Here is a 144,179-nt window from a genome sequence, read left to right on the forward strand (position 1 = left end):
TTTTTCTTTTGATTTTTTATTTCACTTACCTTTGAGCTCCCAAGGTGGCCGTTCACACCAAGTGAAGATGACCTCATTATGAAAGTGGGAGAATTGAAACTCAATCCCTTCAAGGCTTACAAGGCAGCCGCCACCCACACCAAGCAAACCGGCCCTTCAAATTTTATACACACGACGGCTCTTCACACGAAGCAAGACGGAGCAAATCTAATCTACAAAAGAAGGCAAAGAAATTCAAATCTTCACACGAAGCAATGCAAAGAATTCGTGGTTTCTTTTAATTCTCTCGAGGCGGAATAATTCTGTGAAGAGGTGCTTCACAAATCTTTTGTGAAGGCTGACTTCACGATCAGGGAATTGTTTTAATTTTGCACTCACGCCACCTATTGTAAAGAGGCATATGTTGGACGGATACGCCGCGACGGACGTCAGCACAGCGAGAACTCACCTAACATGTAATGTCAGCTAAGGACGAAGCTCGACCCGCAGGCGCGTGGAAGCAAGCATAAGGTGTCAACCTACACTCGACCGACTCCTACCCAATTCCTACAGAGGTCTCTACCAATTGTCTAAGTCACAGCCTTCAAGAGTGCAAGAGAGGAAACTTCCTACAACGCTTTCTAGAGCCGAACACCCATCAAACAATCTCGAAACACCATAGAACTTGAAGGAGACCCTACTAATATCAATAGGTCACTCTCCCTAAGGTCTATGAACCAAAATCCCGACCCAAAACACCCGGTGCAGAAACACGTAGGATGTCTGGCCGAAATCTGCAGGTCTTCGTTTCCAAAATCTAAAGTGCCTAATGTGTAGTTCTACTCAATGTGAACGCATGGATATGCTGCAATGCAAAATCGGACAACGTATGCTCACCCAAACAACCGATGAAGCTCGTAGAAGGAGCTCACAAAGCCGGACCGTATGCGTGCAATGTTGGTATCGGCGCGTAGCTCTTGTCGGGGGCAACACGCTGCACTTCTCCGCACTCGATTTCGACCAGCGGAGCACACGTAGCGTCAAGATGAAGCTCACACTCTCTCTCTCTCTCGTACACAGTACGCTCACTCACAGACTTCAAAACTGTTTTAAAATGACAAAAGGTCCTTCATTAAGGTCAAAAAGTGGTATATATACCTTACAATGTCTCAAACCCTAAAGTTCCAAAATCAACCATCTACTCAATCTAACTATCAAAACTGGGATACAATCCGGAAACTTCTGTAAGTCCCAATAATTACAAGGTGAAAAATCGGGTTTTCCTTAATGAATGAATAATTACAAAAATAATAGTCCTCCGAGTAGTTAGATGCCGTAGGGTGTGTCCATCTTCTAACAGTCCCCCCCCTCCTTGCTCATGTCGTCCCCGACATGGCCTTGATCTGCTGCTTCATCTGATCATTTCCCGCATCTTTAGCAGTGATTCCTACCTGGCATGTAGGTTCAGCATTGTTGGGCCAAAGATATCTGTATTCATGGTGAAGAACCCCGTATAGAATGCTTCTTCAAAAGCCTGGAGGTGATAGGATGGTAAAAACATGATTCTTTGATACAGCGCATGTATCGCTTCCTTGGAAGGCTGACCTGACATATCATAAGCACATCTGTATGTATCTTGGAAGAAGAATATGTTGTCGATCACCTGGCCTGGCTTGAAGGTCTCGAACACTGCTAAGATGGTTCTGCAAATCTTCCTCATCATAATGCTTGTAAGGTCAGGTGGCCAGTGAACAACTTTATGGTGCCCGCTAGGGTTTTCACCATGTATTGGACACTTATTCTCTCACCTGCCTTTACGTCTGGCAGCTTTGGGTAGTTCAGCCAAGTGGGTTGGCTTCTTTGCAAAATTTGATGTGCCTTCCACGTCCTAACCCTTGGTAGGGGACAGAAGCTGAGATTGTCTCTGATATCTTCAGGTGCCTCTACCAGGTGGATTAGGTATTGTGGGTACTTTGTAAGCCAAGCCTTCCTCCACTTTGGCTGAGAATCCACTATAAGCTTAACTCCTTCTGGCTTCGAGGTGTCTGCATTGTAAACAGGTACCGTTGGCTCTTCTCTGATCCGCTTGGTTATTGTAGCTGCCTCATATTTCAGCAATGGATATGGGAGAGAGGGTTGAAGCCACTCGCGCCTGAGAGTGCTGGTGTCGATCTTCTGGATTGTCATAGATTTGAAGACCCTCTGCTCCCATTCCAAGGATTCCTTCGTGCTTTCTCTTAGCTCTTCCTCTATTGCCTTACACAATTTTTCCTCCTCTTCTTGTGTTAGATCCTGTGGCTCTTGAGAGTATCCTGCTATGCTTTCCTCTTGCATGTGTGTGTCCACTGGATCTGCCACATTTTCGAGGTCGATGCCCTCATTGGCGGCTGGCCCTGAGCTTTCTGCTTCTCCTCCTTGCTGGCCTTTCAACTCCTCAATTTTCTTGAGGAGTGTTTGCTTTTCCGCTTCAGCTTCTCCCCCCATATTCACGAGGAGGTCATTAAGTTCAGCGTTTACTCTTTCCGCCTCCTCGATATTTTTCTTTATGTTTTCCACTTCTTCTTGGAGGGCTTTTTGGCCCTCCTCCATTCTTGTTTGCATTACGATAGAACCTTCAGCCATCATTAAACTTTGATTTTTCTCGAGAGTCAACTCCTTCTGAAGTTCCTGCATTTGCTCTTCATATAGTTGACTCTCGGAAATGATTTGAGTCAAGCTCGTAGCTCTGACTCTAGCAGGTGATGCTCACAGCCTCTGGATGGTTTGATCTTTGACTTTTAGTTGGTCCTTGAGCTCAAGGACCTCATCCAGGCTTGCTTCTTGTTCTATCTCTGCTTTTTCTTTGGCATTTCTCATGGCCTCTACTTCTTTCGATTCTTCGGCCAGCTGTAGTGTCAGATTATCCCTTTCTCTTTCGGCATCTCGCAATGACTTTCTGAGCTGCAGACACTCTTCTTCAGCTGCTTGTATTCTTTTTGCTACTGCCACATACGCTTCTTCCATTGCTTGGTAGTTTTGTAGAGCCGTTGCCAAGCTGGCCTGCAGGTCATCTTCTCTCTCTTTTTGCCTTTGGCTTTGTGTTTGCAGAGAATCTACTTCCTTTTTGATCTGTTCTTCAGTGGCCTTGAGAGTTGTCATTTCTTTCTCTGAAGCCATGGATTATGCTCGCAATCCAGCTAGCTTTGTCATCACCACCTCCCAGTCATTGGAGGGCGGGTGCAGGTCTACCGTGTCAGTAGCAATTTCTTTTAGCTCCACTAGCCGGATGCCTTGCATCTGTTCTTTATGCCCTGTCCTTGCCAAGTCGAATGTGACTGTGGCGGCTTCTTCCTTTGTATAGCCTGCAGCTAGCAGGTCCAAAAATGCATAATAGGCCTCATCTAATCCTTTTTGCTGAGATTCATGCTTGGCCTCTTCTTTTGGCTCAAGTTCCTGCCTTTGCTCTTGCTCCTCTGCTTGCCTTTCGTCTTGTTTGTCCTCAGCTGCATTATCTTCTTGTGGAGGGCTGATAGGAGGTGGTGAGGGCGGTGGAGATGGCTGTGGGCTGGGTTTAGGGCTATCTGGTAAAGCTGTCGGTTTGCCCTTTAAGTCCCTGTCTGCTTTTGTTTTTCTTTCTCTTTCTTGGCTTTCTTGTTCATCTAGCAGTGTCTGCCTTATCTGCTCCACTTCCTCCTCGGTGAAAGGGACACGGGGAATGTTTTCTGCTACAGCATCAAGAATCTCAAAATTCTTGATATAATCTTCAAAACGGTCCCTTTGCACTCTTCTGGATGATCCGGACATAGACTCGAGAGATGGCTTCCAGAGTTCGTTTAAATCACCCTTGAGGGCTCTTTCTGCTCGGAAACTCTCGATCAGCCTCTCGAGTCTTGCCGCTTTCTGAGACCTGGTTTCTTTGGCCGGCACTTGAGAAAACTCTTTCTTTCCTTTTTTCTGCTCGGGTTGCTCCTCTTCAACTTGCTCTAGCCGTCTTTTCAACCTCGTAGCCACCCTTGGTGCCCTTTGCGGCTCATCTTCCTTGTCTTCTTTTACTCTTAGCCAATCATTCTGAGATGGGGGGTCAGGCCACCTTCCTTTAGTGTGTAGTGCCCCATAAACCACCTTGGTGATCAGCTCTCATGGCACTATGTATGTTGGCTTTTTGTTGCCCATGTTTACTAAGCTGTCATGTATGTATGCCGCATAGTTGATTATCTTTGGGGTGCCTTTTGTCATTGCCCAAGTGAACGTCGTGGCAATTGCACCTGGCGGCATCGTGTACTTCTGTGGCCTCTTAGTGCACATGTGGAAGTACTGGTTGTACAACTGGCTCATAATTGCCACCTTTGGGTTGGCAATGTCTTCAAAGGTGTAATTTTCCTTTTTCTCTTTGTACACTTTGACTTCATCCCTTCTTTTTGTCACACTGTCTCCCTCATTGGAGAGGTCTAGTGCATGGGCTACCACCCGCTCCGTGATTATGATCTCTGTATCTGGTTTGCCTTGTAAATCTGTTACCTTGGCAACTCCATCAAGCCAGTGCAAAGTCCAAGGCTCGAGGAGAGGGAATCTTGAAGAGAATCAAGGCAAGCTGAGCCAAGATCTGCAGATCAAGGAGATTGAAATTGTCCAAACAATTGCAGTGCTAGGCCACCGGGGTACTCACCAGGCAGTTTAAATCACAAAGCATTATAAGGGAGAATTGGCCTCTTGCATCACCTTTTCAACTGTATTGTAGCTCAAAGGTGGAATAGTGACTGTGTTTGTGGTGGCACACACACACAAACACACACACACACTCAATGAGCGAAGGCAGACAGCGAGGGTGGGTTTGAAGAGGTCGTGAGATTGTTGTCAGGCTTGACACAGGTAGCAGCACCCAAGCTCTCGCAGGGCACTCACATACACCCTCACTCCCTGGTGCGCTCGCGCTCCCCTGCTGTCGACAGTTTCGACAGGAAATTTTCAACAGTGAGAAAGAAAAATACATTGAGCCTTACACACCTTTTTGTGTGCAAGGGCTTGCTCCCACAGGGGCTGTCGACTCTCACACATTGCTCTCACAAACAAATGCCCAAGAGAGCTTGATAGGGCAAGAGGGAAAGAGAGATTACACTCTCAGTTGTGTATACACGGGGATAAAGAGAGAAAGATTTTTCAGCCGTGTGTGTGTGTGTGTGTGTGTGTGTGTGTAGGAGAGAGCGACAGAATGAGAGCGAGCTTAAGAGATCCAGTGAGAGAGAGGGAGAGAGAGAGAGAGAGAGAGAGAGAGAGAGAGAGAGAGCGGTTGCGTGTATGCACATCCGGCTCCGACATCAACATCAACTTAATTTATCAGCATCAAACTTACTTACTCTCAATTTTCTGACATCGAGTCTATTTGCTCTCAGTTTTCGATTTTGACACATACACAATGTGTGTGCACTTTTGTTTATGCATTGATATCGACCTCGACCTCGACAAATTTCCTCGACACCGGCTTCGAGCATAGGCATCTGCGGCTATAGCCACTTCCGTCCTGCGCGGCGGAAGGCGACATCGACATTGACATTGTCATCACTTTCAGGTAGAGAGAGAGAGAGAGCTCCGGCTCCCTGACATCAATGATTTACTGCTCCGCATCAACACATCGATTTATGATACCATTTCTAGTGCACCAACTCGACATTCTTACACATTGCGACAGATTCCTTGATATCCGACCCAACACCGGTTTCATGCGGACGACATTTTCCCACGATCGATAGTTGTACTTGCCCGATCGTGTTGTATGGCATAGTTTTCGGCTATGATACCTTTGGCGGCTATTCGACTAGCGCATTTTTGCTCGATGGTAAAAATCAACACATAGCGACACCACTGACATGTAGGTTACAAGTTACAGGGGGATTTTTCAATCTGTTCACACACAGATTCTCCAGGTTTGAGACACAACGCTTTCACATGCGATTTGGTAGTCATTTTGACAGCAGATTTTCTGCGGACAGATGCATTGATAGATGCATATTTGTGTGAGCACACCTAGTGCTACTGAGCTCCTTTGAGAGTAGATATCCCCACAGGGATCACTTTTACTGCATACAGCAGTTTTTGGCACCTGTTTGAGTGCGGTTTACTCATGTACGTTGAGTTGCAGACATTGCCCACTATATTACGTGTGGAGCCATTTTTGGCTATTTTAGTAGTTTTTCTCGGCCGTTTCTGAGACTCGGACTGAAAGAGCTCTTTCTGAGACTGTGGCTAGTCCATTTGTGTCTGCATTAGCCTTTGGAGGGTCGATAGCGTGAGATTTTCTTTGAGTTGGGATGTGCTCGAATGTTGAGACACCTTCAATGATACAGGTAGTTGGAGTTCCCCTTTACGGTACCCTCGCCATAGGATATGTATCTGGACGGTTTCATATGCTTTTAACGCCGAGTTGGCAATCACATTGGCAGTGATAGTATTAGTTTTTGATGCCCACTTAGTGCAATTGGCACATTTATGCATATTTTGAGTTGAGTTTTGACTCCTCAGAGAAAGGAGACTCTGCCCAAATTTCTACAGCTTCTCACCATAGTTTGGCACCTCTCAAACTTTCTTGTCGATGATGGCTTCTTCTTCAAAAAAGGAGAAGTATTTCATTCGCAAGTTCGATGGCAGCAACTTCACCATGTGGAAAAAGAGCATGAAAGATGTTTTGACAAACAAAGGCCTATCAGAACCATTGAAAGAGTGTACAGAGGATGATGACTATATGCAAGCTCAGTGGGAGCTTTTGGATACGAGAGCCATGGCTATGATACGTCTACATCTAGCCGAGTCAGTGTTCTTCACTATCATAGGGAAGGCAACAACCAAGAAACTTTGGGATAGTTCATGTTCAACATGGGCGAGCAAAAGTGCATCCAACAAAATTTTTCTCATGAAAAAGCTTATGAAGCTCAACATGAAAGAAGGTAGCACAGTTTTTGGTCACTTAAATGAGTTCAGCTCTTTGTTCAGTTAGTTAACATCTCAGGGCTTTAAGGAGTTTGACGACGAACTCAAGTCTATATTCTTGTTATGCTCTCTACCCAATTCATGGGACATCTTTTCGGCTCCGAATGGCAAGTTAGTGTTCAATGTTGTCACAGATATGTTGCTCACTGAAAAAATTTGACGCAAATCTCTCGAAGGTCCTAGTCATGAAGATGCATATATGACTGGCAATTCAACAAAGGCAAGAGTCCGGTGACAGGAACAAATACGAAAGTAAAAGTAGAGAGCAAAATCCTCATAGTCCTAGTAGACACATGAACTGAAGTAGAGACCGCAATACCCAGAAATGTTGATTGTTACTATTGCCACAAGAAGGGCCATTACAAAAAGGATTGTCGCAGTTTTCTAAGAGATCAGAAAAACATGCAAAAGGATACAGAGATGACAGCAGATCCCTCAGATGTTCTCATTTTCACTTCAAATCTCACTCCAGATGCTTTGCTTGCACAGGATGAGGGTTATGCACAGAATTGGATTCTTGATTCTAGTGCAAGTTTTCATGTCACACCGCATAGAGAGTGGTTTTCCTCTTATACATCCATGCATGGCATAGTCAAGCTTGGTGATTCCTATGAGCTTGAAATTATTGGCATTGGTGATGTGAAACTTCAGATGCATAATGGCACTATTTTTGTGTTGCAAAATGTCAGACATGTGCCCAAGCTCACAAAAATCTTGGTTTCTATAGGGCAATTGGATTATCTTAGCTACGCTATAGTTTTTGGTAATTGTTCTTGGCTAATCCGCAGGAACAAATTTGTCATGATGAAAGGTCACAAAAATGGATCCTTGTACTCTATGTTTGTTTCAAGTGTCGATGAACACTCTATCTATGTTACCAAGCTGTCGTCTACTGAGTTGTGGTAGCCGACTAGGGCATATTAGCCAAAAGGGAATGAAAACACTTTAGTATTTTGGCTACTTACCTATGTTAGATTACACAGAATTTCCATTGTGTGAGCATTATGTATACAAAAAAAAAACTAAGTTGACATCTTCGCCATTGAATAAGAAACTAGGTGAGCCCCTAGACTTAGTGCACAGTGATTTGTGTGGTCCAATGCCACATAAAACTCTAGGGGGGGGGCAAACTACTTTCTCACCTTCATAGATGATTCTACCAGAAAGGTGTGGGTGTATCTCCTTAAGTGTAAGGAAGAGGTATATGTTCCAAAAATTCCTCGCCGTGGTTGAGAATCAATAAAAAAAAACTCAAATTCTTTCACACGGACAATGGTGGAGAATACGTCTCCACAGAGTTCAAGGATTTTTGCAATCAAAGAGGCATTCGTCGGCAGTTTACTACTCCATACACACCTACAAAAAATGGGATAGCTGAAAGAATGAATCTCACGATTCAAGGACAAGTTATTTGTATGATGTCTATGGCAAAGCTTACTCCAAAGTTTTGGGGGAAACCCATTCTGACTGTAGTGCACATCATCAACAGGTCACCTAGTTCTCATTTGAATTTCAAAATTCCATAGGAATTATGGACTGGGAAAATGCCAAGCTATGAGCATTTACGTGTATTTGAATGCGAGGCATATGCACATGTGCCCAAAGAACTTCGTTGCAAGTTAGATCACAGGTCACACAAATGCATTTTTATCAGCTATGGTGCAAATGGAGAGATGGGCTATCATCTCTGGCACCCAGAATCCAACAAAGTCATTCGTAGCTCACACGTGATTTTCAATGAATCAAAAATGCACAATAGGCCCATTAAAGAAGTTGAGTACATACGCGTTCGTTTTGAGGATGTAGCCTCCAAACCAACTCAATTCAGTAGTGTTGCACCTAATCCTCAAGTGCAAGATACTACTATTGCTCCAAAGAGAACAGAGTCTAGCAGTCAGGCATTGAGACGCTCTGTAAGAGTATCACGTGCACTCAAGCAGTTTAAGCCGAGTATACACCACATTTTGGTCACTGGCAGTGGAGAGACAACCTGCTACAAAGAAGCTATACAAATGGACGATAGTGTTAAGTGGGAGCAAGCTATGCAATCAGAATACAATTTGATTATGGCTAATGAAACATCGGATTTGGTTGAATTACCAAAAGGCAAAAATGATTTACCTTGCAAGTGGGTATACAAAAAGAAGTATATAGCAGAAGATCCCGAGCCTAGGTACAAGGCTCGTCTAGTTTCCAAGGGTTTCAAGTAGCAAAAAGGTGTGGATTTCAATGAGATTTTCTCTCCAGTAGTCAAGATGACTACACTTCGCACTATGCTTGGCTTGGTTGACATGGAACTTGTCCAAATGGACGTGAACACAGTGTTTCTTCACGGGGATCTAGATGAAGATGCCTACACGAGACAACCAGAGGGTTTCGTATGTGAAACCCAAAATCCAACAAGGGCAGAATTGGTTTGTAGACTTAAATATACACTCTATGGCCTCAAGCGAGGTTCAAGGCAATAATATCAAAAATTCGACAAATTCATGCAGTCTCACGGTTACATTAGAAGTCAAGAGGATCATTGCTCATACACAAAGAGGTTGAATGATGGTTCTTTATTCATCTTAATCTTGTATGTAGATGGTATGCTTATCACAAGCAAATCAATTGATGAGATCAATCAATTGAAAAAGATGCTAAGCACTTAGTTTTCCATGAAAGATTTGGAAAATGCCAATCACTTTCTTGGTATGCAAATCAAGAGAGACAGGCAACGTGGAATTCTTGAATTATCTCAAGAAAAGTACATCCACAAAGTCTTGCAACCTTTTAGTATGTAGGGGGGGAATTCACTGAGTACCCCAATGCAAGCATACTCCAAATGATTCTCCCAAGACAGTTGCTGAGAAAGAGAAAATGGCAAAAGTGCCATATACTTCAACAGTCGGTAGTTTGATGTACGCTATGGTAGCCACAAGACCGGACATTGCACATGCAGTGGGAGTGGTTAGTAGGTACATGGAAAACCCTGGCAAGAAGCATTGGGAAGCAGTGAAGAAAATCCTCAGATACTTAAAGGGTACAGCTAGCAAGTGTTTACACTTCAAAAATAGCGATGCATCTATTGTAGGCTACACGGATGCGGATTATGCAAGTTGTGTAATTCGTAGAAGATCCACATTTAGCTATGTGTTCATGTTTGCTGGAGCAGCTATCTCTTGGAGAGCGTGTCTCCAAGACTGCATGTCTTCATCTACCACTAAGACAGAATATGTTATTGCGCCTGACGCAAGCAAGGAAGCCATATGGTTAGCTCGTCTAGTGGGAGATTTGGACATTCATGAGGTTCCAGTACTACATTGTGATAGTCAAAGTGCCACTGCTTTGGCAAAGAATCCGGTGTTTCACTCAAAGTCGAAACACATAGAGGTCAGATACCATGTCATATGAGATGCATTGGTTGGAAAGCACATCAATCTTGTCAAGGTTCACACTGACGACAACCCTATAGGTAGATGCTCTCACGAAGAGCCTAGCCTCGTAGCAATTTACACATTGCATAGAATTTATGGGTGTAGGATGAAACCTAGGTGATGCTTTATCAACTTTGTATAAACTAACTATATTGATGCCACTATTGGCCACCATGACCTTCAAGTGGGAGGTTATTGGGGTGTAGGCCAGGTGGCCTTGGAAACCACCCACTATTTTCTTCCTAATCAGTATATGAAGAGAAAGTGAGAGAGTTGACAACTCTCTCACTTTCCTCTCTACTAACCCATTGTGCTGTGCAGCTTCTCCTTCTTCTCCAATCCCCCGTTCTCTTGCATGCTTCCCTCTCTTGCACACTCTACCGCAGCGCCTATCATCAAGTGTAAGTGTATTTAGCTGGGTGAAACACTCATAGCTAGATGGAGTGACCAAGTGTGTGTGTGTGTGTGTGTGTGTGTGTGTGTGAGAGAGAGAGAGAGAGAGAGAGAGAGAGGAGAAATCCCTTGTAAATTTTGCAACACAAACCATTTAAATGTGGTCTTGGTGTGGAAAACTTCATCATCTTAACAACTTACATGTTATTCATGTATCACGGGCAGCCTTTATCAAAGGTACAAGACAAAGGAGATGATCGAGAGCAATTATAGGAGTCTAAAAATAGAAAATGAATGTGATAAGCTCAAGTCATTAGAATAACTCTTTAGACTCTAAGTATGAAGTCTGGGAAGTCTTAGGGTGAAGTTTTAACTTGCCATAAATTGTCTAAACTTAGTAGGTTATGGGAGCAGCTTGGCAACACCTCCAAAGCACTATGCTAAGGTTTTGCGTAGGAGGTCAAAGTTTCAAAGCCCAAAGGGTGAGTTTTATTTTTACCAAAGTTTATCCTAATTTATCACGTCTTAATTTAGCACATAGGCTGTAGGCATGTGTCAGCTTCATAACCCTCCAAGGTTTGTGCAAAGGTCTTGCACCCGAGCTAATTAATTTAAAAAAAGTTTATGGTTTTTATTAAATGAAAGGAAAAAGCTAAAGACTAAGGTTAGATCAGCCCTTCCTCATTTAGTAAGTTGACTATAGGCTTGGATTACTAAGTCTAGATAAGCCACATGTCCAAAGTAGCCTACACTTACTTTGAGTGAAATTAACAAGTGTGTGTGACTATGTGTGATGTTTCCACTTGCCAAGATGAGTCCCATGAAGGGGGGGGGCAAGTTCTAGCATGCAAGGCAAGAGGGAACAAGCGTTGGGCATGCTTGACCAATGAGGTATTCTGTCATAAAAACTAATATCTAATTCTCCCAAATGATTTTCTCATGTTAAACTGATCATTTAATATGGGGAAATACCAAGGGAGTAAAAGCTAGAATATTGGTAAGGTTGCCAAACCAGTCTCTGCAGGGATCCAAAGGAGGAATAATATGGATCCAAAGAGAGGCAGTCTGCAAAAGAGCAATGTGCTTCAATGGGGCTTAAAAGACAACGTTCACCTCCATTAAGACTTCCAGAGGCTAAGGTTCCTAATTTTAATTCAATTGTCTAAAGGCCAAAGTAGGGGAAAATTGGATGGTCATGGGAAGACTAAAAAGTCTTCCCACATCCCTAGGAAGGAGGGGGCAAGCCTTTTTAGTAGGGGATGAGAGAGAAACACACACACACACACACACTCCGAAGCTTTCCCTTTACACAAAGGGAATACTGGACACATGTCAGGCTCCTAGGTCAGTTGGCCCCAATCTCCCCTCAAATCCTATTGGATTGCCTTAGAGGTGGACCAATGAGAATTAGGCTAGAGTAAAGTTAGTCTAATCAATTTAAAAAATGCTTGATAAAAGAACCAATATAAATTAAGCTCCCTCGAAGACTATTGGTGGACAGTCTACCAAGGGGTCCAATGAGCATCCAGCAGCCCAATGGCTTGCATGATTCCTATTGGCCAGAAGAATAAGAGGTCCAATGAGAGTTTAATTGAATTATTTAATTACATAAATCCTACCTGCCAATGGTGCTTTCAAGGGGCAAGAAGCTTGAATCACTCTCTTAATTGGGAAATTAAGGCTCCATGTTCTTTGATGATATCACCATCTACTCCAAGTCTTTGGAGGAACATAAGCAACATCTCCAAGTGATTTTTCAAGCATTGAGGGAGAACAAGCTTTTTCTCAACCAAAAGAAAAGTGATTTTTTCCTTCAAGAGATTCAATACCTAGTTCATATTATCTCTCAAGATGGTGTCCATATGGATCTATCAAAGCTAGAGGTAATAAAATCATGGCCTAATCCAAATGGGAAAATTGGACCACATCTTCTCTAGCAGCACCTGCTCTTCAAATCTCACAATTTTGGCACCGCCAAATCCATTGCTTTCACTTCAAACAAGAGCATCACTACGCTCCTCAGTGGTGGCACCAGAAGATGGAAAGGGAAACACACCCAGCACACAATCAATTGCCTCTCTATAGCCAAGGGCTTCCACAACATCCCTATCCACTAGAAAACACCGCCAGACCAACCACGCTCCTCACTTTTCCTTTTGCATGCGTAGCCCACCCTCCACACATTCCCTTTTTGCATGCAAGTTGTTGGCAACTTTCTCTCCCTCTTTCCCACCCTCTCAATCAGCTGGAATCTACATGAGCTAAGACGCTTTATTGGTATGTGTGCATACTATAGACGCTTCATAGCCAAATAGCAAGACCATTACATGACTTAACAAAGAAGAACCTTAAGTATGTATGGACTGCTAAGGACCAAAATGCTTTTGATAAGCTCAAAGAAAAGCTTATCTCCCAACCAATCCTCATGCTTCCGGATCTCTCAAAGCCATTTGAGGTCCAAGCCTTAGAGTAGTTTTGCTTCAAAACGGGAATGCCATAGCATATGAGAGCCGCTCAATACGGATGAATGAGTCTTGGGCATTTATGAGAAAGAGATTTTAGCTGTTCTACATGCCCTAGACACATGGAAGCACTACTTATTGGGGGGACTCCATTTATTCTACGAACCGACCACCAAAGTCTGAGGTATTTCATGATGCAAACCAAGCTTTCCAACAAACAAATGAGGTAGGCAAATTTTCTTTCGCGATTTAATTTCCATATTGCTCACTTTGCTAGTAAGCACAATCAAGTGGCCGATGCACTTTCATGATGACCAAAAGTTAACGTGGTGTCTATAGCTACTCACAATGATCTATCTTCTATGATAGATGAGTATGCTACTGACCTTGACTTTAGAGACATAATGTCAGCCCTTGCTTTGGGAAAGAAAGAGGAACCATTCACCTTGCAGATGGTGGAGAGGCAATAGGCTATGTGTCACCCATTCCCTTCGTGAGAAGTTATGTATGAATCCCATGCTCCTCCCTATGCGGAGCATGGAGGCATTCAACCTACTCTCCGAGGAGTAGAGACGTATTTCTATTGGCCTACCATGAGAGTGGACATACAAGAGTATGTTTCAAAATGTGTAGTATGCCAAAAGACCAAGTACGATAGAGGGAAGCAACCTGGATTACTCCAACCATTGTCTATCCCAAATTCACCATGGGAGAGTATATCCATGGATTTCATCTTTGGATTACCCAAGTCTATCCATGGGAATATGGAAATATGGACAATAGTCGACAGGTTTAGCAAGCAAGCACACTTTATTCCTGTCAAAAAGAATATTAAGGCACACCAAATGGCAACTCTCTTCATATCATAGATTTTCAAACACCATGGATTACCAACATCCATCGTGTTAGATAGAGATCCTAGAATGACTAGTAATTTTTGGAAAGGTCTCTTTGAACATATAGGAACAAGATTGAATTTCTCTTTGTCTTATCACCCAGAAGCGGATGGCCAAAGTATGGTAGCCAATCTTACAATAGTCAATCTACTAAAGAGTTATATTATAGAAGTAGATCAATGCTCACAATGGAAAAAGTACTTACCTCTTGTAGAGTATGCCTACAATAATACTGTACATACTTTTATGGTAAAAGCACCTTTTGAAATCATTAAGGGAAGGCCAAAAGTCCCTTGCTACTCAAAGTACATGGGAAGATCTTTGTTGATGATGAGTATAGTCATGACCTACAAGCATCTTTCCAAATATTAAGGAGGCTATATCCATCTCTCAACAAAGGCAAAAAGCTATTGCTGACAAGCACAGAAGGGCCTTAACGTTCAAATAAAATGATTGGGTCTTACTTAAGTTTCCCTAAGGCTCGATTAAGGCAAACGATGGGCAAAAATCCTACGGGCCATCAAAAGTTTTATGCTAGGCTAGCAAAAAGATACTATGGTCCTTTCCAAATTTTGAAGCTTATCAATGAGATGGCCTATCAACTCAAGTTGCCCAGCCATTGGCTCATACACAATGCTTTTCATGTGAGCCTACTCAATCCCTACAAAGGAGAGCCACCAAGTGAACCAATTATTGAAGACCCTCCCGAAGTTGAAGACCAAGAAGAGGTGCTACAACCCGAAGCTATTCTTCGGCATGAAGATAAGGTACTACGACATGGTAAGATTATATGACGGTATCTTATTAAGTTCAAAAGTCATCCTTTTGAAGATGTTAGATGGATGCAAGAAATACATCTTAAGGATAGTATGAACCGTGTCAATGCTTACAATGCTACATTAGCATAAGCACATGTACAAATTTCTTTTAAATGACCAATGTTTTTGTCTTACAAGACTAGTTCTCTTTTTATTATGCACAACTTTGAATAGTATACATACTTAGAATCATGTTTGTGATGATGACGTTTCTCAAACACCAAGTAGAATTTGTCACTCTACTTGGAGAGTGAAATGGATTAAAGAGCAGACATGCTTGCGGCAGCTATGTGGAACGCGTGTCTTAGCTCACTATCCTATCTTATTGCAATATTAGGAAGAACCACGATTAAATTGTCAATCCATGGGATGAAGCTAACTTGACTAGTGCATAGAGGCTACAAGAGGGTGTCAATCTCTCAAAAAATAACTAACAACTTGCATCTAACTCAAGCTACACTCAAGTGACTGAAATCACCAAAAGCCAATCGCTCATCGACAAACAAATCACATCCGTTACAGCATCAAATGTCATCCAAACGTAACGAAACTTCTAGGACAAGTTTATAAGACCTAAGCACACATGCTTATGGTCTCAAACCCCACTTTAGGTCAAGTGTGAAAATCGTGATTATTAACAGAAGTGGATTTTTAACCTAGTTGTTTTCGACCTAGAATGCACCTAAATGCTTAGCAATGATGCCCCAATACCCCACCTATGCTTATTCCTTCTGTGGGCAGTCTGAGTGCTTCTGCCACTATCTCCTTGGTGATCACCACTTCAACTTTATTCCCTTGAGGGTCAGAAATCTGAGCAGTTCCATCTTCTTTGATTGTGGACAAAAGCTCATACGCTTTTTGGAAGTCCACTCCACACGGTTCTTGTTCATAAAAATCTATGAGTCCTAGCCGTCGATTGGCTTCTTTGGTCTCGGGCTTTGTAGCGACATCATACACTTCTTTTAGTAGGAGTTGCAGCTCTACCTGATGTCTCTCCTTGCTCTTGAATCTTCCAATAAATATTGTGGTGTGATGCTCTTCAAGGTGTTCTTTTGAAAGATAGGTTGCCTTCGCGGTTTTGACTGAATCGAGGTCCAGTTGGTATGTTGGTAGCTCTTGCAACTTTTCTTTTTGGTTGAGCTTCTTCTTGGCATTCTCTACTGCTTGCATGGCTCCTGTTCAGTGAATAGAGAGTCACAATTAGCAAATTTGACAGATGTTTCTTTGAAATGTCCTTTAGTCTGAAATGCTGTCAATTTTGGTCCAATTTGCTTCAAATCAATTTTTGAACAAGCATAGATGCATAAAAACATGTAAGGAACAAAATTATAAAGTCAAAACAAAAAATTGCAACAAAAGTAAATAATCGTGATTATTTACAGCTGAGTAATTTTTTAAACTTTTTACAAATTTAGCATTATAGACTTGAAGTATATACCAAATAGATACTCTGAGTGAAATATGGGCTCATTTGGATGCATAGGATTTTGGCTTTACGTCTTTGAAAAAGTAGATATAAAGGAAATTTGAGATTTTGAGCTCCAAATTTGTTCAAACTTGGCTAGTGGGTTTAGCACTTCATGTACTTTGGATGTATGATGGCAAGATAATAAAATTCCCCCATTTTGGTATGAAAGTAAATAATCGCAATTATTAACTTTTCTACCAAAATAAATATTTTTTGGTACAAGTTGGTTCTAGGTATTGTATAGACCTTGTATATGGGATATGAGGTGATTTGGATCAAGAAATATGGTCCATAACTCAGAAATTGGCTTGCAAAGACTTCTTTGCATTTTTTGGCAATTTTCCAAGTTATAGGTGATCATTTTGGTTCATACTTGATTTTTGGCATGTAATAGGTGTGTACAAATGATAGGTGAGGTGATGATATAATTTCCAAGCAAAAATAGTGTAAAAGTAAATAATTGTGATTATTTACAGCAGTCACATTTTTCTTGCAAAATTTAAAAAAAAATTACCTAAACACATTCTATACACCTAAAACAAGTCCTAAATTGAATTTGGTAAAGTTTGGTCTTGTCGGCATCACTTTGTGCTTTGTCGACTCTGAAATCACCGATTTCTATGACTACACTGCCTGTTGAGTTGAGCAGTCAATTTTGAGGCTTTGGACTTGTCTGCAACTTAGTCGTGAAGCAACTCATCCAACTTTGGCTCATTTGGAGTCAGTTTGACCTCGTATGTCGAATTTGACGCTTTGTAGCCTTCGAGCCGTTTTCTGCTTTTTGAGGGCTTTGCTTGATTGATTTCACGAAACCTATCATATACATTGTGTATAAACCGTAGACAAGCTGTCTGTGGAGTCAGAACCCAATTCTGGCATCTACCAAAAACTTAGCTTTTCTACTGGGGACCTCCTCGACCCCTGCCGAATGGTCAACTGATGATATAGAAAGGTTCTATTATGTTAGGGCATGCTACAGTTCAAATCTCGTCCGATTTGGTCGAGCTGGCAGGCCGCTATGGTCAGTTTTTGGTCGGAGATCTTTGTGCATTGCTCAAATTCTAGGTTTTTTCTAGGGGTTTAGACTAGCTATCGGCCATACAAAATGGATCATTGATGAGTAAAGAACTTACCCCTCATATCTCGTGTGAGACGGCACTGAAAACGGTGTCGAGGGATTTGTGTTCGAAAGGTGAGCCCGGAAGGCGCGGGGCCTCTGGCTGTGAGAGGTGTGTGGAAGAGAGTTGCAGCAAACACAATTAATGTAGACAAAGCTTAAAACTGACAACTTGAACACGATTCTAAAGCTTGATTATCCAAAGCAGACAATTAACAGTACCGCTGCTTAAATTTTTTAAACTCCTTACATCATGTTAATTTGCCTTCATTGGCTTGCCGAGCTTGCCTTGATAATAGTTGTCTCCTTTGTTCTTCCTCTGCTGCTTTAAGATAGAGAGAGAGAGAGAGAGAGAGAGAGAGAGAGAGAGAGAGATCCCAGGAAAATGATTAATTATGGCTTGAGAAAGAGATTATGGCTTGGGTTATGGCTTCTTTGATTAGAGTGGCTATGGAAGCTTGGATTAGAGTGGGCTATGGAAGCTTATGGCTTCCTCCCTTGATACAGCAGAGAACAAAAACTTGAATATCTCCTAATCGGTGCAGAATTAGCCTCTATGCGTGAGACACGAAAATGCTCAAAACGCCCTATTCCTACTCCCATCGCAACCCGTTTTTATTTAAAATCTATTTTACGAAACTTTTACAGACTAAGACTTCCTCATGCAAAGGTGTGAAGTCTCTCACAAACTTTCCTTTTTACCACTGACCATATGTCTTCCTCTACCCAAGTTTCCTTGCATGTCCTAAGAGCCTTTTCACATGTAACAACCTTTTCTTCAAGCATGAACTCTCTACGCTTAGGCCCTCATAACCACATAAAGCATACACTTTCTGGATCTCCTTGCTTATTCTCGAGCCCTAGTCACTGCTCAATAAATGTGTAAGCTTCAAATAGACTTTTTCTGCTTTCTTTTGCTCTTTTTCCCATCATGGAAGCGGAGCCGCACGACATCGGGCAACTGTAGACTCCGAAAAGTACGCGCGAAAGAGGTCAAAAAGCTCTTTTTGCAAAGGCCACAAGTGGAAATGAGGTGGTCTTAGCCTACCTGGGATATCTATACCCGAACTTTCCAAACCATTTTTCGCCAAATTCCCCCGTTAGTCCTACTACACCATGAAATCTATGTTAGACTCAAAAATTTCCCCGATCGGATTCCTGTAGCTCATTCTGCAAGAATTTTGCAAAAGTAGGTCTGGTCGCCTAATTTAGGCTTCTAGCTTCCATCTTTCAATTTCATTGAAATTTTTTGTGTTTGTCCGTCTTGTCTTTCTGATCACCACCGTGTCTTCCGTTTTTTCATCTGAGATTCTTTGTTATTTCATCTACGCTTCTTTGCTATTTATTACTAATTTTTGACTTGTTTATTGGAAAAATCAAAGAAAACAACAGAATATGATAAAAAGGCAAAGTGAAAATCCAAGAATTAAAAAAATCCATTGAAAAACACAGCTTTATTGTTTTTTGTTGGATTTCTCCATTTTTAAGTCTCAATATGAAGAAAAATGATGAAAAATAACCAAAAAGGACTATTTTTTATGATTTTCGGATAGTATCTACACTATTTACACTCATCGAGAAGATATTATCAGTGAATTTTTCCTTGTTGATGAATTATAAGATCATTATTAGGTAATTTTGCAAAAACTCACACGTTAACATCAAACTTTTTTCTCCCTCTTCAAACATTGCCCTTAGTTACATAGTAGTACCCTTCCACCCCTCCTAGATGGCGTACTCCAGGACGACTATGTGCATGGGATGAACAATCGTGTCTATGCATAGCCTTGGTTGGCTCTACCATGCTTTGAAGATCAATGCAGTTCAAACCATTATGTTGTGCAAGAGCCAGGCCTTGAGTAATTAACTCAAGGGTTTCTGATGTCGAGCCTTGTTGTTACTGTCTTCCAAAGAGAAAATCTTGTAGCATGTGTGCTCTCTGCTTGATTGTAACATCAAGATACTTCAGCACACTGATTGTTTGATGTTTCGATATCAACAATGGTTGTTGTTGAGCTTTTTCTCACCATTGGTAGCTTGGTTTGCTTGGTGCAGAATGGTGTGGTGGAGTCTTCTGAGACTTAACTCTCCATTGCTTGATTGGTTTTACAGTTTGCGGAGAAGATAAGTGCCCTTTTTCTTCCAAACCCATTTCCTATTAGGTTCCTTGCTCGGAGATGCTCGTCTCTCTGTTTTGAACTTTGGAACCTCCTTTGGTTTTGTCGATGATGTTTTGGGCATCCAGATTTGAATCGGCTTGTCCTTAAGCTGTGCTTTTGGTACCCAAATTTGCATGAATCCTTGCATGCTACTTGTAGCATTTACTTGTTGAGAGGATGGAGAAGATTGATTACTTTGTGGTTTCTTGTGTTGCTGATTGCCTTTCCATTTTTCTTTGCTTGATGCAATTGGAACAATGAGTTGCCCGTCTTTCGGTGATAGCTTGAGATGATTCGTATCCCAATCTGGTACTGCCTTTTATGTCCGCATCCAGGGAATTCCAAGAATCATCGTCTCATTCTTGTGTTCATCTGGTAAGCATACAAACTAATGAGGACATGAACATCCATGTACTATCACATTCAAGTTGACTACTCCCAATGTTGGTATTGGGTTCTTGTTGCATCCTTTGATAGTCGCTATTCCCGCCGTAAATGCTTGACTTGTTGCTTTCTTGTAGGTGGAATAACTGAGACTGCATTTACTCTATCTCATGTATCGACCAATGCATCGGTACTATGATTGTTGAGATGTACTTTGATGCGAAGGTCCATACCGTCTAACCATTCATCATCTGTTGACACTGCATCTTTAGGCAATTCCCATTGTCGGTCATCTATTTCCAAAGTTTTGATGGGAATCGGTATCTTTTGATTCTTGAGAGCATCTTTCCATTTGAGTACCCAAAGCCGAGCTTCCTCTTAGGCTTCATCAATAACCTGTTGTTGTTTTATCTTTCTTTGCTTAGCTGCATGCATCCTTTCTAGCAATTCATTGGTTAGTGACAGATTGTACTTCTTTAAATGACATCCACTAATCCAATTAGCCATTGGTTCACCATCTAGGGTGGACAACTTAATTGCTCCACTTGGAGATACATCTTCAATGATAAACGGTCCGTTTTTCTTTTTCTTAAACTTGGGAATGTGTTGCTTAAGGGAATAGACTAAAACTAAGTCCCCTTTCTTGAAGATTTTCGTAATTAGATGGGAATCAAAAACTGTTTTTGTTTTCGCTTTTGTGCATAGATGTGAGCTACAGTAGTTAGCCTTTGCTCATCTAGCTTTTCCAAATCTTCAAGTCTTTTTGACAATTCATGTCCAGTCCACTCAAGATTCTTTGCTACCCTTAGTGTCGGCAATAGAAATTCTATTGGCAGTATGGCATCAAGACCATAAACAAGGTTAAAGGGTGTAGCATTTAAAGCTGTTTTGAATGAAAATTGATAAGCCCATAGAGCTGCATGGAGATTCATTTTCCAAAATGTCCTTCCTGAACTGACTACTTTAGTCAATACCGAGCTAAGAATTTTGTTTGTATACTCAGCTTGTCCGCTTGCTTGTGGGTGATAGGGAGCTGATTTGTTATGGATGACCATAAACTCGTTAAGCAAATACTCGATCACCTCATTGAGGAAATAAGTTCCCCGATCACTAACAATTTCTATTGGTAGTCCATATCTCGTGAATACATATTCATATAAGAAAGCGGCAGTGGGTCTGGCATCATTCTTTTGAGTTGCTTTAGCCTCGGTCCACTTAGTCAAGTAATCCGTAGCTACAATAATATATTGAGCTTGGGTTCTATATGCAAGTGGTTGTATTGGCCCCACAAAATCTATACTCCATTTTGTGAAAGCTCTAGCCCCCATCATTAGTCTTAAGGGCATGCTATCTACTCGTGTTGGCATTTTTCCTCGTTGACAAGCATCACATCTTCGAACATATTCTTTGGCGTCTGCAAAAAGTGTAGGCCACCATATGCCTGCCATTAAGATTGCTCTTGCAGTGGTCTCACTAGAAAAGTGACCTCCAACTAATCCAGCATGTGCTTGTTCTATAATCGGAATATACTCGTTTTCATTTGCACAAAAACGCAAATGTTGATCCTTACCTCTCCGATACAATCGATTTGCAATAAGAGCATAATCTCTTGCTTCAATTTCAATTGCTCTTTGACGGTGTTTACTCATGTCCTCAGGAAATGTTCGGCTTGATAAGTAAGTATCTAGATAGTTACTCCACTTTGGAACAGGTGACATTTGGAACAATGTTACATGAGGTATGGGTGTTTGTTTTTTACATTGAGGACAATCCTTTACGAAAGAGCAAACATCACTCCTCATAGTTGGCCACAATACTCCAAGTCTCAAAATTCTTTGCATAGTTTGGTCTTCCGCAAAGTGAAGTCCTACTATGGTAACATGTGCTTGACTTAGGTATTGGTTTTTCTCTTCAAGATTAATGCATAAGAGCGATATTCTATCTCGATTTCTTTTGTATAGTCTATCAGCTAGTAATTGATTCATAGTCGATTGCTCAATTAATCCAATTGCAATAGAAAGTGGTATTTGTGAATCCACTTGAGCTATTGTCATCAATGATACCATGTTTTCCGACCATCAAGGTATCATTTCCACGGAGAACAAATAGGCATCTGGTAGATCATCGTCTACCCCTTTCGTGACTCTCTGAAATAATCCTTGACAAATGATCTGCTCTTTAATGTGTTGTGACCTTTTTTTACAACCACAGTGAAATCAAATTTTAGAATAATGATGAACCATCTCATTATTCTTTCTATGCTACATGGCTTGTTGACCAAGGACGCTTGGTGGTCCACAAAGAACACAAACTTGTTGGCTAATAGGTAATATCTATACTTTTTAACAGCATAGATCATTCCTAGTCCTTTCCTTTCAGTGGTAGTGTAATTCTTTTCTGCCATGTTCAACTGTTGGCTAGCATAAGAAATAGGAAAGTCAATTTTTTCGTCTCCTGGTTGAGCTAGTATACAACCAATGGCAAAATTGGAAGCATCTACATGTATGTGGAATATCTTATTTCAATCTAGTGCTTTCAATATTGGAGCTAAGGTGAGAGCTTGCTTAAGCTTCATGAAGGATTCTTCACATGCCTTGGTCCATTCAAAGTGTGTAATCAAGCTATACAGGGGTTTTGCAATTATAGCGTACATGTAAATGAACCGTCTCTGTAATATTCACAATGTCCTATGAAGGGTTGAACCCCCTTAACTGTTGTTGGTTTAGGCAAATCAGCAATGACGTGAATTTTTTTCATATCAGTAGCTATGCCATTTTTAGACACTATATGTGCAATAATTTTTCCTTGTCTACCCATGAATGTGCCCTTTTCAGGATTTAAGCAAATCCTATAAAGTCTACATTCCTTGAATACCTTTTGAGGTGTTCAAAATGATCAGCTCGGATTGATGAATGTACGCATAGATCATCTATATATACTTCCAAGGATTTCCTCAAATATTCCTTAAAATAATGGCTCATCAATCTTTGAAATGTGGCTGAAGCATTAGTTAACCCAAACGGCATAACCCGATAGGCAAAAATATCCCATTTCGAAAAGCCATCTAAGAAGCTGTAAGATTCTTTTCTTGCAACTCATTCTAATGCTCAGTGATTGGAAGAGGAAAGTTGTCTCTAATGGTAGCTGCATTCACTTTTTTGAGATTGACACACACTCATAATTTTCCATTCTTCTTGGGTACTATCACAATTGGAGACATCCAATCTGTGTGTTCAATTTCGTAAATGAATTCGGCTTCCTTTAGTTTTTCAATCTCTTCTTTGATCTTCCTGGCAAATGTTTCATTATATATGTATGGCCTTTGTTTACTTGGTTTCGCATCATCTCTCATGGGTATGGTATGTTGACAGATTTCTGGATCAACACCCTTGAGATCCTTGTAAGACCAAGCAAAGATATCTCGGTATTCTTTTAGTAAGCTTAACAAAAGCTCTTCTTCTTCTTCTTCTTCTTCTTCTTCTGTTAGGTCATTTGCAATGTAAGCAGGTCTAGGCTCTTCTCCTGGTTTAGCCAGATCTATCTTTTTTGCATTTTCAAGCCCTTCGTAGGACTCACCTTGTTTCCGTAGTTCCCTAATAGGTTGTTTGACTATGATTTTTCGATCTTGGAGAGTATATTTCTTGTAATGGAATGAAACACTCATTACATGTTTACTATCCTCTTGAGTGGTTTCCATTTCAGTCGTATATATCTCCTTTAGAGCTTTTTTCAACTCTTGATACTTCTTTTTCTGTTCAACTCGTGTCATGGTTGATTCCTTTTCCTGTTTTTTTGGTTTTACTTGAGTATCCTTCCTCGTTTTTCTCGATGTTTTTGACATTTCTGGATTTTTGTTTGAAGGATATGTACCAGTGATTTTATCCTTGACACAATCATGTGCATCTATCTGCATCAAGAATTGTGTTCTACTAGAGACTGATGGTATAGGTCTAGTTTTCACGTTTTTGTTGTCTCTTTTGCGTCTATACCATTTCTGTCTTCTTGGTTTCTGGTTAGGAAAGTCAAAAAACTTTTCCTCCCCTCCTTTCATGAGTATCTTAGCTCTCACATGTTCTTTTTCCGACCCTGAATCATCTGAGGTAGCTGAATGTTCTTCTAACTTATCTGTTGCATCATAGTGGAGGTCTGAAAAGTCTTGTTGAGCTTTCATCAAGTCCTTGGATTTCTCAATTTCATCTTCAATGTAGAGGGTTGAAATCATTTGTATGAAAATCATATCATAGTTGTTCTCATTGAAAAATTGAGTAGGCATAGACGTCTTGTTGCTAAAATTTGAGTCCACTCAAATGGCTCAAACAAATGCTTTGGAAAGGGTTCAGGTACATAGGCTTCATCTATGCAATCCCTTTTTAAGATACATTCTTCTCGTTTTAAGCTCCCGTTCTCTGCAGCTCCGCACATCCAAATAGGAGTGTCTTTGTTCAACCAAGATGGAAGCTTAGTTTCAACCAAAGAGACTGAATCGAACTCTTGTATGGGCGTTTTCATGACGTCTCTATTAAGTGTGATCTTTTAAATTAACCCTTGTTATAGATCCCACTTGCTTCAAGTACAGATAGTTGTTTCCCCAATCTTGGATAAGTTGTACCTGCCGCATGAAAGGTCTTTCCAATATGATTTCGTAATTGAGTTTCTTCCCAAAGTCTACTATGGCAAAAGTGTGTTGATATTCAATCCCACAGGAATTAAATATCACCTTTTCAAGCAGTCCTAAGGGTCTTTCAATGTGTCCATCAGCCAATTGCAATTTCATTCGAGTTTGTCTAATGGCTGGTTGTCCCCACAATTCCCATACTACTTTTGTGGCTATGGCTATGCCTGGTCCACTATCCAGTATTGCCATGGTTTCTATGTCATTATATTTCACTGGAAGGGTGGTGTTTCCTTCTTCCCCTTCGTAATATTCTCCCACTTTGTTCATTGCAATAGATCAAATCTCTTTGTTGTCCATTTGCAATTTTTTTGCGATTAGCCTCGTTATCCCCACCTTCTCTAGAGCTTTCTGTAGATCATTCCATAAATATGGTCTGAGTTTTAACAGTTCTCCCAAAGTAAGAGTGCATTGGATGGGTGTAGACATGATTGAATGAATGTTGTCTACTTCTAGGATCTGTTCTGCTCTTTTTACTTGAGTGGTCTTACACACTATGGATTCATCTTCGTTATCTCCCAAGTAAGAGAGTAATGTTTTCAAGGTCAATGGTTTCGACATTCTTGAAGCTTCAGATCCGCAATCCCGATACAAGGATTGTACGTCCACATCCATATCAGGAGGTAGGTTGTCTAACCAAACTTCCTCTATAGGAGCTGACTTTAGAGTTAGGCTCCCATCATTGATCTCTCGAACCTTTTCCCATAAGTGTCATGGCCAGCCTTCCTCCACGAAATGAATTTTGTCTAAGGCATCTTCGTTGTCCGACACTATAAGTTCTAGTTCTTTTGTTTCAAGGTGGGGTTCTACCACCACTTTGGATTTTCCTTGATTGTCTCTTAACAAGCTCTTCAGGTTTTGTGATACTTTTAAGCTTGGGTTTTTGTTTTTCTAGCATTTTCTTGCGTGATTCTTACCAAATTTTGATAAGCTTCAAGCTTAGCTGCTTCCATGTCTGGAGAAGGATAGTTCTTCCATTTGTTTTTCATGTTTTGGCCTGCTTTAAGTCCTGCTTGGTAGGCTTCCAAGGCTGCATTAATAGGCTCAAAAATTTTATCAATCAAAATTGATCCTCCATATTTCACGGTTGTTTCCTTGTTTTTGCTTGCAATTTCTTTCACCTTTTCCTAGAATAGTTGTTTCGCTTTCTCCTCAATTTCAGTTCGTTGTTTCTGTTTTCTTATCTCATACCTTTTGCTTGTGCTTCTTTTAGTCTTTTGAGAGGCAACTTTTGTATTCTCCGAATCATCTAAGGAGTTATGTTTCTTTTTCTTAACATGGGCTCTAGTGATTACCTTGATTGGAACAATCGGTTCACTCTTAGATGAGCTACTAGGTATCACGTGGACTACGTTTACTACCGTTTTGCCCTTGTTTAAAGGATTTTTAGGACAATCTTTCGGAAAATGTCCTCCCTTTTTGCAACATTGTATGCAATAAGCTTCAATTGGTTTGAGGTTTTTGTCAGACTCTGGACATTCATTCTTCCAATGATCATATGCACCACAGTTGTGACAGTTTCCCGTTCTTGGCTTAATCATGGGTCTTACCATAGGAGGTCTGACACCTTGATTAGCTACATAATACATTGGTGCAAGCTCTGGTGGAGCATAAGTCACAGGTTCTTCCATTGGTGGTGGATGTCAATTATGCCAATCTCCCTCTACCATTATCGTAGATGGACTAGGCTCAGTATAAGGTGTAACAGGCACAAGTGCTTGTTCATCTATGACTCCCTCTGGATGCATGTACTTTACAGGCACTGCATTATGTCCTAGATACGGAGATTGTTGACCCAACACGGGTTGAGGTCTTTCCATACCCATCGGTGGTCTTTGAGCTTGTGCCATGTTAGGCTAGTATCTGTACATGGGTTGTCCTTGTGGCCTCATAGGCACGTACTCAACATTCCCATCATACTTTGGTCGGAAGTAGCACTCATTAGTCTCATGATTGGTCCATTTACCCTCGATTGCACACCATTTTTGTGGCCTAATAGGTTGTCACTGTGAGGTATCCCTTGTCCGAGTCCCCTCATAGGTGCTTCTTGCATGTTGTTCATCATATCATTCATCCTTTTGAGCATGTCTTCTATGGCTGAAAGCGGTGTTACAGTAGCCGTTCCTACTTGTGATGGTTTGGTGGATGCTGTTTTCTCACTTTGGTTATCCTTAGGGACATCTTCTGTACTGAAAATATCACAATTGTCTCCTAAGTCAATAGCATCAGACACACACTCTTCTAGGGTTGTATGCTTCTTGCTATAAAGCATAGCATGAAGTTCTTTGTTTAGCAGTCCCTAAAGAAACAAAGATACTAATCGTTCTTATGCAGGTATCTCTAGCTCTGGGCATCTGGCAATGTATTGATTCATTCGATTTGCACAATCCCTAATAGACTCACCTTGTTTCTGTTTAAAGCTGTAGATTTGAGCTACCGTGTTGTGTTTGATCCCCGTTTTGAAACAAGCAGCTATAAATCCTTGAGCTAATGTCTTCAAGTCCATGATTGACCTTGGTGGAATGTTTTGGAACCATGTCAATGCTTTTCCTTCTAATGTCATTCCAAACCCCTCGAATTGAGTATGAAAATCGAGTATACGTTCTACTCTTAGCACTTGCTTGAAGCTTGCTAAGTGGTCATATGGATCCCCTGATCCACTATATTTTTTGATCCATTTCTGAAAATCAACTAATCTGATACGTCCGTTTGGTTCAACTCCCGGTCTCCTGGTAGTTGGTCATGTTCCGAGTCCTTCAAACCAGTCTGTTGGAAATAGTGACTCATGTAGCCCTGGGCTGGCCTTAGTGTCACCCTGCGTGATTATGTGGTTTTTGGTTTCTTAACATTACTCTCAGAAGATCTCTCACGATGTTCCCTCTTGGAATGGTTTCTAGTCCTTGGCCCAATATCCAATCCCTTATGGAATACCCTTGGTATTTGGTTTGTTCTACCTCCTCAGGAGTCATCATAACAAAGTTGTTGTTATAACAATCCCTAAACAGGTAGGTCGGTAGGTCTGCTAATCCCTTATCCTTGATCTTGAAGATATAGATGATCTTCATGGTCGTTAGTTGTCCTGGTTTGGCATGCAAAGTCCATAGAAGATCTTTTACGTTTCTATCCTCCCAACAATAGACTCCAATCCTAGGATTATCTGTACTAAGCCGTTTCAAAGGCTTCAACTCTACTTGATCGTATCCCTCAAATTCTAAAGTTGGTGGTCCTTCTTTTGCTGACATATATGAGATTATGGTGTTTACTTCTAACCCCCATTTGTCTATCATGTCAAGGTTTTCAACTTAGAAATACTGAGTTCCGTTTCTGTCCATGTACATTTTTCCTTGTTTGTTTGCCTTAATCTCTTCTTCGAACTCAATACCAAGGTCTCATCAATGCAAATAGCATACTCTTCGTTAGGATCTAGGTAAACATGCGCTCCATGACGATTAGTCTTATAAACTAAAAGTATATGCTTCTAGCGTACTGCCGTTCCGATCTCTAAGTGAGTCGAATAGGAAGACATTTCATATGTTGAATCTGAAAAAGTATCTGAGACTTCTTCAAGGATAGTGTGTAAGGAATTGCCTTGATTCACGCTTTCTTCAGTGGATACTCTACTGGAGGTTTCTCCGAATATGCCTTGATTTCCTAGTACACGACTAGATCTAAGGTTCATAAAGACTTGTGAAGCCCTGGATAGAGTACTTACCTTTGGATTGACTTGTCGTCAATTTCCACTTGACTCGATTGCAGCTTTTGTCGAATTGCCAATTCCTTGTTTGCAACCTGATTCCTGTATCAATTTTGATCAAATTAGCTATTCTTTCACAAAGACGGTATGATTTCTGCTAACTATTGTGGTTGGTCTGTGTGTATCACTTCAAATCGAGTTATAGAAGTCAGCAATTGACTTTTAAATTCGACTTTGGCAAAAAATCAAAGGATTAATCTGCAACTTGGAAACTGAGTGAACATGTACCGATTTGGACCCGATTGAACCCAAAATTGCCCTATGGCTTTGTATTATGTTGGTCTAACTCTATACAAGATCAAAAGTCAAAACTGGTGTCCCTATATAGTAGTAGTAAATAATCGCGATTATTTACTTTTGTCAGTTTTTTATAATTTTTGGCTTAGTTTGCCGATTTACAACCTGTTAAAGTCCTTGGACAAGTTTCAACAAGTTTGGACAAAATCTGTTCAAGTTTATTAACTGTTTTGTGTCTACAGACTCTGATTTCAAGAGTCTAGCGTAAGTCTCACTTTTGTGATCCAAATTTCACCAAAATTGATTTGTGTAATCTATTTGATATACTTGACCTTGTGGTATACTCAAATATGCAAAATTGTCACTTTTTGAAGCAGATGTAAATAATCGCGATTATTTACTCTAGCTATATTTTTGCAGATTTTTGTCCCAATCTTGACACAGATCTTTTTAGCACTCAAGTTAAGGTCCCTAGCCAAGTTTCAACAAGTTTGGACAATTTTTTGATCAAATAGTCATCAATTTTCTGTCCCGCATACTAACTTTACAAATTTGGTCACAATTTTCAATCCAATGATCCAAATTTCACCAAATTTGGTTTGTGGGCTTATTACGACATGGTAAAGCTAGTGGTATGCTGATTTGGTCAAAAAAGTTGAAAAATGGGACAGATGTAAATAATCACGATTATTTACTACTGGCAACTTTTTGTAACTTTTTGGTCAAGTGATCATGTACACATGTTTATCACATCAATATAAGCCTATGAATCAAATTTCATCAAATTTGGACAAACTTTTTTTCAATTTACACTCAAGTTTCAAAAAGTCAGTACAAGCTTTAGTTTTTACCCAGTTTTTTGTCAGTTTGGTGAGCCAAATCTTTTGTGCCTTTACAAAAGTATTTTGTACACATGCAATGAGTCAATGGTATGAACCAAGCTTGGTCAGTTTGAAGCAGAAAGTAAATAATCGCGATTATTTACTTCAAGCTTGAAATAAACCAATTTTTGCACTTTTTTCAAGGACAATCCTTTTATGATTTATTTTAAGCCTATGAATTAAGTCAAAACTTAATTTGGCCTAAATTGTCAAGAAAAAGCAAATAATCTAAGTTTTGGTCAACTCTTGAAATTTTTACCTTAAAGTGTCCTTGAGCTTACCCACTAGTTCATACAACTCTTAAGCATACTCTCCAGTCGGATTGAGTGGTTTGGAGTCTTTTTGTGCTATTTCTAGCCGTAGACCTGAAATTCTACAACTTTCAATAACAACTCACACTTGATTCTTTCAGAGAGAGCAATGTTATGATATCCACTTCGGATCCTACATACCCTACTCCTAGATTCTCATGCAAATGGGGTGTGGAAAGTGTCCACAAACACTCGTTTTCTTGTTTTTTATGGTTTTTTGAGCATTGATTTTAAAACTTGCCTCGTCTATCAATCATCCTCAAAATCCTAATCTAATTCTATAATCCTACAATCCTAAAGGCACTCAGCAAGTACGATTACCTCCAAACTACCTCTACACAGCAAAAGACGACAATCTAAAGCTATGCGGTTTCTAAAAGAAGGTTTCTAACTCTACGAGATCCTAGAGGAATTTAAAGGATAACTTCACAAGACGCTCGTGTTTTTCCCTATTTTATGTCTCTTCGATCCTCGGCAATGCCGCCAAATGTGGGATGCGTGTCTAACCTCACTATCCTATCTTATTGCAGTATTAGCGAGAACCACGATTAAATTGTCAATTTATGGGATGAAGCTGATTCGACTAGTGCATAGACGCTACAAGAGGGTGTCAATCTCTCAAAAAACAACTAACAACTCGCATCTAACTCAAGCTACACTCAAGTGACTGAAATCACCAAAAGCCAATCGCTCATCGACAAACAAATCACATCCGTTACAGCATCAAATGACGTCCAAACGTAACGAAACTTCTAGGACAAGTTTATAAGACCTAAGCACACATGCTTACGGTCTCAAACCCCACTTTAGGTCAAGTGCCAAAATCGTGATTATTAACAGCAGTGGATTTTTGACCTGGTCGTTTTCTAGCCAGAATGCACCTAAATGCTTAGCAATGATGCCCCAATACCCCGCCTATGCTTAGTTTTTTATTTTGAAGTGTAAATTCCTAGTTATGATGAAATTAGGCTGCGGGTCGGTGACACCAAAAGCTACAAAATACTGTGATGTGTTTATGTCAATGCTTAGAGCTCTTACCTACGGTTGCAATGCAACAAATACGGCTGCAATGTGACAACCGAGGAGGGAGTAGGAAGCACTAAAAGGAGAGAAGTGAGCGCCATTAGCTCACGCAGTGTATTTCATTATCCAAAATTTAATAATAACTTACAAAAATTTGCTTTGATACCTTAGCCAAGGTTTTTGGTAGTCAAAACTAATAATTTGGGAGTTCTACCAAAGATGGGTAATGACAGGTTGATACAATCCGAAAACTTGTAGCCCCGGCTCATCAATTACAAGGTTTATCTAAAAAATAGGAGTTATAATATTCTCGATTTATCAAAATAATAAGTGTTTTTACAATGAGAACTTTGAAAAATGGTATCCGTGTTAGCTTGCAGCTAACAAGCTATGTCTCCCCAAGCACCAAATGGATTAGTCATCCATCTTGGAAAGATGTCGTAGGGTAAAAAGGGATCCTCTACCCGCTAAGTAAGATTGACTAATGACTAAGGCTTTATCTCTTCTACCTCATAATCAAGGACGCCTATGATTTCAAGAGAGAGGTAATGTCATAAAATCTAATATCTAACCAACCCAAATGATTTTCTCGTATTAAACTGACCATTTAATGTGGGAGGGAACAAGGGTTAGGATATAGACATGTGCTTATAGATCTATCTCAACACTTGGCCAATGGTAAAGGGGCCCAAATGAAAGAGCAAGGATAATCAATGGAGCATAAAGACCTTAGGGTTAGCTTCATTAAAGACCTCCAATAGTTAGTGTTAAAAGTCATTTGACCTTAGATAAGCTAGGGTTGTGCTTGAGGTGGGAACCCAGCCCAAGCTTGAGGTGCTTGTCATGCCTGATGACTGAGATGCTTGAAGTGCTTGATGATTGAGATGCTTGAGGTGCTTGGCATGCTTGAGATGATAGGGTTGTACTTGAGGTGAGAACCCAGCCCAAGCTTGAGGGGCTTAAGGGCCAATCTTGTTGTGAGAACTAGGCCCAAGGTTGAGGGGCTTGAGGTGGCACAAAAGTCAAATAAAATCCCTACAAGGAGGGGGCGATCCATGCAAGAAGGGGGGGTGGTTGCTTGACCACTCTCTCCCAAAGGGCACCCCTTGCCCAAGACGCAAGTAGTACACGTCAAGCCCCTAGCTAGGGTTACCCTCATGGTGTGCCTAAAGCCTATTGGTTGGCCTTCCAAGGGGTCCAATGATAATTTAGTGAATTTAATTAATTGTTTTAGCATCATCAAGCCCTCTCTCAAAGGGGAAAGGGGGACACTTGTCCCAAGGCTACCCTTGTTGCTTGGTATGACTCTTGCTTGTGATTGGCTAGGCCTGGATGGGTTCAATGAGCTTCAAGCATGAGCTACAAGTGGGGGTCGACCAAAGCAAGTAGGGGGCCTGCTTGAGGGGTATACTCTCCCACACACACTCACACACACTCTCATTGTGTAGTGTGCAAAGTGCAAGAGCTCTCTCTCCTTCTCCAAGCAAGGAGAGAGGTTGAGACTCGAGAGCCTACACAAACACTCTTGGCTATTGAATGTGGATCCAACCAAGAGCCATGTTTCTATGCTTAAGATTGTCATCTTCTCCAACTTCATTACTATGTTATTATGTATGCTAGCAAGAAGAGTGATGATAAGTGAGGAACAAGTTCTTTCTCCTATGAAATGTTTCTTTTTCCTCTTCCCTACCCTCATTCCCTGCTAGCTCTCTCCACCTTCGAAGGTGTTTGAGGTCTTTGGGACTAAGGCTTGGGATAGTTAATGCTTTCGACAAAGTTTATGTTATGCTCGTGATGCATGAAGCTTTTCATCTTCATTGTATCACCTAGGTCACAAGGAACACAAAGACTGTATTGTAACAAGTCTCTCTTGATGGGAGAAACTACAATACAAATGCCTATTGGAGGGGGGACCGGCTCCACATAAATTCGGTCCTCAACTATTGTCATGTTCTCTAAACTCTCTCTCTTGCAAAAGTATTGTTCATGCCAAGTTAACAAAATGCTATGTTTATGTTGCTACCATCAATTATGTTCACCCGCTATGCTCACAAAGTAATTTCACAAAATTACTCTCTCTAATTTCCGCTACTGTCAAGTTAATAGACCAATTCCATTACATTGGTATTAGAGTATTTGGTTTCTCTTTTCTTGCTTAAGAAGAGAGGTCCTTAAGTAGCCTATAAATGGTTGATTTTGTTAATTATATTAGGGTAAGTGGGACTATGATATATTATCGATTTTGATAAGCCCACTATGTGGAATATGGTTCACACCTCAAGAGCTTCGAACTCAATAATGGAGTCTTTTTAGACTTGCCTACGGCTTTACCATTACTGAGCCATAAGAAGTCCAAAAGGAGCTAGCCCTCAACAACTCTGCAATATTAGACCCACTCCACTACTCTCTATAATTAACCACTTCGATCCGTGGGTGTAGATACTTAAGAACCAATTTTCAAAGGCTAAGAGGAGTGGCAACTAAGGTTTTACCATTATTGAGCCATAAGAAGTCAATAATGGAGTCTTTTTAGACTTGCCTACGGCTTTACCATTATTGAGCCATAAGAAGTCCAAAAGGAGCTATCCCTCAACAACTCTGCAATATTAGACCCACTCCACTACTCTCTATAATTAACCACTTCGAGCAGTGGGTGTAGATACTTAAGAACCAATTTTCAAAGGCTAAGAGGAGTGGCAACTAAGTTTTTACCATTATTGAGCCATAAGAAGTCAATAATGGAGTCTTTTTAGACTTGCCTACGGCTTTACCATTACTGAGCCATAAGAAGTCCAAAAGGAGCTAGCCCTCAACAACTCTGCAATATTAGACCCACTCCACTACTCTCTATAATTAACCACTTCGAGCCGTGGGTGTAGATACTTAAGAACCAATTTTCAAAGGCTAAGAGGAGTGGCAACTAAGGTTTTACCATTATTGAGCCATAAGAAGTCAATAATGGAGTCTTTTTAGACTTGCCTACAGCTTTACCATTATTAAGCCATAAGAAGTCCAAAAGGAGCTATCCCTCAACAACTCTGCAATATTAGACCCATTCCACTACTCTCTATAATTACCCCGTGATTACTCAAGGATGTGTCTTGCCATAGGCCTTCCCCCTTTATTGCCTCGACATGATAGACGAAAGTGGACAGAGAGCACGCATGCAAAGTGTGGTAGAGAGAGAGAGAGAGAGTAAGATCCCTGATTTTTGGATCTCTTTTAAAAATAAGAAAAATAGATTCCAATGTCCATTTCTTACATTTTTTGTTTATAACGCTCATTTGGTAGTGTTCTAAGGTTTTAAAATGAAAAGCAAGGTCATTTTCATGTTCCAATAGGTTAGACGGACATTTGGTTCAGTTTTGAAAAAAAATTGTTTTTCTTAGCTTTTTCATGTTTTTTGTGCTCTTCGGTGCTTTTTTGTGAAAAGCAGGGTCGGATCCTCAATCTACGAGTCCTGAAGAGAAAGAGTGGGGATTCTTTGATTGCACCTCCTTCCAAACCCTAGACTTCATGGCATCTATGGTATCTCCTTCATATAGTTTTTGAAGTTCTCTCATAAATTCTCACAGCCAAAGCCCGGTGCTTTCCTGGCAAGACCGCAAACTTCTCGATATATATTTTGGAGAACCTGACGCGAATCTGCGAGGGTGAGAGTTTGTGAGTAACCATGGGTGATCAGGTGGAGAAACATGATATGCATTTTGACCCAGCAACAATGCAAATGTTTCAAGCATTTGCAATGTTCATGTAACAACAACATGCCACTGAAAGAAGGGAGATTTCAACAACCAAAGCCATACAAGTGGTCGTCAACAGAATGGATCAGTTCAATGGCAAAGATGTAGCCAAGTACTTGCACGAGTATGTGAAGGAGATGGAGCTGCATCGCGTGTCATAAGGTGAGATGATTCAAAGCTTTGAGCTAGTTTTTGCTCCAAAAATTAGGGAACATGTTAGGGCAATTAAAGATGGGCATGGGAGAAACCGGGAAGAACTCAAAGTAACTATAAAGGAGGAGTATTTCATGGAGGACTCTGAGAGAGTGACCAAAAGGAAATTCTTAGAATGGGTAGTCAAGCCGAAGCAAGGACTATCAATAATAAAGCTACTTAGGGAATTTGAGTGGCGCTATGCACAACTCACAAGGACAAAAAATGCCACACTAGATGCAAAGAAGACATATATTTTCTTACAAGCTGCAGGTAAAGAGTTTCAAGAAAATTTGGAGTTTCTTCTTGAAGGTAAAGATGATGAGTAAGGACTAAAGACCGACTGGAATGAGGTTGAAGGTGTTGTCTCACTGCTTGCCAAACAACAAAGAAGAAGGGACAAGATGGCAGTAAACACTACAAGTCCTTCCACCTCAACTTCTGACAAAATGATAAAGCCTACTTTTATTGCTCCTGAGTTTGATGAGTCTATGCTAGATGAGCTTATGAAGGGAACGTGTGACTTGAAGGTGAAGCTTGCAAAGCTTGAAGAAAAAGGCCAACCATCAGGGCCACTTCCTATGCAAAGACAACAACACAAAGAAGGTTTTGTTAATAGATGTATTTGTTGGTGTAATAGTACAGACCATGTAAGAAGGGATTGTGATAGTTTTAGTGATCCTTTGACAAAAGATGTTGTCTTTTTTAAGGATGGTAAAATCCACTTAAGAGAGACAGGTCTACCCTTGAGAACTGACTTTGGGAAGGGGGGAATGCAAACCTTAGTTGAAGATAAGGCAACTAACCATGCCACCTCTTTAGTTGAGGCAGCTACTTATGGAGTAAAAATTGAGCATCTTAGTGATGAAGAGGTGAGTGACCATCATGGTCTACTTTGGCCAAATGTCATGCAATTAGCTAAAAAGGGAAAGCTTACAAAAGAGATTCTACATGAAGCAGGTGATTGCATACGTCTAGAAATAGGGCAGAGTGATCCAGTGGATTCAATGTCTGTCCATGCCTACATATTACAAACTTCCAAAGTCATGAAGCCATTGTAGAAGAAAAGCATAGGCGTGAAAACGGTGATGAAGTACCTTCAAAAAGAGCTACAAGAACTGGAGGGAGGAATGATGCAACACCTTTGCAAGCACCACCAACACAAGAGGCACCTTCACCAGAAGTGACCATGGAGGAATCTATAATAGGGAAGAAAAAGGAGCCAACAAAAGGTAAGGCAAAAGGACCAGCTTACAAACTACAATCCGATAGACTTTAAGAAAGTTCTAGAGAAGGGGATTTTGAATAGCAAGGTTGAGTTTACTTTGGGGGAGGTGCTTGGCATAGCCAAGCGTGAATTCCATGAAGAAATTATCAACATCATCAAGAGAAAGAAGCAAATACTTGGAAAGCCTATTCGCCCACAAGCTGAAGGCGATACTGTGAAGACACAAGGAGTGCAAGTGCAAGCTAAAGAAGGTGATAGAGGTATGGTAGGATGCTACCAGTCTTCTTGGAATGTAAGGCAAGTGAAATTTGTTGATGATGGGAAAGAATCTCAAAGTATTCCTAGGAGCCACTATTCTAGAAGCCATTGGGCATGGGCTACTACAGAGACATTGATCAAGGTAGGTGATCTTGAAGAACCATTTGTTGTCTTAATTGACCATGGTTCTGAAATAAATAGAATGTCAAAAAGTCTTTACAACAAATGCAAATGGCCATTGGACACAGAACATGGTTGGATGGTCAGAGTGGCAAACAATTCATCGGATGAATTGTATGCAGCATGTCCAAGTGTAAAGGTGACAATAGGTGATGTAAAGGTTGAGCAAAACTTCTTTATACAGGACACATCTTCATATCATCTTATCCTTGGACAACCATACATTGTGGGAGTTCAAATGGAAACAAAGGTAATGGATGATGGTCAGCTTATGCGAGGATACGAAGCAAAGATGGTAAACGTGTTGTTCAATTTCTCACAGTTTGTGTAAACCATGAAAGAAATCGTGACAACCTCAGAGATCATCCTCTACCAAAGGTGAGCAAAGAGTTTCATGACCATAGGGAAATGATGGGTTTTGGCCAAGTACCATTGTAAAGCGGGATTGAAGTGGTACAAAAAGAAAAAGGGTCTTGCCTCATCCAAAAATAAGTTAAACTTTCTCAACGAGCTCCTTGGTAACAAGGAATGGATCCATATGTTTTGCAAAACTTGAAGATTTGAAGAGATGTAAGAGGAAATATGTACATAATGTACAAATAGGCATGAAAGAGAGTGGGTTGCTAGAGCCTACTGAAAATGTTTTGGGTTTGTGTGAGCAAGTTTCTTTTGTAGATACTATGGGTGAGCTTGATGCTATAATGGAGTCTAGTTTGCATCTTGAAAATGAAGTTGTGGAAGTATGCTCTATCGAAATGTATCAAGTCATTGAAGCCTTTGAAGAAAACCAATGTTTTAAGCAAACAATTGCCTAGAAGTCCATGTTGAAACTAAATACAAGAGTGTAGCAAAGAAGGTGAAACCAGTAGCTTCACCCTTACCACCCAACAACAGGGAAAAGATTGAGCATGCTTCTTTGCAACCAAGTTTGAGGAATTCTAAAAAGATTGGGCACACCTTCACAAAGGAGTCTTTTCAAGAGTTGCAGAATGGTTGCAAGGAGTTTCCAACACAGGAGGAGACAAAGTGCTTTAAAGAAATGCTTTCAAAGCATGATAAGGATTTTTCACTTGATCCACATGAGATAGGTTGTGTTGATCCTTCTATTGTAGCTCCTATGGTAATTTTTACAATACCTCATGTGCCTTCGAATCTGTGGCCTATTCCGGTTCCAAAGGCTCATTTGCCCAAGTTAGTAGAGCTATTGAATGAAAATATCAAAATGGGGATTTTGGAATCTTCTTGTGCTCCATACTCAAACAGATGGTTTACAGTTCCGAAGAATGGTGCTCTACACTTCATCCAAGATATGCAAGCAACCAGTTAACAAGGTGACAATTAGAAATATAGGTACAGGACCGATTGTGGATGAGTTTGCAGAAGCGTTTGCAGGGAGGGCAATCTACTCAATGGGGGACCTCTACTCAGGGTATGATCAATTTCAGCTTGCAATAGAAAGCAAAGACTTGACAACCATGAGGACGTCTTTAGGTTTGGTAAGAATGTGTATCTTGCCACAGGGAGGAGCAACCAACATCACTTTCCTTACCTATGATGGAATCTTTGGAGCAACTGATAAAGTGTTGGCTTTTATCCAAAAAATTTGACGTGGCATTTGGAGATGAAGATTTCTCGAAATCTTCAAAGCTTGGAAATGGTGAGCAAGCCTATGTGCTCAAGGTGAAGCTCCAAAGACCTGGAAAGCTATGAGGAAATCCATACACCGAGCAATAAAAACGGAGGGTGTCATTTTTCCAAAACAAAAGGAAAGAGAATTGTAACACAAATTTCTTTTTTGATAATTAATCCATCCCATAATGTCAAGTGCAGGCAATCAAGCAAAATGGTCAATCCATAGAGGAGTGAAAACTCCAGTGCATGAAGGTGATCACTCCTAAAATATAAATTCGTACTTGATCAAGTAACATAATATATACTTGATTAATACTTGAATCTAGCTCGGAAAGAACTAGGCTATGTTTCACATTGCCCACTAGGTTGATTGTTTGGATGTGTTGTCACATTATCGCCTTGTAGCACAAATTGCAACATCTCAACCTCCCATGAAAGAAGACAGGTTCCCTCTTCCACAACCCACATCCCTAGGGCTGGCCCAAGAGGTCCAATAATCATCTCTCAAATCATCAATATTCCACGCATGAGTATTACTATCATTGCAAAATCATACGAGCTCTTCCACAATTCCTCCTGGTTTTGCACCCACATCATGATATTTTCTTATTCCCCAAAAGCAAGGTGTAGGAACACCATTTTGTACATTATCTAAATCGTTGTTTATAAACCTACCACAATGTACTTTCTCTCTAGGAAGAACACCAAACACGTCATTTTTCTACCATGCTCTATGTGTCTCATTGTCCGGACTGTTCGAGGAACCTTCTTCTATGGCCAAAGACTTGGAGAGGCGGAAGCATTTTGCTTGTTATGCGGTACACTGTAAACTGGGGTAGTGACAATAACAAACTTTGATTTGTGGTAGTCATCTTCAGGATACAATTCCTCCTGGTTTTGCACCCACAACATGATATTTTCTTCTTCCCTAAAAGCAAGGTGCAGGAGCGCCATTTTGCACATTATTTGAATCGTTGTTTATGAACCTACCACAATGTACTTTCTCTCTAGGAAGAACACCAAAACACATCATTTTTCTGCCATGCTCTATGCATTTCATTGTCCAGACTGTTCGAGGCATCTTCTTCTCTGGCCAAAGACTTGGAGAGGCGGAAGTATCATACTTGCATGTTTGGACTTGGAAAGATTTTTTCTTGGGACAAAAGCACCTGATTCATCTTGAGCAAAAAATCTATCTCCATAGTATGGCACTCTAACATCCCACCATAACAACCAAGTTTCCAATGCTAGAATCTCATCCAAAATTGCATGTCCCTTTCTCCAAAACTGTTTGAGTTCGTCCTTGCACACTTGATCTGCATGTTCAGATGGTGCATCCATTATTGACATAGTATTTTATTCTCTTCTTTGACTGAGGAACGAATACACTTAGTGGTGTGTTTAATCGTGCTTTGTTCCCATTGGAAAACACATGATCTCTCTTTCTCAGGCATCTTTTTTTTTGCTCCACTTAAGTAGACAGTACAAACTGCAATCCAGTTTGCATTTGCCTCATCTGCGATAAATCCTTGAAATTTGGGTTTATTAAAACCATGATCAACAATGGATCTTACCATACACCGAGCGACATTTTCCAAGCGATCCAAAATTCAAGCGAATATTTATATGACATGAGCCCATGTTGTCCAATATGTAGCAGTTGGCAACTTCTCTACTCAACATTACTAGGGTCCCATCCTCAACATGAAGGATGAAGTAGAGGGGGGCATGCCACCTAGGGACCATGTCTATAGTTTTCTTCTATATTCTCTCTCTCTCTCTCTCTCTCTCTCTCTCTCTCTCTCTCTCTCTCTCCATAGAATATGTCAAACCGCCTTCAAAGCCTAATAGAGTAATGATTTATGTGTGTCAATTCTTGTATTCATGTCCTTATTCAAGACACGTGACTCGTGAGTCTTTGACTCCAAGAGTTGTAAGGCACACGCATGCCACATGCTATCTCTTCTCTTGCATGCCCTTGCTCTTTCTTTTTTGCAAAACCCATAATAAAATGAAAAAAACTTGCATCAACATCCATGCTCAACACGAGCCACATATACCATCAAGATCCATAGATCAGACAACTGTGACCCATCCACAGAACAACGAACATACCCCAACCATCATATACATAATAGGGAAGCCACCCCAAGAAAATCCCAGAGGGCACCAAACATTGGTTGAGCCACCCTCGAGGAACCAACATGACTTAGACTGGGTGAGATTTCTCCCCTAAAGGAATAAGAAGTAGGCCTATCTTTCCAAAAATGGAGGAGGTTTGATAGGGAGGGAGTCGGCAATATCATTGCCAACCAAATCCTCCAAACCTGGAGCAAATCCTTGATGCGAGGATGCACGCCACACGTCTCTTGTTAACACCACGAAAGACGAAGCGTGAGGCACCTCCATGCTCCAGTGCAACAATGTCTATTAGGGCCCCCACTCACGAGAAAAGACTATTCACTTTTGCATTTGGTACAAAAAGAGAGAGGGAAAGTAAGAAGAAAACTATAATCACTTTTGAATCTACTACAAAAAGAGCAAGTGTGCCAAACTTTTATGGATGTGCATTATTTATAGGAATCTATAGAAATGCCTAGACGGTCATTGAGGAAGGAAAAGGGTGCAAATGACATGTCCAAGGGAAAAGGAAAAATAAGGAGACATTGTTCATGAGCTAGCCATGAGAGAGGAAGGAAAACAACGTGTGCAATTTGGGGTCTGACAGGCAGCATGGGAGGGCAGCACGAGATGTGGTAGATGCTACATAGAGTCTCTCTCTCTCTCTCTCTCTCTCTCTCTCTCTCTCTCTCTCTCTCTCTCTCTCTCTCTCTCTATGTGTGTGTGTGTGTGTGTGTGTGTGTGTATATTTTTAGCACGATAAAACTCTGTGTGTGTGTGTGTGTATTTTTAGCACGATAAAACTCTGTGTGTGTGTGTGTGTGTATTTTTAGCACGATAAAACTTTTATCGATATGGTGGTGGAAACAATAGCGATTTTTTAGAGAAAGCATTGAGTGGAAATAGCTCGAGTTTTCCATGGCTACTCCTGTGCCAATCCTACCTGCTGCCCATCAGCCTGTGCCCTCCTCTAAGTTGAGACCAGTCATTCTTGGGTGGCGAGTCACTGCTCTCCAGATCAGAAGATGGTGACGACAAAGAGGAAGAAGATGGCAATGTTGGTGATCACTTTCTTTGATGCCTCCTACTTGAATTCATTTTTCCCTTCTTCGGATTTGCATGGGAGGGAGTGCTTGATGGCTTACTCTTCTTTTTGGGACAGCTAAGTGACTGGCGTGCTTGCCGTCTTCTTGGGGCAACATCACTTTCAGAGATAAAAGGGGTGTCACTTTCATACTCTTCCTTGTAAGTACATGACACACTTATTCTTCTCAAACAATTTGCCTTGGAGCTCCTTTTGGTATCTCCTCTTCGTTATCCAAAGAGATTTGTCTTTTGGAGGTCTCATTAGGAGGCCTCTCAGAAACTCTCTCTTCTTGGGTACTCGGGGAAACTTGAAGGGCTTGAATTTGACTTTGAACCTGCACTTGCAAAGTAGGGTTTCCCATTGCTTCATGTAGCTTGCCAACAAGATAGTTGACAACTCTGCGACCATCATCAAATGTTACACCATGAGCTAGATCTAAGTTGTCAATATTAATTACATTATCTTGATTACGTCGTGCCATGATTGAATTTCCTTGTATGTGTATGCTAGCTCTTTTCTTGATGCTTCCAATACTTTGGTTGCTACTCCTCTTAGCCCTAAAAAATAAGCACCAGAGTAACAACACTTGCGGTTTAGGATATTGCTAATTGCAAAGAGTAGTGGAGTTGGTTCAACAGTGCTAAGCTAGCATACGTTCCTATCAAGCTTGCTGATATCTCAATAATGGTTAAGCCATAAGCAAGTCCCTAAAGACTCCATTATTAAGATTGTAGTTACCGACATTGTCCCTTGTACCCTGTAAACAGGCATGCCAACCGATATAATAAATCCTAGTCCCAATTACCCTATTGCAATGAACAAATCGTGCCTTTCATAGATTACTTAAGAACCTCTCTTCTTAGGCAAAAAAAGAGAAACCTTAGCTCTGATATCAATGTTGGAGAATCTAGTACTACTTTAGATTCAACATAATTTAACTTATGAAAGGAGGGAAATTTCCCTTAATTAAGAGAATTATTTAGAGGAGACTAGAGGTTGTGCCATGCTGATTTCATTGCACATTTACACATTAGAACATTAAAACCATGCACATAGTTCAAAGAAAATACCACAATTAAGGTTGAAAACTTGATGAGGATCGGATTTGCTTGGAGCAAATCCCCCCTCCAAAAGGTCTTTGTATTATAAATCTCTTTCAAAGAGAGATTTGATTACAACACAACTGGTGCTCTTGTGGAGCTTGCCTAAAACCAAGAAGATGGTGTTCTTCAAGATTCCATGGTGTAACCCTCCTTCCCAAGCCCTAAACACCCAACGAGCAGAAAGAATTGTGGGGTAAGAGATAGATGAGGGTGAAAGAATAATTTTTCAAGGAAGAGAAATAGTACTTTGTATATGCTTACTCCATGAGCAAACTCTTAGCATAACTTAGTATAATAGAGTAGGAGAAGAAGAAGATATTTCACTTGCTTGGATTTGTATCCACACAGTCGAGTCTTCGAGCAAAGAATCCACCTCTGGAACTCCCATGGAAAGGGAGAGAGAGAGAGAGTACTTGCTTAGCCTCAATGGAGCACTTGAGAAGAAAAGAGAGAGAGAGAATGCTAGCCAGGCGAGCAGTTTTTGGTGAGCGCTTTTTAGGAATCAGGTGAGCAAATTCCTAAAAAGGTTCTCTCTTCCTCCTTGTCGACTCTTTCGTCTTTTTCATATCTCTATCTCTGAGAGAGAGAGAGAGAGAGAGAGAGAGAGAGAGAGAGAGAGAGTTGAGACATAGTCAAAGATATGGAAGCTAAACAAATTGTTACAAAAACAATAGAGACAAGGGCACTTAAAACAAGAACACCCATTAATAATAAAAGAGTTACATTTTATTAAACTTGCATTACATAGGCAAGAAGTGTTTGATGTGCTCCCTTCGAGTGGCAAATTAAGATTCACCACGTTCCCTAGCTGCTACGTCATTTCCTCCTCATCCTCCTCTGTGATGAGCCCAATCTTCTTCCAGAAAGCAAATTGTTCCGTCTCGTTCAAATTGATTAAGCTCCGCATATTGAGTTCCTTGCGGCATCGATAGAGGCGATACACATTGATGGTTGCCTTTAGAGCCTCCCTAAACCAGTCGACTCCATACAATGCCTCTCTGTTGGGAATGGCTTCCTTGGCATCCCACGCAGACTTGATTTTACTCTCAAGATCGTCGGACATCGTGAAAAGAAAGAGAGGTGTGCTAGGAAGCTAGTGGACGCTTTCACAAAAATAACTCAAGCTATGGCAATTTATAGCCACTGTGGTAATATTATATTACTTTTTACACGATTTGACACATAAACAACCAGTACTCAAATATGAAAAATAGCTGCAAATGAATGTATCCAAATGTGGCCATCATAAGATAAAATTAGAAATTAGTAGGGTTGTCTAGGTAAAGCATACTAAAAAAAAGTGAGAATTGACAAATGTTATGCATCCATGCCAGGATAAGTCCGGCTTCAGTGCCCTGAAGATATCAACATCTGCCAGGATTGGTTGATGGATAAACATGTTCTCATTTTGGCTTAGCCCTAGCACACACAGATAAATAAAATACAAATGTTTACATGCAAGATATGGTTTTTGCTTTGACACCCGTTCCATGAAATCTGGACATGTGCATGATGGCTGGTTGCTAATACAAACTTTGTACATCCCGACATGACCATCTTCACTTTTCGTGTCTACTTTGAAGACCTCATTAACACTATCTGTTGCACATATCTCTTCTACGACCTTCGCTCTCAGGGCTAGTGCTAAACTGATCTTGTGAGCAGCATCCTCGGAAATGGAAGTCCGATACTGTACACGCAGACCATCTAGTAATGTGGCTCTTGAACTGCCTTCAAGAGTGGATGTATCTTTTGACTTGAAAGGAGAGTTTGTCATATTTTGTTCTTGAGCAACTGGCATTACATTAGATACTCCTTCTTTGCTTAGCTCCACTTGATACCCCCCTTCATGTAATATTTGCACCTCATCCTTCGATAGGTTGGTGCCCACATGCACGGGCCAAGTGTGTGGTGGATGTTGAGGCTGCGGCTCAATGTTTGGTCTACTATATGGAAATGCAAGACATGATATGGACAAAACCAAAACCATTGACGCACCACACCATTTGGATGTTTTCGATATCCTTCAAACAAGGGGACTGGTATACCAAGGCTAGAACCTGCTATATTGCATCCACACATGCGTCCTCCTCTTGGCGTGCCTCTACATGTGACCCTACCACCTTGTGGAGTTTGGCGTATGGCCCACATTGCTTCATTGACCTTGCACTCAACTACATACTACCCACCAGAAGCTATACTTCGTTTTGGGGTTTGTGATATCCCTTCTTCTGCAAAGTTGATCTTACGTGGTCTTCCACACTTCTTGCGATCTTTGGTGATCGAGTTGTACTCAGGCCTATGTGATGCATCATCTTCCACGCTGATAACCTCATTTGGCTTGCCTTTTTGCCTTGATGTCTCCTTATCTTCTGTTAATGGAGTTGGTTGTTTATTGGAGTGCCCTCAGTAGCCGCATTCACTGCTCTTATCACTTGGCTAGGACGTTTTTCATGGCGTTCCATAATCTTTTGTATTGATGGACCCTTCCCAATGTGTTTTCCATGGCTGTATGAAATGGCCTTTGTGCTCTGTAAGATGGAATTCGCAAGGTCGGTTGTACATGCATCATATAATAAAATGCGTTTACGGAAACCCTCCCCTGCTAGCCAGCTGCCATGCTTGCTCTCCGCAAGGTTAGTGTGTGGAGTGTTTGGTCCATCAGAGCTACTTTCTATGCATATCATAATGCCACCCCAATGTGCAATACGGATTTCCCACCAACTAAGCCATGACTCCATGTATGGAATGTTACGGTCTATGCAATGACCGTTACGCCACCATTGGCGTATCAGACGAGCCTCTGCTGCTGCTGCCTCTTTTGTTGGTGCTTGCCTCCACTTCTCACACATTTCTTTGTGTGTGTGTTGAGAAGCTTGCACCACATACTTCATTGTGTGTTGATTCAAGCTTTGCTTCCAATGGAAAAGACAAGAACGCTCTCGACCGCTCATTGTATTGGTCTTGTCACCACCATTGAAAACAATTCGAATTGCATTCCAATTTGCTTGAGCTTCATCCGCCATGTAGCCAAAGAAATTAGCTTTGTCACACCCACACGATATCATTACATCATTGAGGCACTCCCAAAACAAACATTGCGTTTCCATGTCTTCCTGTTTCATTTCACAAGTTGCAATAGTCAAAAGGTCCTGCATGCTGCAAACAAATTGTTTTAGAGAGAGTAAAAGGCAAGCCACAAAGCTCTTAAAGGTGCGCCATGTACCTTGGATCATAGACATGACAGGCCATAGTCACCCATTCGTTAACACGTATGGTGTGATCAAATTGGATCCATGCACGTCGAAGATCGCCATCCCGATCTTGTCTCATTCGGTTCACTAGGTCCACACCGGATGCTGGACCAATTGTGGACATTTTGAAGACATAACATTTCTCCCCCTCCATACCTTGACCAGGAAACCGGCTTCCATGGAAAAACTCATATGTGCAGTCTCGCTTCAATTTTAGGAGTGCATCAATGCCAAAAGATTCTTTGTCAACCCCTCTACGTAAAATAGATACTGACCTCCGAAACATGTCAATGTTAAAAGTGTTTAGATAAAAAAATAATTTAGCATAGAGTTTTGCATTGAAATAAGAATCTAGGAAATGCTCATACCAATTATCTTGCACCAATGGCCCCAACTCCTTAGCGATTGCAAATAGCTGTTGCTCGCCTAAAATTCCTTCGTTGGTGTTGTTGCAAAGAAGTGTTGTACTTATAATTTCTTTTTCCAAACACATTTGAACCTTCCTGGCTCCTGCGTGTGGGTCAACAGTCAAAATCCTTTGCACCATAAGCTTGGTGTTGTCCGTTAGTGTTTTGGATGTGCCGCTGCGCACATCGTGTCGATGTGTGCCACGATGAATCATGACTCTAGTGGCAGTCTCATCGGATGACATGACATAGTATACTACACAATCACATGTTGCAATACAGAAAGCAATTGCCTTACAAAAGTGGCATGTAAGGCTCTTATCTCTAATCTTACAATATTGCCCGGGTGCAGTTGCCTTTTGTATGTACCCGTTGAAATAACTTGTATTGGGAATATGATAATTAACCAAGCGGACACATTGTTCATTCATGCACTTGAGAGATCCTATGCAATGACTAAGACGCACTACACCTGGAACAATATTGGATGTAGTAGGCTTCGACCACAAATGAGGATCATACTTATGCTCCATCGCATCCATATGGTGCAACTTTCCCATGGTAGGTGGAAATTCTAGAACGAGATCCCCATTGTAAGACCTTGGAATCTCTGTAACTTGTTCCACTTGTTATGTTTGCATTAAAGCTTTGTCAATGTGCCCTTATTTTCGGCCTGTAAGAGTTTTTGTCTTGTACTCCTTTTGAAGCTGTTTGAAAGCAAAACTCGAGGAGGGGTACATAGATCTATTAACTCCTTTTGACCGAATTGCATCTTTGACGAACTATTTACAATGGCAATGGGAGTCATGCTAGGTGAGCCGGCATATTATGTTTGATGGGATACGTTGACTTTGTATTTACGTGAAAGCTGCTCATCCAATACATAGATGAATCACCCAAATTGTTGAGCATCTTCTCAAGAGGCAAATTCATTTCAATATCACCTACTTCGATGACTGCATCTAAAGTTGTAAATTGCATTGGAGAAATTAATTCTTAAAAAAATGATTCAGATATTATAAATTTACCATTGTAAAAAGGATAAGAAAACTCTTTACCCAAGAAAAATAAAGAGCAAGCCATAATAATATGCTAAGCAAATAATTAAGCACAAGATCACATTGTATAAACTAAAACAAATTGTTTATATACTTACGTCTAATAATATAGCCGTTATAAATTTAAAATTAATATTATTTTACTATTTTGAAAATTTAATGTTAAAAAATACCAAATATTTCTTTTAAAAAATATTTGTTACAAAATATTTGTTTGTGACTGTGTGATCACGTGAATTTATTTATTTTAATTTATTTTTTTAATATTTGTGTAAAGGAGATGTGTGAGTAATCGGGTGTGCTAAGGATAGAGGAGCAAGATGCTGTAAGTCGGAGAACATTTAGGAGATAGTACTCCCCACCCCCTCCCACGCCATTCAGGTGACGAGGTAGGGGGGTGGGGGATGTGTGCGTTAGTGGAGGTGGGGTAAGGAGAGGAGGGGCAGGGCTGGGCGGGTTTTGTGTGCAGGGACGCCACTTGGGGCGGAGGCGGAGGCGGGGGCGCTATCTATCGGGGAGGGGGGGGCAAGGGGGGCGGAGGCCGGCCGGCCGGCCGGAGCGTTGTCCATGGGCGGGGGCAGGGCACTAACGCAAGGGGGGCGGAGGGGGGGGAGGGCGGGGCATTGGCAATGGGCGTCAAGCGCCCATGGCCAGCGCGTTGGCCATGGGCGGGCATACGCTCCCACACGGGGGCGTGTACCCGCCCATGGCCAACGCACTAGCCATGGGTGCGTGTGACATATGTGTGTACTCTGTCTCTGGCCACGCGTTGGCCAGAGGCAGAGTACACACACCCGTCACACGCGTGGCAGACCACGTGGACACGCTGACCGTCGCGTGTCCACGTGGACTCGCCACATGTATTGTCGTGAGTCGACAGTACACGTGGCCGGCCATGTGGCCACGCACACTGCTATGCAGGTAGCGTGTCGACCACGTGGCCGGCCATGTGGCCACGCACACTGCTATGCAAGTAGCGTGTCGGCCACGTGGCCTACCACGTGTACTGTCGGTGGTCAATAGTACACGTGGCACACCACGTGTTGCCTAAAAAGGTGCCACGCGCAGTGCCACGTGTACTGTCGCCCAGCGACAGTACACGTAACAGGCCACGTGGCCGACGCATTGCCTACGTGACAGTGCTCTTGGCCACGTGTACCGTCGATTGACGACGGTACATGTGGCGAGTCCACGTGGACACGTGACGTCCAACGTGGCCAGCGTGTCCATGTGGAACTGCCACATGTGTGTGTCCACACACACACACACATTGCAAAAAGCGTGTGTGTGTGCGCGTGTGAACACAAACGCACACACACGCAGGCGCGCGTGTGTGTACACCACAGACACGGGCCTGCATGCAGCGTGTGTGTGTGCGCACACACACACACACAAACGCCAGCGCCTGGCTGTGTGTGTGTGTACACACATGCACACATGTGCACGTGCACGTGCACACACACACACGTCCAGACGCACCCACATGTGCCCACATGCGCACACACACACACACGCCAACACACACACACACACACATTCCTCTCTCTCACACACACAAGGACAAAATAATATAATTAAAAATTTAAAATTAATAAAAAATATGAATGCTTTATAAAGTGCATTGATCTTCTCTTTTCACTTTCTTCTTCTCTATTTTCTTCTATTACACATATCTCTTTCTTTCTCTCTGTCAAGTTTTCTCTTGGTCACATCTCAAACTCTTACCTACAATTTCTCATAAATCATCCTTTATCTATCTTCTTTAATTCTTTAGCGCAAGCATGAGAACAAGAAATCAAACAAAAAATACTGGTGTCATGGATGAGGTTGATGTTACTACGTCACAAGAAGTATTCGCTATGCACACAGGATACTGAACAATCTCAAGCCTTGAGTTCTTTAGATCGCATTGTGTCCATCGTAACTGGAGTGGATGGAACATTACAATCAAGCGCCGGACCCAGTCATCGTGTGGAAACAGGTGCCGCTATTGAAGATGTAAGAGATGAAGCGTTCGAAAACGTTGTCGACAAGCACATTTCATTGGGCTAGGTGGATTCTCATAGAGTACCATACGATGGCAAACTTCCACGCTTGCCTCTATGTCGACTTCTTTCAAACCCCGCCATTCGCATGCATGATGACCATGTGGCCGATTTGCAACTCTCCATTGCAAACAAAAGCTACCAACCAACCATGGAAAGATTTATTGTTAGTGAACGAATTCTTGGGGAGGATCACAAACAATTTTCTCGTCGTGGTCACGCTGCGAAGGATCTTGCAATGTCATATGATTTGGATGAGGAGCTTCGCCAAATCCTCGAGCTTAGTCACATGGTCGAGAGGTACTTTGTGGTTTGGGATGGTAATCACCGATTGGAGGCATAGATGCGGTGGATGAACGAGAATGACATTCCAATTGAGAATTAAGCTAAGGTTTCTAAATTTAATTAAATTGTCCAATGGTCAAAACTGGAGAAAAATTGGATGGTTATGGGAAAACTAAAAAGTCTTCTCACATCCCTAGGAAGGAGGGGGCTAGCCCTAATGGTAGGGGAAGAGAGAGAAAACACACACACACACTCCCAAGTTCCCTCTTTACACAAAGGGAATAATGGACACATGGCAGGATCCTAGCCCAGATGCCCCCAATCTCCCCTCAAATCCTATTGGATGGCCATAGAGGTGGACCAATGAGAATTAGGCTAGAGTAAAATCAGTCTAATCAATTTAAAAATGCTTGATAAAAGAACCGATAAAATTTAAGCTCCTTAGAAGACTATTGGACAGTCTACCATGGGGTCCAATAAGCATTCAACAACCCAATGGCTTGCTTGATTCTAATTGGCCAGAAGACTAAAAGGTCCAATGAGAGTTTAAATAAATTATTCTAATTACCTAAATCTCTCACAAAAGGGGAAAGGGAGACACTTGTCACAAGGCTATCAACTATGCTTCTTACTTCCTATTGGCTAACTAGGTGTGTTTTTCAAGCATAATTTGGTGCATGAAGCTTCCATCTTCATTGCACCAATGAGTTTTGTCAAGGAACATAAAGATTCTATTGTACAAGAGTCTCCTTTGATAGGAGAAGCTATAATACAAAGCCTTTTTGGAGGGGGGACCGACTTTATGTAAATCCGATCCTCAACTATTGTCAATTGTTCTATTTCTCTCTCTTTTCAAGTATTGTCTATGCCAAACTAGCTAGGTGTAAATTGCTAAGTTGCTTTCTCAAACTAAGTACTCTCTCTATGCTCATTAGGAACTTGTTCTTAATGAAATGCTCACTATGTTATCATTTTCTGCTACACACAAGTTACTGATGCATTTCATGTTTCATTAGTATCAGAGCTATTGGTTTCTTCTTTCTTGCTAAAGAAGAGAGGTCCTCAAGGTTGCTACAAATGGTTGGTGTTATTAATTGCAAAAGAGTAAGCAGATTAGAGATTTTTTATCCTTGAAGCATGCCTGCTTTATGCAGTTAACGGGGATACCATCGAGAGCTATGGTCTTAATAATGGAGTCCTACGAGGCTTGCCTATGGCTTAACCATTATTGAGCTATTAGAAGCTTGACAGGAACCTCTCTTCTATTCCTTGCAATTAATAATATTCGAGCCATGGGTATAAATGCTTGAGTGCTTATCTTTGAAGGTAAAGAGGAGTAGCAACTAGGGCTTGAAGTGCCAAAGTACAAGTAAAAATTTACATCTAAAATTTGCTAGTATGGCTGACAATGGAAAAGATATTGAAATGAATGTTGATAGCTTTGATTTTGCTAATGAAAGAGCAACTAATGATGCCCCTATGCTTGTAAACTATTTTGTTTCTAGGCTTCAATAACCCCTGGGAAATCCATCCCTCCAAGGTGAAGTACTACAACAATTGCGCACCCATGGTATTCTCCAAACTCCCCACCAAGAAGAGAGAGTACCTAGGGAATCTCCTAGAGAGACTTCCAAAAGAGGACTCTCTTTGATAAGGGAAGAAGAGGAGGATCCGTACGAAGGGCTCAAAAACTTACTACTTGATGAGGCGTCTCCCTCTCAAAGGAGAGCCCAAGTTTCAATGGTAGAGGCTCCATCAAAAGAATGAGAAAGAAGCGAGTCTCCTGCCACATCGACGAAGATGGCTCCATGAAAATGGCGAGCATAATGCTCTCCAACACCCCCTAAACGAAGAAGACCATCACATACTCCTCTTCACCATAATTCAAAGAGGGAAGAAAGGAAACAAGAGAAGAAAAAGACGAGAAAGAGGTCACCCTCTTCTCCATCTTCTTCATCCTCTTTCTCTTCTGAAGAAAGTAATGGTGCAGAAGAGGAGGGACAAGGGAAGAAAAAGGCGAGAAAGAGGTCACCCTCTTCTTCATCCTCCTCATCCTCTTCCTCTTCTGAAGAAAGTGATGGTGCATCTCTTGAACCGCCCAAGAGAAGAGGCCATAGGAAATCCTATGCCGCCTGGAAAAGGTCGTCCAAGCTCAAAAAGTTCAAAGAGGGAGGAAAGAACGTCTCTTTCCTTACATACAATGGCACCTTTGGTGCTACGGACAAAGTCTTGGCCTTTATCCAACAATTCAATGCGACCTTTGGAGATGAGGGCTTCACGGAGTCCTCTAAGCTACGTCATGTAGCTATGCATTTTCAAAAGTCCGCTAGCAATGGTGGTCTAGCCTACGAACAAATGGTGAAGCTCCACGAACATGGAAAGCTTTAAGAGCTTCCATCATGAAGCAGTTTTTGGCTAGCGATGCCAAAGACAAAGTACTCACCGAATGGCAAAGCTGAGATTCCATCATGAAGCAATTTTTGGCTAGCGATGCCAAAGACAAAGTACTCACCGAATGGCGAAGCTCTCTCCCTATGAATCTATTCACAAATATTTAGGCAAGTTTTGGGATTTACATCTCAAAGCCAATGTCTACAAAAAGATGGATTTTGGAGAGAAAAAACAACAATTTTATGCGGGTTTATCTGAGGATATGACATAGTATGTTAACTCCCAAAGGCCTCGCACCATATCTGCGGTCATACACCATACCATGGTGGCTTCAAGAATCAACTTCCAACAAGGGGCTAAGAGAAATCTTAAGCCCGTGGAAAACAAGGACCGTAGTGAGCTTAAGGGAAAGGACAATGTCCAAAAGTCTCCCAAAGGCAACTCCAACAACAACAAAGCCAAGGAGAAGGTAGTTTATAAAGGTAAAAATAAACTCTCTCCTGAAGAGCTAGAGCGTTATCGAAATGATAACCGTTGTTTCAAGTGCGGGGAGCAAGGGCATGCCTATCGTGCTTGCCCCCACAAGAATACACGTAATGAGCCTCCTAAAGCTTCCATAGTCAAAATTCAAAAAGAGGATGCTCATCACAAAGGATCTCCTCTATATCATGCTTGGAGAAAGGTAAGAGAACATGATGATTTCATTCTCTTTGACCCTGGTTCTACTCACAATTTCATATCCACAGAGTTGGCCACCAAGCTAGGCATCCAAGCCTATGAGATGGGAGATGTCCTACCTGCCGATGGTGCTTTCAAGGGACAAGAAGCCTCAGTCACTCTCTTAATTGGTAAATTGAGGCTCCATGTCCAGAGCTATGTGGACAAGGAGGATTTCTTCATCTCTCCTCTCAAGCATGAGGATGTAATCCTTGGGGCACCATGGTTTGATCGCATGGCTGTTAAATTCATTGAAAGACAAATCTACTTTAGGTACAGGGAAAAAGATATGTACATAGATGCTAAGGAGTCGGGTAGCACCATACCCATTGTACATAAGCAAGCTTTCAATAAGTCAATGAAGAGCTCTATTTCTGCGTATATGATTTTTGTTAACGATTCTCAAAATGAACCTAATGTTTTAGCGAAAGAAGATACAGGCAATCAAAAGGAATTAGAGTTATCCAATTTCCTCCAGGGATTCCAATATGTTTTTATTGACGACATCCCTTGTGAGCTATCTCCCAAACGAGGGGATGACGACCATGCAATTGAACTTCTTCCAGGAAGTTCACCGTCTAATAAACCTCCTTATCGAGTTTCTCAAGCTCAACAAGAGGAGATTATGCGGCAAGTGCATGAGTTGGTTGAGAAAGGCCTGGTTAGGCCTAGCTCATCTCCATTTTGTTAACCAGTTTTATTAGTGCAAAAGAAAGATCGCACATATCATACGTGTGTCGACTATAGAGCACTAAATAGGATCACTATCAAGAATAGGTTTCCCGTTCCACGGTAGAAGACCTATTTGATAAGCTACAGGGGTCAACCTACTTCAATAGTATTGACCTAAAAAGTGGCTACCATCAAATAAGGATAGTTGATCAAGACATTGTAAAGACCACATTTTGCACTACGTTCGGCCTTTACGAGTTCATTGTCATGCCTTGTGGCTTGACTAATGCACATGCCACATTTAATTGTATGATGGAGAAGCTATTCAGGCCTCACCAAAGCTTTACCGGAGTGTTCTTTGATGATATAATCATCTATTCTAATTCATTAGACGAACACGAGGAACACCTCCCGGTAATATTTCAAGTTTTACGAGAGAATAAACTTTATATTAATAAAAAGAAAAGTGAATTTTTCTTCCAAGAGATTCAATATTTAGGTCACATTATCTCTCAAGATGGCATCCAAATGGATCCATCACAATTAGAAGTAATAAAAGGATGGCCTAATCCTAAGAATCTGCATAAACTAAGAAACTTCATAGGTTTGTGTGCATACTATAGACACTTCACAGAAAAGTTATCACAAATCGCGAGACCATTACATTACCTAACAAAGAAAAACATTAGGTATATATGGTCCACCAAGGAGAACAATGCTTTCGAAAAGCTTAAAGAGAAGCTTATCTCTCAACCTGTGTTTACACCGCGGGATCTCTCAAAGCCATTTGAGGTCCAATGTGAAGCCATAGCCTATGAAATCGAGGCTCGACTCTATTGAGCAAGCTCTAGGTATATATGAGAAGGAACTTTTAGCAGTTCTACATGCTCTAGACTCATGGAAGCACTATTTATTGGGGACTCCTTTCATTCTGTGAACGGATCACCAAAGCTTTAAGTACTTCATGATGCATACCAACCTCTCCGACAAACAAATAAAGTGGGCAAATTTTCTTCCGCAATTTCATTTTCATATTTCTCACATTGTTGGCAAGCATAATCAAGTAGCCGATGCATTCTCAAGACGACCGCGAGTGAATGCGGTATCCATAGCAACTCACAATGATCTATCTTCTATGATAGATGAGTACGCTATCGATCCCGATTTTAAAGATGTGATTTCAGCCCTTGCACTAGGGAAGAAGGAAGAACCGTTCACCCTACAAGATGGTTATCTTCTCTATGGCAACAGGCTATGTGTTACTAACTCAGTACATGAAAAAGTACTGTATGAATCTCATGATCCTCCTTATGCGGGGCATAGAGGGATTCAGTCTACCCTAAAAGGAATAGAAACATACTTCTATTGGCCTACCATGAAAACAAACATACAAGAGTATATTTCCAAATGTGTGGTATGCCAAAAGACGAAGTTTGATAGAGAGAAGCAACCTGGATTGCTTCAATCTTTGTCAATCCCTGATTCACCATGGGAGAGCATATCCATGGATTTTATCTTTGGATTGCCCAAGTCTATCCATGGGAATACAGGAATATGGACGATAGTGGACAGGTTTAGCAAACAAGCACATTTCATACATGTCAAAAGAACTATCAAGGCCCATCAAATGGCAACCCTTTTTATATCACAAATCTTCAAGTACCACGGCTTGCCAATGTCCATAGTGTCGGATAGAGATCCTAGAATGACCATTAATTTTTGGAAGGGTCTCTTTGAGAATTTAGGTTCAAGGCTAAACTTCTCTTTGGTTTATCACCCCCAAACTTATGGCCAAAGTGAAATAGCTAACTAACAATTCTTGATCTACTAAAAGCTTATGTTATAGAAGTAGATCAAAAGTCCCAATGGGAGAAGTACTTACCTTTAGTGGAGTATGCTTTACAATAATAGTGTACATACTTCCACGAAAGCCACCTTTTGAGGTGATGGAGGGAAGATAAAAAAGTCCCCTGCTACTCAAGGTACATGGGAAGATCTTCGCTGCAGAGGAATATAGCCGAGACCTACAAGAATCTTTCCAAACGATTAAGGATGCTATATCCATCTCTCAGCAAAGGCAAAAGGTTGTTGTTGATAAGCACAAAAGAACCCTAGCCTTTAAACAAAATGATTGGGTCTTGCTTAAGTTTCTCAAGGCTCGATTAAGGCACACGACGGGCAAGAATCCTACGGGACACTATGCTAAGTTAGCAAAAAGGTACTATGGTGCCTTTCAAATTCTTAGGCCGATCAATGAGATGGCCTATCAACTCAAGTTGCCCAACCATTGGCTCATACACAACGCTTGCCCGTCAGCCTTACAAAGGAGAGCCACCTCAAGAAGCAACCATTGAAGACCCACCGGAGATCGAGGACCAAGAAGAATGATCCATAAGCACTTAAATCAATTTCACTTGTTCTCTTTTATTATTCCCAAACTTAAATGGCTAAATTAAGATGGAAAATACACTTTTGAAGGTTAGAAATTAATTTTCATGACATAACATCATGAGAAAACCGCTCAAATGTTCTCATTTCCTCGTCGTAAAGATGCAATCATGGTAGAAATTCATGCATTAAAAGCATAAAATCAAGAAATTCGAAGAAATTGTCTAACTAAGGTACAAAAGAATGATCTTACAACTCATAATTACCAAAAACAAAAGCTAGAAACAACAAAAGCATAGCCAAAGAAATCATAGTTGGAAAAATGGAATTGATACTTTGATTTTGGCACATGCAAGGTATTGAGAAAATATGAGTCTAAGTGAGCGGTCAAAAAGATAAATTTTGCAACTCATGATTACAAAAAAATATGTGTTGGAAACAACAAAAGCATAGCCAAAGGAAATTGGTTGTGGCACATACGAGGTATTGAGAAAAGATGTAAATGAGCAACCAATTGGAATCCACAGGAATGTCTCCAAAGCCATGATTGAATACCCAAAAATAAATAGAGATTCTATAAACACTTTTGCTATGTCCTGTAAATTTAACCAAGGCTTTGAGTGTTTCAACATTGTTGATCTTAAGAAGGTGTGTTTGAAATCTTGGTGTTGCCAAACCAAAAAGTTATTGGTGTTGCCAAAACAAAAAGTTTAATCCTAATCTACGGTTCGTAGGCCTTGCCTCAACAATAAGTAAAATTTGCTCTTGTAACCGACTAATTTCCATTAGCTATAGTCTTGTGAGTCGTACCCCATCATAGGTTGCATCATCTCTGCAATGTCATAAATGGGAAAATAAACAAACACCATCACATGGTAGAAGCTAAAAACAATTGCATAATTTATAGATGTTTTGAGGGACAATAAGCGTCCATAACATGTATCCATTCCAAAACTAATGAAAGAGGATAAAAAAGAAGGCGATGTCGGCGCATAGGGAGTCCTCAAAAGGTAAACCACATCAATATAACGTTAACTCAAATAGTCAAAAGTAGACCAACATGGACATGCATATTTTCAACAACAAAAGAGTTTCAAGTAGGATCAAACACTAATAAAAAAATATCCAGAACACAATTTCCGGATGATCATTGCGACCTTTAATTTGTGCCCTATTTAGATGAATCACTTGGCCTTCATTTAGGATGATAATGTCAAGGCCCCCCGCCCCCCCCCCCCCCCCCCCCCCCCTTAGGACTAAGTAACACGGGGTCTTCAATGAAGACCCCGTCATGGGATCCATGGCAAGGGAGTGTGCGCACAAAAGCAAAGGTAAGCTCGGCCATCCAATTTTAAACGGACGTGTCCGAGTTGACATTTTCTGTCATAATTTACTTTTGCCTGCGTGAGTTCACCATGTAAGGTTTATTTTGCGCCTTGATGGCAACAAAATGCACGCCCTTGTGTGGTTAGCTCATCTCACTGCCATGGCCCAGGTTGTGGATTCGAGTCACTGGCCGAGCGTTGATCCCGCATTTTTGATGGCTGTCCGATCGCCCTCGAGATGCACGTGTCCCATGATGGGGTAGACCCCGTGTTCTTTAGTCCTCCCCCAAAACGGTGCTGCCCGGACGTTGTAGTGTGAACCCATTGACATCCTCACCTGTATATAAGCAGCCCCCAACCTCGACCCTTAGCCGGTAGAGAGGGGAAACTCTTCATCTTCTCTTACATATAGGTAAAAGACGCTGCCTGCTCGCTCCCGCCCTCCCTCCCTCCCTCCCTCCCTCCCCCGGCCTCCTCTCTCTCTCTCTCTCTCTCTCTCTCTCTCTCTCTCTCTGTTTGGGCGTGTGCACTTTCTGGCCTCTACGGGCGGTGATCGCAATGTGCGATGTAAGCTATTGATCGAAAACAATTTACTTGCTCTCTGAGGAGGCCCCGATGTCTCTCGAAGGCACCCAACCCGTTGATCTTGCAAGGCATCCGTCCGGGATCGTGCCCACTCTGCAGTAAGTCCTTCATCTTTCATGTCCTTGCAGAAACGGTTAGACGGCTCTGATTTTATTGTTTGCTAAGAGCCTTTTGGATGGCAGGAATATCGTTTCAACAGTAAACATGGATTGCAGGTTGGAATTGAAGACCATTGCATTACATGCACGAAATGCAGAATACAATCCTAAGGTTTGTCCCTTCAGAGTGGGAGTAGCTGATCGCTTGTCTGTTGGCTTTTGAACTAATCTGTTTCCCATATTGCAGCGTTTTGCTGCTGTGATCATGCGCATCAGGGACCCAAAAACTACGGCTCTGATTTTTGCATCAGGAAAAATGGTAAGGATTATCACCATGGAGGGAAGATCGATTTACATGTAATTTTTTTGTTGTGTCTATGTTGTGGGCTTTTGTGGAGTTTTGGAAGGTTCTTTGCTTGTTTTGGCTTTCAAACCAACTTTATCAAGGGAGTTTTTGTGTATTTTGCAGGGTACATGTTGTGCTTTTTCTTGTGAGTATAAAATCATGCAAACCCTTGTCTCCTATACCTTAATGCCAAATAGTATGTATGTGAATTTGGGCGTTGTATACCCCCCACCCTCCCCACACCGGGGGGGAGGGTGGTTGTTAAAAAAGTTAAGAGTTCAATAGTTGAAGTGTTATCTTGATCGTTCCTTCATTCTATGAGTGAACATAGTTTGCAGATCATGTTTTAAAGAGAATGACTGTGTTCTGTGACTTGTGTTTCATAGGTAAACCGTAATTATGAGAATGTTTATGGGGGAACTATTTCTCAGATGTTTCTGTCCTGATGTTAATGTGGATGTGGCGGGCTGCCCCACCAATGCTTAAGTTGACTTTTCTGATTCTTTGCCAGGTATGCACTGGAGCTAAGAGTGAACAACAATCAAAGCTTGCTGCAAGAAAGGTAGTTTGTGAGTTTGAATATGCAAAGTCTTTCTTACCAAAACCTACAGTCTACTCTACAATTTGCTTTGGCATAAGAGGCTATGGGAGTGTTTAGATCTGAAGGCAGGTTTTGAAACGTGAATTTATTCAACTATGGACCCAATTTATCCAAAACTCTGAAAGATTCCGCTGCAAACGTGGCTAAACAAATGGAACATCGTCCTTACTTGCAGCCTACACTGAATTCCCATTGTTGATATTTTTATGGGTTTTCTCCTACGTGAGCTACCATATGTACACATTGCTTTTAATGGAAAAGTACTAAGCAATTGCTAGAGAGTTACTTTAGCAATTAGGCAGAATAAATAAGAGGTCGGCGAGTCAATTGGAACTCACAGTGTTGAGAGTGGCCTCTCTGAGCAAGATCCATCCAATAAAGAGCAAAACAATGGTGAGAATGGGACTCTTGTTGTCACAGTCTCTATCTCTCTTCAAATCACTACTTGAGCAGTACCATAGAAGCTCAGTAGGCAATCAATTCGTTTGAAGTCCCTTGGCCGGGGTTCCAAAATGTAAATCATCCTAACATAAGATGCCACATCATTACTTTTGTGTCAATGGTGCGGGTGGGTGATTGTGTATGAGTGATGCTTACCTGGTTTTGTGTTTATGTGCGTGGGTGGTTGGGCGTGCATGTGGGTTTGGGCGTGAGAGAACTCTGGACAGCACCACATGCCAATTGGAAAGACCAGCTAGCCACTTTTTTTTTTGGGGGGAAAAAGCACGGTAGAAAAATACAAGTTACCCCCAAGGGAGGATAGGGGTCGTTGTGACAAGGCAAAAAAAAAAAGGCTAAAGATGTCCATGCAGGTAGCATCAAGAAATGAGAGTCTGTCAGGCTCATTCAGAGATATAATAACTCTTCTCCATTGCTGCCACCTATAGGATTTCTGAATAAGCTTCACATCAAAGGAAGTAGTATCTCTCAGATGAGATTTAAGTTCTTCCATGACATTTACAAAAATGAGGTTGAGCTGGGTGGCATTTATAGTGAAGGTCCTACCAAAGCAAGCTTTGATCCTCTCCTAGCCAGATATTCCATAAGTAGGCACAAGTCCAAAGAGGAATATCTGTGTGTTTACTTTCTCCTAGCAAAGAGACCTCCAGGAAGCACCACACGCAATTTGAAGTGCAAGTTGTGAGGGCAATCATCAAATAAAGCTTGAAGGGATTCCTCCTGCTCTTTACATCTGCAACAAATCCCACTAGAAAAACCAAAAGATCTTGCTTTTTTTCCTGTCCATATGCCTTGGTGAAGGATTGGCAGCTTCGTTTGATAGAAAGGGGGTAGGTCCAAATACATTTGAATCTTTAGTTTGAATCTTTAGCCCATCGGTGTGAATTCCAAATCTCCCAATTGGAGTTAAGCTTAGCCACTAAGATTGGGTCCCATCCACCCTTCTTTTCCTTAATTTCCTTGAAGTTGTAGATGTCTTTGCAAATTTTATGGATAGGAAAAACAGATTTTTTGAATCTTCTTATTGCATGGCATCAATCCTAGAAAATCAGCACACCCTTCTGAGATGTTAGATTGCTGTCTTAGCTCAGGTTTGATGAGACCTCTGTTATCTTCAAAAACATCCTTCCAGCTTCTAATGCTAGCTTTAAAGCAGATGTGAGCCCTTCTTGAGAGAGAGATTTGACTGGGCTTGGTGTGGAGCCCATACCAGATGGAATCTTGAAGACAGAAGTTCTTGGAGAAGAGTAATTTCTTGGATGGCAATTGTTTACTTTTTGTATTATACCAAGCTAAAACTGGCCAGTACACAGTAGAGGGTGGTACTTATTCAATTACTTCTTACTTTACACAGAGCACTGAGAAGAAAAGAGAGCACAGATGCGTCCAACGACTAGATTGTCATTGTGCATGCGAAGACCGACGCTCTATAGGCCCCAAAGATTGGCGCCCCTTTCGACATTTCTTTATTCAATTGAAAATAGAGGATCCGAACACTTAGATCAAACTCTCACCAAGCAGTCCAAACGTGTCAGGGCTGAAATCGCAGGTTTTCGACCTGATTTCGGTAGCGTAACGGCGTCAAAACCCTTGTAGGTCACAAGTACACCTCTAGGACAGATTCCCTTGCATTTTAGAGGCTTTTTGGTGATGCTATAATTTACTGTGTGGCCTCGGATAGGTGTGCCGATAACCACCCCAAGGCTTCCCCAAGGCTGCCCTGGTGCTCATTCGAAGCTCAAGTGCAAAACTCTGAACCTGCAAAAAAAAACAGCAGGTTGTAGGTTTCTGTTCTGGATCGTTTTGAGCGGAGCAAACACGTTGTAACAAACTTGGACACCCCAAGTCAAGATTCTACCGCGACACAATAGAGATTCACTTTAAAAGAGTTCACAAAAGTCGACACGGTGCGGCATAGTAAAGCAAAGTTCCCAAAAGAAATTGGTCTTCCCAAAGCTGCAAAAATCAGCCAGCACGATTTACGCAAAATCTGTACAACTGTTAGCGGAAATTACGGAAGTCTGTACGTTGCCACGTCAACATGTCAACGCATTTTGCGGTGATCCTTATGGCTTGCCACACGTTAGCCTGTCAGCGTGAATACCAGTCATTTTCAAGTGATGCCAAGGCATGATGACATCTCTTGCATATTCATCGTTCTTTTCAAGTAAGATGCTGCCTTTCGCTCCCTGGAATGTTTGGAGAACCATGCTCCGGAGAAGGCGACGTCAAACTGTTGTTCAACTCAAGGGCTCGATGGGTGTCCTGGCTGACTCCCTTCCTTGAACTCCTTGGTTTTCTTGTAGATTTGGTCATTGTCAAAAGAGGAGGACCTCTCCTCCTATAAACGGCTAGATGGCCTTCCATGCCTTCCAGACTTTGTTTCAAAAATCTTCTTCAAAAGAATTCTGTCTTTTTTTTTCCAGAAAAAGATCCTTCTATTAGTTAATGAAGCTGCCCATAGGGCTACAACGACCTCTACAAGAGAGGGCTACAACAAACATGACGGGGAGACTCTCTCAATGAAAAAAACATCATATGTACAATGAGGCTAAATCAAGAGATGGGAGGAGGGAAAAGCCACACAGGTGGACGGTAGTGCCATCTGAGTACACCCTAGACCATGGTGAAGAAAGGCCCAGGGCGCCAGAGTCGAAGAAAAGCCTCTTTGCGCTCATTCATGCGGTCGGAGCTGCCCTGGAGTCTCTCGAATTGTCCTCTGAGAGTATGGATCAGCTCTAGCCAAAAATCCCGAACAGTCTTTGCTGGTGGTAGAGGGCAAGCCTCGAAGATGCGGAAGCAGCGGGCCCGCGAGATGAACCAAAGTGTCAGGCCGCAGATGAGCTCCCAACACTCCTCACTGCACCACTCCTCTGGCGTAAGCTCTGTAGTGGGCTAGAGTGTAGGTCGACCCCCTGCATCACTATCATCCTGTTGGTAGAGGATAGCTCAAACTGAAATGCCGGGCCCGTGAGAGTGGACCAAGCAATTGCCCCTCACGTGTACTACCGAGTAGTGGCATCAGCCGAAGAACATGAAGCCGAACCTGCTGTGCTAGAGGACAGTCCCAAAGACAGTGCCGTTGACTCTCCACAAGATGGTCACAAGCTGCGGATAGACCACTATGTACCAGCCAACTCCCAACTGTTGTAGCTCGATGTGCAACCAGCCACTGGAACAGCGTGACTCGCCCCCGCTGTCTGGAGTCCCACAACCTCTCCCAAAAAGCTGCCAAGAACTCAGCTGTGAGATCCTCCTCCTGTCAATGAGGTGTTGCAGCAGGACGAGCCTCTCTGTGGTGCCAGTATGTGACGTCCTAGCCGAACAGTGTACTGAAAGAATGGGACACCTAGACGATCTGCTGAGGAGAAGGGGTCCCTCTAAAACCACTCTCCAAGGTCCCACTGTACCCGTGCCAGTGGACAGCTCTCCCAAGCCCACAGTCTCCAGTGTCTAGTCGCAAGAGCTATTGGGTCAGGATCAATTACACAAGTCCTACCACAGATGCCCACCACTCGGATCCTCTGAAAATAGCACTCTGCCACGGTGGGGCCTCTACTGCAACTCCGTGTAAGCATCCCCCACCCTGTAGCTCGAAGAACAATGAGGGTACAGTCTCTGAGCAAGCCCGAACTGAGATGAGAACCTCCAGTCGCGTGAAGGTCCCCATCCATCACGCTGCTGACTCGAGACGTGTGAGCCACTTAGTAGGTAGTGCCTCTGAGATGTCTTGACACATGCTCTGCACCCTTCTCATGCCCTGTAGAAGTTGGATGCCTTGAAGCTCCTCTGACAAGCCTGAAAACTGAAGCCAGTCACCTAAAGTGCGTGCTGGACCCTTTGCCATGGGACTCAGGAAACACGAGGCCTACTACCAACCGAGTGGCTCTCTGAGTGCTAACCATGGGGTTCCAAATAAGGGGCTGTCTCAGGCGCTCCTCCGTGCAAGTAGGCTATCGCTGCTCCAGGCCACTCAGTAGTTGCTCCCAAGAGCGGAGCAGACTCACAACGAAGTGATCCTCCAGTCTCTTGCTGAAGCCAACTCTGCGCATCCTTTTTAAAAATCCATCTGGTCGAAGGTCGCCAGGGAGGCGTGAGGCACTCTAGCACTAAGCCAATGCAACAAGAACTCCTTCCAGGGCTCCTCTCCTGGAAGGAGTCCTCTGACGATGAACTTCCCTAAAAGGGCTCTGCAGTGCTGTGTTGGGTCTATGATCCTCAACCCTCCTTGAGAACAAGGAAGGATGATGACCTGCCATGCCACTTTGGCCCGGGCTATTTGAGTGCCACGCCTTGACCAAAGGAAGTATCAACCTCTCCACCTGGCTGATGCAAGAACTCGAAAAGATCGAACAAGAAGTGATGTACCACATAAGAGCCAACAACATTCTGGTTGGCCACTACAACTCTGCCTGCCAGAGAAAGTCGTGCGGAGCTCCAATGTAACAACTTCCTCTTGATGGACAGGAGGAGGGGAGCAATCTGCTGCTCGAGACAAGTCCAAGCCAACTTGACAGCTCAAGTAACGAAATGCAGTCCCTGGGGGTATCCACTTGAAACTCTCACTTGGCATCCAATCAGGCATAGGAGCACTACCAACCGAGAAAGCCACAGTCTTTCTCGAGTTGATCAGTGCGCTTGATGCACAACAAAAGGTCTCAAGAGCCTGCTCACACCTGTGTAGGTTGGCCTCTTGGCCATCTAAGTACATGGCTGAGTCGTCTGCAAACTCAACGTCCAGCAGCTCATCTCCTCGAATAGGGAGCGCTAAGCCTCGTAAACCAACCTGCTGTGAAACCAAAAACTTGCTCATCGCCTCAGCATAGAACAGAAAGAGGAAGGGGGCAAGCGGGTACTCTTGTCTGACCGAACGTGTGAGCATGAAACGATCACCTCTACCTCCTGACAAAAGTACTTGACTGTGTGCCTGTTTGTATAGAGGTGACACACCTTTGATCCAAGCATCTGAGTAGCCCATCCTGCGTAGAGTGCCCTCCAAAAAGTCCCAATCAACTCTATCGTAGGCCTTCTCAAAATTGAGAAGAAGTATCACCAGATCCTCACCACGGAGCCGCGCGAGGGCAGAAGCCTCCCAAAAATTAAAGATGTTGTCAAGGATACTACGCTCCTTGACAAAACCTGTCTGTGTTCCATGTATAATGCTCCCTAGAAGTGGCTGAATCCTCAAACTCAGAGCCTTGGCAAGAATTTTGTAGGATGAGTTGAGGATGGTGATGGGTCGCCACTGTTGAATCTCATCCAAGGAGCCACCCTCCTTGGGAATGAGGTAGATCAGGCCCTCACTCATGCTGTCAGGCATCTCTCCTGTGTGCAAGATGTACTGAAAAGCGTTGCAAAGATCTGAGCCAAGCAAGTCCCAGTACTCCAGGAAGAAGCTGGGAGTCAAACCATCCTCACCTGAATAGCTGCCACGGGGGAGTGCTCTGAGAGCCTCGTGCATCTCCTCCAGCTAAAGAGGTAGCTCAAGCCTTTGGCGCATCTCCTCAGTCACAAGACAAGGCATCTGTGCCCAGACCTGCTCTCTGCATGCCTCTTGGCGCTCTAATTGGGCTTTGCAAACAGTAGATCTCGGTAAAAGTCAGTAGCAACTGTACGCATATCCTTTGGCTCTAAAGCGACTGACCCGTCGGGCCTCCTCAATTGACTGACCTCGGCATGCGCATGCCGGGGTCCCACTGCCACAAAGAAAGCGCCTATCACTCTGTCACACACCTGGGTCCACTGAGATGCTTGTCTATGGAAAGCAAACTCATGGCGCCTCTCCTTTGTGCTGACGAGCTCCTGGCGAGCCTGCTGCAACTGCTCCTCCAACCAAGGACTGTTTGGATGCTGCTGTTGCATCCTTTGCAGGGAAGCAACGCCCCGTCGGAGACACTGCTCCACCTCTCGCTGCAGCCAGGCGAGCCGAAGACTCGTGAAGGAAGAGACGACTAAGCTGAGCAAGTCTAGAGGCCACTCTGTCAGCAGGAGAATCCTATAAGTCTAAGCTCTCTTTCCAAAGAGTCTCCACTTGCTCTCTGAGCGTAGAGTCCAGCAAGATCCTCTCAGGGATGCATAGCATCGTGCTTCCCCTCCTTTGCCTATTAGTCACTGTGAGGATCATTGATGCATGGTCCGTAAAGGATGTCTCAGCCAAAATGCCAACAGTCCCACCCAAGTCACAGAAGTGATCACTAGTGTAGAAGCGATCTATCTGAGATAGATTCACTCCTCCCACTCGACGATCCGAACGAGAGAAGGCCAAGCTGTCAAGTGGCCGCACAAAGCTAGAATGCTGCCACACATTTGAAACCCGCAGAGATACATAACCTCTCCCAAGCTGCCAACTCATCTCCATGCACAGTAGTATGGCTACCTCTAACCTTGCCAGCTGAATCCTCCAACATGTTGAAGTCTCCCCGAATGCACCATTGCTCTGCCTGCGACAGAGACTCTGCAATGTGAGCCCAAAACTCTGTACGTGCGCTCAGCCTCCAAGTCCAAAAGCAGTTGACCAAAAAGTCTCATAGCGACCACGCAAAATGACCACATCGTCGAATGCGGTTCTCACAAAGATGATGCTCCTGCAGCATAAGAATGTCAATCTCACCACCCACAAGGTATCTCTGCAGCTCTTGACGCAGTTGACCCCTCTTGACGTTGAAACTGGGGCCCTCCTAATCCCCGCCCATTCCATGAGATGATCCTCATGGAGTCTGTGAGAGAAAACAGATGCTGCCATAGCAGCCAACCTCGCTATTTTTGAGGCCAGAGGGCACTGAGTGTCAGCAAACAAATGCACCACAATGTGCCTGCAACTCGCTGCATCTGGAGGTGTCACATTGAACGTGGCAAGAGGCCAAAGTGTTTGCACCGGATCTGTCACTGCTAAGTCCCCTGTGTGGTGTGAGAACTCAGTAGCATGGGTTTGGGGCCATTCAAGGACTGTGTGCTGGGTCCACTATGTGATATCCCTACCACACAACGGAAAGGAGAAACCCACCGCTGTGTCCAGGGTCTCATTGCCTCTAGCTGCAAGAAAGAGGACGTGGACTCGAAAGCTGGCCTCCTCCAAGTTGGGAGAGGAGTCACCTAGAAAACGAGTGAAGCTATAGTCGAAGAAGTCCCAACGTCTACGAATGTCGAAGCTGGTCAGACCTCTAGGGACCGTTGCAAAGAGAGAAGTGAGCACCAAAAAAGGCGGCCTCAGGTGGGGCTGTCCCTCTCGAGCCACACGGCTCGTAGCGAAAGCACTACCAAGAGAACGCCTCGCTGCAGAAACGTGTCCAGTACGATGATATTTGCTTTTCAAATCAATCCTGCTGAAACAGGAGGATCCTTGTAGTTGGTCCAGAATATCATCGATCCTCGGAATCGAAAATCTGTCCTTGATGGTGATTCAATGCACATTCTCCAAGATCCGTCTTTCTTTAAAACCAACAACACTGGAGAGTAGTAGGGTGAAGTACTCGGCTGGATAAGACCCTTTTTTTAAAGGTCTTTCACTTGGTTCATAATCTCTTCATTTTGGGCTCGGCTAACACGGTAAGGTGGCCGGTTCGGTGGTGTGCTTCCAAGTATCAGATCAATAGTGTGATCCTCAGGACGAGATGGTGGCAACTCGCCTGGTAGGCCCTCAAAAAAGCAAGCGGCATGAGTGTGGGAAAATCTTAGCGTTCTTTATCAATTTTAGACATATTTGTTATGTGTTCATCATTTAACTCTTTCAAGTAGATCGAGTAAACAAACAAATTGGATTTCATTAATTTGGAAACGGCCGAAGTCGATACAATAGGGACCAATGTAACAAACTTGGACACCCCAAGTCAAGATTCTATCGCGACACAACAGAGATTCACTTTAAAACAGGTGACAAAAGTCGACATGACCCGGCGTAGTTCCGTGCCAAGAGGTATTGGCCCCAAAGATTGGCACCCCTTTCGGTATTCATTTTTATATTAATCTTTGAGCAAAGTACAATGAGCCCGCGGGTGCTTACTCTCAAACTATGCGCGTCTAGATGCCCTGAGGAGTGAGTCCGTGTGGACTTATTTATTCTTACAAGGGATGCCCAATCTTTTTAAACTCAAAAGCAAAGTTCCCAAAAGCATTTGGTCTGCCAAAAGGTGCTAAAAGCAGTTAGCGCGATTACGCAAAATCCGTATAACTGTTAGTGGAAATCACGGAAGTCTGTACGTTGCCACGTCAGCATGTTCGCATTTTGCGACGATCCGTACGACATGCTACGTGTCAGCCTGTTTTCTCAAAGTGTTCGGGGACCTGCCACGTCACCAGTTTGTGACACACGTCTATGCGTGTCTCAAGAGCTCTTGCATGCAATGGGACAGTCCCCTTGTGATTTGGACGAGTTTCCACGCAAGAAAACTCTCCAAATTCGCAATCTTTTTGAGTAGCCCAACAATATGTGCAAAGGGGAGAGAGATGCACGAGAGCAAATCATTGCGCTACATGAGACAAAGAAGAAGGCAAGCTTTTCATCGAAGTTGTGAACCTGCACCCAATGCTTCAACACACATGTCAAAGTCGACGATGCGGAAGTGTAGAGACCAAGAGGAGAAAGCACGAGAGAGTTTCTTGAACCAATCAACCTTGGCAATGAATAACTGATACGATGTACAATGGGGGCAAGGGGTCACATAGATATCCACCTCAGTAAATTGCCCTACCCAGACTTTGACAAATAAGTAAAATAAATATCTAAAAGTCAAAATAAATATGGGATCACTTTGGGCAGTTCACTTGAGATGCCTAAACTCTAACACCCTCTCTGTTGCTCTTAGTGGACATAAATAGTGAGACCAAGTCGATGAAAATTTACCATGGATACCTCGGCAACCGTACACTCCACTGGATACACCTCGGATTTGCTACCCTCAACTTCGTTCTTTAGAAGAATGCCATCTTGAGCATTGGTTGCCTTTTAGAAAATTGAACTATAGACCATACTACGTTCAACAATCCCCATTCGCAAACCGTGAACACATCATGTTCAAAATACTTTCCAGAGAATGAACTTTGAAATACATTCTTTCCATAATCTGACCAACAACAATGGATTGGTGCACTCATCCATAGTGTTTTAGATACGTGTGATGTGATTGGTCTCTTGCCAGATGCATGTGTCCTTAACTCTGCCCCACGGGTTCAAACAGCGATAGCTTGAATTGCAACACAAGGGTCTAAATTAATTATACGGATCATTGCTTGCCCCTCTCTTGCCAAGTTATTGCAGGTGCTTCTTTGCGTGGCAATAGAGTAGACCACCATGTCTGTGCAATTCCTTTCAAATAAGATGATGCTATAACAAACTTGGACACCTCAAGTCAAGATTCTACCGCGACACAACAAAGATTCCCTTCAAAACAATTCACAAAAGACGACAGGGCTCGGCATAGTTTCGTGCCCAGAGGTATTGGTTCCAAAGATTGCGTCCCTTTCGGTATTTCTTTTTATATTAATCTTTGAGCAAAGTACAACTCCTGCGGGTGCTCGCTCTCAGACTCTACGTCCAGATGCTCTATAGAGTGAGCCCCCTTGGGTTCATTATAAAGGTTACAAGGGATGCTAAAAATCAGAGTCCCAAAATCTTTTAAATCAGAAGCTTCTCAACTCCAAAGCTATTATCCCCAAAAAGCTTGGCTCCAAAAATCTGTCAGCGCAACTTTTGAAATTCCGTACACTGCCACGTCAGCATGTCAGCTCGTTTTGCACTGCAATTTTCAAAATTCCGTACAGTTGGCCACATCAGCTTGCCAACGCATTATACGAAGGTTCGTACTGCTGCCACGTGGCATTTCTGCCGCATTGTGTCTGGAAGCCTGCCATGTCACCAGTTTGGGACATACCCCCCTCTTGAAAGAATTGTAATCGCCCTTGATTATGCCTGCAAAACAGACAGAGGCCATAAACTGTCTTAGCAGACACTGACTGTTAGTACCGACGCACTAGGAACAACACATCTAGTACATGTACCAATCGACAGTCACATCACCGGACATCACTTGACTTCACAGGAGATCACCAAATCACATTCAAATTCATTCCAAATCTCAGACCATGATTAATCGGCAAACATATTTAGTAATCGCATCTAGATCCATTCGGGACCTCACAGATGCCCGATTAACTAATCCATATTGCAATCATGTCTATAGAAATCTATGAGATCGAAATGCTGCAGTCATTTCGTCTTTCAATTCCTGCACTCAAACAAGTCAAGTACAAATCAATGAGTACCATTTTCATTTTTGGGAATTCTAGTTCATAAAGTCATACAATAGAATACTGTCAGCCCGGTAATATCCCTGAAACCCAAAGGGACATAAGTGACTCTATATCAAAAATCGGGGTAATCTGTTGACAAAGGAGCGGAGTAACTCCCCTCTTGTGCAAACCCGTTGCACTAGATTCACCCATGCTGAAATCGGGGTTCTATCGGAGTAGACTATGCTAAACCGGATGCTTCAAGGTAAAGTTCCACAATATGAGGAGTATCTGCTAGGTCTTGTATTCCATCCACTTCGCATCCAATGCAGGATAGTTCTTGAATTTAACCAAGAACCGCCTAATCATTATCTTTAATCTTTCTATCTTTATGTGCCAATATTTGTTCTGGAACGAGTATCTCCTCGCTTTCCTCCACTTCGGGTTGCTCGTCTAGCTCCCCATCATCGGGCATATCGCCTTTAAAAGGCTTCAAGAGACTCACATGAAAAGCATTGTGAATTCTCCAAGTATCGGGTAGCTTCAGTCTAAAGGAGACATCATTTATCTTTTCATTTATCTGAAAAGGTCCATAGTATCTCATGCTAAGCTTTGGAAAAGTAGCTCCTTTCTCTTTTTCTTTCTCAGGCGTGTCTTCGCAAATCGTAAGAGCACCCGATTGTCTTTCTTTAATTTCAAATTGCGACGGTGTCAATTTGTTGCCTTCTTGTGTCTTTCCTGAGATTTTACTAAAGCCTCTCGGACGTGGCAAAAGCAGCGTCCAAGTCCCTCGTGTACTGGTCGGCTTTAAAAATCTTATCTTTCGTGCTTAGGAAGGTTAGAACCTTCGTAGCACCTTCAATAATCTCAAATGACGCCTTCCCCGTCGAAGAGTGGATCGTGTTATTATCGGCAAATTCCACCTAGGGCAAAAACTTTTCCCATTGAGTCTTTTGATCAGAATTGTAAGAGTTTAATAAATCTAGTACAACTGAATTTGCAATCTCAGATTGCCCATCCGTCTGCGGGTGGAAAGATGACGAGAATTGCAACCGTGTGCCAATGGTCTCCCAAATAGCCTTCCAAAACAAACTCATGAACCGGGGATCTCTGTCAGAGACTATTGTCTTAGGCATGCCATGTAATCTGAATATCTGGGCAATGAACAGTCTCGCTAAATGATCCGGCTTGATTGTTTTCTTCATTGGAATGAAATGAGCTTGCTTGCTAAATCTGTCAATAACAGTCCAGATACCATCATGCCCACTCTGTGTCCTTGGGATTAAAAATGAAATCCATAGCAATACTTTCTCAGGGACAGGTGGGAATGGGTAAAGGCTGTAACAATCCATGTGCTTTATGCCTGTCAAACTTGATTTTTTGGCATACCAAGCAACTGCGTACAAAGTCGTCCACATCCTTCTTGAGTCTCGGCCAAAAGAAGTAACGCTCCACACCTTTCAAGGTGATATCAATGTCGCGGTGACCCGTAAATGGTGGATAGTGGCATTCGGTTAGAACCTTTTCCCTCAATGACTGTGTAACGCACAACATCGTTTTTTTCATCAAGTAGCCATCCTGTATGGAATATCCTGCTACTACCTCCCCATTCTGTTTTCGATTGAATACATCTGAAAAATCTGGATCTGTGGCGTACTCATCGACCATGTCCTTGAAGCTTTTATTATGAATCGCGGAAATAGCCAAGATTAACGGCTTTCGGGACAAAAAGCATCTGCCACCAAGTTCTTCCGTCCCTGTACATAGACAATGTGGAAGTGAAACTGTGACAAGATGTTAGCCCACCGCATTTGCTTTTTCGAAAGCTGCTTCTGTGACAAGAAGTAGCGTAAACTCTGATGATCAATGAAGACCATACAATCGGCTTCGAGTAGATAATGTTGCCACTGAGTAAGAGCATGGATAATCGCCAAAAGCTCTTTCTCATAAATCTGTGTTGTCCATTCTAGCCTTGAAAACAATCGGCTCTCATAGGCAATGACATGGCCTTCTTTCATTAAGACTGCACCCTGACTACGACCACACGCATCACAATATACTGCGAATGACTTTTGCAAATCCGGCAAAGTCAAAACTGGTCCCGTAGTCAATTTCTCTTATAAAGTCTGAAAGGCAGTCACCTCTGTGGGTCCTTACGAGAAAGGGACTGTCACGTGCACATCTAACCCTATGTGCATGTGGACAATATACTTCATGACAAGGGTTCAATTAGCTTAGCTTAGGTGTAACAAAGTGTTGACGTGTCAAAGCCCTGAATAATGGAGTCAACTTGCAGATGTCAACCAAGGGGCCTAAACCCTAAGAAGAACAAGTAACAAAAGAAGTCGTCCTACCAACTTATGGGGATCCCGTCCGATGGGGCCCCATGTGACATGAAGGAAATAAAGTAGGACCCCCACACACACACACACACAAGAAATTGCGTAGTTGCTGTTGACGTGGTAGATTATTGAAAGTTACGTTGGCTTATGACGTGGCAGGCTGTATGGATTTTCTTTTTTTGCGTTGGTTGATGACGTGGCAGATTGTAAGGATTTTCGTAAATTACGTTGACAGCTTTTTGGCATCGCTTTTGGACCAGGAGCTTTTGAGTTAAAATGCTTTTCATGAAAAACTGCTTTTGGGGCCCAGGGCCTTTAAATATGAGGCTAGGGCTCATTCTCTAGCAGGCTTTTTGGAGAAGGTGCAGAGTCAGAGTCTGGAGTACCGGCTTGTACAATGTTGATGCAATATAAAGAAATACCGAAAGGGGCGCCAAGATTTGGGGCCAATACTCTCTGGGATGGAATTCCGCCACTCCGTGTCGCGTCGTCTCTCTCTCTCTCTCTCTCTCTCTCTCTCTCTCTCTTTCAGTTCAGTTGTTATTGAAATGCTAAAAGTCTGTTCAGTCTATTCTTTTCTATTGGCACGTGGTGCCCGTCGTGTGACAGTGGTATCAGAGCATCAGGGGTGTGCTTTTTTGAAAGCATACCTGTCCTCCAAAGAGCAAATAGAGCAAGATCGCACTTCCAAAGCTTATTGGAAATTTTAGCTCCGTGCTTTGATCCCGGACTTATTAGCCACTCCCACCCTTTGTCGCGCATTGGGCGCGCTCCCGTCTTCACCGCTCATGTCTTACAGGGCATAAGCCATAAAGATCACTTGCAAGAGAAGGATCTAAGATTTGTTTCGAGTTGCTATTTTTCTCAGAGACGGTACCATGCAGGTGTTGATGACTATAGCTACCAAGCAACACACTTTCGAGGACTTGGCAAGCTTTCAAGAAAATTTTTGCCCGAAGTTATATGGTTTCTGACATCTTCCTTCGGAGTGCAACTTCTGGCAGAGTCGTGTGCCTCTTGTTGATAACCTCGGAGGTCGAGTGCGATTGCTATCTTGGGACTACAATCGCTGCCAAAGTAAACAGTTTGTCCAAGAGCTCGACTGATGTCGAGATTGCTTTTTAAGTTCGAGTTTTGTTTGAACTTGTTTGGTGATCTTGTTTGGAATTTGTTTGAAATGGATGGTATTTGTTTTGAACCTGTCTTGGTGCCGATTTGAATTGTTTGACTCTGGTTTTAATACTGGTTTCAATGATTGGTGATTTTACTCCCGGGTGGAGAAGTGATAAATATTGTTTTGGTATTGTTTGAACCTCGGAATGACGCAGGCTGATGTGTGGGGAGCGTTCGTTGTATGCTAGAAAACCTTCGAACGACGCAAGCCGATGCTTGGGGAGCGTTCCGTTGTATGCTAGAAAACCTCTGAACGACGCAGGCCGCTGTCTGGGGAGTGTTTGGTTGTACAGTCCTTTGAGCCAGAGTGATAGGGAACGGCCCCTTGCTGTTCCCGGAACGCGTTCCTGCAGAAGTTGGCCGGGCCAAAACGGAGACGGTGGTGGAACAGCGTTCCGTTCAGAAGCCAAACCGGAACGTGGGCCGAAACGGGGAGACGGAACGCGAAACGACTGGCAGTGGGAATAGCAGAAATTTGAAATTCAAATTTATGGCCGTTTAAAAAAAAAAACAGCCGTTTAGGGTGGCGTTTTCGGACGCTTGGGAGAGGGAGTGAGGGGCCTATTACCTATATAAGGGCACCTTTGCCTCCCCTAAACCTCATCTCTCTCAACTTCTCTAGCCTGAAGGGTTAAGGTGGCTTGCCGCTTCTTGAAGTTCTCGTGCTCAAGGCTCAAGCTTCACTTGCTCAAGCTTCACATATTCTAGCCTCTAGCCTCGGCCCTCTCCATCAAGCTCTCTTCGCATCCCTTGGCAAGGCTCATTGCTCAAGCCTTCAAAGTTCATTCATTCATTCTCATCTCTCTCCCTCTCTCTTGGGCCTCAAGGCTTTAAGCCTCAAGGCTCAAGCTTCAAGGCTTGAAGGCTCAAACTTCCTCTCTCTCTCTCTCTCTCTCTCTCTCTCTCTCTTATCATCATGGCCCAAGCTTCCGCATCAAGTGAACGCGTGCCCTTGGGCGCGAAGAAGAAGGACGAAGTGCATTCTCGAGTGTTGGGAAAGGCCGGTGGTGCCCGTGCATGGAAATGCAAACTATGCGGCTTTGAACGGCAATCCGGCACAACCAAAGTTTGTGCGCACCTCCTTAAGCTAGAGGGACAACAAGTTGCAATATGCAAGGCCGTCAACGAACAACGGTTGAAGGAATTTGAAGCGAAGGATGCCGCCATCAAAGCCAACAAAGAAGAGAGAGAAGCGGCAAGGCCTAAGCGTCCCGCAATCGATCCCAACAACTTGGTTTTTCCCTCTTTTACACCTTCTTCATCGATTGGTGGTGGTAGCAATGCGGCAACGACGGAGACATCATTTCGATCGGTATTTTCAATACCTAATACTACCCCGGGTTCCACTCCCAAATCTCACCAACGCACTCTACATACCACTTGGGATCCAAAAAGGAAAGAGGATGTGGATGCAAGCGTTGTCCGCTTTTTCTATCACGATCACATTCCCTTCATAAAGGCTCGGTAAGACTTACTATCATTTTCAATTTTTCATACAATCAATCATCTCGATTCTCATTCTCATCTAAATAGTAAATACTAATACCTCTTGTGTGCAATGTCTAGGTCAAAGTACTTCAAGACCATGTGCACGAGGATTGGAGAGTATGGGGCACGCTACGTGCCACCCTCTTCCGAGGCCCTCCGTACTACTCTACTCGATAGAGAGAAGGCCGTTTGGAGATTGTAACTCTCAACATGAAGAGGCAATGGACGAAGTATGGCGTGACCCTCATTGCGGATGGATGGAGCGATACTAGGAGGAGGTCCATCCATGGCATTGTTGCCTATTCCAAAGGGAAGATGTATTTTGTCCACTCCCATGACGCCACGGAGACAGAAAAATCAACAGATGTCCTTGCGGGTGAGTGGGCCTCCGTCGTAAAGACCATTGGGTCGGACTTTGTGATAGGTCTGGTCACGGATGGGGAGGCATCAAACAGAGCAGCCGGAGCTATTTTGGAAGGCACTTATCCTCACATCACGGTGTCTTTTTGCATGGCCTCTCATTGCATCCACGTCCATGGTGGTTGCTTTCATCAACAACCACAACATACTTCGAGTGTAGTTCTTGAAGTGGTCGGGGGACGAAGTGCTTTTAAAGTATTGTGAGACCCGCTTCGCCTACAACTATCTAATGGTGAGCCGCTTTGTAGAGTGTCAAAGTGTAGGGCGGCAGCTCTTCATCAGTACAGAGTTTGCTCAAACTACCTATGCAAGTACAGTCGCAAGGATCATTTGTACAGGGAAGGTGGAGGATCCTGAGTTCTGGGAGTCCCTAAAGAGTATTGACAAAATGGTGAAACCAGTGATCCACTTGCTTAGAGTGATGGATGGTATGCAACCTAGCATTGGCAAGGTCTATGAAGCAATGGATCGCATGGTCGAGGCCCTTGAAGAGTATGAGCAGGATCCAGATAGGCTCGAAGAAATCAAAGAGCTTTGCAATAGCAGGTGGAATGCCTATAGTTCACCTCTTCATGGTGCATCTTTTGTATTGGACCCATAGTTCGAGGGTGCAGGGCAGGAGCATGATTCGGAGGTAAAGACACATTGGAACACCATCTTGAAGAAGCTTCACCCTGATCGTGACATGCAACGCAAGATAAAGGATAAACTTGCATTTTATAGAGATATGCGAGGATGTTTTGGGACAACTGATGTCCAAATTGATTGCACCAAGATTTCCTCCGTCTTGTGGTGGCAAGAAAATGGTTCAGATGGTCCCGATCTTCAGTGACTTGCCGTCCGCATTCTCAACCAAGCGGTTAGCTCCTCTTGCTTGGAGCAATTGTGGAGTGTATATAGCCACATTGCATCTAGAAAGAGGAACCGACTTGGAGTGGAGAAAGCAAATGACCTTGTTTTTGTCAGTGCAAAATTAAGAATGCTTTGCAAGTCAGCATCCAAAGTGACAGATCCCTTTCTACAGTGGGAGATGGAGGCAGAGTTAGAGGTGCTTGGAGAGGTAGGAGGATCTACGCATGAGGATGAGCCTCTACAGGAGGATTGGGATGATATTCACGACGTTGAGGACTCCACTATAAATTGGGAGTTGGGATGCTCTTCTGCCCCTACTTGGAGGTCAACTTCAGGTATGAGTCATGACTCATTGCTCATTGGTTTTTGATATTTGTTTCCTTTGTGGCCGTCGGCTTTACCCCCTTTTTGTATTGCACTACCATATGAGTGATTGAGTCTTGACATGTCACCTATTGACTCTTACAATTGTTATTTAGTACTCTTAGTCTCTACATGTCTTTTTGTAGCGCCTTGGCTTGCCTTGTAAGCCATCTTTATAATCTATGATCTATCATCTTTTTGGAGGTCTCGTTCTGGAGGTCTCGTTCTTGTTCCGGGTAACTTTGCTCTCAGCTCATGGCTCGGACCTTTTTAGGTTATTTGCTAGGGGAGTGACGAGGTAGTCGTTGAGTAACTTCATACCGTAGACCGTTTGTCTCGGGGGAGTGCTTAACGGCTTTGTTTGTTATGTCTTGTAACATGTATATGTAAGCATTTGTGTTGCATTATGATGTGTCAATTACTGAATATTCCTAATTGGATGAGATTGCCTGGGTATGTAATTTTAGTGCATCAAGACACCCGTGGAAGATCAGTACGGTCTGGGTGTGATGGCTAATTTTACTACGCCGGAATATCAAGAGTTTCGATCTGGACGAAAGGAGAAGCTAACTCCTTTATCAAAAGAGCCAAAAGGAGAAGCTAACTCCTTAACAAAAAGAGAAAACTGATTGTCTCTCAGAATGTCGCTCGGAAATTTTTGAGCTAACTTGAGTTGTTTTGTAGATATGCTGTAATCGCGGACGATTACTCTCTTTCAAGAAGGGGAGATGTAACAAACTGTTGACGTGTCAAAGCCTTGAAGAATGGAGTCAACTTGCAGATGCTGGCCGAGGGGCTTAAACGCTAAGAAGAACAAGTAACAAAAGAAGAAGTCCAACCAACTTATGGGGACTCCGTTTGATGGGGCCCTAAGTGGCAAAGGAAATAAAGCAAGACCCCCCCCCCCCCCCCCCACACACACACACAAAAGAAATTGCGTAGCTATTGATAACGTGGCAGATTTTCGAAAATTACGTTGGTTGATGACGTGGCATGTTGAACGGATTTTTGTGTTTTGCGTTGGTTGATGACGTGGCAGGTTGTACGGATTTTCGTAAATTATGTTGGTAGCTTTTTGGCATTGCTTTTGGACCAAGAGCGTTTGAGTTAAAATGCTTTTCATGAAAAATTGCTTTGGGGACCTAGGGCCTTTAAATATGAGGCTAGGGCTCATTCTCTAGCATGCTTCTTGGAGAAGGTGCAGAGTCTGGAGTATCGGCTTGTACAGTGTTGATGCAATATAAAGAAATACCGAAAGGGGCGCCAAGGTTTGGGACCAATACTCTTTGAGATGGAATTCTGTCACTTCGTGTCGCGTCTCTCTCTCTCTCTCTCTCTCTCTCTCTCAGTTCAGTTGTTATTGAAGTGCTAAAAGTCTGTTCTTATCTATTGGCACGTGGTGCCCATCTTGTGACATTAGGAAGTGATTTGGCACTTTTGTGAGTTTGTTCGCAGAGAGTGCATGTCCAGGCACTTAGAGTAGATGCATATCCTCTGGTTGCACACATCATGATCATCAGCAGTACAGTCAGAACCCATCAGAAGCATTTTATAGTGCACAGAACCTATTTTCCCTAGTTTAGCCATTTTTCACTCATTATTAATAAGTGACTTTGTTGGGAAACTGGGTAGGGCAATTTGGCTAAAGATCTATATTTAAAAAGCTAGAGGTAGCACTTTTTGGCAGAAGAGGTAGTAGGGACCAAGTGTTCAACAATGTACCTTCTCAGCACGACCCCTTGGGCAGGCAACCTAGCGTTTTCAGCCACCAAAGACCAGCCTAGCGTTTTCCATCAAGGACAACCGAGCGTTTTCATCGGATCAGCCTTGGCGTTTTGCAAACAGCAGATCAGCTTGGCGTCAGCACTTCACAGCAGATTGTCTAGCATTTGTGCAGCAACAGCCCTAGCGTTTTTGCAACTTGCAAAGCCCTAAGCGTTTTGCAGATTCCTTGCGACAGAACACCCATTAGCCTCGGCGTTTTGCATTTTCAGCAGTCAGACTCCGTATCGCAGTCCCCAAACCTCGTAGATCTCACCTTCCCACAAACATATCCTTGCCACGCGGTCAGATCAGCCAGCGTTTGCAAATTCAGCCCGCTATTCGCAAATTTCAGCATTTGCGTTTTTAGCGTGTCGCCATCTCATCGTCGTCATCGATGTCGTCATCGACATAGAGTCAGAATTCACCAGATACAAGATTTGCAGATTTCAGCCCTCAGCGTTTTTAGTTTTCAGCCCGTCTTGTCGTCGTCCTCATCGTCGGCAAGTCCATTGCATTGTAGAGATTTGTGCAATCAATAGTAGACTGCTCTCGCCATAGAGAGTGGGGCCTTCGAAGGAGGGTTTGACAACATTCTGGTGTTGTATTCTTCTCTCTCTATCTCTCAGTCTCAGCACCTTCATTCACAGTGTTTACCACTTTGTTTGTGATCATTTGCACTCTCACCAAAAGAATGGAAGGCTCTCACTTCCATAAATAAAAGGAACTCTTGAGCACAGTTCGGAGCACTCATCTCGAGCGAAGTTCAACATTCACATCCGCTGCACGTTACAGGGACTCCTATCTGTGTCAAGATATGCAAAGTAGAAGCAACCTCTGCAAATTTTCTAACGAACCGCCAATAGTAAGAACATAAGCCCAAAAAGCTTCTTACTTCATGAACATTCTTCAAATCGGGCCAATCACGTATAGTCTCAATCTTGGCCGGGTCCATTCGTACTCCTGCTGTTGAGACGATGTTTCCCAAAAAGTGCATCTCCGGTAAGAAAAATTCACTCTTCTTGGCATTGATTACTAACTTGTGATCTCGCAAGGCCTGAAAGACTTGTAGCAGATGTGGTCTATGTTCTGCTTCATCCTTGGAGAAGACTATAATGTCATCAAAGAAAGTGTCAACAAAAGATCTGTACTCTCTGAAAGTCCCATTCATCATTCAGTTAAAAGTCACTGGAGCATTGGTAAGGCCAAAAGGCATCACCAAAAATTCATATAAACCGAAGCTCGTCCGAAAAGCTGTCTTGTAGACATCTCTGGGCGCGACTCGGATATGATGATATCTGCTTTCCAAATCGATCCTGCTGAAACAAGAGGATCCCTGTAATCTGTCAAGAATATCATCGATCCTCAGAATCGGAAATCTGTTCTTGATGTTGATTTTATTGAGAGCTCTATAATCAATGCACATTCTCCAAGATCCGTCTTTCTTTAAAACCAACAACACTGGAGAGCAATAGGGTGAAGTACTCGGCTGGATAAGACCCTTTTCGAAGGGGTATTTCACTTGGTTCATAATCTCTTCATTCTGGGCTTGGCTCACACGATAAGGTGGCCGGTTCGGTGGTGTGCTTCCAGGTATCAGATCAATAGTGTGATCCTCAAGATGAGATGGTGGCAACTCGCCTGGCAGGCCTCAGAAAAGCAATCGACATGAGAGTGGAGAAAATCTTGGCGTTCTTTATCAAGCTCAAAAACATATGGAGACAAGAGGGCTCGTTGCTGCTGCAGGCTCCCTCCCCCCCCTGTTGCGCTATCGCTGCCCCTCACCCTCGCGCTGCCTCCAGCCCCCTTAGCGCTGCCCCCTTAGCGCTGCCCCCCTCGTCCTCGCGCTGCCTCCTTCGCCCAGCCCTGCCCACCACCCTCGCCCTCTGCTGTCCCCTAGCCTGCGCCCCTAGCTGTCCCCTAGCCCGCCGTTGCTCCCCATCCCCTGGCCGCTCCCCCCCCCCGTCCCGCAGCCTTTTTAACTCTCGCTCGCCGCTTTATCCGTCTCCCCCCCCCCCCCCCCGTCCTCATCGTTCCCGAAGGTCTTCTGCACTTGGCTCTGCAACACTTCTTCTTCGGACAAGTGCTCGGCGTGCTCAGTTGCAGATTTTCTTCACCATCCGCTTCTTCGACTCAGCAGTAGACACAGATGGAGGCTCCAGCTCCGCCACAGAGGGACTCACCCGAAGCTCCCTCGCCCGACCCCGCTGAGCCCACCATTCGACTTGCTCTTTCGCCGACAGAGCAAGCAAGCCTTGCCGCAGAGGTAGAGCGCTTGCAGGCGACTTCTGTCATATGCAAGGTTCTCGGTATCCCTCCTAGCAGAGGAGAGCTGCGAGACCTTCTCCAGGCCCGCCTTCTCGCAGAGGTGGGCAAGATCTTGGATGTCCAGATTCTCGGACGGGGGTACTACCAGATCTAGTTCGAGACTTCCGAGATGGCCTCCAAGGTCATAGCTATGAGTCCATTGGCCATCCGAGCATCACGCGTCCACTTTCGACAGTGGCGACATGGTTTTGACCCGACCTCGGATGTGCTAGTAGAGGAGGTAGACATCCCCATCTCAGTCTGCTTTCCGGGTTTACGGAGGGAGTACCTTCCACTTCTCTCTAGGATTGGCTCCGCCATCGGGACTGTCCTGGAGACACCTCGTACGGCAGCATCAGTAGCTGCCAAGGCGGCTGACATCCCTTCAGTTCGAGTTTTGGTCAGAGATACCCACACGCTCCCGAAGGTCATTCTCCTGCCTCGGGTGAGTGGGGGTTGGTTTAGACAGAGTGTGGAGTACTCGGGTCTCCCGAACCAATGCTTCATTTGCAGACAGATGGGCCACCTAGCGAAGGCCTGTCCACGGAGGAGGCCACGACCTGCACCTCAGCCTCAGCCCTAGCCTGCCAAGGCTGGGCCGCAGCCACAGCCAGCAGCACAGCGCACAGATTCAGAGCCACCCTCCGAGCCTGGGGCTCCAGCGGAGGAGGGGTGGCAGCAGGCCCGTGGCCGTCGACGCCAGGGGCCACAGCGACAGCTTGGCACTCAGAGTGGCCCTCAGGTGTCTACTCAGCAGCAGTGGGTTCCCACGGAGAACCGCTTTGGTCCTCTCGAGCAGGAGGAGCCCCCTACGCCAGCCTCCACCTCAGCTTCACCTTCGCCAGCCGCCCCACCTTCAGATTTCCCCTCCTCCTCATCCCCTCCCCCGCCCTCTGCTCCCGCCTACTCCCCTCTTCGCCCCCCTGTCTCTGTCACCCCACCCCGCTTCTCTTCTCCTTCACTCCCCCCCCCCCCCCCCCCCCTAGCTCCTTCTCTCCCTCCTCTTGCTCCAGTACCATAGTCGACTCAAGAGATTGGTCCCTCACCGGCGGCTAGGAGATCTCTTGGCAGCGCCTTTGCCACGAGTCGCCTAGCGAGAGAGGGTCAGCCCTTCTTGCGGCCCCCTCTGCAGATTCAGACGTCTTTCCTTGCAGCTATCCCTCGTGGTTTGACGAGCATTGACCTACGACGCCGCTGGGATTTCTTCGACTACGGGTTCACTCGCTTCCTCGGCGATTCCGCAGAAGACCACGAGGCAGCCTGCTTCAGGGTCCACGCTTTGTTCCTCGCCGCTAGGGGAATAGAGGCCTTGGACTCAGCAGTTGGTTTCTCCTTCCCCCTCTGTGGTAGGACCGAGACAGAGTGGTCCCTCGACTCAGTGGTGGGATGGTTGCATACAAAGGTTCTCGAGTTCTCTCACCACATGGGAGAACTTGGAGTTACAGATTTGCTGCAGACTTTGTGGCCACTGGCCAAGTTTGCGGTGACATCCCCAGACTCAGCAGGATGTAGGCACATTGTGGTATACTTTTTTGCTGATACGCAGTGTTTGCCTTGCTATGTATACATTCATGCGGACTCCTGGACAGAGGAGGTTGCTTTACGCACGGCTCGCTCTGCTTGGGCTTGGGCCAGACACTCACTGCAGTCTCGCCTCTCTAGAGGACGCTCGGATGCGGATTACTCCCCATCCAAGCTAGCCTCAAAGATAGCCCGTCTTGCTGCTGCGACAGCATCTGTTCTCTCTCGCTCCCCATGAGGATCGTCTCGTGGAACGTGCAGGGACTAGGTGGGCCCCAGTTTCAGCGACAGCGGGGCCGATTGCGTCAGGAGCTTCAGCGTTGCCTTGTGGGAGGAGAGATTGATCTCCTTATGCTTTAGGAGCACCATTTGTCTGAGAGCCGCATTCGGCGATGTGGTCAGATTTTGCGTGGACGTTATGATACCTTTTGGTCAGTTGCTTTTGGACCTGGAGGCATCCAGGGTGGGGTATGTATGACTATTGCGGACTCATTGCAGTAGGCCATTGTGGGCAGAGGGATTATTGTGCCAGGCAGGGCTCAATGGATTACTATGCAGCTTCAGGGTGGCCTTGTGGGCTTCCTGAACATCTATGCGCCCAATGTGGCGAGTGCTCGTGCAGAGTTTTGGTCACAGATTGTTGAGTCTTTGCCACAGGTTGACCATTGGTGTGTAGGAGGGGACTTCAACATGTTGGAGGACCCTTCTGACAGGATCGGAGGCAGCCATGCTACTGTGCATGGAGTCGAGTTAGCAGCTTGGGAGAGGTTGTGTATCACTTTGAGGGTCTCGGATACATGGCAGCATTTTGGCTTTGTGAGGCCTCCAGAGAGTCTTGCCTTCTCTAGATCGGACCGCAGAGTGGGAGGAGTGAATCTATCGCGGATAGATCGCTTCTACACTAGTGATCACTTCAGTGACTTGGGGGGCTCACTGGGCATCCTGGCAGGGACATCCTTCTCGGACCATGCACTAGTGATCCTCACAGTGGTGGCAGACAGGCAGAGGAGTGTGAGCATGATGCTTCGCATCCCAGAGCGGGTCTTGTTGGACTCAGCACTCAGAGAGAGGGTAGAGGCTCTCTGGACAGAGGGCATGGACAGCCAGGCTCTACCTGCAGACAGAGTGGCCTTAGGCCTAGCTCAGCTTAGCCACTTTTTTCTCCAGGAGTCTCTGGCTCGACGGGTTGCAGCGAGAGAGGAGGAGCCTCGTCTGAGACAAGGCATTGCTTCACTACATAGGATGAAGGAGCAGCATCCAGACAGTCCATGGTTGGAGGAGCAGTTACAGCAGGCTCGACAGGAGCTTGCTTGCACAGAGGAGAGGCGCCATGAGTTTGCCTTTCATCGACAGGCATCTCAGTGGACTCAGGTGGGTGACAGAGTGACAGGTGCTTTTTTTGAGACAGTGAGACCTCGGCACTCGCATGCCAAGGTCAATCAGTTGAGGAGACCCGATGGGTCAGTTGTTTGTGAGCCCGAGGATATGCGTGCAGTTGCTACTGACTTTTACCGTGAGTTACTGTCGGCTGAGCCCCAGTCAGAGAGACAGGGTGCATGCAGGGAGCAGGTTTGGGCACAGATGCCTTGTCTTGTGACTGAGGAGATGCGCCAGAGGCTAGAGATACCTCTTCAGCTTGAGGAGTTGCACACGGCTCTTAGGGCTCTCCCTCGTGGTAGCTGTCCAGGTGAGGATGGGCTGAATCCCAGCTTCTTCTTGGAGTATTGGGACCTGCTTGGCCCAGATCTTTGTAGTGCCTTTCAGTACATTCTGCACACAGGAGTGATGCCGGATAGCATGAGTGAGGGCTTGATTTACCTCATTCCAAAGGAGGGTGGCTCCTTGGATGAGATTCGACAGTGGCGCCCCATCGCAATCCTAAACTCAGCCTACAAAATTCTTGCCAAGGCTCTGAGTTTGAGGATTCAGCCACTTTTGGAGAGCCTTATACATGGGACTCAGACAGGTTTTGTCAAGGAACGCAGTATCCTTGACAGCATCTTCACACCTTCTGAGAGGCTTCTGCCCTGGCACGACTCCGTGGGGAGGACCTTGTGATTCTTCTTCTCGATTTTGAGAAGGCATACGACAGAGTTGACTGGGACTTTCTAGAGGACACGCTATGCAGGATGGGCTTCTCAGATGCTTGGATCAGAGGGGTGTCAGCTTTGTACAGACAGGCTCACAGTCAGGTGCTTTTGGCTGGAGGTAGAGGTGAGCGCTTCATGCTCACACGATCGGTCAGACAGGGGTGTCCTCTTGTCCCCTTTCTCTTTCTGTTCTATGCGGAGGCGATGAGCAGATTTTTGGTGTCACTGCAGGTTGGTCTGAGGGGCTTAGCACTCCCTATACAGGGAGATGAGCTTCTGGACGCTGAGTTTGCCGACGACTCGGCCTTGTACTTAGAGGGCCAGAAGGCCAATTTACACAGATGTGAGCAGGCTTTGGAGACCTTCTGCTGTGCATCGGACGCAGTGATCAACTGGAGAAAGACAGTGGCTTTCTCGGTTGGCAGTGCTCCTGTGCCAGATTGGATGCCAGGAGAGGGTTCAGGTGGATTCCTCCAGGGACTGCAGTTCGGTACTTGGGTTGTCAAGTTGGTTTGGACTTGTCCCCCGAGCAGCAGATTGCTCCTCTTCTCCTGTCCATCAGGAGAAAGCTGTTACATTGGAGCTCAGCACGACTTTCGCTGGCTGGTAGAGTAGTAGTTGCCAACCAGGTGTTGTTGGCGACTATGTGGTATATCACTTCTTGCTGGATCTTCTCGAGTTCTTGTATCAGCCAGGTAGAGAGGCTGATCAGGAACTTCCTTTGGTCAGGTCGCGACACTCAGATTGCCCGAGCCAAGGTGGCTTGGTCGGTCATCACACTTCCCTGTTCTCAGGGAGGGCTTGGGATCATTGATCCAGCACAGCAGAGCAGAGCCCTTCTTGGGAAGTTCGTCGTCAGAGGACTTCTTCCAGGCGAGGAGCCCTGGAAGGAGTTCTTGCTGCAGAGGCTTCGTGCCAGGGTGCCTCAGTCAGGAGGCCCTTGGCAACCTTCGACCAGATGGATCTTTACAGAGCTGCGCCGAGTTGGTTTGAGCAGGAGACTGGAGGACCGATTTGCTGCGAGTTTGCTTCGATCTTGGGAGCTCTTACGACATGGCCTAGAGCAGAGACATCCGACGTGCACGGAGGAGCGCCTACGGCAGCCTCTCGTCTGGAACCCCATGGTTAGCACTCAGAGAGGCCACTTGGTTGGTAGTCGGCCTCATGTTTCCTGGGGTCCCATGGCAGCTGGTCCAGCGCGCTCTCTAGGTGACTGGCTAGAGTTCACAGGTTTGTCAGAGGTGGTGCAGGCTGTCCAGCTACAGGGCATGAGAGGGGTGCAGAGCATGTGTCAGGACATCTCAGAGTCAGTTCCAGTTGAGTGGCTCACGCCTCTCGAGCCAGTAGCACCCCGGTGAATGGGAGCCTTCACACGACTGGAGGTTCTCATTTCAGTTAGGGCTTGCTCAGAGACTGTCCCAGCCTTGTTCTTCGAGCTTCAGGGTGGGGGACGATTACAGCGAGTTGCAGTAGAGGCTCCGCAAGTAGCAGAGTGCTGTTTCCAAAGGATCCGAGTTGTGGGCATCTGTGGGAGGACTTGCGTCATAGACCCTGACCCAGCAGCTCTTGAGACAGGACACTGGAGGCTATGGGCTTGGGAGTGCTATCCACTGGCACGAGTACAATGGGATCCTGGTGAGTGGCTATGGAGGGACCCCTTCTCTTCTGTAGACCGCCCAGGAGTCCCCTTCTTTCAGTACACTGTTCGGCTTGGACGTCATATACTTGCAGCACAGAGAGAGGCCCCCCCCACTGCAGCACGTCATTGGCAGGAGGAGGGCCTCACAGTCGAGTTCTTGGCAGCTTTTTGGCAGAGGCTGTGGGAGTCCAGATAGCCGAGGCGAGTCACCTTGTTTCAGTGGCTGGTCGCACATAGAGCCACAGCAGTAGGGAGCTGGCTTGTGCATAGTGGTCTCTCGGCCACATGTGCAGCTTGTGACCATTTGGTGGAGAGTCAGCGTCACTGTCTTTGGGACTATCCCTCGGCCCAGCAGGTGTGGCTACGAGTTCTTCGGCTGATGCCTGCTCTCTCCACAGCTCGCCAGTACACTTGGGGGGCAGCGGCTTGGTCCACCCTCACGGGCACGGCACTTCAGTTTGAGTTATCTTCCACCAGCAGGATGATAGTGATACAAGGGGGGCGATCTGCACTCCAGCCTGCTACAGAGCTTATTGTCACAAAACGGGAGAGTACACGAGCACTTGAAAATCTGAAAATTAAAATACTTTGCAAATGTGAGAGAAGGGAGAAGATCGACACAGTATTGGGGACCAGAAGATGGGCTGGTTCCCCCCCCCCCCCCCCCCCCCCCTTAAGAGTATTCTTTTATTCAGGGAGAATTCTTATACAAGCATGAGAACCCGAGGAAACCCCTCCGTTTTGTAATCTTAGACCCGAAGGTCGTGCTTCCCCGTAAAGGGCTTGGGCACAAGGCCGTTCCTTCTCGTAAGGGACTTAGGCGCGAAGCCGTACTTTCCCGTAAGGGACTTAGGCGTGAAGCCGTACTTTCTCGTAAGGGACTTAGGCGTGAAGCCGTACTTTCCGTGAAGGGCCTTCCCGTAAGACAGGAGGTTCCTGCAAAACAAACCACACAAACACGCGACAACAATTCGTATGGCGAATCCACAATAGATACCTGCTGCTCTTGCGCGGGAAAAAACGACTTCCGTGCTTCGTAGTCTCGCGATCTCTTGCGGTGGCAGTCTTCTCTTGCTGACGTTGGTACCCCCTTTGAGTGAGGGCGTGTGGTGCTTTTATAGCTCCTTGGCCACGACACGAATAGCTGGTCGCGTAGAGATTGCGGCCGTTTTTTTTTTTTTTTTTTTTTGGTGCTGTTCTACCCGAAATAGGGAGAGAGAATTCGCTGGCTGGTTTTGTTACTTCATCTTCTAAGTGGTTGCCCACTTATTAAGTGGGCGGTCGGTATATTTTAAAATTGGTCTGAACTTGCCCAAAAACTCAATAAAACCTTATAAGTTAAAACCAATGCATTTCACAACACTTCCCAGGCGTCCCTGGATGCAACCACATGCACGATTGCAATGCAAACATAGATTCCTCGCGGGAAAGCGTCTGCCTTCCTGCGATTGTTCCTGCTTTTCGTAAAAAGCTTCATTGAACCCATCTTTATTCTTGTGCTTTCGTTCTTACGCGTATTTTCTTACTCAGTTCGGATTTCCTCCTTAGCCTACGGGATGCCCCCTTACTGATGCACTCGTCACCCATCATGTGACGCATCAGGGGCACTCGTAACCCGGCCCTTTCCACCGAACGTACGGAAACTCCTTCGCGATGTTTACCGTCACCCATCAAATGACACATCAGAGTTGTCCGTTCCTGATGGCAGTTCCTGTAGCTACAATCTTTTAACAGTTCTTAGTGCACATAATAAAATATCCTAAAAAAGAAATTAATCATTAAAAATAAGAAAACAGTCCAATTAGCAACATCCCTCTGGCTTCTAAACAGTTGACCTCAACTGTAGTGCTTGGATATATACCCCCAGTATCTCGGGATAAGCTGCTAATTCCTCTTGCGTCATCCACTGAGCATCTAGATTCGAATAGTTCTTAAACTTAACCAAATACTTCCGTGTTATCTTTCCGGATTTGAGAGACCGTTCCTAATGACTTACTATTTGCTCCGGTTGGAGTATTTCTTCTGTTTCCTCAACCTCAGGAGGTTCCTCAGCACTAAGCTGGCTTGGAGGCGGTCCCACATACGGCCGGAGTAAATTGACATAGAAAGCATTATGGATCTTCCAATTAGGCGGTAGCTCTAATCGGAAAGCGACATCATTCACTCGCTCAGTGATCTTAAACGGCCCATAATAACGGGTAGAAAGTTTTACCACTTTCCCCTTATGAGAGGCTTGTTTCTTAAGTCTTGACTTCTCAAACTTGAGTAAGACTAACTGTCCGACTGTTAAGTCTAGATTTCTTCTGTGCTTGTCTGCAGCTTTCTTATGCTTTTCCTGAGAGCGTAGAATAGCTCTCCTAACTTGCCCGTAGGCTGTGTCCAAATCTCGGACAAATTCATCTGCTGCAAAAATCTTATCCTTAGTTAAAAGGATGGGTGGAAGCAAAGGCTTACCATAAAGAATCTCAAAAGGTGCTTTCCCCGTCGATGAGTGTATGGTATTGTTATACGCATACTCGACAAGAGGCAAATATTTCTCCCAGTCAGATTGCCGGTCTGACACAGAAGCTTTTAACATATCCAATACTGTGGAATTGGCTATCTCACTTTGCCCGTCCGTTTGAGGATGGTAGGCAGATGGAAAATTCAGCTTTGTACCAAGATTATCCATCAAGGCACGCCAAAAATTTCCTGTCATGCGAGGATCTCGATCACTCACAATTGACTTAGGCATTCCATGATGCTTAAAGATCTGTGCCAGGAAGACCCTAGCCATATGATCTGCTTTGATCGTTTTCTTGACTTGTATAAAGTGTGCTTGCTTGCTAAACCTGTCCACAATGGTCCAGATCGCGTCATTTCCAGTCTGAGTTCTAGGGAGGTCCATGATGAAGTCCATGGCAATACTTTCCCAAGGTTCATTAGGCACAGGCAAAGGTTGTAGCAACCCAGGCGTCTTATGCCGATCATACTTCACTTTTTGGCAAACCAAGCATTCCCTGACATACTTATCAATGTCTGCTTTAAGGCTAGGCCAAAAGAAATATCTTTCCATTGCTAAGGTCGTAGAGAGAATACCTCGATGACCCGCATAAGGCGAAGCGTGTGCTTCATCCATGATCTTCTTTCTTAATGGTTCCGCCACACATATGGCCTGATGGTGGTAGAGATAACCGTCCCGAATTGAATAGGGAAACTCATTCTCTCCACGATGTAGCTTTTCCCAAATGGTGGAGAAGTCTGGATCATTCGGATACAAATCCGGTAGTGCTTCTAATTCTTGGTGATACACCGAAGTGATAGCATTCACCCTTGGCCGCCTAGACAATGCGTCTGCGACCACATTCTTACTCCCAGCCGTGTGAAGGATCTGGAAGTGAAACATAGACAAAAAGTTTGCCCATCTCATCTGCTTCTCAGATAGTTTCCTTTGCGTAAGAAAATACCGCAAACTCTGGTGATCAGTCTTGATCACAAAATCCGCTCCTAGAAGATAGTGCTTCCAGTTGGATAAGGCGTGAATCACAGCTGTGAGTTCCTTTTCGTAGATTGATGCATGCAACTCTGCATCCTTAAGCCGTCTGCTTTCATAAGCCACTGCATGGCCTTCTTGGTTTAACACTGCTCTGATGCAATCACCTGAAGCATCGCAGTGAACCTCAAATGGTTTCCTTAAGTCAAGCACTATCAAAATAGGTCCATGGCTTAGCAAGTACTTGAGCCGATCAAAAGCTCCTTGTTGTCTCGATCCCCATCTGAAAGGAATCTTCTTCTTTGTCAAGTCATGAAGTGGTCCTGCTACATGAGCAAATCCTCGGACAAACTTTCGATAATATGAACATAATCCCAGGAAACTACGTACATCATGTACCGTAGTGGGAATAGGCCAATCTTCTACCACTCGGATCTTGGCAGGATCCATACTCACTTGATTGTGAGAGACTATATGGCCGAGATAGTGTATCTCAGAGAGAAAGAACTCGCTCTTCTTTGCATTCACATGCAACTCATGCTTTCGCAATTCTTGAAACACTAAGTCTAAGTGCTTCCAATGTTCCTCTTCTAACTTAGAGAAGATGAGTATGTCGCCAAAGAATACTCCCGTAAAAGCTCGATACGGGCTGAAAATGCGGTCCATCATGCGATTGAATGTTGCAGGAGCATTGGTCAAGCCGAAAGGCATTACCAAAAATTCATATAGTCCAAAGGTTGTGCGGAAAGCAGTCTTATGGACATCCTCAGGGGCGATCCGTATCTGATGATACCCACTCTTTAAGTCTATGCGACTAAAGACACTTGCATCCTGCAACTTATCAAGTATATCATCAATCCGAGGAATCGGAAAGCGATTCTTGATCGTGATCTTGTTTAAAGACCGGTAGTCTATGCACATTCGAAACGTGCCATCTTTCTTCTGCACCAGTAGAACTGGAGAGCAGTAGGGTGAAGCACTGGGCCGTACTAACCCTTTCTCTAGAAGCTCGTTGACTTGCTTCAAAATTTCCTCTTGCTGAGCAAGACTCACCCGATAAGGGGGTTGATTGGGAGGCGAGCTACCCGGTATGAGATCTATGCGGTGATCTTCCGGGCGTACCGGAGGGAGTTCATCAGGAAGTCTTTCCGTGAAACAATCCTTGTACTTTTCTATAAATTGAAGACGCTTGATTTCCAGACTAGAGAGAGAGTCTCTACTAGTTTTATCCTTTGCAAAAATCAAGTAAGCAAAAACACACTTCTTCATTTCTTTCTTATTGGAGATATGGCTTACAATTGGGAACTGCCAATCTCCTGCATAAGCTTGAATCTTTATTTTCTTACCCCCATGATCAAAAGTGAGGGTCTTTTCCACATAATCAGGAATAGGTGTCATGCGAAAGTGGCATGGCATACCCAAGATGATATCACATCCCTCGATAGGTGCCATCAAAAATGATTCGCGGTCCTTGTACTTACCAATCCGAAGATTGAGTTGTCCTTGCACGGGAGTTGCATTGGTTGTCAACCCCTCGAATGCCGATCCGGATGTAACCGGTGTGCCAAGCTGAGCCGGTGTGAGGCACAATCGTTCCGCAGTATCCAGGGAGATGAAGTTATCCGTGGATCCTGGATCATAAAGAATCAGTACTCGCTGGTTGTTCAAAGACCCCCAGCCCTTCAGAAGTTGACGCTTCCCTTTCTCCGTTTCTGTGTTTCCTTGAACATCTGGAATTGAGTTCGAGCTTGGCAGTGCGGGTTCCTTCCTTCCTTTCTCTTGCCTCGTAGAGGCTTGTTCTTGCCGTTGTTGCTTTAGCGGGCAATCCGGTTTCATATGTCCTTTCTCGCCACAGTAGAAGCATCTTCCTTCCTCTCTGAAAGTTTGAAGTTGAGTAGGAGAAAGATACTTAGTTCGCTTGCCAGTGCCCTCTGGCTTCTTAGAATGATAATCGTCCCTAGATGGAGGACTTTTTCTTCCTTGGTCCCCTTGGTCATCGTAGACCCCTCTTTGTCTTGCACGGTAAGTGCTATGCTCCATCTTTCTGGGCGTCCCAGTTGAGTGCAAATCCTCAGCAATGATTGCTGACTCCATCATCCTTTGAAGAGTATCATGCGGATACACCTTCATACTCTTTCGAAGCTGCGGTTGGAGACCCGCTTCTAACTTTCTTTTCTTTTCCTTGTCGGCAATCTTCATGAAGGGAGTGACCTTCAGAAGAACGACCAATACTTGTCCACATAAGTCGTTACTCTTTCATGTTCCTTTTGGGCAAGCGAGTCCCATTCCTTCCGTATGTCCTGCTCGAAGTCAGGCGGAAGAAATTGTTCATAAAATTCAGATTTGAAGCTCTCTCAAGTTCTGGCTTGAGAACCTTCCAGAATCTTGGCTAGTCACCAATTACTTGCCGTTTCCTTGAGGTCCATCCCCACATGGCGTAATTTGGATTTTTCTGTGAAGTGCCCATTGGTAAAGGCGACTTCAAACTGTCTGATGAAGGACAGTGCTTTGGAGATGTCTCTCCGTCCATTGTAGGTTTCGAACTTGATGTCCTTGTCGCCCGATTTGAAGACTCTCATGCGATGTTGAGACTTGCAACCATGCTTCTTGAATCGAGGCTTATCTTTAGGTTGATGAAGAGTAGTAGTAGTAGCGGTTTCCTCCTTCGAGATGATCGAGAAGTAGAAGTATAATCAGGAGAGTAAGATGGAGATGAGATAGAGATGTCCTTGCTCTCGTCTAGCAAAGAGAGCGCTTTTTCCTGGCCTTTCCTTGGAGTAGGCCGTTCATTACGATCCGAAGATCCTTTGTGCACCTCGGCACGTTCTTCTCCTCTTGCCTCCTGTGGTCTCAAGCCAACAGTGTTGTCTGGATGCTTGACTGCATCAATTCCATTCGTTTTCTTCATTCCGCCCAAAAGCTTTTGGACGTCTGGCAACAGTAAAATTTGTTGCAACTCCGCAAGCTGAGCTTGCACTTGTTGAAGCTCCTCTTCAACGCTTCTCCCTTGGCTCGACATGGTTCTTCCCGTTCTTCCCGGAATCGTCCTTCTTTGCAGAGAAAGAGAGGAGTCCGAGCTCTGATACCACTGTCACAAAACGGGAGCGTACACGAGCACTTGAAAATCTGAAAATTAAAATACTTTGCAAATGTGAGAGAAGGGAGAAGATCGACACAATATTGGGGACCTGAAGATGGGCTGGTCCTCCCCCGTTAAGAGTATTCTTTTATTCAGGGAGAATTCTTATACAAGCACGAGAACCCGAGGAAACCCCTCCGTGTTTCTCCAATCTCGGGTCCCTAGAATACTTAATCAATTGAGTAATCCTTCATGTGTTTCTCCAATCTCGGGTCCCTAGAATACTTAATCAATTTGTTCACACATATGCCACGTACTCCTTTCTGTCAAACTTGTTCGAAAAAAATTTGCCCAAATTTTCATTCTTTTCTTCATTTCCCGCATCGGATTTTCAACTTTTCTTTGCCTTCCCACTGAGAGGTGTCATCTTTGTCAGATTCTTCACGAGAAGCCATGTGTAATCTGGGATTCTTTATGGCTTTATGCCCTGTAAGACAAAGTGATGAAGACGGGAGCGCGCTCGATGGGCGATATATGAAGGGTGGGAGTGCCTAATAAGTCCGGGGTCGGGGCACGAAGATTCTTTCCCAAAAGTTGTGTGCGTTGCAGAAAGGATCGGATTCTTTGTAGAAGAAGAATCTTTCAATTGCTCTGATGCCACTGAAACAAACTTGGACACCCCAAATCAAGATTCTACCGCGACGCAGTAGAGATTCACTTCAAAACAATTCACAAAAGACAACAAGGCTCGGCGTAGTTCTGTGCCCAAAGGTATTGGCCCCAAAGACTGGCGCCCCTTTCGGTATTTCTTTTTATATTAATCTTTGAACAAAGTACAACTCCCGCGGGTGCTCGCTCTCGGACTTTGCGTCCAGATGCTCTACAGAGTGAGCCCCCATGGGTTCATTATAAAGGTTACAAGGGATGCTAAAAAGCAAAGCCCCAAAATCTTTTAAAATCAAAAGCTTCTCAACTCAAAAGCTATTATCCCCAAAAAGCTTGGCTCCAAAAATCTGTCAGCGCAATTCTCGGAAATTTGTACATTGCCACGTCAGCATGTCAGCGTATTTTGTGCCGCAATTTTCGGAATTCTGTACAGTTGGCCACATCAGCCAGCCAATGCATTGTCTGGAGGTCCGTACTATTGCCACGTGGCATTTCTGCCGCATTGTGTGTCTGGGGCTTGCCACGTCACCAGTTTGTGACAGTTGCCCTTCGCACCTTGGAGCGTTCTGTGAACCGACTTCTCGAGAAGGCGACGTCAAACTGTTGTATAAACTCAAGGGCTCGATGGGTGTCGTGATAGCCTGAGAACGTCTCAAACCTGATGGCCCGACCCCCTTCCTTGAACTCCTTGGTCTTCTTGCTCATCTCTTCGCTATCAGAAGAGGACGAGTTCTCCTCCTCTAAATTGCTAGAGGGTGTCACAAGCTGGTGACGTGGCAGGCCCTCGGACACACACAAACATAACTCTTGACGTGGCAGGCCCTCGGAAAATGGGTGGACAGGTTGATGTGACACTGTACGGATGGCTGTAGGACGCACTGACATGTTGATGTGGCAGCGTACAGAAATTGCGCTAGCTGATTTTGGGTTCTTTTGGGCAGTTTCTTTTGAGTTTGAGTTAATTGATTTTGGGGCTTTGCTCTTGGGCATCCCTTGTAAGAATAAATAAGTCCTTACAGACTCACTAGTCAGAGCATATGGACGCAGAGTCTGAGAGTGAGTACCCGCGGACTCTCTTGTACTTTGCACACAGATTAATATAAGGTGGACATTCGATAAAATTTGAAGCCTTTTCTGGATTTTGAGATGCTCCGAGGGCTTTGGCCTTCATCCAATAGTTTGACACAGCCTTCTCTGGAGGGCACTACTGAGAGCACTCCAAGATTAGGAGGGCTGCATCTTTTCTCAAAGGAAATGCTCAAACATGGTGGTCCACTCTTCTTCTGAGGAAAGAAGCTCCAGTCAAGTGGTTTGAAATTCAAAAGGCTTTTTATTTCTATTTGACTGACCCGAGATGCGAAGTGGATGAAGGAGGAGGACCTAGCAGATACTCCTTAGATTTTGGAACTCTACCTTGAAGCATTCGGTTTAGTATAGTCTACTCCGATAGAACCCCGACTTCAGCGAGGGTGAATCTAGTGCAGTGGGTTTGCACAAGAGAGGAGTCACTCCGCTCCTTTGTCAACGGATTACCCCGATTTTGAATCTCCTTTGGGGTTTCAGGGATACTAAATGGCTGAGTAGTATTTTGTTGTATGTCTTTATAACAGGAATTCCTGAAAATGAAAATGATTGATTTGTACTTGCTTGTTTGAGTGCAGGAACTAAAAGACGAAATGACTGCAACATTTTGGTCGCATAAATCTCTATAAACATGATTGCAATAAGGATTAGTTAATCGGGCATCCATGAGGTCCGCAATGGATCTAAATGCAATTACTAAATACGTTGCCGATGTCATGGTTTGAGATTTGGAATGATTTTGTCTGTGATTTGTCATGTGATGTCTTGTGATGTCAAGTGATGTCCGGTGATGTGACTGTCTTCTTGTACAAGTGCTAGATGTGTTGTGTCTAGTGCGTCGGTACTAACTGTCAGTGTCTACTAAGACAGTTTATGGTCTGTCTATTTTGCAGGCGTAATAGAGGGCGATTACAATTCTTTCAAGAGGGGGGTATGCCACAAAGTGGTGACGTGGCAAGCCCTCAGACACACACATAAACACAATTGCTAACGTGGCAAGCCCTCGGGAAATGCGCCGACAAGTTGACGTGGCATTGTACGGACGATCGTAGAACGCGTTGACATGTTGACGTGGCAGCGTACAAAATTCCTTGATTTCCGTTGATAGCGTACGGAAATCGCGCTGGCTGATTTTGGCTTCTTTTGGGCAGTTTCTTTTGAGTTTGAGTTAATTGATTTTGGGGCTCTGCTTTTGGGCATCCCTTGCAAGAATAAATAAGTCCTTACGGACTCACTACTAAGAGCTTTTGGACGCAGAGTCTGAGAGTGAGTACCCGCAGACTCTCTTGTGAAATGCACATAGATTAATATAAAAATAAGTACCGAAAGGGGCCCTAGTTTTTGGGGCCAATACCTCTTGGCACGGAACTACACCGGGCCGTGTCGTCTTTTGTGAACTGTTTTGATGTGAATCTCTGCTGTGTCGCGGTAGAATCTTGACTTGGGGTGTCTAAGTGTGTTACAGAGGGCCTCCCATGCCTCCTAGACTTCTTCACAAATCTACTTTTCTTGCTTTTTCCCTGCTTCTTTCGTCTTTTCTCATCCTCTCTGGAACTAGAGGACGACGAATGTCGGAACTCTTTGAAGACGAAGGAAAATCTGAGTCATCCTCGAAATGATTATGCTTCTTGGATCTGCTTGCCACCTTGAAAGTCGACTTTTCGCCCAAATGACTGGGGAAATCCACCAATTTCCTCTTCTTCTGAGAGTGCTTCTAGCCTTTCATTATCTGGTCCATCTTCTTGTCAAGAGCTCTGCCCAACTCTTTCTCCAAGTACAATTTCCACTTTTTTGCACTCCGCTTGTCTCTCAACTTTCTTCCCGTCCGGGTCTTTGGAGTACTTTATCAATCTTTTCACACACATCCACTTGCACTTGACGTTTGTATTCCACTCTGGCAAACTCTCCCGCCTAAAATTTGCCCAATTCTTCATTCTTTTCTTCAATTTCCGCATCGGGTTTCAACTTTTCTTCGCCTTTCCCTTGAGAGGTGTTATCTCTGTCAGATTCTCCGCGAGAACGTATGTGGGATCTTGGGTTCTTTATGGCTTATGTCCTTAAGATAGAGCGATGAAGACAGTAGCGCTCCGATGCGCGATGGACTAAGGGTGAGAGTGCCTAATGAGTTCGGGGCAGGGACATGCAAATTCTTTCACAACTAAAATCTTGACTGCTCTGTCAGAGTCTCCTCGAGAATCTGTGTGCGTTGCAGAAGGGATCGGATCGTCCATAGAAGAAGAATCTTTCTGAGCTTTGATGATTGATCACACTATTACAGGCTTGGACACTGTAAGCGGGAAATCAATAGCAACACACGAATAGAAACGTCAAAATGAGAGAGAGAGAGAGAGAGAGAGAGAGAGAGAGAGAGAGAGAGAGAGAGAGAGAGAGAGAGAGAGAGAGAGAGAGAGAGAGAGAGAGACACGGCATGGCAGCCAGATGCATTGCTCCCAAAACAACCAACGCTTTTTGCGGAAATACGTACAACCTGGCACATGGCATCAACAACGCAAATAACAGAAAATCCATACAATAGTTGCCACGTCAGCATCCATACAGCTTGCCACGTGAGCGTTGGGTATGCCACGTCATCACTTTGTGACATGTACACCCGCGAATCACGGAATTCTGTACAGCCAGGCTACGTGTCATGTCACCGCAATTTACGAAAATCTTCGTATGGTCAGCCACGTCAGCTGAGACTGGCCTGTACTTTCAAAAAGGGCGGTAGACTTTACTTCAAACCTTGATTTAGCTTTCACCCATTATTAATCGTCTATTCTACGTGTACTTTCAAGACACAACACGGGGGAAAGGCATACAGGCTGCTAGATTGCACCTGTATGAGAAGACCGACACCAGATTGGCCCCTAACTTAGGCGCCCCTTTCGGTATTTCTTTATTGCTTAAAAGAGGGAATAAATGCTGTGGTTCCCTATAAGCTGCCCGGCACAAACTTGGCCGAATTTCACTTGTTCCGGCCCGATTTCGGCAGCATAACTGTACTAGGACCCTTCACAGTCAGTATACCCACACATTGAACGACTTTCCCGACGCATACGGGCACTTTGCAAAACCTGGCGAGAATCTGCAGCACGCTGAATTCTCTGTTTTTAGCCCCGAAAATGTGCCAGATCACCTGTACAGCTGTCCCCTCACGTCCCCGAACCTCCTGGGGGTATTAGGGACTGTTTAGGGCCAAAACCCTAAACCTGCAAAAATACACAGCAGGCTGTAATTTACTGTTTTGGGCTCCGTTTCGCGTGCCGGTCGCATCCGTAGCAAGTCCTCGAGCTCCCGCACCTGTAGGGCTACTTGCCCTTTGAATCGGACGAGATTTTTGGCGTGTAAACCTCTCCGAATTCACCTGTACCTGCGGGGGATTAGCCGCTAGCTAATCTAGTACCTGTGCAAGAGGCTCTTGCCTCGGCAATCGCGCATGAACCCACACAACTGTACATTGGTCAATTGAAAAGCCCACTAGAGGGGCATAACATACTGCCATAGAGGAGAGAGAGGGCAGTGCGTAGCGTGCAGGGCATCACTCCTGGCACCGCACTATACATAGGAGGGAAAGCAAGCACTCCATAGCATGGTTACCTGGAACGCGGACCGGGAACGGCGATGGGATCCCTGCGGAACGGGGGAACGGCTAGGGGTCCGGAACGGGAACGGCGTGGAACGGGAGGTATAAAAAACACCCAAATAGTGCATTTTTAGCTCCTTGTGTTTAAATACAAGGAGTATTAGAGTGCTTTGACTCTAATACTCACAAAAAACTCGTTTTGAAGACCATTCAACCTTGCTATGACTAGATGACGATGTGAGAGAGAGAGAGAGAGAGAGAGAGGGAGAGGGAGAGATTTGAGAGAGTGGGAGGGAGAGGAAGAGAGCTTGAAGGCGTGAAGGCTTGAGCCTTGAGAGAGTGAGTCTTGAGAGGGAGAGAGCTTGAGCCTTGAGGATTAGCTTGTGGAGAGAAAGGGGGAGGGGGGTGCATTTTATGAGTCCTTGAGGCCTTGCACACTTCAAAACAAAGCCCAAACATTTACTTCAATTTTTTCAATTTTTGCCAAATTTGTTTGTAGCCGTTGGCCGTTCCGGGGGCGTTCCAGAACGTTACTGAACGGCCGTTCCGGTTTGCACTGGCCACGCGGAACGTCAAACGTTCCGGGACGTCTCGGAACGTTTGGGAAGGGAACTGCCCCCCGGAACGCCGAAACGGGGGCTAGGGGGCGTTCCCTGGTAACTCTGCTCCATAGCTCTTAACTTGTGACAAAATCTGAAAATGAGCCTTTCCCAGCTTAAAATTCAGCGCCACCTTCTCTTGCATGAGGAAAGTGCACCAGAATGTGCCGCTTGGCGCATTTACAAGCATTTTCCCGTTTCGGGGTTGCCGCCTAAAAATCTCCCAATCGGTTGCCCAGTTGACTTCACGGCAGAGTAAGAAAATGTTCCCCTTGTCATTCCGGAGGTAATGACGCAAACACATTTTGAAGTCCCAAAATAGCAGTTCCCTAAATTTTAGGAGATGTTGCTATTGTATCTTTCTAGGTCATCTGACCCCCTTTGTACACTGCAACCACACCCAAAACTGAAATGTAGCCTCTGTAGCAAAGGATTCCACTTTGGCTAGTCAATGACCCCACTTTGGCTAACCATAGTCTTTGTCCGACCTTAGTGCTCTCTTGCCCTCAGGCCTGGACTCCCTCTGAACAGTTCCACACTAGCTATGCAATGCAGGGCAGTTAGATTTCTCGAGGGGTGTTTCCAAAAAGTGAAAGTAAATAAATAATAAGAAAGGAATCAACAAAAAGGATAAATAGTAGTCACACGTTGGTGACATACCCCCCTCTTGAAATCTCAAACGTCCTCGTTTGCATCTATGTCGTACATGCTCACAGTCAACACTGATGTATTCAACACCTGTCGACCCATGTACGACACATACATGCTCATTGTCAACCCCGGTGTATTCAACACCTCTTCGACACATGTATTGCCTGCGTGTGAACCCTGTCCCAATGACATAGTGGTAGCTTCGCACTCTGCCATTGCTTTGAGTCACTAACTTTCCAATGACAAAATGGTAGCTACACATTTTGCCACTGTCTTATAGTACGCGTTGGGCCCAATAACACTTTCGAGCATACCCAAACCGACAGTTCAAGAATGCAGTTACACATGTACCCTTTAATAGAAGCCATTAGTGTATCCTTGACAAACTGACAAGAAATACTCACTTCTATAGCACTAACCATACTTTTGGACATTCCATAAGAGCAATTGCCAAACTGACAATCTGTACAGCTCACATTCATGTAACAGGTATTTCATTTGAGCTCACTTTAAATACCATGTACATCATTTGTTTCATAAGCCATTTTCACATTGACAATCCATATAGCTTTGAAACTCCAGGGGTCAAGGTAGGTTGCAAATCGAAGGCTTCAAATATCTTGTCCTTTGTATGCAGTATGGGAGGAACTTTCTTGCCACCTTCAACTATCTCAAAAGGTGCCTTGCCAGTTGATGAATGCACTATATTATTGTATGCATACTCCACCAATGGCAAATACTGCTCCCACTTTCCTTTATGTTCTGGCACATAGCACTTCAGCAGATCTAGGACAGTAGAATTTGGCTCTTCTGATTGCCCATTTGTTTGAGGATGAAATGACGAAGAGAATTTGAGCGTTGTGCCCATATTCTCAAACAAGCCTCTCCAGAACAAACTTGTCATGTGTGGATCACGATCGCTAACAATCGTTTGTGGCATGCCATGATACTTGAAAATATTGCTCATAAACAAGCGTGCCATCTGATCTGGCTTTATCTTTTTCTTGACAGGAATAAAATGAGCTTGCTTGCTAAATCTGCAAATAATGGTCCAAATACCATCGTTTCCTGTCTGCGTTCTCGGAAGATCAAAGATAAAATCCATAGCAATACTTTCCCATGGTTTGTCTGGAATAGGTAGTGGTTGCAATAACCCTAGTGCCTTTTGCCTGTCAAACTTGACCTTCTGGCAAATTAGGCATTCTCGCACAAAGGCATCTTGAAACCGGCCCGTAGGGCGGTAGGCGTTGGCTTTCACCCGAAATTCTTTACTTTAGACACACACAGAGAGCACTTTGCAAAGAGAACCTGCGACGAGAATTAACACTTAATCACACACACGGCTCGGAAGCTAGAATGCTCCGAGTAGACGCCGACAACCTGTAGGCCCCAAAATTGGCGCCCCTTTCGGTATTTCTTTATTCTTTAGGAGGGTAAATTACAAGGTAAGGTCCTGGGAATCCTTCACGTGTATCCACCTAGATACCATTTGATTTGGCCAAATTTCGGCAACATAACAGCCCCAAAACTTGCGCGAAACCAATTCCTCTGCTGGAACTCGCTTGCACTGTCGTATACCCTCTGATTCCTGTCCAAAAACAGTAAATTCAGCACGCTGTATTTACTGGTTTTTGCCCTGTTTTCAGTCCCAAACAGTCCCCTAACTGTCCTTTGCCAGTGGGGCACGATTCCCAATGGTCCTGGCGTCCGTACGGCTGAAAAACAGTGAATTTACAGTGCATACACAGCGCTGATTTTGCACCTGAACGGTGAGGTTATGACCCTCACCAGTGCCTGCTTTGGAGCAGCAGTTAGCTACCCCTGTTCCTGCTCAAGGAGGCTCTTGCCTCAGCACAAAAGCATAAACCCACACAATTGTACATCAGTCAAATGAGTAGCCCTCTTGTGGGGCATCACATAACTGCACGTAGGGGAGAGAGAGCAGTGTGTAGTGTGCAGGGCATCACTCCTAGCACCACACTGTACATGAGAGGGAAAGGAAGCACTCCATAGCTCTTAACCTGTGACAGGTTCTCAATGAAGCATCCTCCCAGCATAAATCGAGCGCCCCCTCTGCTGCCCTTGACCTGTAATGCATCTATGAACAAATAGATGCAAAAAGGGGAAGATTTCCATGGCTGCCAAAACTTGCGTATCGCTGAAAACGCAGCAAAACAGCCCTGTAAACACGCATCTGATGCCTTCCAATGCTGAAAATGAGCTCCTTGGACCTAGTCAAAGTCATGGGAAGCTCAAAAATGGAGAGAAATGGCTGAAAATCAGCGTTAACAGCCTCCAAAACTGCTCCAGAAAGTCAGTTACGAGTTCTCTTCTCCCAAACTTGGTAAATTGACCAAAAAGTGTCACTTGGCACTCATGCATGCAATTTTCTCGCATTGGGTTTCCTGCTTAAAAATCTCTCAACTGGTGCATCAATTGACTTTGTAGCAGAGTACTAAAATGTTCCCTTGGTCATACCGAAGGTAATGACGCGAACACATTTCATGGCCCAAAATAGCAGTTCCCTAATTTTTAGGAGATGCTTCCGTCGGGCTCCCGCTGGTCTTCTGACCATCTATCCTCATTGGGACCGCATCCAAAAGTGCAATGTGGCCCAACTGTCGGATACTTTCTGTTGGTGATCCCACCTTGACTTTATGCCTTTATTGAGTTCACTTCCTAGTATCCACCAACTTGCTAAGTGCGACGGGGGGGACTTGTATGATCTTGCTCTGAGCCTAGACATCCTCTTACTGTACGAATTCCAGTGCCGACCGACTTCCCGTTTGCGGGTGAAACTACCGTTCACATTGGCCATACAATGTCCGACCATTTGCAACTTCAAAAAGAGGGTCTCAAAAATAAAACAAAAATCATTGAAAAGAAACCAACAACTAAGGTTAGCAATTGCCACGTCCTCGTAACACATCCACATCTCTTCTCAATGTAGGCCAGTAGAAGAATGTCTCAACCGCTTTAACTATAGCATCGATACCACGATGCCCTGCATACGGTGGGACATGACTCTCTTCCATAACTTTGCGTCGCAATGGCTTTGTGACACACAATCTGCCATGCATCATCATGAACCCATCTTTGAGAAGATAGTGTTCATGACGTTGTCCATCCATTAGTTGCTCGAAGACCCTTGCAAAATCTTCATCATTTGCATAGTGTTCTCTCATATCATCAAGTTCATGATGATAAGGCATTGACACAGTTGAAATTTGTGGCTTCCTTGACAAGGCATCAGCCACAACGTTCTTCTTGCCTTCCACATGCACAATCTGAAAATGGAACATGGACAAGATATTTGCCCATCGCATATGCTTCTCAGATAACTTTGCCTGTGTCAAGAAGTATCGCAAGGTCTGATGGTCCGTTTGGACAACAAAATTTGCACCTAGCATGCAGTGTTTCCAACTTAAGAGCGCATGAATCACAGCCAGTAACTCTTTCTCATAGACCTGGCCCTTGCAAAATTTTGCTCTCATAGGCTACTACCCTGCCATCTTGCATTAGCACTGCACCAATGCTACTACCACAGGCATCACACTGGACCACAAATGACTTCCTAAGATCTGGCAACACAATGACTGGATCTGAAGTCATCTTTTCCTTTAAGAGATTAAAAGCTGAAATCTCTTTCTGTGTCCATCTAAAGGTGACTAGTCGCCTTCTTTTGAAGAGCATGTAAAGGTGAAGCAATCTTAGCGAAATGTCGGATAAACCTTTTGTAATAGGAGCATAGTCCGAAGAAACTTAGGACATCGTGCACCGTCTTCAAATCTGGCCATGACTTGATCGCTTCAACTTTAGTAGGATCCATTCTGACACCATCCTTTGAGACAATGTGTCCGAGAAAATGAATCTCTTCCAGAAAAAATTCACTTTTCTTTGCATTGATGAGCAATCTATGACTGCGTAGCTCTTTGAACACAATGGCCAAGTGATGCCTATGCTCCTCTTCATTCTTTGAGTAAACTATCATGTCATCAAAGAATGTACCAACAAACTGTTGGTGTGGACAGAAAATTCTGTCCATCATCCTATTGAACGTAGCAGGAGCATTTGTGAGACCAAAGGGCATCACTAAAAATTCGTAAAGGCCAAACGTTGTTCTAAAAGCAGTCTTGTGCACATCTTCTGATCTAATGCGGATCTGATGGTACCCACTCTTTAGATCTATCTTGCTAAACATAGTTGCTCCTTCTAATTTGTCCAGAATATCATCAATTCTAGGTATAGGGAACCTATTCTTGATGGTATGCTTGTTCAGTGCACGGTAGTCGATGCACATATGCCATGAGCCATCCTTTTTCTGCACCAACAACACTGGAGAACAGAATGGAGATGAACTGGGCTGGATCAGTCCCTTTTCTAACAGCTCTTGTACTTGGCCCATTATCTCTTTCTGCTGAGCCGCACTAACCCTGTACGGAGGCTTATTTGGTGGGCTACTGCATGGCACCAAATCTATCGCATGGTCCTCGGGTCTCTTTGGTGGTAATTGAGACGGTAATGAATTGGAAAAACAGTCACTATACTGTTGTAAAAGCATTGAGCATTCTTTATCTAACACAGATAAATTTGATTCATCACAATCTGACACTTCACATGCAAAAACCAAGTACGCAGAAAGATGCTTTTTCATTACAGAAGTAATAGCAGAAGTTGATACAGTGGGAATAGACTCTCCTTTAAGCTTTACATCCAGAATGTGAGTCTTTCCCCTGCTCTGTACAGTGATCTTTTTGTTGTAGGCATCCATGATTCCCTGTACACGAAACAACCAAGGAATACCTAACAACACATCACATCCGTCCAGTGGCATGATGTAAAATTCTTCAGCATCTACATAGGACTGGATATGTAGGCGCAACTTTCCGATGATGGGTGTCACAGCCTCTGTATGGCTAGGACATGCCAAACTTGCCTCTGCTGTATACTCCATCTCTTCAGGTCTTATTTCCAACTTTGAAGCCAATTCTGGGGAAATGAAATTGGCTTTGGCACCTGGATCAAAGAAGATAAGCACTGTTTGATCCCTGACCTTTCCCCATGCTCTACAAAGCTCACTTGCATCTGAATTTGGCTTGTCGCCCACCATATCTAGCACTAGACCAGCCATGGGCTTCTTTCCTTTCCTGGCCTCCTTGTCTTCAGAATCAGCTGGCCTTTTCTTTGTAGGACAGTTGTAAGCAATGTGGCCAGGCTGCTCACAGATGAAGCATTTGTTTTCTGACCTCAGGACCTTCTTTTGCTCTTCCGATTTGCGAGGAAAACGTCTTTTCCATTTCTTCGCTGGTCCCTTTTTTGATTCAGCCGAAGCTTTGCCTTTCCCTGCGTTGGCTGGGTCCTGAGTCCCTTTCGGAGCCTCATTGGGAATGTGCTTCGCTGAATTTTTCGTGGCTGATCCTTCCTTGACGCCAGTATTGAATTCACAATCTTCTCCCTTGAGCAAACCATTGCCAGTGTTTGCTACCTCGATGAGCTGCGTCAAAGTAGTGACTTTGGTCTTCGTACAGTACTTTCTCAATCCTTTGGGTAGGTCACAACAATATTTTTCAATCTGTTCTGTCAATGGCACAAACCTATAGGAAGTTACTGGAAGTAGAGCTTTCCAAAACTTTCGATCGTAGTCATCTAGATTCTTGCAAGTAGCAGCATTAAGTTGGTGCCATTCTGTCATGACATCTGCTTCAAAGTCATCAGATAACCATGCTGCTGCAAAAATCTGCTTGAAGTAAATCCATGTGGACGGAGCTTGCCCTTGAAGCAATAAAGTTGTCCACCATTGTCCCGCATTCCCTGTCAAGAAAGTGGCTGCCTTGCGGACCTTTGAAGCCTTTGTAAAGTTTCCCCCTGCATAGGCTTTGTCAAACTGCTGGAGGAATGAGAGAGCCTTCTTCCTGTCATCAAACCCTGTAAAGGTCGTGAAGGTCACACCTTTGCCACCTTCTTTGTACGGAGTTGGCCTCTCCAGCGGCGTTAAATTGTCATATGGAAGTGACTGAAACATGGGTACGTTGTTAGGGTTCATTTGTGTTCCCTGACCGCAATTAAGTTGACCTGGAAATGCCATATTTGGCTGCTGATTTGTAATTCCAGCCATACCAAAATTTGTCTGTGGCATCCCAAATTGGCCCTGAGTGCTTTGAAACCCTGGTAGCATGCCCGTAACACCATACATGGGGTTAGGCATCATCGTTTGAGCACCCCCGAACACTGTTCCTGGCGTGTAAAACTGATTTCCAGGTGCATGACTAGCCATGCTCTGGAATACCGATCCACCTCCAAAATAGCCAGGGTGTACTGAAGGTGGTGGGAAGACTTGTTGCATAGCCAGTAGGTTGCTTCCTTGCCCATTAGAACCAGCTATAGGTTGCTGAAAGGTGGCGGGCTGAACTGGTACAGCTTGAAAGACTGGCATCCCAGCCACGTGTTCTTGCACCTTAGGCACAGGTTGTGGAGACTGCATGTTCTCCGTCAAGTGTACAGGTGTTTCCATTGATTGTGCAGTATGAATCACCTGTGCTCGAGCCTTAACAGGCTTTTGATTATGATCCAGTGACCCAACTTGCTGAGACGGAAGAGGAGGTTGCAGAAAGGCTAAGAACCTCGGGTTTTGCATTTCTTGTGTGAACATAGCCACAACAGTAGCCATCTGGGTCTTGAATATATCATCATCCGTCTGTGGTGGTCTTGAAGACTCACCCACTTCATATGTCTGTTGACCCTGTGAAGAGGAAACCTCTTTAGTCACATCATTTGGTCTGTCAGCCATAATTGCAATTCCTTGTGTCTGGTCTATGATCCCCCGTGTCTTCAAACCCAACCTGACCAAGGCTCACTTCTATGGGAAAAAGTGATTTAGTCCCGTCGATGGAACTATGGAACCGGCTTGTACTTTCAAAAAGGGCGGTAGACTTTACTTCAAACCTTATTTAGCTTTCACCCATTATTAGTCGTCTATTCTACCTGTACTTTCAAGACACAACACGGGGGAAAGGCATACAGGCTGCTAGATTGCACCTGTATGAGAAGATCGACACCAGATTGGCCCCTAACTTAGGCGCCCCTTTCGGTATTTCTTTATTGCTTAAAAGAGGGAATAAATGTTGTGGTTCCCTACAAGCTGCCCCGCACAAACTTGGCTGAATTTCAACTGTTCCGGCCCGATTTCGACAGCATAACTGTGTACTAGGACCCTTCACAGTCAGTATTCTCACGCATTGAACGACTTTCCCGACGCATACGAGCACTTTGCAAAACCTGGCGAGAATCTGCAGCACGCTGAATTCTCTGTTTTTAGCCTCGAAAATGCGCCATATCACCTGTACAACGGTCCCCTCGCGTCCTCGAACCTCTTGGGGGTATTAGGGACTGTTTAGGGCCAAAACCCTAAACCTGCAAAAATATATAGCAGGCGGTAATTTACTGTTTTGGGCTCCGTTTCGCGTGCCGGTCGCATCTGTAGCAAGTCCTCGAGCTCCCGCACATGTAGGGCTACTTGCCCTTTGAATCGGACGAGATTTCTGGCATGTAAACCTCTCCGAATTCACTTGTACCTGCGGAGGATTAGTCGCTAGCTAATCCAATACCTGTGCAAGAGGCTCTTGCCTTGGCAATCGCGCATGAATCCACACAACTGTACATTGGTCAATTGAAAAGCCCACTAGAGGGGCATAACATACTGCCATAGAGGAGAGAGAGAGGGCAGTGCGTAGCGTGTAGGGCATCACTCCTGGCACCGCACTGTACATAGGAGGGAAAGCAAGCACTCCATAGCTCTTAACTTGTGACAAAATCTGAAAATGAGCCTCTCCCAGCTTAAAATTTAGTGCCACCTTCTCTTGCATGAGGAAAGTGCACCAGAATGTGCCACTTGGCGCATTTACAAGCATTTTCCCGTTTCGGGGTTGTCGCCTAAAAACCTCCCAACTGGTTGCCCAGTTGACTTCACGGCAGAGTAAGAAAATGTTCCCCTTGTCATTCTGGAGGACTCCCTCTGGACAGTTCCACACTAGCTATGCAATGCAGGGCAGTTAGGGTGTTTCCAAAAAGTGAAAGTAAATAAATAATAAGAAAGGAATCAACAAAAAGGATAAATAGTAGTCACACGCTGGTGACATCAGCTGTCCGTACAACCCTGCCATGTCAACAATCAGCACGTTTTACGCCAACAGCCCAGACGTCAAGCTTTTGAGTATTTTGGGTTTTAGGCTCCACGACCGGTTCTCCTTAAGTTTCGATTATCCTGGTTCAGTTTCTCTCCTTCCTCATAATACTTTTCTTGCTTAAAGTATTTTGCCTATTGCTCAACAAACATTTGAGGGATCGTGGACTTCTTTTGTTGTACAAGCTTCTTATTCTTCTTCTTCCTTTTGCAAGTCTCTTTCTCTATAGATTTGGATGCCGAAGCATCTGATTGAAATGACAAAGAGCCTGTCAAAAGTGAACAGTCATTGTGAGCATGGTCCATAAGTTGTTGATGAACATTGGAAGACCTCTGCTTCAGGCAATAACTGTGTAGCACATCTGGTAAGCCACAACAATAGTGCTTCATCTGCTCTTTCGAAGAGACGAAGCTACAGGTAGAAAAGTGTCCTGACGTCTGAAGATGACTCCACGCTGTAAAAACCTTGGCTTCATACTTTGGTGCCAACCAGATGAAAAGAGTCTCTTAACCCCACCCAATTGTGAGGTGCTACAAAAGAGTTTACCACCAAGTATGTGCTTTCTACTTGAGATGAGAGCTGCTTTCCGCACCGAAGCGGTTTCAAACTGTTGGATAAAGGACAGCGCCTTGTTAGTATCTTTGAACTGGAGAAAGTATCAAACTTGACACTTTGATCGCCATCCTTGAATTTTTTCTTAGCCTTTCGAGGCTTTAAATTATCACACACATGCTAATTTGGTAATAATTTTTAGTTTTGAGATGGTTTGCTCAAGAGGTCATTATGCAATGTGCACTATTGTTGTTGCAGCCATAAAACACATTTTGTCAATTGCTCATTTTTTTGGCGGTAGAGTAGAGGGTTTCCCTACTACTGCAGCTGTCATTAGCACTTGAGGGCATGTTCAAGTCGGTCTCATTTTCCAAATGGAAAATCCTCCCGCATCTACCAAAGTGGCGTGGCCTGTGATGCTAAGCACTCTCGCTAATTGATTGGCGCAACACACCTCCAGGATATCTAGTAGGTTATTGGCATTATCTATGAGTGTTGAGCTTATACGTGGAGGTGCTGTATGTGATGGCTTGTATATGAAGCTACATTATGTATGGCACTTGTGTCCCCTTTATATATACATCTAGTGTGAGTATTCTACACACTTTGGGGTTGCAGTCTGTGTGTCATATCCCTTTTCTTCTCTTTCATCATCTTCTCAACATGGTATCAAAGCGTGGCTATTTTTTCTTCACGTGTTTTTGGCCATGAAATGTGTGTACAAATTAGGCAGAGGAAGGGGTGACATCAGAGAGTACATCATGGGGTAAAAACATCCTCCTCCTCGGTGAACAAAGCATTTGACTATCGCATGGTACATTGGGCTGGGATATTTGGGTGGCCAGAGGGGCTTACACACAGACAGAGCTATGCCCACAGTAGGTAGCTAGGGCACGTTTTACTCTCTTTAGGAAAGGTTTTCCCCCTCGCCTTTTTTCAGTTCTCCAGTTGTATCAGTTATATAGCGACTGAGTTTTGCCCGTAAGGGCTTAGTTAGGTGTCAGCATGTGGGCTTGCTTTGTATCATGGTTTTGTACTTTGCCTTTGGGGCTCGACTTAGCTAAACTTTTTGGTTTAGCTTGGGCTTTCTCTTTACCCTTTTAGGGCATAGTGTTACAAAAGCTTGTTGGGTTTCTTGTTCTTCAATAGAAATACAACCCCGTTTCCTGTATGTGTGTGTGTGTGTGTGTGTGTGTCTGAGAGAGAGAGAGAGAGAGAGAGAGAGAGAGAGAGAGAGAGAGAGAGAGAGAGAGAGAGAGAGAGAGAGAGTTTTGGTTTCCAGTATGCACGTATTATTCAGAAACTTGGCTTTCCGGCCCAATTTAAGGTATGCTTTCTCTCCTTCTGGAAAAACAAGGTTTGCTTCAGTTATTTGCTGGAAATGAAATAGTGTCTCTGGTTTTGCAGGACTTTAAAATTCAAAATATTGTTGGATCTTGTGATGTAAAATTTCCCTTAAGGTTAGAAGGTTTGGCTTATGCCCATGGGCATTTCTCAAGTGTAAGTGTTGCTGGCAGTTCTGTGAGTTTGTTAGCAATGTATGCAACATGCAATATCAGATATGTGACATCCTGACACTCTCACTTCTTTTCCAGTATGAGCCAGAGTTGTTCCCTGGGCTCATTTATCGGATGAAGCAGCCGAAAATAGTGCTGCTCATTTTTGTGTCTGGGAAGATAGTCCTCACTGGTGCCAAGGTATAAACTTGTAGGCATGGGAGGAAAAAAAAAGGCAAGTGCATCATTTGGATTGCTGTTTTAAAAGTATGTTTGGTCTGGAATGTGATCCAGATCAGGGATGAAATTTATGATGCTTTTGAGAATATTTACCCAGTCTTGACTGAATTCAGGAAAATTCAGCAATGGTAAAACTTTCCAACTCGCTCTCTCGTTTATGTGGAAGTGCAACAATGATTAACCTCTCTCTCTCTCTCTCTCTCTCTCTCTCTCTCTCTCTCTCTCTTTGGTGCAGACCTCCAAGGTATAAGCTTGTGCTTGTGGAGCAATACAAGCCTTCTAATGTGTGCAGAATGCTTTTGATATTGAAGTCAATGGCTCATCTGTGAATGGGTGGGAGGCCTATGCATTCACTTCTGCTAAGCTTTTGTAACCCCTCCCTCCAGAACCCATCAAGATTTTGTAACAAAGATCCGCTAAGCTCTTGTAACCCCTCCTCCAGAACCCATCAAGCTTTTGTAACAAAGATCTGCAATGAACTGTTGAAAAATCCGTGCCTTGCTCAATGAGAGTGGAAAACCGAAGTGCATTGCAATGTATTCTGGGGGTTTGAGTATGTGCTCATGCTTGATTTTTAGTGTAATTGTTGCTCGTGAGCTTTGCAGTCTGGCAAACAGTAGTCGTCATGATTGTTTTTTCTTGAGTGAATTTTGGACAGATCTTTGGGGGAATTCGTTCTTATTGTTCTGCTCAAGAGCTGTGGTAAGTTGTGCGTTCATTAGTAAATAAGATATCTTGGAAGCTGAACCTTTTGTTTTACCTGGATCGATGCCCTAAGCCACAGCTAAATGTACCAGCGATGATGGCATTCATGAATGTATTGGTCCTATGCAAGTTATTCATTTGATCAGGTGAACATGTGGATGTGTATGTGCATGCACAAGCTGCCAACAGATGGTTCTTTCATCTTCTTTAGTGTTGCCTTGGCTAGGGCTACTGTTTTTGTCTAAGGTTGTCGGCTCATGTTTCATGAAGCGTTCTGTGCCTCTTATCATGTTTTGCCACTAATTTGGCTACACAAAATGACAGTCATTTTGTGTAGCATGGGTCTAGTGATTGCGGTGGGGTGGTCGGAAAGTTTTGCGCATATAGCTTTATGAATTTCTAATTGAGTTGCTTGCATATTGGCTAGAGGCAAGTCTTTTTGTATGTTGCATGAAATACCTGGACATTTGTCTCTTATCATCTGGTATTCTAAGGTATGATTAAGCCTCGTCTTGTCCATTAGGAAAAAGTTTGCGAGGAGGTAATGTTGAATTCTTGTTAGCATTTTTAATCTCTTTCATAATTCTCAGTGCATTTGTAAGCTTCACAGAACCGAACCTGCTTTGAGAAGTTTAATTAATAAAACAAGCACCGACTCCATGTATTCTTAATAAGAGAGAAAAACCCAAGGCTCTTATCAAATACGTGTAGAGATACATATGCCAAGGTAGGCTACTATTTCCTTATAGCCCTCTTGTTCTTTTCGGTGATTTTTAGTAGAAAATTTATTAGGAATCAATACATCTATCAATGAGAGTCACATAGAAAATTTCAGCAGAGGTGAGGATTTGTGATCATAGGAAATTTCTTCATAGCTTGGTTGATATAAAATTATCAATGATGACAAATAATTCCTAGATCAAACACGGAAGTATAGAAAGCTGAAAATAATCCTTTTATAGAAGCTGAGTTTTGGACAATGAGTAGACATATATATATATATTTTTGTAAGACATCATTCCTTCGAGCCAAATTGGAAGAACTTGATCAATTCAATAGGCCAAGTGATCGAAAGCGGTTTGTACTATGGTGTGAAGCAAAGTGGCCAATCTTAATGTTGTTCACATACAAAAAACGCTATGAAATGTCAATAATTGTGAAAGGTCCGGGCCACTTTGTGGTGCTGCTTGTGCAGGATTTTGAGATGGCGACTTCTCCTTTTGTACAAGAAGGCTCTTTCGTGAAAGCTACAAGCCGAAGCTATGGTGCATGGCCTCCAAGGGTGAGGGAGATGGAGAGCAGAGTATGTGCAAAGATAAGAAAGAAAGGGGTAGGTTAATTTGTGAAAAGCCATGTATGTGGCAAATTAGCATGACGACCTATTGTGAGTTATGTAGCCCTTATGAGCTAACCTTCTTGTGAGCTTGCTTTGTCCTTGTTCTCTTGCAAATACGAGGAAACCTTCGACAAAAAAGACCCTCTTCAACATTCTTGTTTGGTTGCCCTTAAAGTATGCTATCAAACGAGAGGCTATGTCTTGTACAGTTTCTACTCATTGTATACTAATGACTCCTAACATTGAAACAAACAAAGCAAATTAGACAACATTTTAATACTAGAGTTGCGTGTGTGTGTGTGAGAGAGAGAGAGAGAGAGAGAGAGAGAGAGAGAGAGAGAGAGCCAATTGGTTGGCTAGCCTCCTAGTGGATGGTGAACAATTTGTACTATTTATTTCTAGCGTGCTAAAACATGCCTTGCAGGAGAAGTGACAAAGAAGTACAAATGTATAAAGTGCTCACATAATGATTTCACCTTGTCTCGTATAAAATGTCATTTCCAAAGGTTTCCATTGTCGATTAATCAATTCTATCATAGATGGACATTGTGATGAGGAGAATGAAATAGTGACTTGAATATTTGAATATCCGAAACAAGTTTTTTTTTGGTTGCCAGAGTTAGAATACCTATCATACAAATAACTTGAGAAATTTGTCTTTTGACCTTTTTTGCCACTAAAACCAGAGTTTTTAGGAATTGAAGGTTGCATATTGGTCCTTTGGCTACTTTTGGAAATTTGATGTTGGAAATTTTGACTAGGGGTCATTGTATGTATTTGTAGCTAATAGATTGACTTATAGATTGAGATCAAGTTTGAGCCGATAGCCAGATTGGAATTGCGACAATTGAGACAGGTTTGTATTCGTTATAAAGGCTAGATATTCAATTTCATTGAGAATTATTGGTCTTTATGCATCTTAGATCATGCCATGAACTAGCAAATCAAGAATTTAACAGAGAAATCAAGAGTAGAGTGTCCATTGAGGAGAGTGTAAACCAAGGGGACCGTTAGCGAGCAAGAAGTGACAAAAACTTACTCCGACTCTAGTTTAGAAATGTCTTTCTTTTCCACTCGTTCGGGTACTAGGACCTCGCTCAAGTTCAAGCATATGTGGACCTTCTATAAGACCAATAAACATGGGGCTTAGATTTATTTGGATCCTCATGAGGAATATGCAGTTAAAGTCGAGGATCACATTGTAGAATTCGAAGAGGAGGTAAGAGCCAACAAGCATGAAATCTTCTATATGCCCAAAATGGAGTGCAATACTTGAATTTCAAGATTAGAGAATGTGGACGAATGGGAGTTGGAAGTTGATACGATGATTCCAAACACGACCACCAAAGAGAGACCACCAATGTTATGATTAAAAGGGCATGATCAGGTTGATGTCAAACCTCTAAAGTGTATACTGGTTGATAACCCCAAGACTAATAGTTTATTGTCGGGAGGATAATAATGAAATTGATTCGCTATGGACAACTCATGAAAAACCAAGACGATTAACATCCTTAAAAATCATGTATATTTTCAAGATCAGGGAGAAAGGTGCAACAAATCCTTTAGGGATTGCTATAATAACAACTTTGTTATGATGACTCCAAAAGAGGTCGAACAAACCAAATATTAGGGTTCCTCGATCATAGATATGATAATGGGAATGGGGCTTGATACGGACCAAAAATTTGGACCAACAGAAAGATCTTTTGGTAACATGGCCAATTCATGGGATAGTGCAGCCCAGGGAATCTGGCGGAAATCACCACAAACCAAGGAAGATTGGGTTACACCATGATCAAAAGAGGGCCAACCGAATCACCACTACCAAGCAATTCGTGGGCCTATATGGAGGTCTTGGGAGGACTATCAACCAAAAGACTGTCAGATCAAATGATTTTCAGAAATGGGTCAAGAAACTTATTATATTTAGGGATCCATATGATCATTTAGTATGCTTCAGGCTAGTGCTAAGAGCAAAAATAATATCAGACTTCCATACACAATTCGAAGGATTTGAAATGACCCTAGAAGGTAAGACTTTGACATTTCAGACCATATTTTTGGATCCATTACAGATTTGACAACATTGGCTTTTAATGTGTTGACAACATTTGACAACACAAATCTATGACTTTTAATAAAAAACAAATGAGAGTAAGGGACTATATTATTAGAATGAAGGAGTACATCGACAGATGTAAATTTCAACCGAGGAGAGGCTTGTCTCATTATTCCTTGAAGGCTTACTCAACAAGGAGTTGCATGCTATACTGTAAAGCAAGATATATACTACCATGGAAGCATGCATCTTGGATGCTATAGACTTGGGAGACAAATGAAATTTTTCTAGTGAAGAAAGTAATGTGAAGGATACACAGAGTGAATGAACCACATCTACTGTGCCAGCACAAGTAGGACCCATTGTGGCAGCTCCAATGAATGCCATAGAGGATATGCTCAAGCGTATGAATGACATGATGAGCAATATACAAAGGATGCTAGTGAGAGAGTCAGGACAAGATCCACCACAAGAGTAACCCATGAAGCCATCTAAGTGGTGTGCCATTAAAGGAAAATGGATAAACCATGAGACCAATGAGAACTATTACTGACCAAAATATGATGGAAATGTCCAATATGTGCCAATGAAACAATAGGAAAAATCTATGTAAAGGTATATACCTATACATACATGGGACAAATCCCAAATCCATCCATAACTATGAGCACATCCTGTGCTAGGTTAGCAATCACCCCTACCAGGAAACACTACAGTACCAGTCAAGTACATGCATCCTGAATGACAAGTGGAGGAGCAAGCTATAGTACCAGTCACACCCTACAATGAGGCTAATTCATCAACTATGGCAGCAGAGGGAAAACGGTATACTCAATTGCAATCTACCATGGTAGAACCAGGCACCTCTAGAGGTAGCACTTGTTTACTTTATTGCAAATTAGGGAGTTAGGCCATCCATGATGAAACAAATGCCAATACTGAGAGTGAGGAATTGCCATAAATGTGGATCGATGAAATGTGGTAGAAAAGGTGGATATTATCCTATGGATTGTCTTAGAAATCCTAAAAATAAAAGGACAACGGCCATCAACAAAGCGCATGTCCTGCCAATTAGTTCCTCTGACAATGAATCTACGGTTCCAATCAAGGTAGAGACAAGGACACAAAAAAATAGAAATAAATGAAACAGTGCTAGTGAGTCTGAAAGCAACAAGAAATCTTCTAAAGATCCTAAAAAAGAAACATGACAATGTTATGGGCTTAGGAGACAGAAATAATGAAAAAGAAAGCCCAAAGGTGGTTTGTCGAGAAACGAACGAAGTCCATGTTGATGGAGTTCAAAGAACCAAAGCTAAAATTGGGAGTTTTTGTATAGGTAGATAAGATTTATGAACCCATCAATGTAGCCTTGGAAGTTTTTCAAGCGGGCTTAAAAGCGAATCAAACAATGGAAACAAAATGGAAGAACTATCCAATACCTGATATGGAACCTGCAAAGCTAAATCACACAAGAGATGCTTGAAGCACATCAACTAAAACTAAAAACCATTGGGAATTCAACAAAGGAGGAAATAAGACGAGAACTAGTGGAGGTAAATGACACTAAAGAATTGAGAGATTCTTTAATTGAAAATGAGAAACTTGAAATTATAATACCAGACAGTGAGGATGGGCTATAAGAAATCCCCCTAGTGGAGGAAGCTTGGGGGGTTCACTATGTGTAAAACTGCCATATCACGTGCGTTCAAGACATATTTGTAAAACCTCTTATCTGTGAATTTTGTTAGGAATATAATGTACCCTTTTACTTTAAAATCTGTAAGTTTTTTTCAAATTTGAAAACATAATGCCCTTCTATATATATATTTCTGTAAGTTTCAAGAATTTTAAATACCCTTCTGTTGAACTCACGTGATAGGTTACATTTTTATTAGGTGACCTCCCCGGGGGAGGAAGATTGACCGAGTCACTTGTGAAAAAAAGTTAGAGAGGTGAACGATGGAAGCTGACTCTGAAATCAGATCTAATCGAAGAAGTTTCGCTAGACCAACCACCCATGAAATTGAATAAACAATCTCTATGTGGAGATTGGGGATCGGAATAGTCAAAATTTTGAAAGCCCTGACACTCAAGACGCTATGATCATACTTAGGAGACAACAAAGAAACATCCTTGGTATGTAAGACCATGCTTGGAAAAATTGTTGAAGATCATACCACATCTACGGAAAGACCTACAAAACACTTTGGAAAAAATGGGGATCATGGGACTATCGGAAGAAAAAGCTGAAGAGTTGTGCATAGAAGAATATCATAGCAAGCTTGTAAAATCCGTTCCTATGAATAAAGTGGGAGATTAATGCAAGGGAAATGAAGGAAACACAACTTTTTGTGTGGAATATAACGATGTAAAAGCCAAAGCTTGGGGTTAGATCAACAATCAGGCAAACGAGAATGAAATTGCAATTGACAGATAAGCGCATCAAACGACCAATGGGATTGCTAGAAAATGTGATAGTTAGCTCATGCGAGGTTGACTACCAGCATATATTTTGAGTGGAAAGTGAACTATGATATAATTTTGGAATGACCTTCCATGAGACAAATACAATTGATTAAAAAAAAACGATTATCTATACTTGAAACAAACTCGGATCAATTATACGAATAAACTTGAAAGATCACTCTTATAAGGATGCTTTAAAATCACCTATTCAAGAGTTCAATTTGAAAACAATAACTAAACTAAATTACCATCATGGTTGAACAAAGACACTCCTATTTGGATGAATGGAGGTTCAAAGAATAGTTGTTTAAGACGAGCGAATTCCACGTTGGATTAGTAATGATACCGATTAGTAAGTAAGCAATGCGATTATGTACTTGAACCTTTTTCTGAACACTCATTCGAGCCATTTGAGTGGAATCAAATTTTGGCTACCATGGATGTTTGTATCAACGAGTCGACACCGACCTTATTCTATGATGAAGAGGGCTACGACACTATTCCAATACAAATGGTAACTATCGTGCCATTGGATGATCAACATGTTTTCTTTGATCACTAGTATGATGATACCGATGAGTTAGAGGAGGAGACCCTTACCATAGAGGAATCCGACTCAGAGAAGGAGCATGTAAGAGCTAAACTACGTTGCAACAGGAGGAGAGAAAAAGTTCTTTGAATTTTCTAATCAACATAAAAAACGACAACAAAGGTACATGCAAAAAACGAGAGAATAAAAAGAAGAGAAACCTATTGATGCTAGAAATTGAGAGAAAGAAGCAATTTCAAACGATGGTTTGATGCAAAAGATTGTATCAAAGATAAAATTACTGGCAGACACCCCATCTCAAAATAAGAAGGAAACACAAAATGACAAATTGAAATAAAACACAAAACCTCAGAAAGTCAACAGAGCAAAAGAAGAAGAATTTTCAATGACTAAAATGGAAAGAAAGGCCAAGTATTTGGAATTGAAAAGAACCTTGAAAGAGGTTAAGACCACAGAAATGAAACCCATCAGCGATAAACAAGGGGCTATCAATGTTTCATTACACTAAAAGAAGTATACTATGCAAGACCAAAGGATCATTGTAGAGCAACCTATGAGACCGCTTAGGGAACCAAAAAAATCCTATGAAGGACCAAAAAATTCTAAAAGCGAAACTTGAGGAAGATTCAAAATTTGCTTATATAGCGATAGGCTTGTCTCAAGAAGAAGAGGAAATCCTCATCATAACTTTAAAGAAGTATACAAATGTCTTTGCATAGTCCTATAAAGATCTCAAGGGACTAGATCTTGACATTTGTCAGCATACTATACCCATGCAAGGTGATGCTAAACCAAGCAGACAAAGATCCTATAATTATAATGAGACTTTTGCAAAAAACATTAAGTAAGAAATTTTAAAAATCAAGGAAGCGTAATTCATCTATGAAATAGAAACAAATAGATTGGGTGCCCCCAATTATGGTGATACAAAAAAAAAAAACAATAAAGTGAGTGCATGAATCTCAAGAAGGTAAATGTTGCAACCATAAGAGATAATTACCCTCTTTCTATCACTGATCACTCCTTAGAGAGAGTGGCTGGAAAAGAAGCTTACAACTTCTTAAATGGATTCTCTGACTATAATCAACTAAGCATTGATCCAAAGGACTAGCAGAAAATGGCTTTTGCCATGGAGTGGAGAATATTTGCATGTAAAGTCATACCTTTTGTGCTAAAAAAAACTCCATCAACATTCCAAAGGCTAATGAGTCATGCTTTTAAGGAATACCTGTGAAACTTCTTAGAAGTTTATATGGATGGTTTGTGTGTACATTCATCAAAATGAAAAAATCATTTTGAGTATCTTAAGAGTCTTTGAGAAATGCTGACTATATACGGTTTTTTTAAATCTTGAAAAGTGTGTATTCATGATTGGACAAGGCAAAATTCTTGGATATATTGTTTTCAAAAATGAAATTTCTACAAATATAGAGAAAGTGGCAGTGATTGCTAAAATGCCTAGACTAACTATTGTCAAGGAAGTTCAAGCATTCATGGTGGACACTGTGAATATTATCAAAGATTTATCTACATAGATGTTGTGATCGCAAAACCCATTTATGGACTTATCTATGAATTTGTATGGACTGATGAGTGCAAAGAGTCATTTCACAAGCTCAAGCAAGCTTTGTCTTCAATACCTATATGTAGATTCTAGATTGGAATAATTTCTTTTCATGTGCATGGATGCTATGAATTTTGCTATTGGTAGTATATTGGCACAACAAGGAGAGGGAACCATGGATTTTCCATCTCATATGCTAGCAGGAAATTGAACATGGTAGAGAAGAATTACACCATGATAGAGAGAGGACTTGGAATGGTTTATGCTTTCAAAAAGTTCACCCGTTCTTTATTAAAAATAATTTTTTCTATGTAGAGCACCAAGCACTACTTTATCTTGTCAACAAACCATGTAATATTGGGAGAATTGTAAGATGGTTTATCATCCTACTAGAGTTTTGACTTTATAGTGATTGTTAAAAAGGGCACCACCCATCAGAGAGCTGATCACTTATATCAAGGATCACCTCAGGGTAACCTCCCAAGGGAGTTGATGATGATTTTCCAGATGCATATCCCCAACGCAAAATGAGAGTAGCTATACTACATACTACCTTATTCCATATATCTATTGCACCTCAGTGGAGCATCGACAAAAAGGAAATTCCGTGAAGATATGAGTAAATGTAGACAAAGAGCAATCAAAGAAAAAGCTATAAATTACACCATGATTGGCTAATAGCTATACCGATGAGGAAAGGACCAACATCTAAGACTATGTGCTAATGAGAACAAGTATATTTCTATCTTGGAGCAGGCACATGTGGGTCTAGTAGGAGGCCATTTGTCTCATAAGACTATGGATAGAGAAATTCTGATGGCTGGGATATGGTGGCCAACTCTGTTTGCAGATGCTAAAAGAGCTAAAATGCCAACTAGAATGGAGAGCATGCCTTTGCAAACAATGATGGGATCAAGAGCCTTCGCTAAGTAGGGTATTGACTTTGTTGGTCTTATACAACCATCATCTTATAAGAATCATACACAATATATTATTGTAGCCATAGATTACCTAACCAAGTGGGCTGAAGCAAGAGTACGCAAAACGATGCACGAAGTACAAATGTATTCTTGTATGAATGTATATTCATGAGATACGGACTTTGTATTGGGCTTGTGAGTGATTGAGGATACAATTCCTCAATGAGGTAATAGAAAATTTATTGAACGAGTTTATTATTATTTATAATTGATCCGCACCCTATCATCCTCAAGGGAATGGCCAAGCAGAGTACACAAACAAAATCCTTAGCTCTGTGATTACAAAATTTTTGAGCTCTTGACGTAGTGACTAGAATATGAATCTCCATTCAAATCTTTGGGCTTATATTGTCATTTACAAAACAACTCTAAATTCCACTCCCTTTAATCTGGTCTACAAACTTGATGTGATATTGCCAATGGAGTTTTTACTTCCAATACTAAGAGCTACACGTGATTTGAAATGGACGGATCATGAACCTTCAAAACGATTATAAAATTTTGAGCAATTAGATGAGGAAAGGTTGACAACCATTATGCACATCTATGCTCAAAAGAGAAAATAGAAATAGTTCTTTGACTCTCATCTGTCTACAAAATATTCAAACAAGGAGATCGCATATTGGTCTATTCCTTAAAACGACATATCCCAAAATTCAAGAAAAAGGGGCACGATCCTTTGTCATCGAGAGTGTTTCACTAAGTGGGGCGGTTAAATTTTCCATCTTAGATTGAGAAGTCGTGGAAAATTGGATAAGTGGATGTCGTTCGAGAAAATATAATTTTCCACTGACAATGATCTTCTAGAAAGAATGCATGCAATAAAAGAACAAAATTTCAAATGCCAACAAATCATTGTAGAGGCTCAAGAGGAGGAGTTATGAAGAGAAAAGCGGCAACGCGACCAATCCTAGAAATCATGTCAATTAGTATGCTTTAGGTTCAAGTTCTCCATTTCACTCCAACCTTCGCAGAAGATGAGATTGAGACAGATAATGAATGGTTGGATGGTCTTGACATGAATATTGCAATAACCTTAAAGGATAAAGCTAAAGTCATGCAATTAGCAGATATAGGTGCCAAAATTAGTGTAGTAAACTATTCCACTTAAAAGAAGACAACTATTCAACCCTTGAAGTATTATAGAGCTACAGTGAACGGATGTCATAAAAATTTACTCCAACGTTGGGAATGATCAACCTCAACATCTTTGTGCACGGGGTTTTGTTGGGGTAAGTAGCATAGGCCTAATCACAACCCACAACATTAAAAATCATCAATTTATGGCAGAATAACTCGGCTAGGGCTTCGAGGAAAGAGCGTCATTGCATGCATCAAAATAGAGGATTCAAAGGATTGTTCTAGCCATCATAGAGAAAATCCATGGAATGGGTTTCCTCTAATCAAACACGCAACCTATATACTAATCACTTTGCACACATTATGCAATTGAAATTAGCCTCTACATCAATCACTCTATTCACGAATCTAATCACACACATACACAAGCAATGTAATTAATCTCTCTACTTCAAATTAGTGTGGACATTCCATTCCAAACCCTCAATGCTACTTTGCATGCACAAACACTAATTACACACTTTGTAGAAACAGAAAGGGAAGGAAGGCACAACCCTCACACACCATGGCCAATGGTGAGGCTAGAAGGGATTAGAGATCTAGAAATCACTAATACAACTTCACATGTACATAATTAAAAACAAAGTAGATTATAAGAAAGATAGCTAATTTGATTAAGAAGAATCAAGAGTTCAAGGGCATAGAAAGCCCATGAACCTCATGATTATCAACTCTTACTAGAATTATGCAAGGTGAAGCTTCACTTTAACATTCTAAAAAAATAGAACGCAAGAAAAATCAAGACATGTTAGGATGTGAAATGAAAGATGAAATAAAAATGTAACATTTAATGGCCTAGTAACTTGTGTGTAGCGGAAATTAATATGAACATAGTGAGCATTTCATTAGAATAGATTTCTAATGAGCATAGCTTCACACATGAGATTGTGTGAGAGTGTGTGAAATGAAATGCTCACTATGTTCATGTTAATTTCCGCTACACACAATACTTCAACAGTTGAGGAACGGATTTACATGGAGCCGGTACGCTTTTATCATACTAGTTTCCCCCATCAAGGGAGACATTTTACAATACAATCCTTTGTGTTCCTTCAATAATTAGCTAGTGCAATGAAGATGGAAGCTTCAAGCACTAAGCAAAAACTTATAAAACATAACATCAATTCCCTCACGGTCTTAGACCCAAGACCTCACACACCTTCGAAGATGGTGAGAGCTAGCGGGGTATGAGAGTAGATTGAGAGGAAGAAGGAGTAGTCTTACAAGAAAGAAGTATATCTCCTTACAGAGTCACTTATAATAGCTTAGCATAGCTTAGTAATTAGCATGGTAGAGGAGATGAGCATGCATTGAAGCTTGGATCTTGGTTGGATTTGCATCACAAAGCCAAGAGTTGTTGGTGTAGGCCTCCCGTCTCACAAGCTTGGAGTTGATGATAAGCTTTCCATTAAAGCTTGAGAAGGAGAGAGAGAATCTTCTTGCTTAACACATGAGATTGTGTGCGTGTGTGTGTGATAATGACTTGCCAAAATAGCCCCCTCTCTCGCTTGGTCGACCCCTCTTGCAAAATACTCATGTTGCCATCCCATTGGACCCTGCAAAGCTTAGCCAATGAAAATTGAGAAGCATAAGTGATAGCCTTGTGACATGTGTCCCCCTTTCCCCTTTTGTGAGAGCTTTAGGTAATTAAATAATGCAATTAAACTCTCATTGGACCCCTTTGTCTTCTGGCCAATAGGAATCAGGCAAGCCATTGGGCTGCTGAATGCTCATTGGACTCCTTGGGAGACTGGCCAATAGTCTTCTAGAGAGCTTAATTCTTATTGGTTCTTTTATTAAGTGTTTTTAAATAAATTAAACTAGATTTACTCTAGCCTAATTCTCATTGGTCCACCTCTATGGCCATCCAATAGGATTTAAGTGCACCTTGTGGGCAATTGGCCTAGGGAGCTGACATGTGTCCACTATGCCCTTTGTGTAAAGGGGCTTTCATGAGTGTGTGCGTGTGTGTGTTTCTCTCTCATCCCCTACTAAAAGGGCTCGGCCCCCCCAATGTAGGAGCTTGCAAAGACTTTTTGGCACACTACAAAAGCATCCAATTTTCCCTAGGGTTGGACCATTGGACATAACCTTTAAATTTTGAAACCTTAGCATTTTGGAAATATTAATGGACTGAACCTTAGGGTCTTTGAAGCCCATTGCTGCACATTGATCTTTTGTAGATGGCCCCCCCTTTGGATCCCTATTTTCCCTCCTTTGGATCCCTACTGTGGCCGGTCTGCCAGCTTAACCAATATTCTAGCTTTTTCTCCCCTGGTACTTTCCCATATTAAACGATCAGTTTAACATGAGAAAATCATTTAGGAGAATAAGATATTAGTTATTATGACATTACCTCTCTCTTGAAATCATAGTCGTCCTCGACTCTGGGGTAGAGAAGATAAATTCTATTCTCATTAGTCCTTTTTCTAGCGGGTAGAGGATCCCTATCTTACCCTATGACATCGTTCGAGAATGGATGACTAATCCCTTTGGCGCTTGAGAGCTTAAGATGCCGCAATCATGTCTGCGCATTAGTCCTATCAATCTTCCATAATAGAGTGACAAGCTCCACTTGGTGTTTGGAAGACGTCGTCTCCACAAACTTGATTCTAAGTATGCATACTACTTAACATTTGTGCACAATAAAGAAAAAGAGAGTCTTATAAGACAAAAACTTTGTTCATTTTAAACATTTGTACATTTGCTTACTCTAGGGAAGCATTGTAAGCATTGACAAGGTTTAGGTTATCCTTTAATTGTATGTCTTGCATCCATCTAGAATCTTCAAAAGGATAATTCTTAAACTTAATAAGATACCGTTGGATAATCTTACCGCCTCTTAATACTTTGTCTTCATGTCGGAAAATGGAATGGGCTGTAGCACCTCTTCTTGGTCCTCGATCTCCGATGGGTCTTCAATACTTGGTTCTTGAGGTGGCTCTCAATAGTTGGTTCTTGAGGTGGCTCTCCTTTGTAAGGCTTTAGTAGGCTTACATGGAAGGCATTGTGTATGAGCCAATGACTGGGCAACTTGAGTTGATAGGCCATCTCATTGATTGGATTAAGAATCTGGAAGGGACAATAGTACCTTTTGCTAACTTAGCATAGTACTTTTGGTGTCCCGTAGGATTCTTGCCCGTCGTGTGCCTTAATCGAGCCTTGGGAAGTTTAAGCAAGACCCAATCATTTTCTTTAAAGGCTTGGCTCTTTTGTGCTCATTAGCAGTAGCCTTTTGCCTTTGTTGTGAGATAGAGATAGCATCCTTAATCTTTTGGAAAGATTCTTGTAGGTCTTGGCTATACTCATCTGCAGCAGCGAAGATCTTCCCATGTACCTTAAGAAGCAGGGGACTTTTGGATCTTCCCTCAATTACCTTGAGAGGTGCTTTTCCTGTGGAAAGATTCTTGTAGGTCTCGGCTATACTCATTTGCAGCGAAGATCTTCCCGTGTACCTTAAGTAGCAGGGGACTTTTGGATCTTCCCTCAATTACCTCAAAAGGTGCTTTTCCCATGGAAGTATGTACAGTGTTATTGTAGACATACTCCACTAAGGGTAAGTACTTCTCCCATTGGGATCTTTGATCTACTTCCGTTATGTAGGCTTTTAGTAGATCAAGAATTGTTAGGTTAGCTATTTCACTTTGGCCATCCGTTTGCGGGTGATAGGCCAAAGAGAAGTTTAGCCTTGTCCCTAAATCAAAGAGACCCTTCCAGAAATTACTGGTCATTCTAGGATCTCTATCCGACACTATGGACATTGGCAAGCCATGGTACTTGAAGATTTGTGAAATGAAGAGGGTTGCCATTTGATGGGCTTTGATAGTCTTTTTGATAGGTATAAAATGGGCTTCTTTACTGAACCTGTCTACTATCGTCCATATTCCCGTATTCCCATGGATAGACTTAGGCAATCCAAAGATAAAATCCATGGATATGCTCTCCCATGGTGAGTTAGGGATTGGCAATGGTTGAAGCAATCCGGGTTGCGTACCTCTATCAAACTTCGTCTTTTGGCATACCACACATTTATAAACATACTCTTGTATGTTTTCTTTCATGGTAGGCCAAATAGAAATATGTTTCAATCCCTTTTAGAGTAGATTGAATCCCTCTATGCCCCACATAAGGAGAAGCATGAGATTCATACATTACTTTCTCACATAGTGAGTTGGTAACGCATAGTCTATCGCCATAGAGAAGATAACCATCTTGTTAAGTAAATGGTTCCTCTTTCTTTCCTAGTGCAAGGGCTGAAATCACATCGCTAAAATCGAGATCAATAGCGTACTCATCTATCATAGAAGATAGATCATTGTGAGTTGCTATGGAAACCGCATTCACTCTCGGCCGTCTTGAGAGTGCATCGGCTACTTGATTATGCTTGCCAGTAATGTGAGCAATATGGAAATGAAATTGCGAAAGAAAATTTGTCCACCTCATTTGTTTGTCGGAGAGCTTGGTCTGCATCATGAAGTACTTAAGGCTTTTGTGATCCGTTCGTAGGAAAGGAGTCCCCAATAAATAGTGCTTCCACGTAAGACATGTAGAACTGCGAGGAGTTCCTTTTCATATATGCCTAGAGCTTGCTAAACAGGGTCGAGCCTTAAAATTTCATAGGCCTTGGCGTGCCCTTCTTGGAGTAAGATAGCTCCAAGGCAATCACCACAAGCGTCACATTGGACCTCAAATGGCTTTGAGAGATCCGGCAGTGTAAGCATAGGTTGAGAGATAAGCTTTTCTTTAAGCTTTTTGAAAGCATTGTTCTCCTTGGCAGACCATGTATACCTAACGTTTTTCTTTGTTAGGACATGTAATGGTCATGCTATTAGTGAGAACTTTTCTATGAAGCATCTATAATATGCACACATACCTGTAAAGCTTCTTAGTTCATGAAGACTCCTTGGATTAGGGCATCCTTTTATTACCTCTAGCTTTGATGGATCCATTTGGATGCCATCTTGAGAGATAATGTGACCTAAATACTGAATCTCTTGTAAGAAAAACTCACTTTTCTTTCGATTAACATAAAGTTTATTCTCTCGTAGGACTTGAAATATTACCTAGAGATGTTGCTTGTGTTCGTCTAGTGAATTAGAGTAGATGATAATAACATCAAAGAACACCCCAGTAAAGGTTCGGTGAGGCCTGAATAGCTTCTCCATCAAGCGGTTGAATGTGGCTGGTGCATTGGTCAAGCCAAAAGGCATAACAATGTATTCGTAAAGACCAAACGTGGTGAAAAATGCGGTCTTTATAATGTCTTGATCAACTATCCTTATTTGATGGTAGCCACTTTTTAGGTCAATCCTATTGAAGTAGGTGGACCCTTGTAGCTTATCAAATAGGCCTTCTACCCGTGGCATGGGAAACCTATTTTTGATAGTAATCCTATTTAGTGCTCTGTAGTCGACACACATATGATATGTGCCATCTTTCTTTTTCACTAATAACATAGGTGAACAAAATGGAGATGAGCTAGGCCTAACCATGCCCTTCTCAACTAACTCATGCACTTGCCGCATAATCTCCTCTTGTTAAGCTTTAGAAACTCTGTAAGGAGGTTTATTAGTAGGCGGTGAACTTCTTGGAAGAAGTTCAATTGCATGGTCATCATTGCCTCGTTTAGGAGGTAGTTCACAAGGGATGTCGTCAACAAAGACATCTTTCCCTTGAGAAAATTGGATAACTCTAATTCCTTGTGATTTTTTATATTTTCTTTTTCTAAAGCATTAGGTTCATTTTGAGAATCTTTAACAAAAATCATGTACACGGAAATAGAGCTCTTTATTGACTTATTGAAAGCTTGCATATGTACAATGGGTATGGTGTTACCCATCTCCTTAGTGTCTATGTACATATCTTTTTCCTTGAACCTAAAATAGATTTTCCTTTCAGGGAATTTAACATTAGTAGCCATCCGATCAAACCATCTTGCCCCTAGGATTACATCCTCGTGCTTGAGAGGAGAGATAAAGAAGTCCTCTTTGTCCACATAGCTTTGGAGATGGAGCCTCAATTTCCCAATTAAGGGAGTGACTGAAGCTTCTTGCCCCTTGAAAGCACCATCTATGGGTAGGACATCTCCCATCTCATAGGCTTGGATGCCTAGCTTGGTGGCCAACTCTGTGGATATAAAATTGTGAGTAGAACCAGGGTCAAAGAGAATAAAAGCATCATGTTCTCTTACCTTTCCCCAAGCATGGCATAGAGGAGATCCTTTGTGGTGAGCTTCCTCTTCTTGGATTTCAACCAAGGTAGCTCTAGGAGGCTCATGACGGGTGTTCTTTTGGGGGCAAGCACCGTATGCATGCCCTTGCTCGCCGCATTTGAAACAACGGTTATCCTTGCGATAACGCTCAAGCTCTTCAGGAGAGAGTTTGTTTTTGCCTTTGTAAACTCCCTTCTCCTTAGATTTGTTGTTATTGGAATTGCCCTTAAGAGACTTTTGGACATTGTCCTTCCCCTTAGGCTCATTGGAACCCTTGTTTTTTGTGGGCTTAGGATTTCTCTCAGCCCCTGTTTGGAAATTGATTTGTGAAGCCACCATGGTATGGTGTATGACCGCAAATATGGTGCATGGCCTTTGGGAGTTAACATACCTGCCATTTCTTCAGTTAAACCTTCACAAAATTGTTGTTTTTGTTCTCCAAAATCCATCTTTTTGAAGACAGTGTCTTTGAGATGTAAGCCCCAAAACTTGTCTACATATTTGTGAATGAATTTGTAGGGAGAGAGCTTCAAGCTTCGATGAGTACTTTGTTTTGTTTTTGGCATCGGTGGCCAAAAACTGCTTCATAATGGAAGCTCTTAAAGATTTCCATGTTCGTGGAGCTTCACCGTTTGCCCGTAGGCTAGACCACCATTGCCTGGTGGACTTTTGAAAATGCATAGCTACATGGCATAGCTCAGAGGACTCCGTGAAGCCCTCATCTCCAAACGCCACATCAAATTGTTGGATGAAAGCCAAGACTTTGTCCGTAGCACCAAAGGTGCCATCGTAGGTAAGGAAAGAGATGCTCTTTCCTCCCTCTTTGAACTTCTTGAGCTTGAACGATCTCTTCCACACGGTGGCATAGGATTTCCTATGGCCTCTTCTTTTTGATGGTTCAAAAGTTGCACCATTGCTTTCTTTAGAAGATGAAGAATTTGAGGAAGATTGAGAAGAGGGTGACCTCTTTCTCGCCTTTTTCTTGCCTTGGTCCTCCTTGTCTGCACCATCACTTTCTTCATAAGAGGAAGAAGATGGACAAGAGGGTGACCTCTTTCTCGCCTTTTTCTTCTCGTTTTTTATCATCCCTCTTTGACTTATGGTGTGGAGAGGTGTGCTATTGTCTTCTCCATTTAGGAGGTGATGGAGAGCGTTTTGCCCACTGTCTTCGTGGAGCCATCTCCACTGAGGTGGCAGGAGACTCACTTCACTTCTTTCTCGTTCTTTTGGTGGGGGGTCTTGAGGGAGATGTGTCATCAAGTTGTAAATTTTTGAGCCCTTCGTACGGATCCTCTTCTTCTTCCCGAATCGGAGAGAGGCCTCTTTTGGAAGTCTCACAAGGAGGCTTCCTAGGTACTCTCTGATCATGATGGGGAGTCTGGAGAATCCCATGAGTACGAAGCTGCCATTGCACTTCACTTTGGAGGGATGGATTGCCCATGGCTTGTTGAAGCCTAGAAACAAGGTAGTTAACAAGCATAGGGGCATCATTAGTGGCCTGCTCATTAGCAAAATCAAAGCTATCAACATTAATTTCACTCTCTTTACTATTGTCAGTCATTCTAACAATTTTTAGGTGTACTTTGGCACTTCAAGCCCTAGTTGTTGCTCCTCTTTACCCCTTTAGAAAAGCACTCAAGCTACTGTACCCATGGCTCGAATATCATTAATTGCAAGGAATAGAAGAGAGGGTCTTTCAACACCAAAATAGCACCGGCTCTTGTCAAGCTTCTAATAGCTCAATAGTGGTTAAGCCGTAGGCGAGCCCCGTTGGACTCCACTATTAAGACCATAGCTCTCAACGGTGATGCCCCGTTATCTACACGAAGGCATGCACACTGCAAGGTTGAAAAATCCCTATTCTACTTACTCAATTGCAGTTAATAATACCAACCAATTATGGCTAGCTTGAGGACCTCCCTTCTTGAGCAACAAATGAAAAACCTTGTGCTCTGATACCAATGTAACATTTAATGGCCTAGTAACTTGTGTGTAGCGGAAAATAACATAGTGAGCATTTCATTAGAATAGATTCCTAATGAGCATAGCAAGAGTGCTTGGATGGAGAGAGCAACAAAAAGCATAACACTTAGTTAAATAGGCATGAACAATGCTTCAAAAGAGAGAGAAATTAAGCTATTGACAACAATTGAGGAAAGGATTTACAAGGAGCGGGTCCCCCCTTCAAAAGGCTTTGTATTACGAGAAAGAAGTATATCTCCTCACATAATCAGTTATAATAGCTTAGCATAGATTAGTAATTAGCATGGTAGAGGAGATGAGCATGCATTGAAGCTTAGCTCTTGGTTGGATTTGCATCACAAGGAGTAGTCTTACGAGAAAGAAGTATATCTCCTCACATAATCAGTTATAATAGCTTAGCATAGATTAGTAATTAGCATGGTAGAGGAGATGAGCATGCATTGAAGCTTGGCTCTTGGTTGGATTTGCATCACAAAGCCACGAGTTGTTGGTGTAGGCCTCCCTTCTCACAAGCTAGGAGTTGATGATAAGCTTTCCATTAAAGCTTGAGAAGGAGAGAGAGAGTCTTTTTGCTTCACACATGAGATTGTGTGAGAGTGTGTGTGATAATGCCTTGCCAAAATCAGCCCCCTCTCTCTGTTGGTCAACCCCTCTTGAAAAATACTCATGCTGCCACCCCATTGGACCCTGCAAAGCTTAGCCAATGAAAATTGAGAAGCATAAGTGATAGCCTTGTGACATGTGTCCCCCTTTCCCCTTTTGTGAGAGCTTTAGGTAATTAAATAATGCAATTAAACTCTCATTGGACGCCTTTGTCTTCTGACCAATAGGAATCAGGCAAGCCATTGGGCTGTTGAATGCTCATTGGACCCCTTGGGAGACTGGCTAATAGTATTCTAGAGAGCTTAATTCTTATTGGTACTTTTATTAAGTGTTTTTAAATGAATTAAACTAGATTTACTCTAGCCTAATTCTCATTGGTCCACCTCTATGGCCATCCAATAGGATTTAAGTGCACCTTGTGGGCAATTGGCCTAGGGAGCTGACATGTGTCCACTATGGCCTTTGTGTAAAGGGACTTGCATGAGTGTGTGTGTGTTTCTCTCTCATCCCCCACTAAAAGGGCTCACCCCCTCCTATATAGGAGCTTGCAAAGACTTTTTGGCACACTACAAAAGCATCCAATTTTCCCTAGGGTTGGACTATTGGACATAACCTTTGAATTTTGGGAACCTTAGCATTTTGGAAGTCTTAATGGGCTGAACCTTAGGGTCTTTGAAGCCCATTGTTGCACATTGCTCTTTTGCAGATGGCCCCCCCTTTGGATCCCTATTTTCCCTCCTTTGGATCCCTACTGTGGCCGGTTTGCCAGCTTAACCAATATTCTAGCTTTTTCTCCCCTGGTACTTTCCCATATTAAATGATCAGTTTAACATGAGAAAATCATTTAGGAGAATTAGATATATTTTTTCCAGAAAAGCAGAGAAGATTATATTAATCGAAGGGGGGAGCAAAAGTTACAATTGACCCAGAACTGAGTACTGTGGGATGTAGGATGGTATGTAGGATGATATGTAATGTGGGAGAGTCTCTTGTCTCTGTCGCAGTTCACAGAGAATTAGATATTAGTTATGATGACAAAAAATATTCATTTACTATTATGAAACTAAAATAACATTTAAGGTAAGTCTCAATCATCACTCAAAACATCAAAAGTATGCCTAATCCAACCATCCTCCAAGGCTTCTTTTACAAAGCCAATAATAGAGGAAAGAAATGGTGAGTTTAGTAGATGAAAGAGCGAGAGAGAGAGAGTGTATTAAAAAAAAATAAAGAACACCCCTAATGGATCTACGTTGGCGGCGCAAATCCCTTGATGGAGTTTTTTGGCCTGCCCAAAGGGCAAGGCTATAGTGATGCATTCTCTTTTTGCTGACTAAAATAGAAAAAAAATGTTGTTGTATTTTCAAGCATTTTTTTAATAGGTCAAAAATGTTGATTGATCGAAATAAGATAGTGGGCACTCATTTAGATGACTCGTGTGTATTTTTCAAAAATTGGACTGAGTTATCTATTGTTTTATTGGACAGTGGATAGAGAGATAGTGGACATTTATGGGACTTGTGACCGTGCCTCGAAGTCATGAGCCTTCTCTTGCAATGATTCGTAGGGAATTTTGGAAATCGGAAGGAAAGGAAGGGGGCACTGAGCAATCGCCATCATGCCCTCTGTACACACTTCGTCTGAAGGTTACGTCTGAAGGTGCTGGCGCAGTGGTTCTCTGTGGCGGGCTCGGCCAAGGAGCGGGGTTTCTCGAGGTAGGAGACTCGGTAGCTTCATCCATGGTGTGGCCCTGTGCCCTTGCCATCCGCCCTTATTTTTGGCGAGGAGAGTTGCCGCTTCCCTCACCTCCTTGTGCCCCCCCTAAAGCCTGTTCGCGTCGGTTAAGGTTGCTGTGGTGGCAGAAGGTGGTCCGAGTTGGTGTGCTAATGATGGGCAAGGAGTCTTGGTGATTGGGGATGGTCGTGGCAGGGCTGTCCTTAATGGTGGCCTCCAAGGTTCAGTTGTGCATGGATCGATGTGCTGGGATCTTACTGGTTGGTTTTTGTTATGCTTATGCTCGGGTTGCAGCTTCTCTTTGTTTGTCTGGGTCGTGTGCTTCTTGGGGTGCAGTGGCAGTCTTCTCAAGGAGGTGGCACACATGGCAGTCCTGTTAGTTCCTGTATCGAGTTTATGTACTATGGTAGCTCCTTTGTAAAGGTTATGGGCTTCCTTGTAAAAAGGCCCCAATGTATGGATTGTTACTGGTATGCTCTGCTTGGATCTTGGTGCACCCATGGCTCGTTATGAGCATAGGCTATGTGTATTTTTGTTATGCAGGGATAGGGCGATGACGAGCTAGGCTTGCAACGGCTCAAGCCATATTCTCTCTCTCCCTCTCTCTCTCTCTCTCTCTCTCTCTCTCTCTCTCACACACACACACACACACACACACACACACACACACACACACACACACACACAGCATGTAGATGCCTTGCGGTCATGTTGCAGAAGCAAAATGCAGTAACAGAAAAATTATGAGTTGCAATGCAAAGGTACACAAACTTTGCCATGTGGTCACATTCAGGTGGTGGTATGCAGTCTAGCGGAACATATCTCCTCAATACAATGCCGTTCGATGGTCGATGCGAACTTGCTCTGCGGCCATAAAGCTAGTATACAATGCCATCGACTAACCTCAGGATTGCGGCAGTCTTGCTCCTACTCTTGGCCGCTTCATCGTAGACACCTTGAAGATATCGGCACTTAGCTTCATCGTAGACACCTTCAATACAAGTTGATCGATGTCTCCTGCTTCAATGAACTAGACCACAACAGAACGGCATGAGCTCCACATTGCGAGGTTACTTCCATTCTTAGCTCTCTCATTATGCTTTGATAAGCAATCACGAACAATCTCCCATTCTCACTACACCTTCACCTGATGTGAAACAACATTAAAAAAAAAAAGTATAGGAAAAATTACAAAAATACTCCTTTAATTTGTGGAAATTCCCATAATACTCAAATTTCAAAATTTCCCGACATGCCCTTGTGAGATCTTTATTCCTTTTTGACAAATGAGATCCGTTTTTGAGTGCTTGCTGTTGCTAGGGATGTAATTTGCCACTAATTACCTCCAAAAAAGGACAATTTATACCTAAAAATAATGAAGCAAATCATCTCCAAAGCCTACATAGCCAACTCAAATTCTAGATATGCATCTTGATTTGATAGACGATCATTGTTCTTATGAAAAGCTATATATATATATATATATATATATATTTTTTTTTTTGGAGAAATTTGATCTCACAATGAAGAGTATCTTGGATAATTCAAAAAATTTGAAGGAAATTTTGGAAATTAATGTAAAAATATCGGGGGTACTTTGGGAACATTTAAAATTTGAAAGGTATTTTGAGAATTTTAACAAATTAGAGAGGTATTTTGATAATTTTCCCAAATATCTCTCTCTCTCTCTTTCTCTCTCTATCTCTCACTCATTTTCACGAGGACGTACCACATCTCACTTTCCCTCTCGTTTATTTTCCATTTTGTCAAACATTAGTCTTATGATTATGATACTCTTTTATTTTGGAAGTTGAAAAACATCGTTAAACAGAAAACAATTGTACCTGATTTCGTGTAGATATATATTACCAATGGCAGGCCTTGTGATTTTATCACTTGTTTTAAAAAAACACACTCTCTCTTTTTGAATAGGCTTTTGTTTTTATTCTTCAATGTTTCAATGTGTTAAAGAAAACAAACCTTCCAAAGAGTTTTCAAAAACAAAGTTGCATCTGGTGCAAGGTAGTAAAGGAGGGTTTTGTTTTTACTCTTCAATGTGTTTAAAATAAAAACCTCCCAAAGAGTTTTCAAAAACAAATTTGTTCTGGTACAAAAGAAGAGAGAGATTAAAAAAGAAACCCCCTCAAAGGATTTGTGCCACTGCAAATCCTTTGAGAGAGTTTCTTTCTTTACAAAAAAATAATCTCTCTCTCTCTCTCTCTCTCTCTCTCTCTAGGGTTCTAGAGCTACTCCACTCACGGCTCTGCTGCCTACAAGTCCCTATCCTCGAGGGTGGAAAAGAAGTCTGGGTGGGGTCAAATGGAGGTCGAGGGCACTGAATGCTTGGACGACAGCGGGCTCTGGGGTGAGCCATCGGGTAGCTTCGGTGCTTGTATCTTCGGCCTTCCTCTGCCAGGCCCTTTTTTTGGGGAATGGTGGAGGCCATCCCTCCAAGCCCTACAAAGGGAGCAAACGACGGCTTATCCTATCTACTGCACAACAACAAAAATCTCACCTTGCCTCTCTAATTGAAGTTGCACTGTCAAGAGTTGGATGAAAACACTTTCTTCCACCTACTCATCATAGGTTTTCCAGAAGTCACAGAAGAGAGAGAGAGAGAGAGAGAGAGAGAGAGAGAGAGAGTTGCCTCTCAAAAACAATTTGCTCCAGCCCCTGTCCATAGCAATCTTTGCACTTGAGGATGGTGGTGGCACTACTGGATGTGGATGTGGTGGCGAAAAGTCTTGCTAAGAAGGGGCATGCTCTTTTTGTGTGGGCTACATCACATGAATTGCCATAGAGTCATCAAAGACGTGCTACACATTTTGTGTGTGTGTGTGTGTGTGTGTGTGTGTGTGTGTGTGTGTGTGTGAGAGAGAGAGAGAGAGAGAGAGAGAGAGAGAGAGAGAGGTTTTTTAAATGCAAAGAGAGGGTCTAGAGTCTTTGTTTATTGCATGCACTATGAGAGAGAGAGAGAGAGAGAGAGAGAGAGAGAGAGAGAGAGAGGGAGGATTAGAAAAAGTGGGAAACATAATCTTAATGGATTTTTTTTTGGTGAAACTCACAAGGGTGAGTACATTATATTGCCATAACCAAACAATCTACAAGCTTATGCTATGCTCATGACAAGCCATGCCAGCTTTACTAGGTCTTAGTTACATCGGCTGATTCGGGAGCCACCCATGACAAGGGGTGAGCCCATACCTTTACCCAAACAAGGTACCCGATGATAAGGGATGAGGGACGAGCCCACACCTTTTTTCCTGTAAGCCATTCAATACGGCTCCCAAGGCCCTCTTTCACTCATCAAATTTATTTTGTTCGCCAATGTCGATGGTCGCCTCTTGAATTTCTTGGATTATCTCGGTGAATTTAACCAAAAAATTTGATTAGAAAAAGTGGGGAACATAATCTTAATGGATTTTTTTTTGGTGAAACTCACAAGGGTGAGTACATTATATTGCCATAACCAAACAATCTACAAGCTTATGCTATGCTCATGACAAGCCATGCCAGCTTTACTAGGTCTTCGTTACATCGGCTGATTGGGGAGCCACCCATGACAAGGGGTGAGCCCATACCTTTACCCAAACAAGGTACCCAATGATAAGGGATGAGGGACGAGCCCACAACTTTTTTCCTGTAAGCCATTCAGTACGGCTCCCAAGGCCCTCTTTCACTCATCAAATTTATTCTGTTTGCCAATGTCGATGGTCGCCTCTTGAATTTCTTGGATTATCTCAGTGAATTTAACCAAAAATTTGATAGTTCCTCGCTTTGCAAATATGTTTGAAGTAGCTGAACCTCATGATTTGTGTTGAGATAAGCATTCCTTGTCTCTTGAATGAAGAATCCTATTTTAAAGGTCTTTTGCACCCATTTGAAAATCTTCCTTGCCACGCCACATATCCCCTGGCATTCCTTAAACATGTGAAGGAGGTCTTCGCTAGCCGTTTTGCATTGTGAACATCTATCCAGGACAATTTCCATGGTGAGAAACTTCACCCGAGTCGATAGAGCTCCCCATAGTACTTTCCATGTAAAGACCTTCATCCATTAAGATTCTCCCTTTGAGGATTTTTTGCAAAAAAATAGTGGCTACATAGAGAGAGAGAGAGAGAGAGAGAGAGAGAGAGAGAGAATATGTGGGAAGCTCCCCACCCCTCCCTTTAAAAAAAATATTTGCCTCAGCCCCTCGCATTGGTGCATGGGGCTCGGGGAGGTTGAGAGAGGGGGGAAAAGGGGGGGGGGGGGGGGAGGGGGGGGATACATTGAGATCCTCTACGACTTAGCCGCATTGAGTATCACATACAAAATCGTATCCACTTGTTGGGATCCTCTTTGAGATGGCTCATTTCTTGGTTGGAAAGAGGAAAAAGGCCAAGGCCAATCGACCTCTTTTTTTAATAGTATGCAGGGAAAACAAGGTAGGAGGTGAATTAAGGAAGTAAAGTGCATGGATGGATGCGACGACCCTAGGTGCACTCCACCCCATCAACATTGACATCAAGAAATAGGTGGCGGTGTCAATTTTCAGCACCCTAAAATATTCACAATAGTCGGCTACTAAGGTGTTGGACGGATACACCGTGACGGACGTTAGCACAACGAGAACTCACCTAACAAGATTTGTCAGCTAAGGACGAAGCTCGACCCGCAGGCGCGTGGAAGCAAGTATAGGGTGTCAATCTACACTCGACCGACTCCTAAATAATTTCTACAGAGGTCTCTACCCAATGTCTAAGTTACAGCCTTCAGAAGTGCATAAGAGGAGATTTCCTACAACGCTTACCAGAGCCAAATACCCATCAAACGGTCTCGAAACATCAGAGAACTTGAAGGAGACCCTACTAACACCAATAGGTCGCTCTCCCTGAGGTCTATGAACCAAAATCCCAACCCAAAACACCCAGTGCAAAATCACGTAGGATGTTTGGCCGAAATTTGCATGTCATTGTTTCTGAAAACTAAAGTGCCCAATGTGTAGCTCTACTCAATGCAAACGCGTGGATATGCTGAAATACGAAAACGGATAACGTATGCTCACCGAATCACCAGATGAAGCTCGTAGGTTGAGCTCACAAAACCGGACCATACGCGCGCAATGTAGGTATTGGCGCGTAGCTCTCGTCGAGGGCAACATGCTACACTTCTCCGCACTCGATTCCAACCACTGGTGCACGCGTAGCGTCAAGATGAAGCTCTCACTCTCTCTCGTACACAGTACGCTCACTCACAGACTTCAACTTTTTTAAAATGACAAAAGGTCTTTCATTAAGGTCAAAAAGTGGTATAAATACCTTACAATCTCAAACCCTAATGTTCCAATTTAACCATCTACTCAATCTAAATGTCAAAACTGGGATACAATCTGGAAACTTCTGTAAGCCCCAATATTTACAAAGGTGAAATGTCGGGTTTTCGCAATAAATGAATAATTACAAAAAATAATAATCCGTCGAGTAGTCATTTTCCATAGGGTGTGTCCAGCTTATAACACTCCCCCCCTCCTTGTTCATGTCGTCCCCAACATGGCTGTTGAGCTGCTTCTTCAGTGTAGGCTGTCTCTCATCTTGAGAAGGGACTCATATCTTGCATGTTGAGCCAGTAGCATCGAGCCGAACATGTCAGTGCTGATTGTGAAGAAGCCGCTTCTTCAAAGTCCTGGAGGTGATAGGATGGCAAACATAATCCTTTGATACAATGCATGCATCACCTCGTGGGAAGGCTGACCAGAAAGATCGTATGCACATCTGTATGTATCTTGAAAGAAGAAGATACTGTCTGTCGCCTTGCCTGGTTTGAATGTCTCGAAGACTGCCAAAAGTGTTTTGCAAATCTTTCTCATCATGATGCAAGATAGGTCAGGCGAGCCAATGAACAATTTGATTGCGCTCGTTAGGGTTTTCACCATGTATTGTTCACTTATTCTCTCGCCTAACTTCGAGCCTGGCAGCTTCGGGTAATTTAGCCAAGTAGGTTGGCTTCTTTGCAATAGCTCATGGGCCTTCCGCGTCCGCATCCTTGGTAGAGGGCAGAAACTTAGGTTATCTTTGATCACTTTAGGCGCCTCTACCAGATGGATTAGATACTGAGGATACTTTGTCAGCCATGCCTTTCTCCACCTGGGTTGAGAGTCGACTATCAACTTTACCCCTTCAGGCTTGGAGATGTCTTCTTTGTACAGTGGCACTGTTGGCTCCTCTCTGATCCGCTTGTTGGTTGTGGCAGCTTCATATTTTAGGAGAGGATATGGGAGAGAGGGCTGTAGCCATTCACGCTGAAGGTTGCTGGAATCTATCTTCTGAATAGTCATTGATTCAAAGACCCTCTGCCCCCATTCCAAGGCTTCTTTGGCTGTGTCTTTGATTGCAGCTTCTATGGCCTTTTGCAGCTTCTCTTCTTCTTCTTGGGTCAGATCGTGTGGCTCTTGTGAAGGTCCTACAAGGATTTCCTCTTGCATGGTGGTGTCCACTGGATCTGCCACATTCTCTATGTCTATTCCCTCCATGGCTGCTAGCCCGGTGCTAAACTACTCTTCTGTTTGCTGCTGGACTCTCAGCTCTTCTATTTGCTTCTGAAATGTCTTCTTTTCTGCTTCAGCTTGTTCTCCCATATTCACAAGGAGGTCGTTTAGATGTGCGTTTATCTTTTCCGCCTCCTCGAGCTTTCTTTTGATGGCTTCTAGTTCATTCTTCATGGATGTGTTTTCTTCTTCCATGAGGTTTTGCATAACCACTGAGCCCTCGGCCATCATCAGCCTTTGCTTTTTCTCTAAGGTTAATTCCTTTTGGAGCTCTTTCATTTGTTCTTCATAAAGCTCCGTCTCTGAAGTGGTGTGAGTCGAGCTAGTAGCTCTGACTCTGGCAGGAGATGCCCGTAGCCGTTGGATGGTTTGATCTTTGACTTTCATCTGGTCTTTAATCTCTATTACCTCATCCTGGCTCGCCTCATTCTCTAGCTCTGCCTTCCTTGGCATTTCTTAGTGTTTCCACTTCTTTGGATTCTTCAGCAAGTTGTAGGGTTAGGTTGTCCCTTTCCCTCTTTGCATCTGTTAATGCCTTGCTGAGTTTTCTGTATTCGTCTTCAGTTCCTTGCAGTCTTTGAGCTGCTGCTTGATTTTCTCGTTCCATCTCCTAGCATCTTTGCAATGCTGTGGCCAGACTGGCTTGCAGCTCTGCTTGTTTCTTTATCTGCTCTTGGCTCTGTCTTTGTAGCGTGTCTACTTCGGATTTGATAAAAACTTCATTGGCTTTGAGATTGTCAATCTCACTTTCCGTGGCCAATGATTTTGCCCTGAGCCCGGTTAGCTTGTGCATCACCACATCCTAGTCATTTGTCGGTGGCTGTAGGTCCACTGTATCAGTGGCCATCTCTTTTAGTTCCACTAACCGTAGGCTCGGATTCTGTTCCTTGGGCCTTGTGCTTGGCAGCTCAAATGCTACTGTAGCTGCCTCTTCTCTTGAATATCCCGCAGCTAGTAGATCAAGAAATGTGTTAAATCTTCTTTCCTCTGGCTCTGACTGCTCATCTTTGGGCTGTGTTTCTTCTTTCTGATATTCCCCTTTGGTCTCTTCTTGCTTTGATTCTTCTTGTTCATTAGATGTGTCTAGCTCCTCCTTTTGTTGGGTTTGTGGAGGGCTATGAGGAGGTGGTGATGGAGGTGGGCTGGACTCCGGGCTTGACGGGTGAGCTGGTGGCTTCTTCTTGAAGTCTCGGTCCGCCTTGGTCTTCCGCTCTCTTTCCTGGCCTTCCTGCTCTTCTAGCAGTTTTCGTCGTACTTCATCCACTTCTTCTTCTGTAAATGGGATGTTAGGGATGTTTTCTGCCGTAGCATCCAGGATCTCAAAATTTTTGATGTAATCTTCAAACCTATCTCGGTGCACCCTTCGAGATGATCCCGACATTGCTTCTAGTAAGGGCTTACACAGCTCGCTCAAATCTCCTTTCAGTGCTCTCTCGGCTCTGAAGCTTTCCATTAATCTTTCGAGCCGTGCCGCTTTCTGTGATTTTGTCTCTTTGATCGGCACTTGTACAGTTTCCTTCTTTCCGTTCTTCAACTCTGGCTGCTCCTCTTGCACGGTCTCTAATCGGCACTTCAATCGTGTGGCAACTCTGGGTGCTTTGGGCGGTTCATCCTCTTTATCTTCTTTGAGCCTTAGTCAGTCATTCTCTGATGGAGGGTCAGGCCATCTTCCCTTGGCGTGCAATGCCCCATAAACCACTTCCGTTATCAGCTCACCCGGCATAATGTAGGTGGGGTTCTTGTTTCCCATTTTCACCAGATTGTCATGGATATAGGCAGCATAGTTGATCACCTTCGGCTTGCTCTTCTGCATTGCCCAGGTAAAGGTGGTAGCAATGGCTCCCGACGGCATTCTGTACTTCTGTGGCCGCTTTGTACACATATGGAAGTATTGGTTGTACAACTGGCTCATGACCGCCACTTTAGGGTTTGCTATATCTTCAAAGGTGTAGTTGCTCTTCTTTTCAGAGTATACCTTGACTTCATCTCTTCTTTTGGTTACACTATCCCCTTTGTTGGAGAGGTCTAGTGTGGCTGCCACTACTCTCTCTGTGATTACAATCATAGTGTCCGGCTTGCCCTGCAGATCAGTGACTCTGGCCACCCCATCTTCTTTGATAGTGGTCACGAATTCCCACACTCTTTTGATGTCAATTCCTGCCGGCACAGCTTCAAAATAGTTATAGAGGTCTATCTTCTCTAGGTACTCCGCCATCTTGCTTCTGACAAACTTATTGAGCTCCCGAGGTAACATGGGTAGCTCTATTGCATTTCCTTCAGTATCGTTGAACACGCCTTGGTAGATCTTCAGATCATTTGACTCTAGCAAATCCTTCTGAATCCACGTGCTGGTTGGCTTCAGAGTTCCTTCTGGGATGACAAATGGCTCTACTTTTTTCAAGTAATCTTTTATGGCTCCCATGAGGTCATTTCTTGCATAGTAAGTCAAAATCATGCTGGAGACATCCTACGCGTAGGATGTCTTTTTCATCAAATTTGCTTGAAATTGGATGCGTGGGTAGCCCTTGGCATGTGGAACATGACCCTGCTCTTGGATTTTGATTTGGACAAGAATTGGTGTTGGTAAGACCATGTGTAGTGTTTTTGGGCTCAAAAAGTGCATCTTTGAGGTGTTCAGGGCCAAATGTGATGGGAATGGCTTGAAACTTGATATATGAGCTCTTGAAGGGGTAGTAAAGAGATCTGGAATTGAAAAATGCAAGCTCGGGGAAAAAAATGTCATTTAGACATCCTACGCGTAAGATGTCTATTTCATCATTTTTTGCATGTGACCACACAGATAGCTTGGCAATGTGCTCATGAATGTATTGTGCAAGTTTAATGTGATTTGGACAAGTTTTGGTAGGTCCATGGCCCATTATTGCTTCTATGCCCTGACTTTGCGTTTTTTGGTGCACATGAGGTCAATTTTTGTTCAAATGTGATGAAACTTGGTGGTTAGCATGTACAGGCTATTCAGAAACTTTGTGTGATGAGAAATGTTAGGGTTGGTGCCCAGAAATGGCCTTGAGACATCCTACATGTAGGATGTATCCTGATGAAAATTTTATTGGAAGAGTTACTGGCACCTGCCCTAAGCCCCCCTAAGTCCCTTTTAAGCATTATTTCAACAAAAATGTCAAATTGATAGAAAGAAACTCCTTGTGTGAACTTCAGAGCCTTCGAGCCATTTTCTAAATTTTGGAGTGCTTTTCGGCGATAAAATTTCTCGATGTTGGTCTCCATAGCTTCCCGATTACTTGGGGATCCTCGCCATATGGTTTTTGTCGACTTTGGCTTCACCGAAGCTCCATTTGGCAATTTGTCGCTCTAGAAGCACCCGTGGTTGCATTTTCATGTCTTCGATGACTTGTGGTGGTCTACCACCATAGGACTTGGTTGTTGATGGTCTAGGAAAGCCGCTCGTGAAGTTTGGTGGCAAACGGACATGCGGTTTGGCCGCGAGAGCTATTTGACGCTTTGTGTGTCTGATGTCGTTTCTGAAGTTTAGTGCCGCTTCGGGTCACCGTATGGTTATGTGGGCTATATAGACTTGTCGAGCATGTCGAGATGCGCCTACCCATGAGTTTTGGTAGCATTTGGTCGCCTTTCCGCCGATTTCCCATTTGGTGGCCTCTTGCGGGGCTCTAGGAATTAGGGTTTTTTCCGATGGTTTTCTACTGCCTTTGGTCATCCAAAAGTGGTCTCCTATGCTAGGGTAAGCCGCTGATGAAGTGTCGTTGCTTTTGGGTTAGGCGTTAGGTGGTCACTTCTACCTGTAGGTCTCTACTACTCGCTTTCTGTGTGAACCCTACGCTAGTTTTCGCGACAAAACAACAAACATGCGCGAAAAGCTCAAGGTGGTGAGCCTACCTCTCATGTCTGGAGTCTGTCGGGTAGTCGTGCGTGTCGTAGAAGCTGCTGGAAGTTTCGTTCGCTCTAGGTGGCAGAAACTCTCTCCCAAAAGTCAATAGTAGAAATGAGCTTAAAATGAAGTGAACATTTCTTATAATGGGGGTCCCCAAACCACTTTTCATGAAATTTGACATGTGCTCCCAACTTCTTGCGAGATGCGGTTTAGGCTCAAAAATTTCTTGATTTGGACTCCATTTGCCCAGTTTCCGAGAAATTTGAAGTTTCGGTCAAAATCTGGCCAAAACACGCTTTCCGCTCCAGTCTCATAATTGCACCCCCACTGCACCATAGGTTTTTCTATAGTCACTGATCATCCCCATATTTTTTTTTCATTACGACCGTTTTTTACCTGCTTTTAGTATTTTTGAAGTTTTTCTGCCGATAATTAGTAAAATTAAAAGGAAAATAAAAAATTAAACCCAGAAAATCCTCAAAAATCAAAATAAATCAAAAACATCACCGCAAAACACTATATACACTCACATGCAATTTTTATGGCTGGATTTCTCCGTTTTTTTAATATTTTGCCCGAAAAATGACTATTTTTACTTATATACACACACCTAGGGGCTTGATTTGGTGTTTGGCTCCATATACTTGTCTATTCATGCTGTATAAAGGCATATGTACTTGGGTTAGTCTAGAAAATTTCGCAATCAAACGAAAACCCTTAAAATAGTCAAAAAACATGCCCTTTTTTGCTCTTTTTGCCATTGGGTCTGCATGAGAATGCCTCCCCCCTCCTAGCCGGAGTCCTCCCGGACGACAAGGTATTGCCTCGGAGTATGTGCCGTGCATGGGTGAAAACTCGTGCTAATGCTTGGCCGTGTAATGTGGCCCTATATGATGCATACTCGGTCAATGCATGAAAAAATAAATGCTGTGCAAGAAGAGGGTATAAGCAATATGCTTATCAGAATTCGCCGTCGAGGTTTCCTGTTTGTTGTTAATTTGGTCGGTTAATTTTCTTTGCAAGTAAAAGTTGTAACTCTACCGCTCTCTGTTTGATTGTCTCTCTTGCAAAAGTCGCTTGCTTTGCCGCTACTGTAGATATGGCCGTAGTCGTTTCCTTGGAGAGAATATTCGTGGCTGTGGTGGCCATCGTCTTTGTCTCTTTTGCTTTCCATTTGTAGCTTTGCTTTGGAGGTTTTTGTAGGTTTATTGCTACTTCCGCGGTTTTCATTGTTTTGCTGCTGATCGGCACCCACATAGATTGGTTTGCCGGTTTCATACGTTGTGTTTGTCTGCCTTCCGATGTTGCTTGTACTGAAGGGAGTTCCTGTGGTTTTGGTTTTGGGATCCAAATGCGAGTCGCATTTAAGTTGTTGCTGAGCTTTTTCTTTGGGATCCATATCTGTTTTATTCCCTAAGTTGTTGGTTGAACTCTTTTCTCCTTTTGACTCTTGCAGTAATTGTATTGTGGTTTGTCTGCCATGTCATCTCTATCCTTCCACAGCCATACTTGTTTTTCTCGTGTTGGTAACCTTGATCTTTTCATTGCGGTCGGTGTTGTTTTATGGTTGGATTGAACATGGTTGACAGTTCTCTGTTTGTTTGCCATGTTGTTCTTTTGTTCTTTCTTTCTTGATTGTGTTTTTGCCATCTGGTTCTTCCGGGGTTGCTAAGCAAAGGCTATCACCTGCTGTTCTTGTGCATGCTGAATTTTCACTGCATTCGCATTCCAATCTATCTACACATTGTACTCTTTTTGCCAAGGTTGTCCCAACAACATGGGGTGTTGTGTGCTTTCATCCGCCACCACATAAAACTTGTGTGGGTAAATATATTGATGTACTTGTACACGCAATATAGTCCAGCCCAATGTTTTCAGTGAATGTGATGTACTACTTTCTAGCACTTGTGGAGTAGGATGTAGTTGACCTCTGGGCTTGAGCTGTTTGTATAATCTGTAAGAGATTAGATTTGCTTGAGCTCAGAATCAAGCAATGCCGTCGATTCAACTTGATTGCTACCCACTTTGACTGCAATTATTGGCTCCACTGTGCCGTCATCAAAATTTGTTAGCCGAATAGCGTTTATTCGCAACGGTGATCCACATTGTTGTTGTTGTCGTAGAAGACTTCTTTTTGCAATGCGTTCTTTTGCTTCTGCTTGGGCTTCTTCCCGTACTCTCTGTTTCTCCTTCATCCGTTGTTTTTCTTGATGGATTTGTTGAAGCATATCCTGGGGTAGTGGCAAATGATATTTTTCTTAATCGACACCCACTAATCCAATTTGGCATTTCTTCACCTGCTAATGTAGCAAGCTTGACAGCTCCGCTTTGTGATAGGTCACTAATCACAAAGGGTCCCATCCCTCGCTTCTTAAGTTTCTTGGCATGTTGTTTCAAAGTATAAACAAGTACATAATCACTTGTTTTGAATTATTTAGTGCGCACATGCTTGTCAAAAAAATATTTTTGTCTTCTCTTTTTAGCATAGATCGAAGCTACATCTCTCAAGCGAAGTTCATCTAGCTTTTCAAGATCATCTATTCTTGAAGAGAGCTCATGCCCTGTCCATTCTAAGCGTTTCGCTACTCGTAGAGTTGGAATTAAAAATTCTATGGGTAATATAGCATTTAGGCCAAACACCATGTTGTATGGTGTTGTTCCTATTGGTGTTTTGTAAGCTACCCTGTATGCCCATAGTGTTGAGTGTAGCTGCTGATCCCAGTCTGTTCTTGACTCTGGTACAATTTTAGTCAAAACCGTGCATAGTGTTTTATTTGTGGCCTCAGCTTGTCCATTTGCATGTGGATGATATGGAGCAGATTTTCTATGTATGACCATGAATTCCTCTAGCAGATATTCAATGAATTCATTAAGAAAATGTGTTCCTTGATTACGACAATTTCTATTGGTAATCCGTATCGTACAAAGACATTCTCATACAAAAATTGTGCAGTGGTTCGTGCATCTGCTTTTTGTGTTGCCTTGGCTTCCGCCCATTTTGTGAGATAGTTCGTAGCCACGATGATATATTGAGTATGGGTGCGATATGGAGGGGGTGAAATAGGTCTCACAAAATCAATGCCCCATTTTGCAAATGCCCTTGCTCCCATCATTGGCCGTAGTGGCATCCCATCTCTCTTTATCGGCACCTTGGTGCGCTGACATGCGTCACAACGCTTTACAAACTCTACAACATCCATATGCAATTGAGTATGGGTGCGATATGGAGGGGGTGAAATAGGTCTCACAAAATCAATGCCCCATTTTGCAAATGCCCTTGCTCCCATCATTGGCCGTAGTGGCATCCCATCTCTCTTTATCGGCACCTTGGTGCGCTGACATGCGTCACAACGCTTTACAAACTCTTCAACATCCATATGCAATGTAGGCCACCATATTCCTGCGGTTAAGACATTTTTTGCCGTCTTATCGCCTGAAAAATGGCCTCCACTTATGCCTCCATGTGCGTGTTCTAGAATCAGCAGGTATTCACTTTCACTTGCACAGATTCTAGTTGATTGTCCTTTCCTCGCTTATAGAGTTGGTTCCCAATTAAACT

At 43.2% G+C, this 144,179-nt stretch overlaps 1 protein-coding gene across 3 annotated transcripts; it reads left to right on the forward strand.

The window, feature by feature from the left end:
* The first annotated feature begins 57,457 nt into the window (after positions 1–57,457).
* On the forward strand, positions 57,458–109,499 carry LOC147418792 (TATA-box-binding protein). 3 transcript variants are annotated; one of them, XM_086506248.1, is made up of 9 exons: positions 57,459–57,702; positions 57,787–57,874; positions 57,950–58,021; positions 58,560–58,610; positions 108,439–108,483; positions 108,564–108,656; positions 108,752–108,853; positions 108,947–109,020; positions 109,128–109,499. In XM_086506248.1, coding segments are annotated over exons 1-9 (594 nt in total). In that variant the 5' UTR covers positions 57,459–57,634; the 3' UTR covers positions 109,129–109,499. The 3 variants fall into 3 exon arrangements, with proteins under 3 accessions (XP_086362373.1, XP_086362374.1, XP_086362375.1); XM_086506247.1 differs by having other exon boundaries at positions 57,458–57,702; positions 108,947–109,499; XM_086506249.1 differs by having other exon boundaries at positions 57,460–57,702; positions 108,752–108,887; positions 109,006–109,499.
* The last annotated feature ends 34,680 nt before the right edge of the window (positions 109,500–144,179 follow it).

Source organism: Adiantum capillus-veneris, chromosome 29, assembly GCF_014529385.1.
Source record: "Adiantum capillus-veneris isolate H3 chromosome 29, ASM1452938v2, whole genome shotgun sequence".
Taxonomy (NCBI): domain Eukaryota; kingdom Viridiplantae; phylum Streptophyta; class Polypodiopsida; order Polypodiales; family Pteridaceae; genus Adiantum; species Adiantum capillus-veneris.

Bases quoted from the DNA above. Each gene is read 5' to 3' on its own strand.
- LOC147418792 (XM_086506247.1), top strand. From the start codon at position 57,635: ATGTCTCTCGAAGGCACCCAACCCGTTGATCTTGCAAGGCATCCGTCC. The intron at 58,022-58,559 runs GTAAGGATTATC...ATTCTTTGCCAG, and splicing joins TTTTTGCATCAGGAAAAATG to GTATGCACTGGAGCTAAGAG. The intron at 108,484-108,563 runs GTATGCTTTCTC...CTGGTTTTGCAG, and splicing joins GCTTTCCGGCCCAATTTAAG to GACTTTAAAATTCAAAATAT.